General features: G+C 43.4%; 4 protein-coding genes, 1 long non-coding RNA gene and 1 other non-coding gene across 17 annotated transcripts in view; 3 read left to right on the plus strand and 3 right to left on the minus strand.

Moving 5' to 3' along the window:
* Nucleotides 1–1,271: 1,271 nt before the first annotated feature.
* Nucleotides 1,272–6,430, minus strand: LOC147377534 (uncharacterized). The gene is made up of 3 exons (XR_015139077.1): nucleotides 6,054–6,430; nucleotides 5,541–5,594; nucleotides 1,272–1,703 (listed from the first exon to the last, which is right to left on the minus strand). It is a non-coding gene; the product is annotated as an uncharacterized LOC147377534 (long non-coding RNA).
* Nucleotides 6,413–58,621, plus strand: GMEB1 (glucocorticoid modulatory element binding protein 1). 9 transcript variants are annotated; one of them, XM_086331643.1, is made up of 10 exons: nucleotides 6,413–6,547; nucleotides 12,635–12,792; nucleotides 21,030–21,112; nucleotides 21,879–22,003; nucleotides 22,982–23,085; nucleotides 25,664–25,821; nucleotides 27,414–27,545; nucleotides 29,033–29,170; nucleotides 34,130–34,252; nucleotides 58,480–58,621. In XM_086331643.1, exons 2-10 carry the CDS (start codon nucleotides 12,665–12,667, stop codon nucleotides 58,509–58,511), a joined length of 1,023 nt encoding a protein of 340 aa, XP_086187769.1. In that variant the 5' UTR covers nucleotides 6,413–6,547; nucleotides 12,635–12,664; the 3' UTR covers nucleotides 58,512–58,621. The 9 variants fall into 9 exon arrangements, with proteins under 9 accessions (XP_086187769.1, XP_086187725.1, XP_086187785.1 ...); XM_086331599.1 differs by lacking the exon at nucleotides 58,480–58,621 and adding an exon at nucleotides 39,155–42,143; XM_086331631.1 differs by lacking the exon at nucleotides 58,480–58,621 and adding an exon at nucleotides 39,155–42,143 and having other exon boundaries at nucleotides 6,459–6,547; nucleotides 25,664–25,828.
* Nucleotides 37,265–37,931, minus strand: LOC147377536 (eukaryotic translation initiation factor 1). The gene has a single exon (XM_086331975.1). The coding sequence runs from the start codon at nucleotides 37,792–37,794 to the stop codon at nucleotides 37,453–37,455; it is 342 nt and encodes a 113-aa protein (XP_086188101.1). The 5' UTR covers nucleotides 37,795–37,931; the 3' UTR covers nucleotides 37,265–37,452.
* On the minus strand, nucleotides 49,093–49,199 carry LOC147377537 (U6 spliceosomal RNA). Its single transcript, XR_015154049.1, has one exon. It is a non-coding gene; the product is annotated as a U6 spliceosomal RNA (small nuclear RNA).
* Nucleotides 58,622–59,385: 764 nt separating the features above from the next.
* YTHDF2 (YTH N6-methyladenosine RNA binding protein F2) lies at nucleotides 59,386–89,502 on the plus strand. Of its 2 annotated transcripts, XM_086331586.1 has the most exons (6): nucleotides 59,386–59,590; nucleotides 60,089–60,113; nucleotides 60,685–60,764; nucleotides 63,732–65,307; nucleotides 71,921–71,930; nucleotides 88,653–89,502. In XM_086331586.1, the coding sequence occupies exons 1-6, from the start codon at nucleotides 59,564–59,566 to the stop codon at nucleotides 88,723–88,725; spliced, it is 1,791 nt and encodes a 596-aa protein (XP_086187712.1). In that variant the 5' UTR covers nucleotides 59,386–59,563; the 3' UTR covers nucleotides 88,726–89,502. The 2 variants fall into 2 exon arrangements, with proteins under 2 accessions (XP_086187712.1, XP_086187702.1); XM_086331576.1 differs by lacking the exon at nucleotides 71,921–71,930 and having other exon boundaries at nucleotides 63,732–65,318.
* A 26,956-nt stretch (nucleotides 89,503–116,458) lies between these two features.
* The window catches only part of OPRD1 (opioid receptor delta 1), a 52,236-nt gene continuing 25,733 nt past the window's right edge, over nucleotides 116,459–142,961 (plus strand). Inside the window, exon 1 of one of the 3 annotated variants that reach the window (XM_086332053.1) lies at nucleotides 116,459–116,582. Coding sequence is in view for 1 of the 3 variants with exons in the window: in XM_086332015.1 (XP_086188141.1) it covers nucleotides 128,218–128,444 (227 nt within the window). In the remaining 2 variants the exon portion in view is untranslated. Of the gene's footprint in view, nucleotides 116,583–127,869; nucleotides 128,445–141,252; nucleotides 141,431–142,961 lie in introns of those variants that run through there. The other 2 variants (XM_086332015.1, XM_086332042.1) reach the window with 2 other exon arrangements.

A 142,961-nucleotide genomic window follows, 5' to 3' on the forward strand; every position in this document is an offset into this window, starting at 1 on the left:
AAAACTTCTAGTACACTGCAGACACAGAGGAAGGGCTCAAGAAATGTTAGTTTCTTTTCCCTTCAATCCTGTCAGCAGCTAGTCTCAGGAAATCATCTTGGTTAGGCCATAGCACAGACTGAAGTCAAGAGCCCAGATTCTGGTTCTACTGCGTACCAACTATGTGACCTTGGTTTTCCTATTATAAAATGGGGACCCTACTAGTACCTTCCAAGTACATTAATACCAAGTGTTTAAAATGGGCTGGCACTTAGTAAACTTTAGCTGTTGTTATTCATGCTGCTGCTGTTGTTACTGGGCTTGGAACAGACATAGTCAAGAGCCAGCAGAGCTGTGGTTTTTCCACCTGGCTGTTCCCTAGAGTCATTGAAGGCCATTTTAGAAAATATTCATGGCCAGACTCCACCCTCACAGATTCCAGTCGAATTCGTCTGGGATGGGGCTCTGGTATGGGTATTTTATAAGACCACCCTGAGTGATTTTATGTGCGACCAGGGATAGAAGTTCCACAAAAGTGGGAAACTAGGAGCATGGGCTCTGGAATCAACTACCTAAGTTCAAATACAAGCTAGCCAATAAACAGATGTATGAATGTAAGAAAGTGGTGTTTTGTTTTGTTTTTTTTTCTTTTTTTAGGTGTGTAGCTTGCATAAAATCTTAGTTTGAACTAGGGATTGAACCTCGGCCCTTGGCAGTGAAAACTAAGTCCTAATGATTGAACCACCAGGGAATTCCCTGAGTGTGGGAAAGTTCTTAACCTCTCACGTTACATTAGGTTAATAACAGGACCTTGGAGGCTATATAGATCTAACATGGTTAGAGCAAGCTCTCAGCAGGCCTGATACCACTACCCCTGAGATTCCCTTCTGTTTTCAAACCATGCAGCCATGGTGGGCCTATGTCCAGCTCACACCTACAATCTAACCAGGGGGGCCTAAGTGCCTTGAACATCCCAGATAGGGTCCTCTCCTCACCTTGCCAGCTTCCCCCAGTTATGTTTGGCCCTTCTACTGTTTGGCTTTTTTACTCAATCAAAATGAACAAAATTATCTCCCAAACAAAATTGTCTGCCTAGAAATCAGAGAGACCTGAGAATGCTATAGGGAAGGATAGAGCCAGACTGGTCATTCAAGTATGTCTCATATTTAAAAGAAGAAGGGAAGGAAAGGAGATGTGGTGGGGTGGGGAGGGGTGGGGGAGAAGGAGAAGAAAAATTATCCTCTTCAATGCTTAGGAAACAGTGTTTAAGGGAAAAAGAAGTATAACATGGATTGCATGTTCAAGACATTTCTTCATGATAAGGAAAAAATGCATAGAAAACAGATTGGAAGGAAATATATTCCAGGTTAAATAAGTGGGTTTTTCCCCCTGCTTCTCCATCCTTTTATTTATTTATTTTGACCATACTAGGTCTTTTTTGCTGAGCTCAGCCTTTCTCTAGTTGCAGCAAGTGGGGGCTACTCTCTAGTTTCGGTGCTTGGGCCTCTCATTGCAGTGGCTTCTCTTGTTGCAGAGCACTGGCTCCAGAGCCCACGGCTTCAGCAGTTCAGGTGTGTGGGCTCAGTAGTTGTGGTGCATGGGCTTAGCTGCCCCAAGGCATATGGGGATCTTTCCAGACCAGGGATCGAAACTGGCAGGCAAATTCTTAACCACTGAACCACCAGGGAGGTCCCTCTCCATCCTATTAAGTAGTTTATAATTTCCTGCAGTGAAAAGGGATTACAGGAAAAATAAGTGAAAAAATAAAAAAGGAAGACCTTCACATGACTTTTTCTCCTGTTAATTTATCATTATTATTTATATCTTGGCCCCACAGAGACTTGCAGGATCTTAGTTCCTTGACCAGAGGTGGAACCTGGGGCCCCTGTAGTGGAAGTTCAGAGTCCTAACCACTGGACCACCAGGGAAGTCCCTCTCCTCCTAAAATAATCACCTTGGTCCTTTATATCTTAGTTTCTCCTTTTTGTTAAAAATTTTTGTTGCTGTTGTACAGCAGAAACGAACACTACATTGTAAACCAATCATACTCCAATAAAAAATAATAAATAAAAAAGTATATATATACAACAGATGAAGAAAAGATGAATAAAGGCTAGAGATATGCCGTACAACATTGTGCCTACAGATAACAATACTGTATTGCACACCTAAAAACCTGTTAGGAGAGAAGATCTCATGTTAAGTGTTCTTACTACAATAAAAAAAAACATGAGTCAAAAAATATTGTCTCTACTCATTGTTTCTGCTAATTCTCCTCCCACTTACCATTTGAGCCACTAGAATCTGGCCTCCTTCCTAACCTCAGAGGTGACCCCATCCTTGAAGGATCAGCAACGACCTCTTAGTTGCCACATCCAGTGACCTTTTTTTCCTTGCCTGAGCTCTCTGCAATATCTGGCATGGCTAGTGCAATCCCCTTCTTCTGGAAGCTCCCTGCCTGCTCTCTGGGCTTTGCTTTCCTCTGTCCAGGGAGCTAATCACTCTGACCACTTTCAGTTGGTTCCTTTAGTTTCCTCAGGGCTTAATGTTGCCCAGGTTTGGGCCTCTAGGTTCCTTCCTCCTTCCCTGCACACTCTCCTCAGGTGACCTATTTACTTTTGGCCTCTACAGTCCATCTAATTGACAAGTCCTCAAATCTAGCCCTGGATTCTTGCCTGAGGACAAGTCAATCCAACTTCCTCCTGGAGGCTTTCATTTAGATGCCCCTCAAATATCACAGACTGAAGAAGCTCAAGTGGACTCACCATTTCCACTTTCTCTCAATCCCAACTCTTCCTACTTCATTCTTTTACTTGGGGAATAGCCTCGTCCCTTTCTCTCATTCATCACATTCGCTTGGTCACTAAGACTTGCTGTTCCGATTGGAACTGTGTCCAGAGCCATGAACTCTGCCCTGCATGAGGCCTATCTCTCTCTCTGTGGGGAGGATCCTAGTAAGATGATCCTAGTCTCCCTCACATAAGTTTCCTTGTCCTGGTCTTTCTCCTCTCCAGTCTATATCTTATCATTTTTTCTGATTATTCAGTCATTTAATCAAAAAACATTTGCCATGTACCATACTCAATGAATTGATACAAAATAGGTCAAGAAATAATCCAGAGGGTTTCATGTTGTGGAGACTGCTATGCAAATCAGCTGGAGGTTGGGAGACAATAACTAGGACATGGATATAGGCGCTCTCTCAGATGTGGTGCCCTGAAGAGTCTTCCAGATGAACCTGACCAGTGCCCTGATGGAAAGGGAGTAGCCTGTGGCTGGGGATCCGGCTTTAAGGTTGGGAGCCAGGGAAGGCCTGTGAGGAATGAAAGATGAGTGAACCCTGAAAACCTGAGAGAAGAGCTTCCCAGGGAGAGAGAAGAGCCGGTGACAAGGGCCTGTGCGGGGGTTCCAGGCACACACAGGGTGTCTGGAGCACAGGAGCGAAGGCAGAGGAGGGCAGGAAGAAGGTCACACATGGTGGTCCTAGTGAGGGGTCTGGGTTTTTATTCTAAGTGCAATGGGAAGCTACTAAAGGGTTTTAAACACAGAAATCACCTACTTTGTTTCTTTAAAAGATTACTCTCTCTAGGTACCCAGGATAGATAACATTTAGAAGGTGGGTGGACAGGGTTGCTGAGTACTAGGAATTACTTCAGTGATCTAGGTAAGTCCTGCGGGCTGGGGCTGGGTGTTAGCAGTACAGCCAGAGAGGACTTAAACCTCCAGTGGGTCCCCACTCCTTGTAGAATACCTCTTTACTCTTTATGAGGACCATTTGGTTCTGAGCCTCCCTCTTCACACTCACTTGTTCTTTTTGGAATGTTCTGCCTCACTTTTTCCCTTTGATGAACTCCTGCTGCTGCTAAGTCACTTCAGTCGTGTCTGACTCTGTGTGACCCCATAGATGGCAGCCCACCAGGCTCCCCCGTCCCTGGGATTCTCCAGGCAAGAACACCGGAGTGGGTTGCCATTTCCTTCTCCAATGCATGAAAGTGAAAAGTGAAAGGGAAGTCGCTCAGTCATGACCGACTCTTAGCGACCCCATGGACTGCAGCCCACCAGGCTCCTCCATCCATGGGATTCTCCAGGCAAAGTACTGGAGTGGGGTGCCATTGCCTTCTCCTTGATGAACTCCTAGTCATCCTTTAAGACCAGGTGCAAATGCCCCCTCATCTGTGAAGCCTTTCAGGAATCCTCCAGGGAGAGTCCTTTGCATTTTTTCAGCGCTTTGTATCTCTACCATAACACCTATCACACTGTACTGCTTCGTATGTTTACAATTCTGTCTCTGAAGAAGGTAGACTGAGAGCTTCTGGAAGACAGGGACAGGGTTTTGGTAAACGTTCCATGAGTGCACGATGCATAATCAAAAGATATAGATGAAAAAAAATATATAGATGGTATCACTATGAAATAGTTCACAAAGGTCAAGAGTCCAGTCATGAGCAGTTCCTATTATATTCAGAATCATCTGCTAATGTGTAAATTCTTGATCATAAGAATAGATATGAAAAAAAAAAAAAAGGATATGAATGTGGATACTAAACCTCCTCATTTGATCCTGCAAACAGCCCTGAGAGATGGGCACAGTGAGAAAACTATCTCAGTTTTACAGGTGAGGAAATCAAGGCACAAAGGAGATGTGACTTGGCCAAGATCCCTGAGCTTTGATCAGTTCAGTTCAGTTGCTCAGTTGTGTCTGACTATTTGTGACCCCATGGACTGCAGCACACCAGGCCTTCCTGTACATCACCAACTCCTGGAGTTTACTTAAACTCATGTCCATCGAGTTGGTGATGCCATCCCGCCATCTCATCCTCTGTCATCCCCTTCTCCTCCTGCCTTCAATGTTTCCCAGCATTAGGGTCTTTTCAAATGAGTCAGTTCTTCGCATCAGGTGGCCAAAGTATTGGAGTTTCAGCTTCCGCATCACTCCTTCCAATGAATATTTAGGACTGATTTCCTTTAAGATGGACTGGTTGGATCTCCTTGCAGTCCAAGGGACTGACTCTCAAGAGTCTTCTCCAGCACCACAGTTCAAAAGCATCAATTCTTCAGCACTTGGCTTTCTTTATAGTCCAACTCTCACATCTATACATGACAACTGGAAAAACCATAGCCTTGACTAGATGGACCATTTTTGGCAAGGAAATGTCTCTGCTTTTAAATATGCTGTCTAGGTTGGTCACAACTTTTCTTCCAAGGAGTAAGCTTCTTTTAATTTCATGGCTGCAGTTACCATCTGCAGTGATGAGCTTTGATAACCAAGCCTAGAATCCAGGTTCTCTGGCCCCCAAATCCTTTTCTATTGTTTGACTCCTGGGCTGCCTCGCCTGTTCTTGAATCAAGAGCCTGTAAAACTTCTTGTTACTTCCTCATGACAGAGAACAGAGATGTGAGTCATAAGAGCAGGCAAGATGGGGAAGCAACTCTCTCCCCCCCACTCAAAAAAGTGCCTGTATACCACCACCTCATTCATTCTTAATAAAGGTAGTGACCATCTGAGTGCTTCACTCCGCAGAAAGAAGGACCTGAGTTTGCATCCTGGCTATACTACTTACAAGTTTGGTGACCTTGAGGGGTTCATTAATTTCTCTTGGCCTCCTGGGTTTTATCTGTAAAACGGGAGTGAAAAGAAGCTACTTAGTAGAGTTGCCAAGAGGATTCTATGAGATAAAGGAATCTTCTTCAAGGCCCGGCCAAACAAAGGTCTTCATTTTTTTTTTAGCTATTTTTATTTATCAGAACAGATCTTAGTTCCCTGACCAGGATCAAACCTGTTCCCCCGCCTTGGAAGCAAGGAGTTTTAACTAGTGGACCTCTAGGGAAATTCCCACAAAGGTCTTAATATTTGCTAATTATTACGACTGGCCCCAGGAACTTTTCTAAGCATTTTCAAGTATCACGTCTTTAAACGCTAGTAACAACCTGTGTCCTAGACGAAATACGGGCTTAAAGCTGTCAAGTAACCCCCAAAGAATTTATGGGTTCTGACTGGAATCCAGAACCAACTCGCAGCCAGAAAAGGCTTGGCAAACATGCATGTGTCAGAGAGGGCAAAGGAGTTTGCTTACAGACTCTATACTCAACCAGATCTTTTGATTCCGAATTGGTAGTTGGATCATCACTTTTGAAAGTCTGGTAAATGTAAGCTTCATAAACCGGATCTGAGGAGTGACGAGGGGCACGCAGAGTTCTCCAAGGGGAGTCCTGCCTTTGTTCCCGATTGCGGATGAGGTGTCTTTAATTTAGACCACGTTTTCCTCATCCATGAAGTGGGGTTAGAAGAGTTATTAGGGTCCCTGGCGTCCCTCCCAACACTTAATTTTCCAAAGCGGGAGCTACTTGTTCTGATAAAGGCCCCAAACTCTCCGGCTGAAGTTCATCCTCCTCGGGCTGGCAATAGGGACGCGTCCCCTTTAAGGCTCCAGCTCGCCGGCGGCGGCGGCCGGAAGTGTTGAAGCCCGGCCTGGCGGCGGCGGTGGCGGTAGCGGCCGTGGCGGCCTCTGCGCATGCTCCGTCGCCCGCCCGCCCTGGCCGCTCGCCGCCCGCCCGCCCGACGGAGACGGTGAGGAGGGGGAGGGGTGGGCGCTCGGGCGCGGGCGCGGGGTGGGTGGGGGCGGGGGGGCGGGCGCGGGGGCCGCGCGGCGGCCGGCAAGGGCGGGCGGGCGCGCAGGGGGCGGGGGGCTGCTGCCTCCGCGGGCGCCTCCCCACGCCCTGTGCGTGCCGCCGCCGCCGCCGGGGAGCGAGCGGACGTCGCGGCGCCGCGGGGGGGTGGGGGGACGCTGCCGCTGGGTCCGCCTGAGCAGCCGGGCCGCCCCCAGCGCGGCCGGCCGCGCCGCTCGGGTTCGGCCCCCGGCCGAGAGCGGCGGGGGGCCGGCGAGCCTGGCACTGGGGGGCCCCGGCGCCCCCGGACTGAAGGGCCCGGAAGTCCTCTGCCGAGGGACCAGGAAGGGCCGGAGCGACTCCGGATTGAGAGGCCCTGACATCTAGGACCCCGGGGAGGGGTCTGGGGATCCAGGGGGTATCCCTAAAGGCGGGATCCAGGGAGCACCAGGCCCTTCGATGTGGAGCTGGGGATGAGGCCTGGGTCGCGCTCGGGCTACCGGGTAGTGGTGACAGGAGGGGGCGGCGAAGAGTGAAGGAAGCCCGCTGTCTGCCCGGGAGGACCTCTCGGAGCCTTGGGGTGGGGAGCCAGGGCAGAGAGTGGGTTCTGCTGAGGAAAAGAGTGTCCAAGCTTCACCCGGGGGCGCCTAGAGGCCTCGGCCATTCAGTTCAGGGGAAAAGAGGCAGGTGCTTCCCTGAAGGCACAGTGACAGGTCCGGTAAGCAGGGGACAAGGAAGAAGAGCTCCAAGGGAAAGTGAGCAGGCCTCTACCTTCCCCTAGATGAGGGGGCGGTAGGAATACACCTCAGAGCCTCCAGAGGAAGGAATGAGAAGGGTCCAGATCTGTGAGGGAATAAAAGAGAGCTTGGAGTACCTCATATAGGTAGAGAGCAGGGTGATGTGGCCTGTCGCGGATGGGGAAACCTGAGTTTTTGAGGACCGGAGAGAAGATGATTGTTGGAAAGAAGGCTAGCATATCCCTGCTTTCTAAAACGACGGGGGAATTGGCCTGGTGTTTCCTAATTGAGGGGCAGGAGAGGTGAGAGCAGACTCTTGAGGGTCCTGGAGTGTGATCCATCCAGACTGACACTTCAAGTCTTGATCATGGGAAGTCTTGGCTGTCTAAGGAGGAGGAGGAGGAGGCATTCTCTCAAGATGAGAGAAATTCAAAAACACTTCCTAACAGACACAAACAGGGGCCTTAACTCGTGTTTATTTAGGAGAACCAAGAAGTGGCATTTTCCTCCTTAACCTGGAGGATTAAGGAAAGAGAGGATCAGCTAATTTTAGTCTCACAGGATTCTTTTCTCTCTCTTTGCTTATGGAACGTTTGGGGGACTTTTTCATTAAATTGTTGGACTGACCTAACTTGTCAGCCTTTTATCAATTATGTGTATTTAATCTCTACTGACTTGACTTTTTTCATTAGTTACCTGTTAGTTGCTTACTCGTGTTTACAGCAAACATATTGAATAGCCAACTTGTACTCAGCTTCATGGGGTTAGTTTGGACTGTGTTTTGTTCTTGTCCTAAGAAGAAATCTCCTCAACTGTAGTATGTTGACCCTTCAAAAAACCCTTTTTGCAATTGCTTCTCCAAACACCTACAGAGTGGTCACTATTAAGTGATTCATCCGAAACTTCATTTGCTCTGGCTTTTTACCTCAGTGATCTTGTGTAGTGATCTGTTGGCTTCATTACATCTGGTAGCACCCTGGATCACCTAGTAAATACATGAAACAGAATAAAGAAGGAAAAAAATCAAGGAGTTTTGACCTCATGTAATAATAAAGTTTTTAAGTTGGAAATTTCTTAGAATAGGCTACATAGTCTACCAAAATTTAAGTATGAAACAAATACATTTTGGAGTTAGAAAATTTCAGGATATATGGTATTTCTATGACTCCCTCTCAGCTACCAACTGTCATGTTCCTATGATCATGTGACACTTGTGCTTACATCTTGCCATGTGTTTTAAACTTTTCAGAACACAAAAATGAATTTAATCCAGAGTAGGTCAGGTATCATTGATTTAATTTTTTGATAGTTTACGTGAGTAGTCATGTAGTTACTTTCAAGGTGTCTTGTCTTTGAAAATAACTACAAATAATTCTTCCTTTTCCAGAAGTTTGACATATTTCCCTTATGTGTGTTCTCTAGAATTACAGAATGTTGTGTGATTCCACAATGAATACTCCAAGGTCCCATCCATAAAATACCCAAAGGAGCAACTTACTCATCTTCCCTTAGTTTTTGTTGCTATAAACAAGAGCCACTTTTCAATTTACACTCAGTTCAAAGAAATGACCTTCCAATTAGCCAGTGTAGTCTGTAGAGCTGGTTAGGGTTTCTTGCTCAGAATATGGTATTTAGGATAGTAAGAGTTATTCAACCCAAACTTGCTTCTCTGAGGAATGTAAGAATTGCCATGTGGGATCAGACCTGTGTCTCTGACTGACAATGAGAGACTTATTGTGGATGATTATAATTATCTTTTCTGGTAAACTCTCAGAAGGTTAGAGAAACAGCCATAATATTGCTTTTGAGTTCCAAGGTGTGGGAGGGGTAAGAAGTAAAATATGAGTTCTTATTGAGGAAAGTATTAATCAAGAAGTTAGTCAACCACTTATTCAGAGTATTGTAGACAGAGAGGACTCAACCTTAGGGTAGAAAGTTGAACTAGAAGCATCCTTCTAATTTTGCTTTTCTAACCCATTAATTTACCTATGCTGTTAATTTAACATTTAAACCACTTTTTTGAAGTAATAAATTATCTACGATTGTTATATGCTAAAGTATTACATCTTTTAAATTCATTGCATATGTAACAGGATAGTGCTTGACAATAAGTAAGGGTCTGACAAATGTTAGCTGTGATTATTTCAATTCATCCTACATTTTTATGGTTCAAACTTTAAAGATATTGGTCGGTTCACTTATTCTAGGATTTGATGGCATTTTATACTTCATCATATCCCTTTTGGCATTTTCTAGACTCAAAGGTCCTAATCATTTAGGTTCTGTTTCTGGCAGCCAGCCAAACTGGTCCATTGATTCCGCATACCCCCACTCCAGTTTTAAACTTTTAATTTACAGAAGTTCAGATTGTATATTCTAGTATCTTGTAATTACTTTTTTCCTCTACTGTATGACAGTGTCACATATCTCTTTCCCTTCTGTAGTTCCTTAAGAACAGATACCATCCCTTTTCATATCTAAGGAGCCTAACTGTGTCCGATGTGATTTCTCCCCATCATTACGGCCAGTTCAAGCTTTCTAAGCAAATTTATATCTCCTAAATTAAAGAAGTAGAAAGTTCTAGAAGTCTTTTAGGGTAAAGTGAGTCACTGATTGCATGAAAATTTATTACATACCTGCTGTGTACCAGATTTCCTTAGAAAGTTTTAGGTAGGCAGTTTTGTAAATAGAAGTCTGATATTTGAAAACTATTGCACTTGTGGCCCTGGGCACTGAGCTAGCATAGGGAAGCCTGTTAAAAAAAGTAAAGCTAGCTTTTCTCTCCCAGGATGCAGTCTGGTGAGGAGAGACTGACAGAGTGGGCTGATGGTTGTGACAGGGATGCTCCAGGCGCTGAGGAGGCAAAAAGACCCCCTCAAATCTAGTCAAGGAAGTCACAGATGGCCTCTCTGAAGAAGTGATGTTTTAAATGTCACAAAAGTATAGCAGTGACTTGCCAAAAAGGACAGAAAAAAAGAATTCCAGGTAGAATAAATAAGTGTGAAGGCTCAGGTGAGGAAATATGGCATGTTTGAGAATTTGGAAAAATGCAATGGCAGGAGCCCACAGTGTGAGAGGAAGCACTGTGGGAAGTGAGGCCAGCAGGGTGGGCAGGGGACAGATTTGGTGGGTTTTGTAAGCCAGGGTGTTTGCACCGTAATAGCAGCAGAGGGAACGCCCTGAAGAGTTTTTTAAGTGGGGGAAATGGCCTTTAGTTAGATCATTTTGTCTGTTATCTAATGAGTTGGAGATCCGACCAGAGGTTAGGATACTGATGAGAAGCAGCTGGAAAAATCCAGGTAACAGTGTGGTGGTTCAGCGTATGATGATGGCAGCACAGATGGAGAGAGGAGGATGGTTAAAAGAGATATATAGGTGATAAAATGGCTAGGATTTATTTGGTGGTTGGTTGAATTTAGAAAGAGAAGAAAGAGGAGTCAAAAATAGCTCCTTAGTTTTTGGCTTGAGAAAATGGATGGAGGGTAGTGCCATTTACTGAGGCAGGGAACCTAGGGGCAGGTTTGAGAGGGAACATGCTTTCAGTTTAAGATGCCTAAGATATTTTAAGAGGTTTTTAGATATAGGAAGTATTGAATCCAGGAAAAAGTTTGAATGTGAGAATCATAAAGGGCAGGTCTAAGTCATATGTGAGGAATTTTAACTTGGTCAAACACAAACAAAAATTGATTGAACTGCTGTATGTCAGTGGCTACAGTGAACAAGGCTGTAGGAGACAAGATTTTTAGAGAAGCAGCACCTGTCTTCACAGTGTGGTCATGGAGGCAGATGTATGTTCAGTTACCCGCTGTACAAGGTACAGTGCTATTAAACTAGAGGAGGGCGGCAAGCAAGTATTGGGGGCCTACAGGAAAGAAAATGGGGAGCTAGAGGCTTTGTGGAGGAGTGAACTTTGAACTGGGCCTTGAAGGGAGAAGGCGATGAGGGAGAAAGGAGTTTGGGGCTTACAGAATAACAAACGTACAGAAACCTATACATGTTACATGTCCAGAATTTAGTGAGAGATTGATGTGGCTGGATTTTAAGATTCTTGGGGTATTATAGTTGCAGATAAAACTGGAAAATTTGGGGAGCCAAATGAGGGAGACTTTGAGTGCTATGTTAAATATGTGTATTATAGGCAAACAATTGCTGTGGCAGAGCTGAAATGTGGATTTGGTCATCTTGAGTACCAAATACATATCCATTGTGTGTCTAGGCACAGTTCATTGCAGTCCTAATCATCTTCAAGTACTCACATATCTCAGTCAACACAGTACTCTTATCTATATTCTCTTACATGACCCTCTCCTTTCTTTTCAGCTGTGAAGACTAACAGCTGCAGAATAACTTAGGACCCTCTGAGTTTTCATAAAGATGGAAATAATGCTTTGAGTTACTTTAGAGTCAAAGATCTTTTGGTACTGGACAGTAGTTCCCCCAACAGCTCTGCAAGTGAAGTGTCAGGCAAGATCCTATCTCCATTCAGTTTGAGGCAAAGAGGTATTAAGATGTTCCTGGAGGTCATACAGTTGGACACAGCATTTATTAAACAGCCATACAATGCAAATCATCTTTCTTTTTCCATGCAACTTAGTTTCAGAACACTTGATGAAGTGTAATGGCTGGTTGCAAAGAAAATAGATGATTCTTACTTTCTAAGCACTTAGGATGGAACTAGTAATGTGCCATATACCAGCTCTCTAGAATAAAAAATACCCTGATTTGTAATGCTTGCCAATTTCTTTGGTGTATATACTCCCAGCATCACTGATTTCAAGTTACCAACTTGATGTTGCTAAACTGGGAGTTGCAAAGAGATGTACACAGTTGGCTTCCCCTGTGACTCAGTGGTAAAGAATCTACCTGCAGTGCAGAAGATGGAAGAAATGCGGGTTCAATCTCTGGGTTAGGAAGATCCTCTGGAGTAGGAAATGGCAACCCTCTCCAGTATTCTTGCCTGGAAAATTCCATGGACAGAGGAGCCTGGTGGGCTACAGTCCATGGGGTTGCAAAGAGTCGGACCCAACTGAGCACACAGGCACGTGCACAGTTGGTTCACAGGAGCTGGTGGAGCTGCCTGCAGCATACCACTGGGTGAATCACACATACTAAGAAAATCTCCAGTCGCTAGTGAAGTCCAAAGGCATTTCTGTGAAAAGATGTCTGCCCCTTCTTACAATTCCCATCTTTTTCAGGAGACCATGATCTCCAGGATGCCCTTGGAATTAATAGTTATTATATTGCTGTTCCTTTCCTATGGTTGTCATCTTTTCAAATCAGACAAAATTACTGGTGCTTCTTATTTCTGACAGCATTCCCAGCTATCTGACTTCATGTGAAAGATGGCTAATGCAGAAGTGAGTGTCCCAGTGGGAGATGTGGTTGTGGTACCCACTGAAGGAAATGAAGGGGAGAACCCTGAAGACACTAAAACCCAAGTGATCTTGCAGTTACAGCCTGTGCAACAAGGGTAAGTGACTAAAGATTGGAATATTCTGAAAACTTTGGGGAGTTTAGAGTGGAGATATTGTAACTTTAAGGTGACTTAGCACAATGGAACGTTCAACATCAACTCTCAGAGCTAAGTTTTCATCTCTATAATGTATTGTGTGCTATATTTGTCATTCAGTACTTATTACAACAACTGACTGTTTCCTCGTCTCTCGCCCTCTACTCTCAGTTCCTTGAGGATAAGCTACATGGTTCCCTTATCATATTTATCCACACTTTAGCGCAGTGCCTTGGTACATGTGGTACTTTTGCCAAAAGAGATAGTTACAGTCAGAGGAGAATAGGCAAGGCAGCTATAAAAGTATTCCTACCAGAAGTTCTCTGGGCCCTCATGGATGGGCAAATTATCAAGCTTAGTCTATTAAAAATATGTGTATCAATCGCCTACCATTATACAACATATCACAAAGGTGTTGAAAGCAATATAGCACATGGTTCTCACCATCACGAAGCTTGCAGTCTAGTTGTGCAAAGCAAAACTACATGTTTATAAATAGAGTGATCACTTACATGGCAAAATCTAAGAAGTGCCAAGTGGCATGCTTAGGATGTGCTTTTGAATTCAGAGAAGTGATTCAGAAAATCACGATGGATTTGACAGAAGAGATAAGATTCTTAAATGGGCTTGAAAGGTAAACAGGAATTAGATCTCCAGAGAGAAAAGGGGGCTAGTTATTTTATCTTGGGGAATATATAAAAGATTTAAGGATCAGAAGTATTCTACGGGCTTCCCTAGTGGCTCAGATCGTAAAGAATTCACCTGCAATGTGGGAGACCTGGGTTCTATCCCTGTGTTGGAAAGATCCCCGAGAGAAAGGAACAGCTACCCACTCCAGTATTTTTGCCTGGAGAATTCCATGGACGAGGAGCCTGGTAGGCTACAGTCCATGGGTTGGCAAAGAGTCGGATACGACTGAGCAACTTTCACTAGGCAAACACACAATTGGCCCTCTGTATCTGTAGGTTCCACATCCTCAGATTCAACCAACCTTGGATGGAAAAAAAATTCCAGAAAGTCCCAAAAAGCAAAATTGAATTTGCCACACACAGGCAACTATTTATAAGCATTTACATTATATTAGATATTACAAATAATCTTCAGTTCAGTTCAGTCACTCAGTCGTGTCTGAATCTTTGCAACCCGATGGACTACAGCACGCCAGGCCTCCCTGTCCATCACCAACTTCCAGAGCTTGCTCAAACTCATGTCTCTTGAGTTGGTGATGCCATCCAACCATCTAATACTCTGTCATCCCCTTCTCCTCCTGCCTTTAATCTTTCCCAGCATCAGGGTCTTTTCCAGCGAGTCAGTTCTTCACATCAGGTGGCCAAAGTTTCAGGTATTGAAGTTTCAGCTTCAACATCAGTTCTTCTAGTGAATATTCAGAACTGACTTCCTTTAGGATGGACTGGTTGGATCTCCTTGTACTCCAAGGGATTCCCAAGAGTCTTCTCCAACACCACAGTTCAAAAGCATTAATTCTTTGGCACTCAGCTTTCTTTATAGTCCAACTCTCACATCCATACATAAGTACTGTAAAAACCATAGCTTTGACTAGATGGGTCTTTGTTGGCAAAGTAATGTCTCTGCTTTTTATTTTTTATTTATTTATTTTTTAATTAGCACTATACTTTACTATAAATTAAAAAAAAGCAGTTTCAATGTCTCTGCTTTTTAATATGCTGTCTAGGTTGGTCATAGCTTTTCTTCCAAGGAGTAAGTGTCTTTTAATTTCATGGCTGCAGTCACCATCTGCAGTGATTTTGGAGCTCAAGAAAATAGTCTGTCACTGTTTCCATAGTTTTCTCATCTATTTGAAATGAAGTGGTAGGACCGGATGACATGATTTTAATTTTCTGAATGTTGAATTTTAAGCCAACTTTTTCACTCTCCTCTTTCACTTTCATCAAGAGGCTCTTTAATTCTTCTTTGCTTTCTGCCATAAGGGTGGTGTCATCTGCGTATCTGAGGTTATTGATATTTCTCTCTGCAATCTTGGAGAAGGCAATGCAACCCACTCCAGTACTCTTGCCTGACAAATCCCATGGACGGAGGAGCCTGGTGGGCTGCAGTCCATGGGGTCGCTAAGAGTCGGATACAACTGAGCGACTTCACTCTCACTTTTCACTTTCCTGCATTGGAAAAGGAAATGGCAGCCCACTCCAGTGTTCTTGCCTGAACAATCCCAGGGATGGGGGAGCCTCCTGGGCTGCCGTCTATGGGGTCGCACAGAGTCAGACACGACTGAAGCCACTTAGCCGCAGCAGCCTGCAATCTTGATTCCAGCTTGTGCTTTATCCAGCCCAGCATTTCACATGATGTACTCTGCATGCATATAAGTTAAATAAGCCTTGACGTACTCCTTTCACAGTTTGGAAGACACCACAGTGAGAAGCCCATGCACCACAACTGGAGAGTAGCCTCTGATCACCACAACTAGAGGAAGTCCAGGCACAGAAAAAAAGACCCAGTTCAATCAATAAGTAAAAATTATTAAGAAAGAAAGGTCAGAAAACTATGGTTATATTTTTAAAACTAATAATAAAGAGTCCTTATCTTTTACAGATATATACAAATGTCTGGGATTTGCTTCAAAAAAACTTCAGGAGTGGGCAGATGTAGAGATGAAATCAGACTGTCCATGTGTTGACAACTGTTGAAGCTGGGTGATGGATGCTTACATGAGGGTTCATTATCATATTTTCTCTATTTGGAAGTATTTTTGAAATTTCCTATAATAAACAGCTTTATAAATTACCAAGATAGGCTAATAGGCTGACAGTTTTTTAATCATTAATTAATTTTTAATCATCTGATTTATGCAATAGCTGATCTAAAGTATATGGGAGGATGTATGTATATTATATGCAAATACTATGCCATTTTATAAAAGACTTGCACGTCTGTGGATTTTGGTATTTGCAGGGGTTTTCTGGAACCAATCTCCCCACAATACTGAGGAAGGACAGTAATCCAATCCCGGTCTACTAAGTCATGTACCTTGCCTTAAAAAGTTCTAGGGAAAAACTGTTAAACTATTAACCTGTCTTGATAATTTAGAAAGCTTTTTATTATAGGAAATTTCAAATATACCTCCAAATAAAGAAAATATGATAATGAACCCCCGTGTAAGCATCCATCACCCAGCTTCAACAGTTGTCAACACATGGCCGGTCTGATTTCATCTCTATATCCGCCAACTCCTGAATTTTTTTTGAAGCAAATCCCAGACATTTGTATGTATCTGTAAAAGATAAGGACACTTTCTTATTAGTTTTAAAAACGTAACCATAGTTTTCTGACATTTCTTTCTTCTTTAATAATTTGTATTTATTGACTGTGCTGGATCTTTTTTTCTGTGCGTGGACTTTCTCTAGTTGTGGTGATCAGAGGCTACTCTCCAGTTGTGGTGCATGGGCTTCTCACTGCAGTGTCTTCTCTTGCTGGGCTTCAGTAGTTGCGGCACACGGGCTCAGTTGCCCCATGGCATGTGGAATCCTCCTGGACTATGGATCAAACCCACATTCCCTGCATTGGCAGGTAGATTCTTAACCACTAGGCCACGAGGGAAGTCTGACATTTCTAAATATTGTTAAGCATAAAGGAGATATTCTAAGGTCTATAAAGGAAAGTTGATATAAATAATGTCTAGCATATAGAGTGTCTTAAATTTTTATTGGCACCACAGATTATGCATGCTTATTCAAACTCATTTGGGAATTTTATTTTGATACACACACACATACTTGTCGTCGTTACCTTTTGAGGTACAGTAACATCAAGAAGAATTAAAGGTCAGGTTCTTCTGTCTTTCCTAAAGTATTCCAGTTGTCACTAGTCCTATCCACAGTGGAGACAGAAAAAACTTCTCTGCTGCTTCGAGACAATTCTTTTGAAGATTTGGTTCCACTTAATTTTCTGTTGGTCTTTTTTATTTTCCAAATGATACTGTCTTATCTGGAAACCTGACATTGCTTGATTAGGTAGAGGCATCTTTGTCCAACATACATTGACTTCCCAATCCACTGTCTACAGTGAATTTTAATGCATAAGCTAGTGAATAAACATTTTGAGGTATTGCCTTTTTTTGGGAGGGGGGTGGCTATTGCATTTTGAGATGTTTGTCAGTTGTATTATTTAATTATTTTAATATTTTATTGGATTTTAGCCTCATTTTGTAAAAATGAGCAGGGTACAAAAACAGTGATTTTAGTGATGAGATATATAGGTCTCATTTTAATTTTAATACACTTGAGACAAAGGTGAAAATTATCAGGTGTCAGTATTCAGCCTCATCATACTTCACCTGATGGGCTGTAATTCAAGTGTGAAGGAAATAAACAATCAAAAGGTATGCATACATTGCTAGGAATAAATTGGTAAAGATTATATTTAAAAGATGTGAGAGTTGGACTATAAAGAAAGCTGAGTGCCAAAGAGTTGATGCTTTTGAAGTGTGGTATTGGAGAAGACTCTTGAGAGTCCCTTGGACTGCAAGGAGATCCAACCAGTCCATCCTAAAGGAAATGAATCATGAATATTCATTGGAAGGACTGATGCTGAAGCTAAAACTCCAATTTGGCCATCTGATGCAAAGAACTGACTCATTTGAAAAGACTCTGATGCTGGGAAAGATTGAAGGCAGGAGGAGAAGGGGGTGACAGAGGATGAGATGGTTGGATGGCATCACCAACTCGATGGATGTGAGTTTGAATAAGCTCTGGGAGTTGGTGATGGACAGGGAAGCCTGGCATGCTGCAGTCCATGGGGTCACAAAGAGTCGAATGTGACTGAGTGAGTGAACTGACTGGCTGGCTGATATTCAAAAGGCAAGAAATAGAGATTTTATATAAGTATTGTTAAATTTCAATATGTAATTCCTTTTGCCCATCATTTTAATTTTTTTACATATATGACACTTTATACTTTCCCAAATATTCACCATATACACATTTTCAGGGATACGTATGAAGCAAAAGTAGAGTATAACCTGACGCATTATATAAGATGATACTTTCATAATGATACTAAGTTAAAATATATCCACATTCATGTTTTTAAGAAAATAGAGATACTAAGGTGAGTGAAGCAAAGTCGCTCAGTTGTGTCCGACTCTTTGTGATCCCATGGACTGTAGTCTACTTGGCTTCTCTGTCCATGGGATTTTTCAGGCAAGAGTACTGGAGTGGGTTGCCATTTCCTTCTCCAGGGGATTTTCCTGACCCAGGGATCGAACCCAGGTCTCCTGCATTGCAGGCAGACGCTTTACCCTCTGAGCCACTAGGGAAGCAGGTACTCAGGTACTGAGATACTAAGATTTTTTATTCTGGGAGTTTTTCCAACAAAGAAGACTTGTTCAGTGTATGCTTTCTTTTTAAAAACAAAAAAGATGATTATTAACCTTTTCAAATAAAACCTTTAAATATACTTTGGAAATTCTCAGAAGGAATGAAAGTACTAAGATTCCATTACATTCTTGACTTTCCAATTCATTTTGGATTCATAAGAGTTTTTAACAATGAAAGGACTAGTGATTTTAATACTACATAAATTTACTCAGTGTGCTGAGTGGAATAGTTCAGTTTGAGGAATAGTGACCTTACTTTCCTTATGCTCATATCCCTCCCTAGTGGGAGGTTTAAAGTGTTAGGAATATATATAAACTCAGATCAGTAGGGTACCCCTTAGCTTATGTAAGAATCCCACACTCAATTAATCAGAATAGCTTTCCTTAACATTCAAGATAAAAAAAAAAAGTATATTTTCAATTTTCAGTGAATTGGAATACAATAATGTGGCCTTAACTTTAAAACTCTTAAACATGTATACCATATGTACTATATATTATACTATTTATATGTATTTATATGCACACATTATACTATTAGTGAAGTTAACATCACAGTCATTGTAAATGCTAATAGTAACTGACTTGTACTTCACCGATCCATAATTACCACTTATTATTTGTAGCATAATAATTTGTGTGCATGTTTTATACTTCAATTTAGAGTGTAAGCTTCTGTGTTCTTGGGAAAAAAGGATTTAGTATATCATGTGTTCTCAAAGAATGTGAATTAATAAAGGAATAACAACAATCATAATAAAATTTTGGGGTGATTATTAAAAAAAGCTCTAGTAAACCTAATTTTGCCTTACTTTGATGATTCAGAAGGCTATTGATATCTTATAAATCCTTAACATTTTAAACATATTTTATGATTTTTGACTATAGTTTTAGTAAGTATAGAGAATTAAGCTAAATCCATCACTATTATGAGTTGCTTTAGAAAGATTTTCCCTGATAAAATCTTTTGCCTGTAAAAATACAGACTATGCCCCAACTTCCCAAGTGCAATTTACTGGTTGTTGAAATTATGTATAGACAAGAATCTATTATTTTAAAGGATTTTGTACTTATTGGTCAATGAGCTTACCAAATTTACTTGAAGTAGAGGTATGGTTTTATTTTTTTCTTGTCTGTGCTGCATGGTGGGATCTTAGCTCTCCAGCTAGGGATTGAACTTGGGCCACAGCGGTGAAACTCAGAACCCTAACCACTAGGCCTCTCAGGGACCTCTTAGATTATGCCCAAGGAGAGAAAGAAAGGTAAATAAGTAAATAGTATTAAATATTATAGTTGTTGTGGCAAAAGCCTAAAGTACAGTTGGGTCACAGAGGAGGAATTGGATGATTATACCAGAGGACTGAGATGGAAGAAAAAGCACCATACAGGCTGCTGATTAAAAAACAAACGATGGGGAAAGATGTTCTGGGAAGAGGAAGAAGAGCAAGAACAGAAGGGATAAAAGAAGATGGCAGTTTGGTACCATAGGGGCTTGGGTTGTCTGGTGGGGGTTTGGTGAGAATTGAAACCAGGGACCAGATCATGGAGGGACTTAAATATCATATTATGTATTTGGGGCTTTATTTCAGCAGCAAGGAGGAGATTCTTACAGGGTTTTGCAGAGGGTGTTACCTGATCATTCTGGAAGGAATATAGAAGATCAGGTTGATGTGAGGAAACTGGTTCAGACTAGAGATGACGCAGCCTGAGTTAAGGCAGTAGCAGTGGAAATAGACAGGGAGGGTGTTAAGGACGTGTATCTGGCAGGACTTAGTGACTGGCTGTGTGGGAGTTGAGGAGGATGAAAAGGGAGAAATTTAGTGTAATTTCCAGGCTTCTGTTTTAGGCTACTGTGTGCTGAGTAGTGCCATTTACAAGGATGGGAAATATAGGAAGAAGAGTAGTTTGGGAGGTGGGAGAGGAAAGAGAACTTGGTTATTTTAGACATAATTCATTCAATCAAGTCCTATGGGATATTCCAGTGCATTTATTATTTATTTATTTATTATTAGCAGTTAATTGTGTCCTGCTGTGGAATTCAGAAGGGAGGTCTGTGCTAAAGGTGTTGCCATCAGGGAGGGAAATCACTGATGCAAAGGGGATTGTTCAGGCAGTACTTCAGGATAGCAAGTGCAGTAAATAGCATGTTAGGCTTATTGTGGAAATTAAACAAAGGATGTCAGTGTTCATGTCAGGTTATCTGAGCCCATTTCTTAGAAGGCAGAAACACTTTGGAGAAAGAGTTTTCCTTAAGTGGTACCTTTCATTACTGCTAGTTACTTTGGGCATAATCGCTCTCTCTCTTTTTTTAAAAAACTAGGCTCTGCTCCTATCTGTAGTTTGATTATGATGCCTTAAAAAATGCTGAAGTGTAAAAATGGCTAAAGTGCCTAGATTCCAACAAGGGACATCAGCTTCTGTAGTCAGTAAGTTCTTCCTGGTTTGAATTGTCTAAAGGTATTACTTTTTAGTCATGTTTGGATAATTCTATAATATGTTACAAGTGAAGCAACAATCTATGTCATGAACTTTTAAAGTTAGGAAGGGATAAGTCTGGTGTAAAATACAGGTATTTTACAAGTAGCAGTGTAAATAGAGTAGCAAGAGAAACTTTTCCTCTGGGATGAGGAAGGTTGTTGATTCATTTCCACGATAGTAGCTGCTAAGCAGTCTTGGGCAGCCTGGAATTTAGATACATTGGGGCTTGAGTCAGAACACTAACATCAAGTTGTAAAGTATATTATTTTATTCCTTTTGAGATAGATTAAAACAAATTTCTTAACCCCGTGCTGTGGATATTAATATTGTCGTGATTTATGTAGTTTATTGATGGACACTTTTACGACAGGATTTATGAAGCTGGATCTGAGAACAATACGGCAGTTGTGGCAGTAGAAACTCACACAATACACAAAATTGAAGAAGGGATTGGTAAGTCCTTTTGTTGTTCTAGTACTTTTTTTTTTTTTTAACCACACTTTGAGGCATGTGAAGCCCTCTGCAGTGGAAGCGCAGAGTCGTAACCACTGGACCCCCAGGGAAGCCTTGTTCTGGAACTTTTAACCTTAGCCTCCTTGGTTGAGATTTCTTGCTTTTTGTGCCTGATTTCCCCTTCCCGTCCCCCCACACCTCACTACCCAATGTGCTCTACTGGTGCTGTAGCCATCAATTCGATGATGGTACATCAAGAGACACTGCGATCTGCTAGGGCTATCAGTTGATGTTTAACGTTAGTTTGCTAGGGTTACTGAAAAGACTTCTCATCAGTAGAAATCTGTCAAAGAAATTGGAGTCTCAAGGTTGGTGTCTGTCATTAGGGAAGTTGCTGATGAGGTGCTGATTGGAAGGCAGAGTGGAAAGAAACTGAAGAGGAACTCTGAAATTAGTCAGACTTGGCGTTTGAATCCCATATTCTCACTTAGCTGTATAACCTTGGAAAATCCCTTCACGTTTCTGAGTCCCATACAGGTACATAGGAAACCATGACCGCCTCACAGGATTGTTTTAAGAATTAAAAAAGATTGAACCTGTAAAAACACATGGCACAGTGTCTGGCACATTTCTTCCAGAAGATTCCTAAACAATACGAATCACTGTGAACTGTTAGCCCCTCAGAGGAACCAGGAGACTAGAGCTGTTGAATTAAACTTTAAAGAAGAGTGTTTGATAAATAACTGATATTTTTTCCATTTGCAAGATGCAAGCACTATAGAAGCAAATGAGGATATGGAAATTGCTTACCCCATAACTTGTGGGGAGAGCAAAGCCATTCTCCTTTGGAAGAAGTTTGTATGTCCAGGAATAAATGTAAAGTGTGTCAAGGTAATTGTCTTTTCTCCTTGCTGGGGTCTATTTTGGGGCTCCTTGTTTTCAAAGGGTATGGTTTTAGAACCTCTTCTTCCCCACCATTTCAGTGTTCTTAATTTTGTAGCGTCCCTTTGTGTCACAGTTTAAAAGAAAAAAAAGAACTCTGGAGTGATACTGACCTGGGTTCAAGTCCCACCAGAATACAAGTCTTTTGAGAGCTGAGAATTTGTCTGTCTTCTTCACCATTGTATCCCTAGCACTTGGACTAGTGCTCTGAATATTTATCAGTAAATATTTTGTTGAATGAATGGAGTCTCAACTCTATCACTAGTTAGGTGACCTTGGTCAGGTAATATTTCAGAGCTTCATATGTTAAAATACAAATAATTATACATACATACGCACACAGTAAGGTTGTTGGAAGGTGAAATGGTATATGTAAAATGCCTTATACTAGTGTGTAGTTTGGCAGAATTTCTTCAAAATTATTACTGATGAAAATAATCTTCATGAGAGCACAATGTGGAAATAATTGCTTATTCTGTCTCCGCTGGTAGCCACAGCTCTACCCATAGGTAGTAGGCACCGTCAGTAGCATCATCTTGGAATCATTAAGGATTACAGAGTTTTGAGGCTCTGCAGTGCTGTTGGTTTCTACCATCCTTTTTCTTTCTACCAGATCCTGAATCTTGTCATCAGGGCTGGATAGATAACTTCAGTTTATTTTAATAGCCTTTGCAATATCAAAACCATCTGCTTGATTCAGGACACAAATGGATTTTATATCCTAATCAATATATTAACACCAGGACAGGGCCAGAGAAGGATCACCTCCTCTAGCACAATAGGATGGGAAGATAGAGAATACAGGCTATGATGAGAGATGTCATCTGGGTATTGTTTTGTTTGTAACAAATAGAGTTATGTCTTTCTTTCCCTCATGGCCTGCCTAAATTAACATTGGATTATTTTGGACTTTTCCTTTTACATTAGTTCAATGATCAGTTGATCAGCCCCAAGCATTTTGTTCATCTGGCTGGCAAATCCACCTTGAAGGACTGGAAGAGAGCTATTCGTCTGGGTGGAATCATGCTCAGGTGAGCTCTAATAGCAAATCCACACCTTTGAAGTGACTGTGGGGTACTTAATCATGGTAGAATCCAGAGAATCCAGTCTTTCCTCTCCAACTTGAATTTTTATTCTGTCTGAAGGATTGGCTTGAACGATCCATGTATTATTTGACCTTCATCAACTTGTTCTTAAAATCCCTGTGAGAGAAGGAAAATTGAATTAAATCGACTCCTTCCAGCATCTAGGGCAAATTCTTGTGATGTCACAATGCTGGGTAGGATCGTCTCTGTGCAGAGAAGCTCAGGAGTAGATGACAGTCTCGCTTGAGATCACTCAGCATAGGTGGAGCTAAGCCTGGTGCTAAGAAAGAGTGGCTACCATGGAGATGTAGGCTGACAGACAAATTCTGGGATAATCTGGTAAAGCAGAAGGTTGCTGTTCATAAGAAACAGTTATGCACAATGAATGCAATCCTTGCCGTCATTGTGCCATAGAAATAAACGTTATTTTTTTTAATGCAAATAGTTTTTTAAAAAATTATTTATTTCTTTGTGGCTGTGTGCTGGGTTTTTGTTGCTGCCATGTGCTTTTGCTAGTTGCAGTGAGTGGGGCCTACTCTCTAGTTTCGGTGCACAGGCTTCTCATTGCAGAGCATGGGCTCTATGGTGTGCAGGTTTTGGTAGTCGTGACATGTGGGCTCACTAGCTGTGGCTCGTGGGCTCTAGAGTACAGGCTCAATAGTTGTGCTGCATGTGCTTATTTGCCCTGAAGCATGTGGGATCTTCCAGGACCAGGGATTGAACCCGTGTCCCCTGCATTGCAAGGTGAATTCTTAACCACTGGACCTCCAGGGAAGCCCAGAAATTAGAATGTATAATATTCTCACCAATTCTGTTTTTGCAGCAAGTTTATCATAATTTCATCCCCTACCCATAAAATTAACATTATTTTCTATCAGTAGCAGTCACCTATTGATAGAAAATTTTAAAATGTGGTCAAGAATTAAAAGTTCTCCGCAGAACATGTATCAAGAGCCTTAAAAGCCTCTTACTCTTTGTCTTCAATTTTTTAAGGAATCTGTCTAAAGAAAAACTACAGTACTTATAGAGATTAAAGTATAATGGGGTTTATTGCAACATAATTCAGGATAGTGAAAATTACAGTCTGCTTTAATACACAGTCAAGGTAATGGCACCCCACTCCAGTACTCTTGCCTGGAAAATCCCATGGACAGAGGAGACTGGAAGGCTGCAGTCCATGGCGTCGCTGAAGGTCGGACACGACTAAGCGACTTCACTTTCACTTTTCACTTTCATGCATTGGAGAAGGAAATGGCAACCCACTCCAGTTTTCTTGCCTGGAGAATCCCAGGGACGGGGGAGCCTGGTGGGCTGCCATCTATGGGGTCGCACAGAGTCAGCCATGACTGAAGTGACTTAGCAGCAAGGTGTATCTGAAGTAAATTATGGCTCATCTAAATATATGGGTTTATACATTAAAATATTCCTAAAGATTTTTTACGTGGAAAATTGCTTATAATGTAAAAAAGAAAACAAAATGGACTATCAGTTAATTTAGTTGTTTTAAAAAATATATAGGTAAGTAAATTTAGTGGAAGAACATATGCTAAAATGTTGACATTATCTTTGTTTTTTTTGACATTATCTTTGTGTTGGGGGATTTTTTTTTTTAAGGAGCAATTGTTTTCTTAATAATTTTTATATTTTCCAGAGGAAATGTTAATTTTTTTCTTCATGTGTTATCTGTATAGTCAGAGGCATAATTTTGAAAAACTCACTCCAGATCATTTGTATGTGTTAATTATTAGTTGAATGAAATTGGAGGTGAATACCTTTAACTTTTCTTGTTGTTCTTGGGTTGTTTTATTTGGCGAGATAAATAAGCATATGCCAACTCTCCCCAAATATAAAAGACCCAGAGTGCCTAAAAAATCTTCAGCGAAAGCCAAGTAACATTATAACATAGAGTTTACTCTAATTAAAATATCCTATGGTTTTGCTCCTAGCCTATAATAACAATGTCTTGTGAATCTAGTTATAAGGACATTTTATAGTGGGGGTTTAGTGTAATCAGCTTTGCTCTGTATTTATAGGAGAGTTATTTCTTGTTTTTTTTTCAAAGGAAAGACATGTGCTGAAGTTTTATGTCTCCAGAAGTGGCAACAGATCTTGCTGGTCTACAAGTACTAACATTTCAGAATCTAACCACAAAATTTGAATCCGCCTGTGCCTTTTCTCAATTGTGCTGGGATATGAGTTAGTCTTTTCCCCTTTAGGGTTTGGTTTCAATGAGATTCTATGGGGAAATTTAGCTAGTGTCACAATTATATGTCTAAAACTTAGTGATAACGGGAAATAAAAGAGAGTACTCATAATGAGTAGACTAGGGAGGGAAGAGGAGTGCTTGTACATGTGGGCAGGACCATGAACATTTTATTGCCCCAGTTAGAATTTTTGCGACCTAAGGACTTGAATACTATTAGGTTTCACTAATACATAGAACGGACTCCGCAACTTTGTCTCTGTCTCCTCCCTGTACGTGAAGTACAGGCTGAACTGGTACTTCTTGTCTCTCTTTGCACAGGAAAATGATGGACTCCGGACAGATTGATTTTTACCAACATGACAAGGTTTGCTCCAATACCTGCAGAAGCACCAAATTTGATCTTCTTATCAGCAGTGCAAGAGCTCCAGTGCCAGGACAGCAGACAAGTGTGGTGCAGACGCCCACATCGGCCGATGGTAGGGGGTAGGAAACCACCTGAAAACCCATTGTGTTGCTCAGTAGTACTTTTCCCCTCGTTCTCTTTTGTGTTTTTAATTCTCATGAGTGTTGATGGAAGATATGGTAATCTTGGGTAGGAGTCCACGCTTTAGAAAGAACTCTGTTTTCTCCCAAATTATTCCTACTGGCCAGTCCTCCTTCCTTGTTTCTGTATTACAATGCATGGTAAACGTTAGAAAGGGGATTCATATGAGTTTATTTAACAGTTTACTTTGGTGCCAGTGCTGCTTGGTATATCTTTGAAATTAGATTGTTTTGAAAATCCCTGGCAATTCTGATGGTCAAGGCAGGCGACTGGATTTAGAATGGTGAATGGTTTTCAGCTGTTGAACTGAGAAGTCTCAAAAACAGTGTGTCATTGACTGGGCTGGACTCTGGAGACTCTGCTGTGAGAGTCAAAGAGCTCTGTCTGGGAGGAATCCAGATAAACAAGCTGAGACATCTTCACAAATAAGATAGGGTGTGCACACACTTCAGTATTGTTGAGTTTGGAATGAGGGCTCTCTAGGAAAGATATAACCATTTGAGGTTATTATTAAGGATTTAGTTGAGCTGGAAACTTAGCGCAGCTAAAGTTCTTAGAATGTGTCTAAACTACTTCTAGGAGACTTAAAAATATGCCTGACAGAGACACAGAATGCAGTGTAAGGAAGGCACTGTGCTTTAAAAATGACTTCGCAAGGTTTCTTTTGGTCAACCCTAAGGTTCTGTTCCCAACCTAACTGCTGGATGAGTAGAAGCCAAATCTCACTGAGTTTCTTTTGGGAAAGTATAAAATATCTAGCAGTGTGAATATTTGGTGGTATGACACTTTGACTTGAGAAGTGAAAAATGCTGTGAAATTATCTACTTTCTTTTTATTTTGCTGAACCTTCTTGATCATCTATATTGATATTTTGCTTGTTTGCTGATATCCTTCACAGTGGAGAATCCACATTTTATATTTCTGTCTGGATCAGTTTGATTTTTCTCAATTCTCTTTGTTTAAAACCTTAATATTAAATCGATAGCAATAGGTTTTTCCTCTGTGAATCTGCTATTCATGGATCTCTTACCTGATTTTTTTTTTTTTTTGTCTCATTTATCTTGCTTTCTCTTACATCAGCTGATAAGTAAGTTATAGCAACTTCACATATTCTAGATGGTTAGTATCAAATACACTTGGAGTAGGGCTCTTGACTAAGCACCATAATTTTCTTTTTCAATTATTTCAAGTCCTCCTCATCCTCACTAAGTCTGGGTACAGCCTGGCAATCATGCCTACCTTCTGTCTCTTTCAAAAATATAATTGCTCAGATTGCTCTTTTGTGATTTTGTAAGTTATCTTTCACTTTCTATTCAGAGTAAGAAGAAAGCATTTTCTGCAAGGCAGGTTTTCTTTAGGAAAGCCAGTGTTCATCCTGGCTTACCTAGGATTCTAGTTTTTAACATAGGGACCTGCAGACAAAAGGCCATAAGTTAAATAGCAGGATCTCTGGCTGTCTGAGAAAGGATAGCTGTGACTTTTTCATAAAATTCACTGGCCTTCCCTTTAATGCACTGCTTTTAGGTAGCATCACACAGATTGCCATCTCAGAAGAGAGCATGGAAGAGGCAGGGCTGGAATGGAACTCGGCTCTCACTGCTGCTGTCACCATGGCCACAGAGGAGGGTGTGAAGAAAGACTCAGAGGAAATTTCAGGTACTATCTATGGCGCGCAGATTTCTTGCAAGGTTTTGTAATTCTTATCACCATTATGATTATGGACACAGAAAGGCTCTTCATTACTTGTGCTGGTCTTTCTTATGCATATTAATACTAATTATAGCTGCAAACATCTTATTTGAATCCATGTAACAGCCTTGCAAAGTTAGATTTTATGAAGAAATTGAGATTCAGAAATGTTTAGTACGTTGCCTAAGACCAATCACACAACTGGTATCAGAGCTGAATTCAGCTGTTTCGCTCTGGAGTCCATCTTCTTATGCTGCCACACTGATTCCAACTTTGGCACATTCGTTAGATAAACCAAACTGCAAGATTTTAGAAGAAAAAATTAGCAAGCAGGTGGTGTAGATGATGATTAATGGTGATTCACTTAAAGGGGACAGGAGAAGCTTTATATCGTCTTTCATTAATTCATTTAACAAATGTTTATCGCTGCCTGTTTTTAGCTGGCACTGTTGCTTGATCTAGATAGAAAGATAAAAAGACATAACCTCTGCCCTCAGGGAGCTTATACCCCCACCTATTCAACTATTTCATTTTGGTGTTTTTAAGTATAGGATTAGAGGGAGTATGTCTTTAATTTATTTATTATTTAACTTTTGAAATACTATATATTAAAAGTGAAAAGTGCAAGTGTTAGTCACTCAGTTGCATCTGACTCTCTGCAACCCCATGGACTGTAGCCCACCAGGCTCCTCTCTCATAGAATTCTCCAGGCAAGAATACTGGAGTAGGTTGCTGTTTCCTACTCCAGGGGATCTTCCCAACCCAGGAGATGAGAATGGCTACCCACTCCAGTATTATTATCTTTAAATTATTTAAATAAATGTTTTAGTATTTAATATTTAATTTAATACTTTTATTGAAGGAAGATACCCATTCCCTGTAGCCAGAGGTATGACCCAGTGAGGTAATTATCACAGTTACCTGGAGTCCAAATAGTTATGTACCAACTCAAGGTGGCAGCTGGTGTTCCAAAAGCTTCTTTTCTTCTTCCAGAAATGCCTGAATAAGAAATCATTGGAATTCTCTGGTGGCCTAGTGGTTAGTATTCTGGGCTTTCACTGCTAGGGCCTGGGTTCAATTCCTGGTCAGGGAACTGATCCCATGAAGCCACACAGCATGGAAAAAAATTTTTTTTTGAACTTAACATTGTAGAGCTATACCTAAGCATATGTAGCATCCCTTATTTGTGTGCTCAGTTGTATCCAACTCTTTGTGACCCCATGAACTATAACCCACAAGACTCTTCTGTCCATGGAGTTTTCCAGGCAAGAATACTGGAGTGGGTTGGGACTTCCTCCTCCAGGGGATCTTCCAGACCCAGGGAATCTTCCAGACCCAGGGATCAAACCCATGTCTCCTGTATTACAGGCAGATTCTTTACCACTGAGCCACCTGGGAAGCCTAAGTATATGTAGCATCCCTTATTTGCCTTCTGTCTTATCCTTTTTTGCCAGAGGACACTTTGATGTTCTGGAAAGGAATAGCTGATGTTGGACTGATGGAAGAGGTTGTCTGCAATATACAGAAGGAAATAGAGGAGCTACTTAGGGGAGTTCAGCAGCGGCTCGTCCAGGCTCCCTTCCAGGTCACAGGTAAACATACTAATCCTAACGATAGTGGTCTTTATTAAACAGTAACAATTGTAGGCAGACGTTATTAGCCTCATGAAACACTGAGGTACAGGTATTATTATCCTCATTTTACAGATTAGGAAATTAAGGATCATAAAACAGTAAGTTACTATACAAAGTTCATAACTGTAAATTTTAACTGTAAAATATTTTTTTTAATTGAGGTGTAGTTGATTTATAATATTGTGTTAGTTTTAGGTGTACAGCAAAATGATTCAGTTTTGTGTGTGTGTATATATTTATATATATTTAGATTATTTTCCATTATAAGTTATTAGAAGATACTGAATATAGTTCCCTGTGCTATACAGTAGATCACTGTTGCTTATGTATTTTATATGTAGTAGTGTATATCTGTTAATCCCATACTCCTACTTTATCCCTCCCCCACTTCCCATGGGGGAAATAGTAACCATAAACATGTTTTCTATGTCTGTGAGTTTGTTTCTATTTTGTAAATAAATTCATTTGTATTATTTTGTTAGGTTATATATATTTTTATATATATATAATATATATAAATATATATTTTGTTATATATTTTTATATATATAATATAAATACAAATATTTATATTTGTATAAATAATATTATATAATATTTGTCTTTGGCTTCACTTAGTATGATATTCTCTAGGTCCATCTGTGTTCCTGCAGATGGCAATATTTTCTTTTGTTATGACTAAGTTATATTTCATTGGATATATATACCACATCTTCTCTATCCATTTACCTGCCAACGGACACTTAGGTTGCTTCCATGTCTTGATTGCTGCAAATTGTAAATTGCTACTGTAAACATTGGAGTCCATATATCTTTTCAAACTGGAATTTTCATCATTTCCGAATATATGCCCAGGAGTGGGATTGCTGGATCATATGTGGTAGCTCTGTTTTTAGCATACCTTGGTTTTAAACTCAGGTTTGGCATTGCTTTTTCCACAGGTAATTTTTGCCTTTGTAAATGGTGCCAGAAAGCAGTCTCTCTGTCTCTCTCTCAATATAGATATAAATAGATATATAGAGTTTGGAAATTGAAGAAATCCGCCTGTCTTAGACAATTCTCGTATTCTGTTAGTTTAAGGCTCCCAGAACTATTGTGTGCATTTATAAGTGTTTCTGCATACTTACAGGGTACTTGCTGTCATGCACAATGTAAAATGTTTTAATCATCTGATACAAAAGGGCTCATTATGAGGTCTCATAAGCTTGTATGTTTAGTTAAGTCTGTCCTTAGATTTGTTAGATGTGTATTGTTACCTCTTTATGACTCATATACTATGTGTAAGGAAGTCAGGAAGTGTTAGTTGCTCAGTTGTGTCCCACTCTTTATGACCCCATGGACTGCAGCCCTCCAGGCTCCTCTATCCAAGGAATTCTCCAGGCAAGAATACTAGAATGGGTTGCCATTTCCTTCTCCAGGGGAATCTTCCTGACCCAGGGATCAAACTGGGGTTTCCTGCATTGCAGTTAGATTCTTTACCATTTAAGCTTCCAGGGAAGCCCCTGGTATTTACATTATGTAAATACGCTTAAACGTTACAGCAGAATTTTTTTTTATGATTGGAGGTTGTTTTTTTTTAAGGCAACTAATATAAAAAACTGGTGATTCTTTTAGACAGGGTGGTCAAAGAAGCCCCCTCTAAGCAGGCGCCATTTGAGTAGAAATCTGAATTGAAGGAGATAGCCATGTGACAGACTGGGAGAAGGAACACTCCAGGCAGAGGGGACAAAGATCTTGATATGACAGTAAACTGAGTGGGTTCAAAGAATTAGAGGAGTGCTGACATATGGCTCCAGTGGACTGTTAATGGAAACAGTGATGGGTGATGAAGTTGGACAGAAGCAGGGGGGACATTTTGGATAAGCTTTGGTCAGATAAAATCCAAAGCTAAAACTTTGGGTTTTATTTTAAGGTGACATTAAGCCATCATAGTGATTTTGAGCAGGAGAGTAAAATGATCAGGTTTATTTTTATTTTTAAAAGATCACTGTGGTTGCTGTGGGGAGAATAGATTATATGGGGCAAGAATAGAAACAAGAAGACCACTTAGAGTACTTCCCTGGTGGTCCAGTGACTAAGACTGTGATCTCCTAATGCAGGGGGCCCAGGTTCGATCCTTGGTCAGGAAACTAGATCCCACATGCTGCAGCTAAGAGTTCGAATGCTGCAACTAAAGATCCTGCATACTGCAACTAAGACCCAGCACAGCCAAATAAATAAATAAATAGTTCAAAAAAGAAGACCAGTTGGAAGACTCTTGAAGGAGTTAGTTCAGGCAAGAGACGATGATAGTGTGAATTAAGTGGGTAGTGGTAGACCTGGGAAGAAATGATCATACTGGGGATATGTTTTGAATGTGGAACTGATAGGTCTTGCTGATGGATTAGATGTCAGGTAAAAAAGAAAGAAATCCAGGATAACTAATGTATTTTTTGTCTGAACTATGAGTGGTGACTTGAGATGAAGACTGCTGGGATAGGAAATCAAAATTGACTTTTGACTTTTAAATTGAGATGCTTATGAGGACTTCAGATGGAGATGTCACTTGACTAAACAGAAGTATGAATCTGTAATGTAGGAAAGAGATCTGGGCTGGATAGCTACATGTGGGAGTTCTTAGCATGTCTATGATACTTAAAACTATGAAACAGGACTCAATATGCCAGCAAATTTGGAAAACTCAGCAGTGGCCACAGGACTCCAAAAGGTCAGTTTTCATTCCAATCCCAAGGAAAGGCAATGTCAAAGAATGTTCAAACTACTGCACAATTGCACTCATATCACACGCTAGCAAAGTAATACTCGTAATTCCCCAAGCTAGACTTCAACAGTATGTGAACTGAGAACTTCCAGATATTCAAGCTGGATTTAGAAAAGGCAGAGGAACCAGAGATCAAACTGCCAACATCCATTGGATCATTGAAAAAGCAAGAGAATTCCAGAAAAACATCTACTTCTGATTCATTGATTATCCTAAAGCCTTTGATTGCGTGGATCACAACCAACTGGAAAATTCTTCAAGATATGGGAATACCAGACCACCTTACCTGCCTCCTGAAAACCTGTATGCAGGTCAAAAAACAACAGGTAGACTTAGACATGGAACAACAGACAGGTTCCAAATTGGGAAAGGAGTACATCAAGGCTGTATATTGTCACCCTGCTTATTTAACTTACGTATGTGCAGAGTACATCATGCAAAATGCCGGCCTGATGAAGCATAAGCTGGAATCAAGATTGCTGGGAGAAATATCAACAACCACAGATATTCAGATGATACCACCCTTATGGCAGAAAGTGAGGAGGAACTAAAGAGCCTCTTAATGAAAATGAAATAGGTGAGTGAAAAAGCTGGCTTAAAACTCAGTATTCAAAATTCTAAGATCATGGCATCCCTTTCCATCACATCATGGCAAATAGATGGGGAAATAATGGAAGCAATGACAGACTTTCTTTTCTTGAGCTCCAAAATCACTGTAGATGGTGACTGCAGCCATGTAATTAAAAGACACTTGCTCCTTGGAAGAAAAGCTATGACCAACCTAAACAGCATATTAAAAAGCAGAGACATTACTTTGCCAACAGAGGTCTATCTAGGCAAAGCTATGGTTTTTCCAGTGGTCATGTATGGACATAAGAGTTGGACCATAAAGAAAGCTGAGTGCCAAAAAATTGATGCTTTTGCTCTGTGATGTTGGAGAAGACTCTTAAGAGTCCCTTGAACTGTAAAGAGATCAAACCAGTCCATCCTAAAGGAAGTCAGTCCTGAGTATTCATTAGAAGGACTGATGCTGAACCTCCAATACTTTGGCCACCTGATGTGAAGAACTGACTCACTGGAAAAGACCCTGATGTTGGAAAAGATTGAAGGCAGGAGAAGGGGATGACAGAGGATGAGATGGTTGGATGGCATCACCGACTCAATGGACATGAGTCTGAGCAAGCTCCAGGAGTTGGTGAAGGACAGGGAAGCCTGGTGTGCTGCAGTCTGTGGGGTTGCAAAGAGTCAAACATGACTGAGCAACTGAATTGAACTAAACTGATGAAACTGGATGAGATGACTGTGGAAGAGAGCTAGCTATAGGTAGAGAAGTGGTCTGAGTTAATAACAGCTCAGTTAGTAACAGCTCTTTCAAGAAGCTTTGTTTAAAGGGGCATAAGGATAATACTATTAATAATAATAAATGCCCATGTTTGGCAATTAACATATGATATTTCAAACCTTCATATCTATTTTGCAGAGTAAGTATTATTAGTCCCATTTGTTTCAAATGAAAAAACTGAGGAGTGAAATGACTTACCCAAGGTCACACAGACTGGAAACATCAAAACCAAGATTCAGACTTAGCTCTGCTTAGTAGATGACCATGTTTTCTTTTTCTTTCTTTTTTGTGCCATACCACACAACATGTGGGATCTTAGTTCCCCGGCCAGGGATCAAACCTGTGCCTTCTGCATTGGAAAGCAGAGTCTTAACCACTGGACTGCCAGGCGAGTCCAGAATGACCATGTTTTTCTAAACCAAGTCAGAACCTATAACCAGATGTAAGATTTTTTCCCTTATTTTTGTATTTATTTATATGGAGAGATGTATAAAGATATAACAATTAAATAAAAATTAGTTACACATGTGATAAATCTTTTTTACTTAATATTCATTTCTTTGTATTTATTCTTTGGTTGCACCAGGTCTTAGTTGAGGCATGTGGGGCAGGGATCAAACCCAGGCCCCCCTGCAATGGGAGTGCAGAGTCCCAGCCACAGGACCATCAGGGATGCCCTGTGATAAATCTTTGTTTTTTTGAAAATGCAATTAGCATTCTAATTTCTGAATTGTTTTATATTTATAAGTAGCATAGTAGGGAGTTTGTGGAGCATTTCTGTTTTAACTGGACAGACCTATTTTGTTTTAAATAGATGCTGCTGTTCTTAACAATGTAGCACATACATTTGGCCTAATGGACACAGTTAAGAAGGTTTTGGACAACAGGAAGAACCAAGTAGAACAGGGAGAAGAGCAGTTTCTCTATACTCTCACAGGTATGTATAGCTTCTCTCTTTTCTTTGGTGATATACTAACATCATCGAGTCTTGGCATTTCTTTGTTGTCTTCTGTTGGGACTGGACTGGCTTTTTCCTTCCTTCCTTCTTTTCCTCCCTCTCTCCCTCGCTCCTGCCTTTTCTGTTTTCTTCCTTCTCTGTCTTTCTTTCTTTCAAATCACATAGTATTAGATTTGGCTTTTTCTTTGTACACAGTCCTGGGTGAGGTGGAATCAGGTCAAGCAGAGAAGTACAAAAGGAAAGAAAAGAAAACTAGCAACATGATCCTCCTTTTATATCTTTGAAGGATGAAGATGTCTGCTAGATTGCTCCATTAGCCCAGTAATATAAGTGGCAGAAGAATAAAGCTGACCCTTGTCTTTTTTACATTATTAATACTGAGTTGGTTGATAGATACACATTTTGCACTTCCCTTATTTCTGGTAATCAGAAATTATGAGCATATATATAATTTAACCCTTTAAATAAGTATTGGGTTGGCCGAAAAGTTCATTTGGGTTTTTCTGCATGATCTTATGGAAAAACCTGAACAAATTTTTTGGCCAACCCAGTGCTTTGTGCTGGTCTCCAAGCTAGATTTTAGAAATATAATGTTGAGTGAGGTAATCTCAGTCTCTTGAGGGCTTTCAAGGAACTCAAGGGAAAGCAGACTTAGAAATATGTGCAAAAAGTAGTTCTGTAGCAGAGGCATATGGAAGGTATGGTGGTAGAACAAAGGGAATTATCATTTATTGTCAGGGAATATTTAACAGGAGGATTCCTACGTGGTGTTTCTTGGTTTCTTCTCTAATTACAGTACAGGAAGTAGCAGTTTCTAATCTAGCTACAAATTAGTATAACTTTCATTAGGTTCCAACAAAGGAGAGACTTTTGGAGTTGCACCTGTTGGCAGGGGAGGAGCATTTGGAGCAGCTAGGGCAGGGTTAGTAAGAAAATTTTGAAATATTTTATGTTGTTCTAATTGGGCCTTTTGTAAAGTTTTATCATCTAATTCATATTCATGCAATAAGTGTTCTGTCTGTTGTTGAATATTAGGAGGGTTAGAATTTACCTTGAAATGGCCAGAAATCAATTGGAATATTTTTTCCTTGCTTGGTGGCTCGTCTAACATTTTCTTTGATCTAGTGCCAAATTTCTAAATCAAAACTGCCTTTATCAGGGAACCAAGGATTACATTTAACCAGTGTTTGAAAGTAAGCCTCTATTCATTGGCCCGAAACCAAAAGTCCCTGAGCTTTAAACAAATGGTGAAGTAAAGTAGAGAAATGATGGGGCTTTCCAGCCGTATAACCCGTGTTTTAGTACTTATTGACCTCAATAGGTCCCAACCTCAATAGGTCCTGAGTCCCTCCGACCGAAATGCCACGTACACCAGTGTCCCTGTTCGGGCGCCACTTGTTGGGGTCCTTTAATGGACCGGGACCTGGTGGTCTGGAGGCAACAATAAGAAAGTGAAAGAGAGAAAGAGGCTAATACTCCCTGGTTTACGCAGAAAACCAATAAAGTCCTTGACACAGGACTTGGTCTCTCACGAAGGCACCGGGCACCCTGTCGATGGGGGGTGAAGGCACAGCGCACCTTCTCTAGCGAGTCTTAGAAGCCTGGGCAGGAGAGTGAGCAAGACGGGTCTCTGTGGTCCGAGGAATCAGCTGAAGAGAGAGAGAGAAAGAAAGAAAGACACGGGGACCCAAGCTCTGATGGAGCAAAGGTGCTATAATGATTTTTCTGTGAGTATATATAGGCCGTAGTACAAGAAGTTTCTTTCGTCAGTGATGAAGATCAGAAAACCAAATGTACAGTAACCATTACCAAGGGAACAAGGGATGATGATGGTCACAAGGTCAGGAGACAATCCATATCTCAAGAAAGGGAATTGAGACTAAGCAGTTTTGTTGTAAAGAGAATGTTTACTAAAGGCGATTCAAGCCTGTCTCACACAATGACCTCAGTTCCTGGGAGCAGCGTGCTGTTCCACTTAAAAAGAAACAAAGGACTTGTGAGAAACAGCACGTAGGAATCCTCCTGTTAAACATTCCCTGACAATTTATATCCAGAGAAAAGTCATGAGAAGCTTTCGAAATAAGGTACAAAGCAAGTTAGAGGTATAGATTATCAATCTTATATGATGTAGAATATAGTCAGTTGGGAAAACAAAAGGCAAGAAAGATCATTTGGTAAGAGAAGAACAATTTAGGTTGTTTTAAACTTATTTTTATGTCCAGTTTATATTTTAAATTCAGTTTACCAAGTATTCTCAGAGATCCCCCTTTTCATTTCATCTTCCTAGGGATATTATAGGCTGTTATCCTGATTTTACAGATAACCCAGTAAAGGGAGAGAGAGAGTAAATGATTTGCTGGGATCACATCACTCCTTGACAGTGAAGCCCAGGGTAGCACTGTCTTCTTTCAGACTGGTAGAACAGTCTGAAAGATGGTTTTTGTTAGAAATGTAGGCTTCTGGTTCCTTGTCCATATATTTTAGTTATAACCACAATATACATAAAGTTGTGTTTTCTGCTTTTTTCACTATGATATACTAATATTTTTTCAAGTTCCTACACAGTATTTTACCTCGACATTTTTCTAGGGATGAATTTAAATTTTCAAAATTTTCTTCAAAGGCTTATTTATTGTAGTGAACTTATATGAATATAACATTTCTTCTTATGTCCTTTTAAACTACTTCATGGAAGTTCCCTGGTGGTCTAGTGGTTAGGATTCTAGGCTTTCAATGCCGTGACCCAGGTTCAATCCCTGGTTGGGGAACTGAGATCCTGTAAGCCGTGAGGCCCCCCAAAAATAAAGAAATAAGCTACTTCACAGGACTAAGCTTGAGGCTAAATGGTATTGATATTTGTTTATGGAGTTCTGTGACCTATTATCAAATTTCCGAGTAGATTATACCAATTTAGTTCACAAGTTTGAGCTCCCAACATTGGGTGTTGTTTTTTATAATACACTCTGATTTAACTTTTTTTAAAACTATACATTTTTTTTTTTTTTTTGGCTCTTTTCAGTTTATTGCATGAAGGAGTTACACTAGTCCAAGTTAAAAGCAGACCCCAAATGGTTACATTATACAAGCTGTGAGGTTTTTAAACTTGTGACAAGGGACAGAAGGGAAATTCTACTCATTGCAAGGAAATCCTCACTTAAGCTTCAGTGAGCCAAAAGCACTTAAAACCCATGAACCTTCAGCTGGTCGTCCTTAGCCAGTCCAATCTCTACCAGGAACTGGCATATGTTCTTGCGCTGGTCACCCTGTAGCTGAATTACTTCTCCATATTCTGGATGCTCAATTACAGTACCATTGCAGGCAAATTTCTTCTTAAACGCCTTCACTAGTTTCTTTTTATCGTAATCATCAGCGATCCCTTGGACAGTAGTAAGGGTCTTCCTGCCGTTTCTCTGTTGAATTCTTATATGGATATAATCCTCAGTGCCAGCAGGAAGCAGATCATCACCCTTACTTGCATCAGCAAAGGGGTCGAAAGAGTGGAGGTTCTGGATAGCGGACATACGATACGATTCCTTTTCCTCGGTGGAAACGGCCTGCGGAAGGCGGCGGCGGGAGAAGGCGGGCAGGGGGGACGGAGCGTCGGGAAGCGAGGGGGCTCAAGGGGGAGGCTGCTGAGTCCTCGGCGGCGGCTCAGTGACTGGGGCCAAAACTATACATTTAATTGATATCTTGTTTAGGTTCACGTTTCTTTGATTACCACCAAAGATGGGAGAAAAATGTAGTATCTTATAACCTTTAAAAGACAGCGTTGTAAAATTTTTGACTATGTTCTTTATCCCTACGAATTAGCGGCTTAGTATACATGCATGCACATACACACTCTTTTATTCCAAGCAGGGAATTGACTTGCTCTTGGTGTCGCACAGGAAGAATAGTGCTCTTCGGGTGTAACTGGTTATTTATTGGATGTATATCAGGTGCTAAGCAGCAGAGAAGTTCTGCTGTAGAATCAGACTCACCAGTAGTCATCAAGGTTGGATTAGACCCTTGGGAGAGGGATAGTGATAGGTGTATTGGGGTGGGAAGGCCACCAAATTGACTATCAGAAGACTTTTGTTTTGGCCCAAGCTCTGTGACCTTAAATAAATAGCTTTACTTCTCTGGATCTCTGTCAAAATGAATATGTTAGAACTCTAAGACCTCCTTCAGTATTGTAATTCTTAGGGACTTCCTTTGTAACTTTGTGTAGACTTCTCTGGGGCTGATGGTAGATTAAAGCCATCTGGGTCACCAGCAAGTGATCCTGTCTTGAAGGACAGTTTGGAAATCACTGTTTTTCAGAGTGGCCATTGTAGCTCCTTTGTAGGTCCATGGCAACTGCAAAGGGATTGTACAGATATTATTTTCATCTGTAGGCAGGGCATATATAAACTACTAGACCAAATGGAGACTTCTTCGGTTTGCATTTTGGTGACAGGTGGCAAAATGCCACAGGAGCTTCTAGAGTTGAGCTGTAGTAGGATCACAGTATGGCAAGATTCTGAATTATCACCTTGCCTATAATCACACAATGAAATATAATAACTGGTGGAGTTGTAAAGATCCAGTCTGGTTCCTTCTTCAAAATGATAACATGACTTGCCTAAGGCTGCTGCTGCTGCTGCTAAGTCGCTTCAGTCGTGTCCGACTCTGTGCAGCCCCATAGACGGCAGCCCACCAGGCTTCCCGGTCCCTGGGATTCTCCTGGCAAGAACACTGGAGTGGGTTGCCATTTCCTTCTCCAATTCATGAAAGTGAAAAGTGAAAGTGAAGTCACTAAATAGTAGCAAAACCAGGACAAGACCCCAGGTCTCCTCACTCCTAGTTTACTGTTCCCAAGATTACGCTTCTCTCTACACAAAGTCTGTCTTTTTTCCATAGACTTGGAACGCCAGTTGGAAGAACAGAAGAAGCAAGCCCAGGATCACAGGCTGAAATCCCAGACAGTTCAAAATGTGGTACTGATGCCTGTGAGCACTCCTAAGCCTCCCAAAAGGCCCCGGCTCCAGCGGCCAGCCTCCACCACCGTCCTGAGCCCTTCTCCTCCTGTCCACCAGCCTCAGTTCACGGTCATCTCACCCATCACCATCACACCAGTGGGTCAGTCATTTTCCATGGGCAATATTCCAGTGGCCACCCTCAGCCAGGGCTCCAGTCCTGTGACTGTCCACACACTGCCTTCTGGCCCTCAGCTCTTCCGTTATGCCACAGTGGTCTCCTCAGCCAAGAGCAGCTCACCAGACACAGTGACCATCCACCCTTCGTCTAGCTTGGCACTGCTGAGCTCCACCGCCATGCAGGATGGGAGTACCCTGGGCAACATGACCACCATGGTGAGCCCTGTGGAGCTGGTGGCCATGGAGTCTGGCCTAACCTCGGCCATCCAGGCAGTTGAAAGCACCTCAGAGGATGGGCAGACCATCATTGAGATTGACCCAGCCCCAGACCCAGAGGCCGAGGATACTGAGGGCAAAGCAGTCATTTTGGAGACCGAACTGAGGACTGAGGAGAAAGTCGTGGCTGAGATGGAAGAACACCAGCATCAAGTCCACAATGTGGAGATTGTGGTCTTAGAAGATTAACTGGGGGTCTTGGGGCCAGGAGATATGTTTTGGTTTGGAATTTTAATTATTTGTTTATTTTTATCATTGTCCCACTCATTTCCACATAGGATCCTTTTTTTTTTTTAAAAAAACAAGATCTCATTGTTGTAACTGAACATGTCGGGTCCCTTCCAGCCCCTCTCTGAAAAATGGACAAAACAAGCTGCCCTTCTGGAAGTTGAGAGTAGGTCATTCAATGTCCTAACCGTCTTACATCAAGAGAGTTATTTCTTTGAGGGGAGGCATCAAGATAACCCGAAACCCTCTCCAGAAGTCACTTTCCAGGCTGGTCTCTCTGTGTATACACGTGGTTTTAGTCTCATAAGGTGCATTGACCAAACCAGGGAACACAGATCTGACCCTGAAGGCAACCCACTCACACATGGATGCAAAAGTATACTTGATGTTGTATCCTGAAACAAGCCCTCAGAGGCCAGTGCAAAACCCCCAAACAAAAGTGAGTTGACTCTGCTTAGAGGGGAAGATAACAAACTAGCAGAAGCTTAAAAAGGGAAGTGCTTTGGCCAGGATGGGGCAAGGAAATTATCTTACTTCCAGAAGTGCTACTGATGCCTCTTGCTGTCTCTGAGGGTTACCACCATGGGTGCCGTTTTGAGGCAAGGCCAGTGTTAAGCGGAAGGGTACATTTTCACCAAGCAGGTGGCGTCAGGGACCTGCAGCTTGGCAGAGATAAGAATCCAGAGATGTCACAGCTGTGCTTTGGGGCTAAGGCTTACCTTGCAGCCGCTCTGTCAAAGCACTTACCCTCCTAGTCCATTCATTTGCAAACTGTGGTGTGGTATAAAATTGCTCTGGTCCTTAGACTGTGGCTGTTCTGGGTGGCTGGGGCTCCAAGGCCATCATTTTTATTGCATGACTCCAGGAGCAGGAGATTTCCTCTTCCAGACCAACTGCCCTTTTTTGCAGGGCCCTTTCTTGACTTTGGAACCAAAAGCAGCCACTCCTTTGGTGCTTCCTCTTGTTTTCCCCTGTATCCCTGAATGGTTAATGGCATCTGTCTCCTGGATCCCACGCTCTTCAGCTTTTTGGCTGATTCAGAGAACAGTGACAGGTGGCTGCCTGCCTTCATCCCCTTTTAGATTCATTTCTACCATTTATACCACAGATGTTTCTGTGAGATATTGAGCTCATAAAAGACCCTTAGGTTTGGCAGGGAGGACTCAATATCCCAGCCTATCAAGTAGATGTCTCCTGAGCAAGCTGGACTTCCTGGGAAAGAAGCATTGTCTGCAGCATTATATTATAGGAAATGTACCAGGAATGTAATCATAATGTCTTTGGGTGGGGAGGGGGTATTTTGTTTTGTTCTTTTTTTAATGTTTTTGTATATTTGGAGCTGGGCCCATTTTCTGTGCTGTGATTCTTTCTCTTTGACCATCTTCAGTGTTTGGGGCAAGAGTGGACCCTGGTTTTTATTTCTAAAGAATGCATTGTTTACTGCACTAGGAAAAATGTAGGGAAACTGCAGACCATTTAAAGGAAAAGTAGGTCAAAAAAGAAAGCACACATCTTAGGAGTGGGAGGTCTTTTTTTTTTTTTAATTAAAAACAAAACTTTGACCTGTAGTTTCCTTCTTTTTTTTTGAAGGCACCCACCTGAAGCTATGTTTCTTCCAACGGATGTTGGAAACCCTGTTGTTAAGCAAGTGAAAACTGCGTTCTGCCATCCCTCCGATAGCTGTGTATAGCTAGAGAAGCCCTCTCATTTGGAAGGGTCAATCTTAAAAGGCTTAAGGGTGAAATTTCTGAATCCCATGCAGTTGTGATTTTCAGCTTTAAGATTGTCCGGGGTTTTGTTTTTCTTTTCAGAATAGTCAATAGACAGAGCAATCAATTTAGAACAAAGCTTTGGCCCTTAATATATCTTTAGTGAGGAAAATGACTTTTATTTCTTGCTTCTTTAGATTTTCTTTTGGTACATAAACAAAATTTCTGCCTAAGTCTAAAACTACTACTTGAACCTAGAAAGGCACATGTCATCCCTCATGTGGTTTTTAAGGACACTTTTCTCTTTGCTAGAGACAACAGGCTTAACTCTGGACAGAGGAGGAGCCCTAGAGAACACCTACATGCTAGCTTAGGTTCCTTTCTTATTTCAGAGATGTTGGTACTGTTTTAAAGTAGTGTGAGCATCATGCTTCCTAAGTCAAGAGATCGCCTCCTAAAGACAGAGCCTGTTTCTTTTCACTCTCTGAATATTCCACCTGGTGGAAATACATGAGCTATGTTGTTTTCCTGGTCTTCCAATAGCCTGTCGTTATTGCTCAATGCTATGTACCTGTTGTTGAATGTGGGTTTCCTCGTAGCCCTGGTCTAAATGAGCTCAGATGGGGTGAGACACACGCAAGGCACTGCTGTGTGCACAAGCAGTTGCAGTGAATCATTCCTCAGGCTGAGCTTCCAGTAGCCATCTATCTTTCTGTTCCCTCACTAAGTGAATGTTTGTAAGTGTCACCTATGTGCCAGGCTTTGTGCTCGGCACTCGCAGTACAGAGATGAAGCCTCGCTCAGTCCATGCACTCAAGGGACTCATTCTCCAGAGACTGTCTGGAGTTAAGAACTGTATTTCAATATAATTGGTTTCCTTTGTAACCTTATGTATTTTATTTCACGCATTGATAAATATTGTTCCGAGAGCTGGTCCATGGATTTCAGAAGGCTACCAAAGGTACAAAATGGTTAAGCCTTTCTCTAGGGAGATACTGAAACTAATCATCCAATGGGATAAGTGCAGTGGCAGAGCTATTGGCTGGGAGAAGAGAGAACAAAGGGTCAAGCGTCTAACCCAGCTTGGAGGCAGAGATCAGTAAATAATGGGAGTACTTCCTGGAGAAGATGTATACCTAACCTGATTTAGGACAGACCATTTTTGGCTACTTTTTTGGATTCCATTTTCAAGTTGTTGGACTTAGGTATACAAGAAGGGGGAAAAAATCCGCTGTCTTGTTGCTTCTGCCTCCAGAGCTAGGCAGAGTCAGCAGCTTAGATAGGCTCTCCTGAGACCACTCCACTGGAGAAAGCCCAGTCATTCATCAGCTTCTCAGAGTTTCCAGCAGATGAATCCAGTACAGGACTGGACTTTAGCTGGTAGAAGGTAAATGCCCCAAACATTCCTGCAGTGTGGTTTTCACAAAGGGCTCAGAAGCAACTGTTCAGCTGTCTTACCTTGGCCATGCCCCTGTCTGGTGCGTGCCTGTTCTCTTCCCCTTTTCAGTTTCCAGGCTCCATCCCTGTCCCCTCCCCCAATTAAAACAAAACTCCCTGCCATTCCAAAGTTAAAAAAAGAAACAATAGACTTAAATATTTAGGATTTCAAGCTGTTTCATGTGAAGTTTCTTTTATGCTTCTGTCCATATTTGGGGAGGAAGACCAGAATTAATCCAGATACCCTCAAATTTAACATTCAACCCAGGTGGATTGACTGTTTAGTGGTGGCATTTTAACCTATTTCATGAAAAGCATTAAAGGTAAGTCTGCATGGTGGGAAGTACTGGTAACATTTGATGATAAAGATAGTGAAATCAAGTACGAAATATGGAACTCCTAGTTCATTGAGTTTGGAGAATGGCTCCCCACTCCAGTACTCTTGCCTGGAAAATCCCATGGATGGAGGAGTCTGGTAGGCTGCAGTCCATGGGGTCGCAAAGAGACACGACTGAGCGACTTCACTTTTGCTTTTCACTTTCATGCATTGGAGAAGGAAATGGCAACCCACTCCAGTGTTCTTGCCTGGAGAATCCCGGGATGGGAGCCTGGTGGGCTGCCGTCTATGGGGTCGCACAGAGTTGGACACGACTGAAGCGACTTAGTAGCAGCAGTTCATTGAGTTATAACTGGCCCACAACTCTCAAGGAGGCAGAAAGGACAAAGAAAAGGTTGAATTCTCAAAATAGGCATGAGTTGTGATTCACTTGGGTAATGCTCCTGAGGAAATAGTCCTTTCTGAGACAAATCAGATTCTAGGTTAGCTAGCCCCTGCCTTTTCAGTCAACAACCTAGTACAATTGATCACAGACCCCTCACACCTTGGATACCTCTTCCCTGGGAAATTCTTGTGTAGTCTGTAACGTACTACAATAATAAGCAAGGCTGATGCGCTAAACAAAGGATCAGTTCCGCTAGACTAGCACTCTCTGCCCCTGGTATTCTCTTCTTAGATAGCCTTAGTTGAGTCATTTCTAGTTTTCCTTGCCAACCTGGAACACCTTTCTTAGTCCCAAGCTAGGCAATCGCGCGCCCTCTAGAAGGTTCTACTTTCCTTGAACATCCTCACCATGCTGCACCATCCTCCTTGCTTTGGAGAAACCAGTGTCACTTAGTTCCCAAATCCTGCCATGTAGTAACTCTGCCTTTCTTAGCAATAACTTTCTTATCAACAACTCAAGACAATCATTTCCTTCCAAGGAGACCCCAAGACCCAAACCTCACCGTACATCCAGAGATTTCAGTCTTTACTCTAGAACAGCCTTCTTAACTCTAGTCATCACCTGAATTGAGGCATCTTTGGGATATGCTTGTGCTCGAAGTTCCTCAGAACACAGATTCTAAAATCTATCTTTCACACCTGATCGATTCTCTACCTATGGTCCATAGCCCAGGCTGAGACATGCCTGTTTGCTGGATAAATTATTGCAGCCCAGTATGATTCTTAACTACATCTTCATAACTACCTGAAGTTTCTGTTGTGTCTATGAGGCTCCCAACCTGAAGACTCCTGAAGCCCTCTCATCCTAAAGTAGGCCACACTCTACTTTGAAATTAACCCTGGGTTCTCTTGCTTCTATGTGCCTTTGCTAGTAACTATGGTTTATGACGTGGGTCGATTTTTCTAGTTTGAAGACACGTGGACATTAGCATTGGGTCACATACAAAGATAAATCTGAGGCTGGGTAGTGATCCAGAAAGAAAGATGGGTTCCTCATTGGACTTTAATGTAGGAGCTTTGTCCATGGGATCCTCCAGGCAAGAATACTGGAGTGGGTTGCCACTTCCTCCTCCAGGGGATCTTCCCGACCCAGGGATTGAACCCGGTCTCCTGCATCGCAGGCGGATTCTTTACCATCTGAGCCGCCAGGGAAGCCCCGTTTATGCCTACACAGAGTTTCAAACATAGGAACAGTTCACATGAAAAATTTAGGATAAAACTTTTCTTCAAAAAACAGCAACAACAAAAACCAAAGCCCAGAAGATCTGACAACACTGGGTCCACATTTCCTCACAGCAGCACCAGACTGGAACTGAGGCCTGTGTTAGGTGAAACATGGCTTCTTAACAGACACTGTCACTCCCTATTACAAACCCAAATCTATTAATACTTATTTTTTGCAGCTTATTTTTTGATTCAATGGTTTCAAGCACACTCTTCCCCCCAGGTAGCTGTGGAGCTTATTATTAATACCTCATTTCCTTCAAGTCTCCGTTCACATGTTCCCTTATCAGAGAGGACTTCCTTGATTACCCACCCTATGAAGAGTGGCAGTTTCCTTCTGCACTGTGCTTCCCACTTTCCTTTACCCTGCTTTATTTTTCTTTCTTTTACTATCACCTGATATACATGTATTTTTTTCTCCCCCAACTAGAATGGAAGCTCCATGAGAGCAGGGGCCTTTCTCACCTCTTGGTCACTGCTGTTCTGCAGTCCCTGGAACAGTGCCTGGCATGTAGTAGAGGCTGGATAGATATTTGATGCATGAATAATATTATTAATAATAATAATAGCCAATACTTATGGAAGGATAACTATGTACCAAGCATTGTTCTAAGCACTTTACATTGTTAATCCATTTGATCCTCACTACAGTCCTGCGTGGTCAATAGCATTGTTTACATCATTTTACAATGAGGAAACTAACATTTATATTCTACTCTAAACAACAGATACATTTGAAGCATTGTATATGGATCAAATTTATTAAACAGAGTCTTCAAATGTGCTAGAGAACCTTAATACCTAAAAGGAAAACTTTCAACTAACTATTTTATCGTGATGATGTTCTACGGATAATGTATTTTGTTTAGCTGCTCCTTAAGGTTGTTTTGCTTACAGTCCTGTTCACCATCTCTCAAAAGTACTGGAGAGGGAGTTGTGAGGGGAGGGAACTTACCTGAGAAATTATTTTAGAACCCAAATCATCTATCCTGTCCATCAGACACAGGAAGTACTGATTTATCACTTTGTTAATGGTCCTGTTTGAGGTGATGCTGATGTCATGGTCCCTGATTAGAACTCCTTCATTTGTTCCCTACTGTATAGAGCCCAACCCTTTACGATTATACAGTGGAAGTGAGAAATAGATTCAAGGGATTAGGTCTGATAGACAGAGTGCCTGAAGAACTATGGATGGAGGTTCGTGACATTGTACAGGAGGCAGTGATCAAAACCATCTCCAAGGAAAAGAAATGCAAAAAGGCAAAATGGTCTGAGGAGGTCTTTACAATTATCTGAGAAAAGAAGAGAAGCAAAAGGCAAAGGAGAAAAGAAAAGATATATCCATCTGAGTGCAGAGTTCCAAAGATTAGCAAGCCTAATAGATAAGAAAGCCTTCCTAACAGATCAATGCAAAAAAAAATAGAGGAAAACAATAGACAGGGAAAGACACAGAAAATCAGAGATACCAAGGGAACATTTCATGCAAAGATGGGCACAATAAAGAATAGAAACTGTATGGACCTAACAGAAGCAGAAGATATTAAGAAGAGATGGCAAGAATACACAGAAGAACTGTACAAAAAAGAGCTTCATGACCCAGATAACCACAATGGTGTGATTACTTACATAGAGCCAGACATCCTGGGATGGGAAGTCAAGTGGACCTTAGGAAGCATCACTACAAACAAAGCTAGTGGAGGTGATGGAATTCCAGTTGGGCTCTTTCAAATCCTAAAAGATGATGCTGTTAAAGTACTACACTCAATATGCCAGCCAATTTGGAAAACTCAGCAGTGGCCACAGGACTGGAAAAGGTCAGTTTTCATTCCAATCCCAAAGAAAGGCAATGCCAAAGAATGCTCAAACTACTGCACAATTGCACTCATTGCACATGCTATCAAAGTAATGCTCAAAGTTCTCCAACCCAGGCTTCAATAATACATGAACTGTGAACGTCCAGATGTTCAAGCTGGATTTAGAAAAGGCAGAGGAACCAGAGATCAAATTGCCAACATCTGCTGGATCATCAAAAAAGCAAGAGAGTTCCAGAAAAACATCTGCTTCATTGATTACACCAAAGCCTTTGACTGTGTAGATCACAACAAACTGAGGAAAATTCTGAAAGAGATGGAAATACCAGACCACCTTACCTGCCTCCTGAAATGTGTATGCAGGTCAAGAAGCAACAGTTAGAACTGGACATGGAACAACAGACTCGTTCCAAATCAAGAAGGGAGTACGTCAAGGCTGTACATTATCACCCTGCTTATTTAAATTATATGCAGAGTGCATGCTGTTTCTCAGTCGTGTCTGACTCTTTGAAACCCCATGGATTGTAGCCCACCAGGCTTCTCTGTCCATGGGATATTCTGGCAAGAATACTGGAGTAGTGTGCCATTTCCTACTTCAGGGAATCTTCTCGACCAAGGGATCGAACCCTGGGTCTATATGCAGAGTGCATCATGCAGAATGCCAGGCTGGATGAGGCACAAGCTGGAATCAAGATGGTCGGGAGAAATATCAATAACCCCAGATACACAGATGACACCATCCTTATGGCAGATAGTGAAGAGGAACTAAAGAGCTTTCACTAAAGTGAAAGAAGAAAGTGAAAAAAGGCTGGCTTAAAAGTCAACACATCACTTCATGGCAAATAGACAGGGAAACAGTGGAAACAGTGACAGGCTTTCTTTTCTTGGGCTTCAAAATCACTGTAGATGGTGACTGCAACCACACAATTAAAAGACACTTGCTCCTTGGAAGCAAAGCTATGACCAACCTAGACAGCATATTAAAAAGCAGAGACATTACTTTGCTGACAAAGGTCCTTTTGGTCAAAGCTATGGTTTTTCCATTAGTCATATACGGATGTGAGAATTGGACCGTAAAGAAAGCTGAATGTGAAAAAAGTGATGCTTTTGAACTGTGGTGTTGGAGAAGACTCTTGAGAGTCCCTTGCACTGCAAGGAGATCAAACCAGTCCATCCTAAAGGAAATCAGTCCTGAATATTCATTGGAAGGACTGATGCTGAAGCTGAAACTCTAATACTTTAGCCACCTGATGCAAAGAACTGACTCTGTGGAAAAGACCCTGATGCTGGGAAAAATTGAAGGCAGGAAAAGAAGGGGACGACAGAGGATGAGATGGTTGGATGGCATCACTGACTCGATGGACATGAGTTTGATCAAGTTCCAGGAGTTGGTGTTGGACACGGAAACCTGGTGTGATGCAGTCCATGGGGTTGCAAAGAGTTGGACAAGACTCAACTGAACTGAACTGAGAGCCCAACCCCATATCCCTTGTTGGTGAGGAACCAATTTCATAGAACATTATAATATTGTAAAGTCTTTACCAACTCAGTGAAAATGTATTTCCCTGCTCCAGGAACAAAAATGCAACCACTATGCTTCAGAAATGTTGAGTTAACATTTCCATTGACCAAGACATTCTGATAAGACTTTTTGAGCAAAGTGGACATATTTTTGCCTCTCACACTCTGTAGCTGCCACCCAAGGATCAAAAGGGAAGCATTTAACTATAAAACACTGTGAAATTGTTTAGAGGCACATTCATTAGTTTCACTATTTTTTCTTGGCACAGACTTAAAATTGAACCAGTCCTTCCTAGGTCTCCCTAACTTCATTTTTCTCTTGGAACTATCTCTAGAAATCTTGTTTATACTTCATTTTTCCCTCTGGGCTATTGTCTTAAGATTAAGACTATAAGCTGTTTCCTAGCACAGTGCTGTTCAAACTCTGAGATCCCGTGGATCAATAAAAGAGGTTTGAAAAAAAAAAAGTCTTAGGAAACAGTATGAAGAAAAAAAAAGAAAAGGAACCAGTACGGAGTTCTATACACTATATTTTACCAAATAAGGATATTAATTTATTGACTTATTTTCTTTTGCTCACTGTTATATCTTCAACATCTAGTGTATATTTTTTATTTTTCCAAACCTTAAACTTTTTATTTTGCATTGGGGTATAACTGCTTAACGATATTGTGCCAGTTTCAGGTAAACAGTGAAGGGACTCAGCCATACATATAAAAATATGGAACACTTCATGAATTTGCATGTCATCCTTGCATAGGGGCCGTGCTAATCTTCTCTGTAGTGTTCCAATTTTAGTATATGTGCTGCCAAAGTGAGCAAAGGCTATTTTTTAAATGGCTAATTTTTACTGGCATCATTTGAGAAGAAAGGTCATTTTCACATCACGAAAGTAGGAGGAAAACAATCTAAGAATAAATAAGTCTTCTACACTGAATAAGTTTAGCTTTATGAAAAGCTCATTACATTATCATTAGCTTTCTCATTTCTTGGGGGATTGGTGAAACTTTCAGCTTTCACCTCTAGACCCTGAGTTGAAAACTTCAAGGATCTTTTCCTGCTGGCTCTCTCTGGGTTCTGGTTCTTTTCTGCCCTTGATGACATCCCCGACAGGGGCCCTTGTGGATTCCTAGTGTCCTTAGGCCACTTGGCCCAGATGTAGGTCTTTTCTTCCTTTAGCTTTGTTCTCATGTTGCTCTTCTCAGAACTTCATTCAGCAAGTCATAAAACACACCTGCATGTCAAAAGACAACCATCCATTTATCTTGGATTTCCACAGTGCCTTTCCTTAACATTCAATTATGCAAGTTAAATCTTCACATTTAACTTTTGAATGCAAAGGTTGGCCCCACAAGGTTTTCATTAATAAAATGGAGATTGACATTACTAGGGGGAATTTTGAAAATGAATGAGAGAAATTAATTCAACAAACATTTATTTAGCAAGCACTGGATTATAAAGATTAATAATAAAATGTTCTTTGTCCTATAAGCAGTAATAGATTTATTGGAGAGGCAGTATATAAGCTGAGAGTTGGTTGTCTTAACCTGCAGTCGATGAAATGGATGTACTTGGGGAAAGTGTGAAAGCAAAAGCATTAGTCGATCAGTAGTGAATTCCAGTAGTCCCTGGAATTCTCCAGGGAAGAATACTGAAATGGGTAGCCATTCTCTTCTCCAACGGATCTTCCTGACAAGGGATGAAACCTGGGTCTCCTGCATTGCAGGCAGATTCTTTACCATCTGAGCCACCAGGGAACCCCCATCCTTGGGAAACAGAGTACATAATGAGATTGGAGGTAAAAATTTGGTTGTATATGCATTTTTCTGAGAAGTTTCATTACTCTCATTAGATTTTCAACTGAGTCCAAGATTTCCAAAAGAAAAATGCTGATATTAACAGATAACTTTAATACACTAAAATAGGTTACCATAAGGAACTGTGACCAATATTATGGGTGGGCAAAGAGAGCACCTTTGTTCTGCTCAAGGGAAAAAATATGGCTTAATTGATCAGGGTTTTGAAGGACAAATGTGAGTTGGGGAGGGGAGATGTCAAGGACAATGGAGCAGAAAGAACAGCATGTGCAAAGTTGTAGGTTCCAGGAAAAAAATGTATGTTTCAGAAAAACACAATGTGGCTGGAGCTCAGAGTGTATGGTGAGAAATATACATGGCTAGGGAGTCACATGGAGAAGGCAATGGCACCCTACTCCAGTACTCTTGCCTGGAAAATCCCATGGACGGAGGAGCCTGGTAGGCTGCAGTCCATGGGGTCGCTAGGAGTTGGACACGACTGAGTGACTTCACTTTCACTTTTCACTTTCATGCATTGGAGAAGGAAATGGCAACCCACTCCAGTGTTCTTGCCTTGAGAATCCCAGGGACAGGGGAGCCTCATGGGCTGCTATCTATGGGGTCGCACAGAGTCGGACACGACTGAAGAAATTTAGCAGCAGCAGCAGCAGCAGGGAGTCACAAGCTTGGTAAACTGTGTGGATTACAGAGAACCAGTAGAAATCTTTAAAAATAGGGTTTTACACTGTCAGTTGTATGAAGTATATAAACATTTATCAAAGGATAAATGTTCCATTCCTGCCTTAGTAAGAGGGTGACGTGGGCAATGAAGTCTGCTGTTCCTGAAGTCTGGAAGCATTTGAGAAAAAGAGCAAGCGTGCTAGGGCCCAGCCCAGCCCATAGTAAAATTCTGGAGATTACACGTAAAATCTGTCCTAACCAGGGATCGAACCTGTTCTAACCAGGGATTAAACCTGTCCTAAGCAGGGGTTTTAAATGAAATTAAAAGACGCTTACTCCTTGGAAGGAAAGTTATGACCAACCTAGATAGCATATTCAAAAGCAGAGACATTACTTTGCCAACAAAGGTCCGTCTAGTCAAGGCTATGGTTTTTCCAGCAGTCGTGTATGGATGTGAGAGATGGACTGCGAAGAAAGCTGAGCACCGAAGAATTGATGCTTTTGAACTGTGGTGTTGGAGAAGACTCGAGAGTCCCTTGGACTGCAAGGAGATCCAACTAGTCCATCCTAAAGGAGATCAGTCTTGGGTGTTCTTTGGAAGGAATGATGCTAAAGCTGAAACTCTAATACTTTGGCCACCTCATGCGAAGAGTTGACTCATTGGAAAAGACCCTGATGCTGAGAGGGATTGGGGGCAGGAGGAGAAGGAGATGACAGAGGATGAGATGGCTGGATGGCATCACCGACTCGATGGATGTGAGTTTGAGTGAACTCTGAGAGTTGGTGGTGGACAGAGAGGCCTGGCATGCTGCAGTTCATGGGGTCGCAAAGGGTCGGACACGACTGAGCGACTGAACTGAACTGAACCAGGGATTAAACTGTATCCCCTGAGGTGGAAGGCTGAGCCTTAGTCACTGGACCGCCAGGGAAGTCCCCTCCTTGCCTGCTTCTTTTCTTTCTCTTATCCCCACTGCCCCCTTCATACATCCGGAAGAATTTCTTCGGTTTTACCTTCCAGAGGTCTAAAATGGTTGAACTAGAAGGAATCTCAGAAGTTATTCTGAGATTAATAGCCCCACGTCCCTATTTTACAGTCTTGGAAATAGACTCTGAGTAAGGAGATGATTTCCTCTGTCTCTCCCCTTCCATCTCTAGTTTGGTACTGGGCCTGTTGCTCTCCTCTTGCTCTTCTGAGGAAATTTCAGGGGCTCTTTTGGGTTTAACTAACATCCCCATACCAGAGATTCCAAGATTTGTATTCCTAGTTTGATTTTACTCTCTAAGCCCCAAACCTCTTAATTGTCTATGGAATATTCCTATCTGATATTTTAGATTCTCCTGAAACACAGCATGTCCAAAGGTGAATTAATGATCTTTCCCTGTCTCTAGTATTACCTGCTTTAGAAAATGGCACCTGCTTTCAATGCAGGGGGCCCAGGTTGGGGGAACTAGATCCCACACGCTGCAACTAAGAGTTGGAATGCTGCAATGAAGATTGAAGATCCTGTGTCCTGCAACTGTGACTCAGTGCAGCCACATAAATAAATATAGATATTAAAAATAAATAAACATAGTTAAAGAAAATGGCACCAGATCCATGGAATCACTCAAATTAAACTAGATATTATGTTTGTATCTCCTCCTTTAATGCCCTCCCCAAATCCAATCAATCACTGAGACCTCTCATTTTACCACCTAAAATGTCCATTTGTCCTTTTCTGTTTATATATATATACATATATATATATATATGTATATATATATATATATATATATATATATTTCCCCCGTCCCCAAGCCGCACAGCTTGTGGGATCTTAGTTCCCCCACCAGAGATTGAACCCGAACCCTTGACAGTGAGAGCGAGGAGTCCTAAGCATTGGACCGTCAAGGTATTCCCCATTATCACCGTATTAGACCACTACGTTTTGCTTGCATTTGCTACGATATTCTTCTAACTCCTAATGTACTCATCTCTCCCTGAATCTCCTTTCCACACTGCAATCACAGTGAACTTCTTAAAACATAAACCTGAGAATACTATGCTTCTATTAACCCTTTACCAGATGATCACTCCTTGTAGTTAACAACTATAGTCTCTATTTTCCTTCTTTCTGCCCAATTCTTGAGTCTCATTTGGTTTCATCCTGTCTCTCATTATGCACCAGTCACACTGGCCTTTTTTTCAGTTCCTCACCAGTGCCAAAGCTCCTTCCCTGCCTGAGGCCTTTGCACACATTATCTCTCACATTCCTTCCCTCCTAGACTGGTCAATTTCCGGTCACCTTTCAGGTTCTAGCTGAAGCTCATGGACTTCAGAGAAAACTTCCTGGTCTTCTGACTAAGTGAGGTCCATCTACGCTTTCTCATGCACTCTACACAACTGTGATTGAATGATTATTTTAATAGCTATTTGCTGTCAGTTTCCCTGACTATAGACTTCAAGAGGAACTGAACTCTTAAGACTTTCTCCCCAGCACATTGCCTTAGTTCAGTTCAGTTCAATCACTCAGTCATATCTGACTCTTTGCGACCCCATGGACCACAGCACGCCAGGCCTCCCTATCCATCACCAACTCCCGGAGTTTACCCAAACTCATGTCCATTAAGTCGGTGATGCCATCCAACCATCTCATCCTTCGTCGTCCCCTTCTCCTCCTGCCTTCAATCTTCCCCAGCATCAAGGTCTTTTCAAATGAGTCAGTTCTTCGCATCAGGTGGCCAAAATATTGGAGTTTCAGCTTCAACATCAGTCCTTCCAGTGAACACCCAGGACTGATCTCCTTTAGGACAGACTGGTTGGATCTCCTTGCAGTTCAAGGGACTCTCAAGAGTCTTCTCCAACACCACAGTTCAAAAGCATCAGTTCTTCAGCGCTTAGCTTTCTTTATGGTCCAACTCTCACATCCATACATGACCACTGGAAAAACCATAGCCTTGACTAGACTGACTTTTGTTGGCAAGGTCCATCTGCTTTTTAATATGCTGTCTAGGTTGGTCATAACTTTCCTTCCAAGGAGCAAACGTCTTTTAATTTTATGGCTGCAATCACCATCTGCAGTGATTTTGGAGCCCCCAAAAATAAAGTCAGCCACTGTTTCCACTGTTTCCCCACCTATTTGCCATGAAGTGATGGGACAGGATGCCATGATCTTAGTTTTCTGAATGTTGAGCTTTAAGTCAACTTTTTCACTCTCATCTTTCACTTTCATCAAGAGTCTCTTTAGTTCTTCTTCACTTTCTGCCATAGGGGTGGTGTCATCTGCATATCTGAGGTTATTGATATTTCTCCCAGAAATCTTGATTCCAGCTTGTGCTTCATCCAGTCCAGCGTTTCTCATGATGTACTCTGCATATAAGCTAAATAAGCAGGGTGACAACATACAGCCTTGACGTACTCCTCGCCCTCAATAAATGCTTGTTGTGTTAGTAGAGGGACTGAAGGATCTATGCACCTAGTGGTAGAGGTGAAACTAGAATCCAAACTAACTTCTCATACAGTATTCTTTTCTCTGCCACCCTAAGATGATACCCCACACTCCAGACTTCCTCTCCCTCTTCCCAATGATTAATTATATGTCTCTCTCTCTCTTTTTTTTGGCTACACTGGGGTTTTTCTTGCTGCAAGCAGGCTTCCTCTACTTGTGGTGGGTGGATGCACAGGCTTTTCATTGTGGTGGCTTCTCTTATTGCAGAGCACGGGCTCTAGGGCACTCGGGCTTCAGTACTTGCAGTCTGTGGGTTCTAGTGCACAGGTTCAGTAGTTGTGGTGAACAAGTTGAGTTGTCCCATGATATGTGGCATCTTCTTGCATCAGGATCAAACCTGTGTCGCCTGCATTGGCAGGTGGATTCTTAGCCCTGCACCATCAGGGAAATCCCATATGTCTTAAATTTTTTTTTTTTGGCTGTGCTGGGTCTTAGTTGTAGCATGTGGGATCTAGATCCCTGACTGGGGAATTGAACTGAGCCCCCTGCTGTGGTATCCAGGAGTCTTGGCCACTGAACCACCAGGAAAGTCCCTAAATGTATATCAATATTGTTTGTGTTCTGTTCAGGGGCCTGTTAAAGCCAATCTTGTAAACTAATTCAGGTTTAGAGAATATCCTTCCCCCCAGGATATCTGCCTTTTAACTGGGAACTCCTGTAGGACAAAAAGTAATCCCAAAGGGATTAATCAAAATTTCAGGCACTAAGAAAATATTATTGAAAGGAGGGAATTAACAAACACCCTCTTCCAACAACACAAGAGAAGACTCTATACATGGAAATCACCAGATGGTCAACACCGAAATCAGATTGATTATATTCTTTGCAGCCAAAGATGGAGAAGCTCTATACAGTCACCAAAAACAAGACCAGGAGCTGACTGTGGCTCAGACCATGAACTCCTTATTGCCAAATTCAGACTGAAATTGAAGAAAGTAGGGAAAACCACTAGACCATTCAGGTATGACCTAAATCAAATCCCTTATGATTATACAGTGGAAGTGAGAAATAGATTTAAGGGCCTAGATCTGATAGATAAGAGTGCCTGATGAACTATGGACTGAGGTTCGTGACACTGTACAGGAGACAGGGATCAAGACCATCCCCAAGAAAAAGAAATGCAAAAAAGCAAAATGGCTGTCTGGGGAGGCCTTACAAAGAGCTGTGAAAAGAAGAGAAGCGAAAAGCAAAGGAGAAAAGGAAACATATAAACATCTGAATGCAGAGTTCCAAAGAATAGCAAGAAGAGATAAGAAAGCCTTCTTTAGCGATCAATGCAAAGAAATAGAGGAAAACAACAGAATGGGAAAGACTAGGGATCTCTTCAAGAAAATCAGAGATACCAAAGGAACATTTCATGCCAAGATGGGCTCGATAAAGGACAGAAATGGTATGGACCTAACAGAAGCAGAAGATATTAAGAAGAGATGGCAAGAATACACAGAAGAAATGTACAAAAAAGATCTTCAGGATCCAGATAATCACAATGGTGTGATCACGGACCTAGAGCCAGACATCCTGGAATGGGAAGTCAAGTGGGCCTTAGAAAGCATCACTACGAACAAAGCTAGTGGAGGTGATGGAATTCCAGTTGAGCTATTCCAAATTCTGAAAGATGATGCTGTGAAACTGCTGCACTCAATATGCCAGAAAATTTGGAAAACTCAGCAGTGGCCACAGGACTGGAAAAGGTCAGTTTTCATTCCAATCCCAAAGAAAGGCAATGCCAAAGAATGCTCAAACTACCACACAATTGCACTCATCTCACACACTAGTAAAGTAATGCTCAAAATTCTCCAAGCCAGGCTTCAGCAATATGTGAACCGTGAACTTCCTGATGTTCAAGCTGGTTTTAGAAAAGGAAGAGGAACCAGAGATCAAATTGACAACATCCACTGGATCATGGAAAAAGCAAGAGAGTTCCAGAAAAACATCTATTTCTGCTTTATTGACTATGCCAAAGCCTTTGACTGTGTGGATCACAATAAACTGTGGAAAATTCTGAAAGAGATGGGAATACCAGACCACCTGACCTGCCTCTTGAGAAACCTGTATGCAGGTCAGGAAGCAACAGTTAGAACTGGACATGGAACAAAAGACTGGTTCCAAATAGGAAAAGGAGTATGTCAAGGCTGTATATTGTCATCCTGCTTATTTAACTTATATGCAGAGTACATCATGAGAAACGCTGGGCTGGAAGAAACACAAGCTGGAATCAAGATTGCCGGGAGAAATATCAATAACCTCAGATACACAGATGACACCACCCTTATGGCAGAAAGTGAAGAGGAACTCAAAAGCCTCTTGATGAAAGTGAAAGTGGAGAGTGAAAAAGTTGGCTTAAAGCTCCACATTCAGAAAACGAAGATCCTGGCATCCGGTCCCACCACTTCACAGGAAATAGATGGGGAAACAGTGGAAACAGTGTCAGACTTTATTTTTCTGGGCTCCAAAATCACTACAGATGGTGACTGCAGCCATGAAATTAAAAGACACTCCTTGGAAGGAAAGTTATGACCAACCTAGATAGCATACTCAAAAGCAGAGACATTACTTTGCCAACAAAGATTCGTCTAGTCAAGGCTATGGTTTTTCCTGTGGTCACGTATGGATGTGAGAGTTGGACTGTGAAGAAGGCTGAGCACCAAAGAATTGATGCTTTTGAACTGTGGTGTTGGAGAAGACTCTTGAAAGTCCCTTGGACTGCAAGGAGATCCAACTAGTCCATTCTGAAAGAGATCAGCCCTGGGATTTCTTTGGAAGGAATGATGCTAAAGCTGAAACTCCAGTACTTTGGCCACCTCATGGGAAGAGTTGACTCATTGGAAAAGACCCTGATGCTGAGAGGGATTGGGGGCAGGAGGAGAAGGGGACGACAGAGGATGAGATGGCTGGATGGCATCACTGACTCAATGGACGTGAGTCTGAGTGAACTCCGGGAGTTGTTGATGGACAGGGAGGCCTGGCTTGCTGCGATTCATGAGGTTGCAAAGAGTCGGACAGGACTGAGCGACTGATCTGATCTGATCTGATCTGGGAATTTTCACTATCATGCCTTAATGGGATTATAGGAAAGAAACTTAAAATGTACGAGATTTGCTTTAATGTTTTTGTTTTTTGATTCATGCAACTTAATCTTTGCAACAAACATGTTAGGTAGATATTTTTATCCCTTTCACCAAATGAGGGAATCACTGAAAGTTTTAGTAATTTACCTAGAGTCATAAATCTGTTGAGAAGGCCTGTATTTAGTCACTCCCTCTCCCAGGTTATGACTCCTGGTCTAATCCTATATTTACCATACAAGGGTAGGTTAGGCAACTTCTTACAGTTTGCACATAAATCTGGGTCATGGAGTTAACTGACTAAGTTATCTTTCCTTTTTTTTAAAAAAAGAAAGGCTTACCAGGTTAGTTTTCTTTCTTTGGTGGGATCTATCCTCTGAATCTGGATTCTGCCAGAATCTATCATATTTGGTACCTCACCTTATCCTTTCCAACCATAAATGTGATTATGGGTAGGAAAAAAGTACTTTGAGCACTTTTAGTAAAATTATGATGCAACATACAACATGTTATCACTTATTTTACTACTGAGTCCACCAAAGCTTCCTGTATCCAGGGAGTGGATGGTATCAGGTTGACCCTTAAGAGTGCATTATTCATCTGTTTAGTACTATTTGCAAAAACAAAAGCTATTAGGTGATGGGCTGTCCCATATCAAATATCCTTGCAGGAGTCAGGTTTGCCTCTGATGAAAAATGCTTTTGCCCACCCTTTGTGTGTATGTGTGTGTGCTCAGTCGCTAAGTCCTGTCTGAGTCCTTAGGACCCCATGGACTGTAAACCCACCAGGCTCCTCTGTCCATGGGATTCTCTAGGAAAGAATACTGGCGTGGGTTGCCATTCCCTCCTCTAGGGAATCTTCCCAACCCAAGGATAGAACCTGCATCTCCTGTGTCTCCAGCTTTGGTAGGCAGGTTCTTTACCACCAGTGCCCCCCATCCTTTAGACCTCCTCAATACATATGATTTCTCTTGGGGTCGGAGGGACACTATTATGTTCCTCTCAATGTCAGACAAACTTCTTTGATAGCTTTGTGACCTTGGGCACATGCCTTAACCTCTCTGTTTCCTCAGTTGTAAAATGGATTGACTGCCAGCTGTTTTGATGCTGAAAGCCTTTAATATGTTTGAAAACACCTAACAACAGAGCGAAGTCGACAGCAGGTATTTAAAGAGCGTTAATTTCCTTCCTTCTCCAGGTAAGGGCTCACTGAAAGATCAGTAAAATTTTGTGTAGTTGTGCGAGGTGTGTTTTCCTTAGAAAGAAAATCCACAGTTTAACAGATTATCATGGGGGCCAGCGATGTTCCTGAAAAAGAATTGTAGATTCTCCTGCCTGCAACCGCCAAATGGTAAATCTCTTTCTCAGGGGACCAGATTTTTTGTGAATATTTTTGTTCTCTGGGTACTCTTTCTTGTAGCCTGATAACAGAAGAGAATAACCAGGTGAGGGGCTTTCTTTCTCAAGACAGGGTCCCTTTGAACTTTCCCTGAGGGCCCTGTGATTCCCGTTTGTGTTCCCTCCCATATGAGGGGGAGTGTGCCATCCAGAACTGGGAAGCAGGTTTAAGGTCGCTCAGCCTTTGAGGGTCGCTTCCTCCCCGAAAAACCAACTTTTGTGGGCTTCCTCAAGCTAAAGGGACTCTCTTCAGCTCCAGCTGTTAGTCAAAACCTCGTGGTGCAACCCTGGCCGCCAATCCCACCCTCCTAGGCCCCAAACCCGAAGCGGTGGGGGCGGGGAGGCCGGGCGCGCCGCTTCCGCTCCTCCACACCACCAGAGGGCGCTGCGGTCCCGCCTCTGCCTTCCCGGGGTGCTTCGCGCCGGGCCCCTTCCGCGTGGGTGAGTGAATGTGAGAGTCAGCGTCGCGCCGCGCGCGCCGACCGCCTCCGCCGCCCGGCGCTCTTATTTCGGCTGCGAGGAGCGAGCGCGCGCGTAAAGGCATAGAGACGGGCGTTGAGCTCTCGGGCTAGAGCGTCGCCGAGTCGGAGCCGGAGCCCGAGCCGCGCGCTGTGTCTCCGCTGCGTCCGCCGAGGCCCCGGAGTGTCAGGGACAAAAGCCGCCACCGCGCCGTCTGTTCTCGTCGCCGGGGCTCATCCGCTGTCGCCGCCGCCCTGAGGAGAGTCTGCCGCCGTCTTCACCCGCGAGGATCCGAGAGCCATGTCGGCCAGCAGCCTCTTGGAGCAGGTACAGGCCCGGCCCGCATGCCTCGGCCATTGTGTGAGGCGAGAGGGAGCCTGACTAGGCCCGGACCCGCCGCCCCCAGTCGGGCCAAGGCGAGGCGGCGCCACTCGCGGGCCAGGTTTCGAGCCTCTCAGGCCGGCCGCGCCCAGCGCCTCGCCCTCGGCCCGTTCTCCCCGCTCTTCCCCGGGCCTCGGAGCCCGCCGGCCGCGCCGCGTCCCTTCCTCTCAGAGGGCCTCGTTTTTCTCTTGTTTCCTTCCCCTTCCTTGAAGCCCTGGCCCCCTCGCGTTGTTTGTGGCGCGGCCCCGGCTCCTCTCCGCGGCCCCCTCCGGCTTCGCACTTCCCCCGCCTCCCATCTTCAGCCTTCCCCTCCACCCCCGTTCCTGACGCCGCTCCTCAGGCCTGCGCCTTTATTCCCTTCTCGGGCCCGGCTTTAATTTGTCTTTCCTTTTCCGTTTCTTCCTCGGACGACTTGCCGCTCGGCGACGTTTCCTTCGCCTGCAGAGACCAAAAGGTCAAGGAAACAAAGGTGAGCCCGGCTCCGCCGGTGGCCCGGGGCGGGCGGGGGGACCCGGAGTGGGGGGGCGGGGTCTCCGGGAAGCGCCCCGGGGAGAGGACCTTTCGGAAGCCGCTTAGTTTGCAGGTGCCTCACACACTTGAGTGTTTGACCCTTTCGGTGTGTTCCTGCAGCTGACGAACAGCTTTTTAGTGAACAAGGAGTAATTCATTAGAAGTGGGGGGTGGAATCGGTCTTGAAATGTTCCAGGTCCTTAGTTTCCTGTAGGTCTTAGAAGGCCTTTGTTTTTCATCCTCGTGGATCCCACTCTGGAAGTACTCACATGTGGTGGGGGAGGGGAAGCGGGAGGGAATTGAAATCTAGAGGAGCCAATTAAATGACCTTTTTAGATCAACTTTCTCTGGATGGAGGGAGACATTTTCACTGACGAATTGTTGCTCAGCATTCACTCTCATCTTTACCGTTCTGAAATACAAACTTGCTCTGTTTAGTAAGGTTTTTCTCTTGTTAGGAGGTAATTTGATTAATTTGGGAGGTAGATTGTACGATTGAGACACTCCTAATTGGAATTTTTTTCCTCTAGTACAAAATGGATCTGTACATCAAAAGGATGGATTAAACGATGATGATTTTGAACCTTACTTGAGTCCACAGGCAAGGCCCGTGAGTAGTTAACCATTTACATGCTTGATCGTAGGATGTAGTATACGTTTATTCTTTGCTCTGCTCTATCAATAAATCTAATTTTCACTGGACGACTTTTAAAAAAGTTGCTACAGATGTTGTAGGCTGTTAAGATTCTCATCTTTATTGTCAGCAAACAATTCTCTGAGGCTAGTACTGATAACATTTTATAGTGTACTAACAGCAACACTTGTTTGAGTAGTTCTTCCTCCTTACCAAGAATCTAACAGTGTGAAACTTAAGAGTACTTTTCTGTGTTAAATATTTTCACTCCTAAAACGTTTTTCACGTTGGCTTCTTTGGGGAGCTATAGAATTTACAAAATGGATTTAAAGTGATATAACATAGTGTTCAGCACAAAGATAGATCAAGAATAATGGAATTCAGTTTTTGCAATGTAATTATCTTCTAATGTGAAGATGAGTTGCATGTAGGTTCACGTATGAACATGACCTGTGCACACAAAATGTTTTGACTTGGCAGGTCTTTGTATTAGTATTTTGAATCCCGAAGACACAGCCACAATGTTGTAGCTAATAAATATAACTCCCCAGACTAATTAGCCAAAAGGAAAATTGACAGTAACTCATTCGGAATATCCTAGAAGATAGAGAAGCTTATGGAACATTTATATAAATTCTGAACAGATGCTCTGTGATGTATATAATAGTTTGGAATAACTTGACATGTTAGTGAGAGTGCATGTTTGGGCCTAATTCTTAGGTAAAACTCTCTGATTCCTTATGTAAAAGTTTCTGCATTGAAAGTGTAGAAACCACTTAAGTAAGTGATTGGGGAAAAGTTTTTACAGAAGACAACCAGTTAATCAGGAAAAGTAGGGAAGGAAGTAGAGGAATGAACTATCACTGGGTTCCTGCTATTGAAGTAGTTTGCTTACATAATCATAACAGGGAGAGTGAGAGCATTTGGAAACATAATTCTAGGTAGTTCTTGTGAAACATTGTGTAATTCAGTTTTGAGCTCAGGGGCATGTGGGAACCTGCCAGATCAGGTGTAGGTATTCAGCTGTTATAATATAACCTGTGATAATGAGTGCATTTGTTTTATTACAAAGAAAGCTAAAACTTAAATGTCTTGAAAAACTTAGGGGGTGGTATATAAATTTTGGTTGAGAAGACATAATTTAAGAATCTTTGTAGTTTGTCAAGAGTGTTTCATCTATTTTTTTAACCAATTTTTATCACATTTGAAATAATTCTTCAGGCTTAATGTATTAAGTGTAGACTGAATTTCTTATTTATAATGAATTTGGGGCTGTTAAAATTATAACACTATCTTTGAGACTTAGATTTTTTGTAAACTTGAGGGTATATGTCACTTAGTTTTTTAAAAGAAAATTTTAAATGGGTTGAGAAAAGCACCACTATTTGAGTAAACTGCATTAGTTAAAAAATTTAATCTTCAAGAGATGTGTTTTTAGTGGCCAGGGAGAAGTACTCTTGGCTTTGATAATACAAACTAATACAGACCTAGCATATTAATAGTTATCAAGAACAACTTTCCCTATTGACTAGTTAGTGGAGTCTTAGATACCAGAGCTCTTTTGAAGTTAGGATAAAGCACTCTATTTTTGAGTTGAGCTGACTCTGGGTGTATAAAAACCAATTGTATGTATCTGTTACTTTGATTTAAGGGACTACTTTGTGAGTTGTAGGGTTTATTTAAAAAAAAGTTAAAATACTGTCAGCACAGATGAAAGAATGTTTTTACAATGTAATGTTTTCTAATATGAAGACTAGTTGGGTAAAACTTTTTATGGTTGTTATTATCAAGGATGATTCCTTTTTTAAAGATACGGACTGTACCATGCCTTTAGAAATTAATTCCTGTTTTTAATGGAAAAGTTAAGTGTACATTTTAGCTACAGCCTTTACTTTTATAGATGAAACAGAACAAATAGCAATACTTGTTTAGTTTTGAATCCTCTGGAAGCCACTGTGCACTTTCTTTCCAGGTTATAATTTTTTTTTTCATTTTTTAAAATTCAAGGTTATAATTAAATAGTGGCATCTACTGATGTTCTCAAATGGTCTGCCAGAAAGCTATATTATAAACTAGATGTATTGAACTTTTCTTTTTGGTTTATGGTTGGGTAATGGCTGCACAGATTTGGGGGATAGAAATTGAAATTTCTAGTTCTTTTTGTTGTTTTATTTGTTATACAATGCAGTTTTAATAGGAAACTCTTTTGAATATTCTTCTGTTCTGTCAGTATTCCCATTCCTTCAGTCCAGAGATAGTGGTTTTAATAAAGGTATCCTCAGAGAGTGGGCTTCCCAGGTAGCTCAGATGGTAAAGAACTCACCTGCAATGCAGGAGGACCCTGGTTCCATTCCTGGGTCAGGAAGATCCCTGGAGAAGGGATAGGCTACCCACTCCAGTATTCTTGGGCTTCCCTGGTGGCTCAACTGGTAAAGAATCCACCTGCAGTGTGGGAGACATGGGTTCTCCCTGGGTTGGGAAGATATGCTGGAGGAGGGTATGGCAACCTACTCCAGTATTCATGCTAGGAGAATCACCGTGGACAGACAAGCCTGGTGGGCTACAGTCCATGGGGTCTCAAAGAGTCAGAGACGACTGAGCAGCTAAGCACACATTCTTTCTCACAGAACAGGACTTGCACTTGGTGAGATGCTGGGTTTTCCCTTTTCTGAATTGAAGCACTAAAAGCTAAGGCCTGTGTTCACTGTATGTCAGTTTAGTTTTAAATGTTTAAACACTTCAATGATTAAACCAAAATATCTTAGTCTGTAAAAATGCCAGCAAGTTTATGGGAAGAGACCATCTGAAAAAAAAAAAAACCACTCATTTTTATGGTAACGGCTGAAATGTTTGTACTGTATGAATAATTCGGAGAGGAAATGTCCTGGTTGTTTTATTTATTTTTGTGTTTAGTTCTAATTTGCCTTTTTTTTCCTTCCACAGAATAATGCATATACTGCCATGTCAGATTCCTACTTACCCAGTTACTACAGTCCCTCCATTGGCTTCTCCTATTCTTTGGGTGAAGCTGCTTGGTCTACTGGGGGTGACACAGCCATGCCCTATCTAACTTCTTATGGACAGCTCAGCAACGGAGAGCCTCACTTTCTACCAGATGCAATGTTTGGACAACCAGGAGCCCTGGGTAGCACTCCATTTCTTGGTCAGCATGGTTTTAATTTCTTTCCCAGTGGGATTGACTTCTCAGCCTGGGGAAATAACAGTTCTCAGGGACAGTCTACTCAGAGTTCTGGATATAGTAGCAATTATGCTTATGCACCTAGCTCCTTGGGTGGAGCCATGATTGATGGACAGTCAGCTTTTGCCAGTGAGACCCTCAATAAGGCTCCTGGCATGAATACTATAGACCAAGGGATGGCAGCACTGAAGTTGGGTAGCACAGAAGTTGCAAGCAATGTTCCAAAAGTTGTAGGCTCTGCTGTTGGTAGTGGGTCCATTACTAGTAACATCGTGGCTTCCAATAGTTTGCCTCCAGCTACCATTGCTCCTCCAAAACCAGCATCTTGGGCTGATATTGCTAGCAAGCCTGCGAAACAGCAACCCAAGTTGAAGACCAAGAATGGCATTGCAGGGTCAAGTCTTCCACCACCCCCAATAAAGCATAACATGGATATTGGAACTTGGGATAACAAGGGTCCTGTGGCAAAAGCCCCCTCACAGGCTTTGGTTCAGAATATAGGTCAGCAGCCAACCCAAGGGTCTCCGCAGCCTGTAGGTCAGCAGGCTAACAATAGCCCACCAGTGGCTCAGGCATCAGTAGGGCAACAGACGCAGCCATTGCCTCCACCTCCACCACAGCCTGCTCAGCTGTCAGTGCAGCAGCAGGCAGCTCAGCCAACCCGCTGGGTAGCACCTCGGAACCGTGGCAGTGGGTTCGGTCATAATGGGGTGGATGGTAATGGAGTAGGACAGACTCAGGCTGGATCTGGATCTACTCCTTCAGAACCTCATCCCGTCTTGGAGAAGCTTCGGTCCATTAATAACTATAACCCCAAGGATTTTGACTGGAATCTGAAACACGGCCGGGTTTTCATCATTAAGAGCTACTCCGAGGACGATATCCACCGTTCCATTAAGTATAATATCTGGTGCAGCACAGAGCATGGTAACAAGAGACTGGATGCTGCTTATCGCTCCATGAACGGGAAAGGCCCCGTTTACTTACTTTTCAGTGTCAACGGCAGTGGACACTTCTGTGGTGTCGCAGAAATGAAATCTGCTGTGGACTACAACACATGTGCAGGTGTGTGGTCCCAGGACAAATGGAAGGGCCGTTTTGATGTCAGGTGGATTTTTGTGAAGGACGTTCCCAATAGCCAACTGCGACACATTCGCCTAGAGAACAACGAGAATAAACCAGTGACCAACTCCAGGGACACTCAGGAAGTGCCTCTGGAAAAAGCTAAGCAGGTGTTGAAAATCATAGCCAGCTACAAGCACACCACTTCCATTTTTGATGACTTCTCACACTATGAGAAACGCCAAGAGGAAGAAGAAAGTGTTAAAAAGGTAACAAGCTTACCCTTCTTAAAACTTTAAGGGAAGGAGAAGGAACTAGAGAGAACAGGAGAAGTATAATACTGAATCGTTAATAAAAGCTTTGTAAATAACACAAGTATCATTTAACAGTTCAAGTCTTTATGGGAGGATAATTGGTCTTATTATTTGAACCTTAGTGTGAAAGAGTGTGGGAACATTAATAGGGGACAGAAATGTGGGCTTAAGTTAAAGGAAAGCAGAAACCATAGAGAAACTGACTATGCAGGAACAGGTGAAGAGTGAATCTGAAAAGTACACAAAGGGAGTAATTGAAGTGAAAGAAACAGAACTGAAAGTAGGAAAAGATTGAGGCTGTAATGTGGCAGAGAAAAAGATAAAAATTCTGTTGCAGGTTTTGGCCTAGCTGGGTACTTAGTTATTTTCAAGAGTCACCAAGCCCTGACATTTCTGCCTGCCTGCTGACAACTGACAGTGTTAAGGAGGATGTTTTTCAGAACTTTCTTCCTTATTCCTATCTTTTGTAGTGTTCTGCTTAATCATTTTTTTTTCCAAGATATTTTTCCCATTAGAAAAGTTTGTTTATTTTATAAAACTTGAAAAACAGATGGTTGGAAAAAGCTGGCCTCTTGCTCTTAACATTTTGCTGTATTCCTAAAGATCCACTTTCTTGTTTCTCTGTAACAGGTGGTTATCTTGGACAGAGTGATGGGGAATAGATCTATACTAAAAGGTTGAATACATTTGAAAGAGTTGGTCCTGTGCATTGAGTGTGTAAGGACCGTAAACGAATGATAAAATACTGGTCAGGGCAGATCATGTATTATCCAGAACTTAAACATATTTAAATGTAGAAAGTAGGTGAAAAGATAATGGCAAGGAGATAATACTTTAAAATTTTTTGCATTAATGATAGAATCCTGAGTGGTTAGTTTCAAATGTAAAATAAACAAAACTTGACAGTTACATGGAGAAGGCAGTGGCACCCCACTCCAGTACTCTTGCCTGGAAAATCCCATGGATGGAGGAGCCTGGTGGGCTGCCGTCAATGGGGTCACACACAGTTGGACACAACTGAAGCGACTTAGCAGCAGCAACGGTTATGTAAATATATTCTCCTTGAATTGGTCATTAATTCATAGGGATCTTCTGTACTTGATCTAGGACCTGAGGCACTTCTTTTGCCTCTGTAAAGGAGGACTGCTCAAAGGAATAACTTTGCTCAGGTAGATTCTCCACCTCCATAGTACAGAATCAGAGGTCTGTAGTTGCCTAAAACAGGATGGTTGACTTTTTTCTTCCTATATATACAGACAAATAAGAAATAAAGATATACTTGTCAGTGATGCTGAAGTATTGTGGAGATAGAGCCAGATTACTGAAAAGTTGGCTGTCAGAAAAAACTTGCTCCTTTCCTAGAGTTTTAATAATTTAACTTAAAATTCTCTGTAATCTTGTAGAAAAAAGATAGTTGATTATTTTTGCCAAACTTGTGAAAGGCTCTAAGTATGTCTGCACAGGCTTCTCTTTCTGGAGGAACAAGAGAGGAGACTGTGGCTTTTGGGGCATCATGTAATGGCAGAGCAGATTATTAATGTGTGTGAGGGGCATCCAGGTGCTTGGTTTAATCTCTTGGAACATGCATAGTGTCTTATATATTAAGAACCTACTTGCTTTCATCTGCAAAGTTCTGTTCTACATTTTGTGGTTTTAAAAGTAAGAAGGCAAAGACAGGACTATTTTTTGGAATGTACAGCGTAACTGTTAAGATCATTCTGTGTATATTAGAACTAGTGGGGAAGCTGTTTAAAATTGAAGTAGCAAGTTTGAGGATTGTTAACTTATGTTCAGTCTTTATCAAGTATTAAATTCACTTGAGTGGTTCAGTGAATGATAAAACTTCATAAGAAGGTGTAAGATACATTGACCAGCCTTGTATTTTCAAAGAGTGAGTGTAGTAATGAAGCTAAGGTCTTTGTTAAGGTAACTGATAGATCTTCCATAAAGACTTTTGATGAATGAGTATCCTAATTGTTCTCAGGTGAACTAATCACCAAAAATAAAAATAAAAGCTATTATACTTGTGTCAGATTACTTTTTAGTTTACTTTCTGTAAGAAAAACTTGCTGAGGTTTCAGGAAGGTCCCTACAATTGCTTCCGAATCCAGTTACGCTTTCAGTCAGTATTGCCTTACTCCAGTGTTGCCCACTGTTACTCTTTAACATGCTTACATAACTGACTGTAAACTGTACTTTTTAGTCTGTTAGGCTTCCAAGATAAAACAAGTTTCATGAGAATGGGACTGATAGCTCATTGAAGCAGTACACTCCCTTAAGTGGGGTGTTTGTGTGTCTGCCTTGGTATTATTTACAAGATTGCAAAAGATCTTTTGACCAAATGGTAACTCAGTCAGTAGGGAAGTACTTAATACTTCATCCTAAAAATGATGTCACAGCTGTTCTAAAGTTCTGTGATTGGGCATGTTTCTTGGCAGAACACAGTGAAGCAGAACTACACCCATTTTTGCCTTGTTCTGTCACATGATCTAATTCAATATCATAAAATCTTTTCAAGATCTATCTGGCTCGAATCTCTTAGCTGTCTGGCTTGATGCTTCCAGCAAATTTTAGTGACTTCTGGTATGTGGTTTACTTTCCTCGGATACTGTTTTGTAAACTCTTTCTGCATTTGTTTAGAACTTGCCCCTCTGCATTTGTTTAGAACTTGCCCCTAATTGTTAAATATTTCTTCTGTGACATCACTTTTGAAGGCTTCATAGTATTCTATCAAAGGTTTATTGTAATTCGCCAGTCCCTGTTGAGTATGTCAGCTTCTTTATACTTTTTTCCCGGCTAAAATAACACTGTTGTAAACATGCTAAGGGGCTTCCCTGATAGCTCACTTGGTAAAGAATCCGCCTGCAGTGCCGGAAACCCCGGTTCAATTCCTGGGTCTGGAAGATCCTCTGGAGAAGGGGTAGGCTACTCATTCCAGTATTCTTGGGCTTCCCTTGTGGCTCAGCTGGTAAAGAATCCGCCTGCAATATGGGAAACCTGGGTTCGAGCCCTGGGTTGGGAAGATCCCCTGGAGAAGGGAAAGGCTACCTACCACTTCAGTATTCTGAGCTGGAGAATTCCATGGACTGTATAGTCCATGGTGTTGCAAAGACTCGGACATGACTGAGTGGCTTTCACTCACTCACTGTAACGTTCTAAGATATAAATATTGATTCACACCTATCCTTAAGTGCTGGGTCAAAGTACATGCTTTTTGAAGATCTTGGCTGTGCTATACATTGCCATGAGCCTTTTTCTTAAAATTTTTTTTGTTGAGAGAGCTCTGTCAGATATTCAAAAGGCAGCGACAGTCAATTTTTCCCTCTATCTCAACTTCGGAGTAGTCTGGGATAGAGGGACAGTTGCTCCTTGCATTAGTGATGACTTTGTTTATAAACCTCATAAAATAGTTGGCTTGGTTTTATCTTTCTAGCCTTTTAACTTTAGGCAAAAATAAGATAGGCTTTTTTGGTGGCTCAGTGGTAAAGAATCCGCCTGTCAATGCAGGAGATGTGGGGTTGAACCCTGGGTCGAGAAGATTCCCTTGTAGAAGGGAATGGCAGCTCACTCCAGCGTTCTTGCGTAGGAAATCCCATGGACAGAAGAGCCTGGTGGGCTACAGTCCGTGGGGTCACAAAGAGTTGGACATGACTTAGCGACTAAACAATAACAACAAATATGATAGTCTAGTAGAGGGGACTAAGGGCTGTGTAATTCTCTTAAAGCCTAGCCCAACATTAGACTCAGCCAGATTACCTGGGTAAGGGTTTATCCAGTTGTTTAACTGGAAAGCTCAGGGGAATTTAGGAGAGACAGATCTAGAGAAAATGTGATTATAATGACAACGGCTTAAGGTTTAAAAAAATTTTTTTTTAATATTAAAAAATTCCATTACTAGTAAGTGAGAATAGTAGGATTTCTTTACCTCTAGGATTCAAATTTTCTTTTTCTTTTTTTTTAAATTTTATTTATTTATTATTATTTTTTAAATTTTATTTTATTTTTAAACTTTACAATATTGTACTGGTTCTGCCATATATTGAAATGAATCCGCCACAGGCATACATGTGTTCCCCATCCTGAACCCTCCTCCCTAGGATTCAAATTTTTAAGCAGAGGACTTAAAAATGGAGACTTAATTGTGTTTGGATGTAATGAAAATTTATTATGGTGTGTAAGAATTGAGATGAAGTTATTTATCTTTTCTTTGAACAATTTTACAATGTGTTAGACTTTACAGAAAAATCGGAGGAGTCTTGTCAGGGAGCCTTACATTAGTGACACGTAACAGTACAAAATGGAAAGTGTTTTCTCAAGGTATGCACAGAGTGCCAGTTTGCAAGCTTGAAGATTGCCTAACCCAGTTTGGGGTGTGGGTTGGTTGATCATAGAAGAATCCTTGAAGAAGTGATCTCTGAGCTGTGCCTTAAAAGATACGTAGAGGATAGCCAGAGATGTTTTGAAAAGAGTGAACATAGTTTCAGAACAGCTCAAGTCTGTATAGATAATTTGGAATAGGAATTCTTGTATAGTTCAAGAAGAAGTCTAATTGGAGATTGTCAGATGTGTTTCTCGTAAGGAAGTTTGGAGATCAGTTGAGGAAAAGGGAGTTGATTTGCATTTAGTTGGATGTAGAAGGAATCTACTGAGACAGATACAAAGTTGGCTTAAAAAAACAGGTATGAAGGGTAGGGTCTAATTTGAATCAGGTTGGAGGAGGTCCCTGATGTAACCTTCACATGAAAGGCAGTGGGAAACTTGTAGAAGTAAAGGTGGACCTGTACTATTACTGTATGTATACAGCTCACTTCTCAGCTCACTTTTTCTCACAGTGTGTTTTAGACATGTTATCTTATGTCTTATTTCTCATCATAGTGTTTAGCTTAGTAGAGGTGATTTAGAAGGGGAATATAACTTTTTAAAAACTCTGGTAGGTTTATTCTTCATGTCAGTGACAGCACTAGAATCAATGGATAGAGGTTATAGGGAGGAAAATTTTTGTAAATAAAAGAGAGAACTTTTCTAAAAATGAAGTCTTAGTCACAGGAAGGTTTGAAGAAAAGACCCAAAGGACTTTTATTAGATAAATTGTAAAGAAGATTCACATATGGGGTAGTTTAGATCAGAGAAATTGAGGGTTAAGAGAGGGTTCTCTCTCTCTCCCCAGTGGCTTACTCCTGTCCAACTCTTGCAATCCCATGGACTGTAGCCTGCCAGGCGGCTCCTCTCCAGGCAAGAATACTGGAGTGGGTTGCCATTTCCTTCTCCAGGAAGAGAGAGTTAGGTGGCTTGATAACATTTGAGGTTCATGGAGAGGAATTGATGATACAAAAGAGGTCTTTTTTGGAAGACCTTATTTTTGTTTGTGTTCTATAATTTCTGACTTAAATACTTAACTACATATAAAATATAAAAAAGGGCTTGAGGCTAGAAGAAGATAGATGACAGAAAGGATTTGTGAATTCTCAGTGGATCTTAGTATAGATTAGGTGTCTGGGTAGTTATTAATATATTTATTGTGTGTTAATGAAAAGCTTATCTAAAATGTAATAAAGACTTAGCAAAGAAACAGAGGTGATTACCACATAATTGTTTCCTTTTTAAAGAAAAAAAAATCTAGGTTTACTGTAGTGTTGGCACAAGTAATATTTCTCTTTATAAGGAAGTTGTTTTTGTTTTTTTTTTTCTTTCAGCTCTCATTTTCCCCCCTCACCCTTTAACTTGGACATTCAGTTCCTTGTTTACAAATATTGACTTCATTTTCAACTTCAGAAAAAAATTTAAAATATCAAAGTTTTGGTGATGCAAAAATCAGAAAGGAAAAAGCCATCACTTTAGCTACATGTATTGTTTTATTAAATCTTTAAGAAATAAATAACCAGGGAGTATTGTTCTTTCCATTTAACAATATCCCACTCCTGTTTTTTTAAATTACTTCTTCAGAACTAGTGAGTGGGCATCCTGTTTTAATCAGGATGGCAAACTTGAATGTTTTGTAAAATTCTAAGGCAGTCTATGTTTTCTGTCTTGCAGATAAATTTACTTGTCTTTTTGCTAATAGGATTGAGGGAATTCTATTTGTATTACTCACCTTCCTTGCTTTGTGGATAGATTAAATGCCTCTCTGTAGCCTTCTTAAAGGAGGACCAAAAGAGGATAGGTGACGCTGAATTTGGAACTTTTTGAAGCATGCCCTTTGTTTGTATCTATCTTTCAACAAATGTGTTTGTGTTAATTGCTGGGATAGAACAGATAAACAAGGCACCATCTTTGTCTTAGGACCAAATAGTGTTGTTAAGTGTACAACAAAATGGATAAAATATGAGATAAGAGCTGTAACAGAGGGATGAAGAAATAGTTTGGCTTTCTGGAGAAGTGGTAAGTTTGGGGAAATTAAGAAAGGCTTCATGGAGGAAACAGCATTTGGTCTGTATCAAATAGAATGAGTAAGGGGGTAATAAGCACTTAATGATAGCACAGTGCTTGGAACTTGTTGCACATAAAAGTTTAGCTTTCCCATCTAGTATATCATTCTCATATTTTAGATGAGGAAGCAGGCTCAAAGAGGTTCTGTATAGAGATCTCATAGGTACAAGTGGTGGAGTTGGTATTTCAGTGTCCAAGTCCAATAATGTGCTTGAGCTTGCTCATTGTGAGGCAGCTGTTTAGGTTTCAAGAATTTTAGCAAGCCAGTTAAATACAATCATTAAACAAATTATATGAATTTAAAAATTAAATACATTGTATTAATAGGTGTTTTAGATTTCTATTTATGTTTAATTACATTATAAACTACAATTTGAAATGTAAATTAAACTACATAAATTTAGAATACTGTTATTACCATTAAACCATAATATTTAAATTAATCAATCTTGAAGTTATGTCTGTATCAATATAATACACTGCAATTGCATGTCTCTTAGCCCTACAGATAGCCCATTTTTAGTTTGAGGTCAGCTATGTTATTGACACTACAGAAATTGGCAAATGCTGTATACAAATCAGAACTTGATTTTTGTTGATTGTCTAGACTTAAAAGTGATAGAGAAAATAATGCAGATTTGCCGTGAGGCATTCAGGATCAAATTCATGTTCCCTGCAGTGAAAGTGCGGAGTCCTAACCACTGGACTACCAGGAAGCTCCCTTAATGCAGATTAAGCACACTTATGTCTCTATCCTAACATATTTTGAATAACACAAAATTTGAGGAATTAGTCTTCCACAATTTGAGAATCATTATCCAGTTTAGCAAGGAAGTTGTTCAGATTGATGAGCCAGTGAAGTCTTGACATACGTCTTCATTTCAGTTGTCTTAAGTCAGTAATGGGCACTAACTTTGTTAGGCACTTTCATAGTTTACTTTAATCCCCGCACCAACTCTCAGACACAAAATTTATAGGTAGGAAATTGGAAACTCAGGTTAGCAATGCAACTAAAATCATCTGTTAAATGAATAGAGAGAGGTAGAGGTGACTCAGAGGCCAAGTGAGAGTTTTTTACAATAGTTGGGAGAAAGACACTGAGAGCCTGAATCAAGATAGTGGGAATGGGGAAATGTGATAGAAACATTTGCTGATAGTTATTAAAAAAAAAAACTTAGAAAGTACTATGAGCAGCAGGTTAGGGTTTGAAGATATGTTGGCTTTTGGAAATAGTATTAGGGGTACCTGTGGTACAATCAGTTGATGGTAGGATCTTGGGCTCACGAGAGAGGTCTGTTGATAGAAATTTGGAAGTTTTCAGCCCTCAGTGTAGGTAAAGGCATGGATGAGTTTAAGATTTTTTAAGAATATTGGTAATAAAAATAATGGCCGAAATTATATGTTCTATAGTGTCTATAGTATGCAGCTGTCCTGAATACATATTTTTATGTATGTTTTCATTTAATTCTATCATTGTGGTATAGATACAACTTACCTCAGTTTTACAGATGAAGACTAGAGAACTCTAAAGAGTAAATACCTCTGCACAGTTACCCAAACTAAGAAAGCAGAGCTGATGTTCTACTTATTGTGGTTCCAGAGCCAACGTCCAGTGAGAGAAGAGGGCCAAAGAAAGAACCCCCAGCAGTAACACAATTTAAAGGATGAATTAAAGAGGGAGCAAGTGAGAGAGATTGAGAGGGAGTAGTTTGAGTTTTAAAGAGAACCAGGAAAGGGCTATATCTTGAGTAGAATTTCAAACAGTGGGGTATAATCAACTTATTCAGAGACTGCAGAGAGGTAGCAGATGACTGCAACTATCTGAATAAAAGTAACATGAGAGTGCTTGGTTAAGGGTTTGAAGGTTTTGTCTTCCACACATTATTCAACAGACTCTGCTGTTGTTTCTATAGTTTTCTAACCCTTCCCAACCTGCTAAGTTTTCCAAGCTGTCTATTCCAACCAAGTCTTAAAGAGATGTAATGAAGTAAGACCAGCTTCTGTTTAGTTAGTATTGGCTGTTTTGGTGAATTAGACCATGTAACAGTTTCTGAAATACAGTTGAGTATTGAAAATGTCAGTATTCTGGTTCTTTTTTCTTTTTTATATTTATTTATGTGCTGGGTCTTGCTTGGTTGTGTGGTGGGCTTTTTCTAGTTGCAGTGGGCGGGGCTGCTCTCTAGTTGTGTTGCGATAGCTTCTCATCGCGGTGGCTTCTCTTGCTGCAGAGCACAGGGTCTAGGTGCTCGGGCTTCAGTAGTTGCTTCCCTAGGCCCTATAGTTGGGGCGCACAAGGTTTAGTTGCTCTGAGGCATGTGGAATCTTCCCGGACCAGGGATGGAACCTGTGTCCCCTGCATTGGCAGGTGGGTTCTTCTCCACTGTACCACTAGGGAAGTCCGGTATTCTGTTTTGGATAGGGGTAAAGATTGATCTAGAGGGGGCCATTTTTCCAAACCTGAATAGTTTGGGACAAGGAGTGGTTAACAATTTTAGAATCATTTACTATTTGTATTTACTCTGAGTAGTATAAACCAAGAATTACTGAGATGTGAACCATTTTGCTTATCTACCAGAAGTAAAGGTTAGTCCTATAAGTTTTAAGACTTTTTAACTTCGCAATTTTTTTTTTCTGCTCCAAACACTTGCTCAGAACCCCATGAATGGCTAATTTCACATGTGTGCTGTGCTAAGTTGCTTCAGTTGTGTCTATCTCTTTGCAATCCTATGGGCTCCTCTGTCCCTGGGCATTGTCCAGACAAGAATCCTGGAGTGGGTTGTCATGCCCTCCTCCAGGAGTCTTTCCAACCCAGGGATTGAACCCAGGTCGCCTGCTTTACAGGAGGATTCTTAACATGCTCAGTGTTTTTTCCCCCTCTGCGTGATCTTCAAAGTACCTCCTCTGTGAAGCAGAATTGGGAACCCACTATGGGACAGGAATTTTTTTTTTAATGAATGAATGGTTGCAAGGAGGTGGAATTGGGAGTTGGGGTGATCTGTTTTGAAACAAGAACCGAAAGGAATCTGCTGCTTCAGCATCTCATCTAGGTCTATTGGTTATTTAGCCTTGGAGAAAGGGAGGGATTAAGAAAACATCTCACAGAAGCTGGGGATGCTACAGTATTGGCTTTGACTGTCTTAAAAAACTGTATGATAAGGACTGACACCTGCACTAGTTAGGAGTTTCTTGTAGAAGAGAAAAAGCTCTGTTACCTGAATTAGGGAAAGCAAATGTGATCTCCTCACCATTGAGTTCTGCAAGCCTGCAGGAGCTGACAGCTAGCTCAGTAAATATTGCCCTAATACTTCTCATCCCTTGCTGAATAAACAATCCCTAATTGAACTAATTTAACTCCAGTTAACCCTAGGGAGGAGATAACAGATAAAATAGTATAAGATGGTGTGTATTGGAGGAGGTGTCTTAGATGAAACAGTATAGGATCAGATCAGATCAGTCGCTCAGTCGTGTCCGACTCTTTGCGACCCCATGAATCACAGCACGCCAGGCCTCCCTGTCCATCACCAACTCCCAGAGTTCACCCAGACTCATGTCCATCGAGTCAGTGATGCCATCCAGCCATCTCATCCTCTGTCGTCCCTTTCTCCTCCTGCCCCCAATCCCTCCCAGCATCAGAGTCTTTTCCAATGAGTCAACTCTTCCCATGAGGTGGCCAAAGTACTGGAGTTTCAGCTTTAGCATCATTCCTTCCAAAGAAATCCCAGGGCTGATCTCCTTCAGAATGGACTGGTTGGATCTCCTTGCAGTCCAAGGGACTCTCAAGAGTCTTCTCCAACACCACAGTTCAAAAGCATCAATTCTTCGGCGCTCAGCCTTCTTCACAGTCCAACTCTCACATCCATACATGACCACAGGAAAAACCATAGCCTTGACTAGACAAACCTTTGTTGGCAAAGTAATGTCTGCTTTTGAATATGCTATCTAGGTTGGTCATAACTTTCCTTCCAAGGAGTAAGCGTCTTTTAATTTCATGGCTGCAGTCACCATCTGCAGTGATTCTGGAGCCCTGAAAAATGAAGTCTGACACTGTTTCCACTGTTTGCCCATCTATTTCCCATGAAGTGATGGGACCAGATGCCATGATCTTCGTTTTCTGAATGTTGAGCTTTAAGCCAACTTTTTCACTCTGCTCTTTCACCTTCGTCAAGAGGCTTTTTAGTTCCTCTTCACTTTTCTGCCATAAGGGTGGTGTCATCTGTGTATCTGAGGTTATTGATATTTCTCCCGGCAATCTTGATTCCAGTTTGTGTTTCTTCCAGTCCAGCGTTTCTCATGATGTACTCTGCATAGAAGTTAAATAAGCAGGGTGACAATATACAGCCTTGACGTACTCCTTTTCCTATTTGGAACCAGTCTGTTGTTCCATGTCCAGTTCTAACTGTTGCTTCCTGACCTGCATATAGGTTTCTCAAGAGGCAGATCAGGTGGTCTGGTATTCCCATCTCTTTCAGAATTTTCCACTGTTTATTGTGATCCACACAGTCAAAGGCTTTGGCATAGTCAATAAAGCAGAAATAGATGTTTTTCTGGAACTCTCTTGCTTTTTCCATGATCCAGTGGATGTTGGCAATTTGATCTCTGGTTCCTCTTTCTTTTCTAAAACCAGCTTGAACATCAGGAAGTTCACGGTTCACATATTGCTGAAGCCTGGCTTGGAGAATTTTGAGCATTACTTTACTAGCGTGTGAGATGAGTGCAATTGTGTGGTAGTTTGAGCATTCTTTGGCATTGCCTTTCTTTGGGATTGGAATGAAAACTGACTTTTTCCAGTCCTGTGGCCACTGCTGAGTTTTCCAAATTTTCTGGCATATTGAGTGCAGCAGTTTCACAGCATCATCTTTCAGAATTTGGAATAGCTCAACTGGAATTCCATCACCTCCACTAGCTTTGTTCTTAGTGATGCTTCCTAAGGCCCACTTGACTTCCCATTCCAGGATGTCTGGCTCTAGGTCAGTGATCACACCATTGTGATTATCTGGGTCCTGAAGATCTTTTTTGTACAGTTCTTCTGTGTATTCTTGCCATCTTAATATCTTCAGCTTCTGTTAGGTCCATACCATTTCTGTCCTTTATCGAGCCCATCTTTGCATGAAATGTTCCTTTGGTATCTCTGATTTTCTTGAAGAGATCTCTAGTCTTTTCCATTCTGTTGTTTTCCTCTATTTCTTTGCATTGATCGCTGGATACTGTGTATTAAAGTGCTAAGTTTACAGTATGAAACTAAGTACAGAAGAAAAGAATAGCAAGACCAGGGTCGTCATTTTTATGGAAGACGAGTTGAGTTGGGTCTGGAAGGACATGTATATAGAAAAAGAATGTGGAAAGAAAGATGAAGGAAGAAAATGGCTAAGTCTTCAAGTTTCAGCTGTTGAATGTGGGGGGCAGGGAAGGGAAGAAGCAGGCAGTTGCTCTTTCCAACTCTTGCATTTACTGCTGTTGTAATACCTGTTGGTTCTTATGAAACAAGATATTTAATACTCTGCTACATGTGTCAAAGCTGAAAATTTTGGACAGATAACTTGTGTAAAACATGAAGTCATTTATAAAGGGTAGACATATAGAAGCTTTTGTCTTCATGTGGACCTTTTTGGCAGTTGGTGTGGATAGCATACTGAATTTTTAATTTGTGTTAAATTTGGGTGCCAGTTTTATATTAACATTTGCATATTTCCCATTGCATTTGTTTTTCACTGAAAATATAAATGAAAGCTGACCCATAGTTTCTCTGCTCTGACAAAACCACGCATCATTTTGGCTGATTTTCCTGCACAGTTCAGTGGTTTATGTAGTTATCATATTCTATATAGTATCTAATCCTGCTTTTTCCCCCTTAACACCTCAGATATTCACCCATATTTAGCCATTATTTTGCACGTTTATATAAGGCACTTTCCATATGTTATTGCACATGCCTTGTAACAATCCTGTAGAATAGTTAAGATTTTGTTTTGTTTTGTTTTGTTTTGTTTTTTAGCCCCACTATGAAGCTCAGGGAGGGGAGGGGATCCTGACTGGGGATCCACCCACCAGGGGTGGAACCTGGGCGCCATGCAATGGAAACAGAGTCCTCTTAACCATTGGATGCTGGGGAATCCCCAAGATTATTTTCATTTTACAGTTAGGGAATTGAGATTCAAAAAGGAATAACTTTCTTAAGACACTGGCTAGGTCGTAAAAGAGCTGGAATTTGTTGTGCCCCAAAGCTTTTTGTTCTTTGGTCTTGCTGAATCTTCGCATTTATCATTTAAAGTAAAGTAGCTAACAGCAATGATCTATTATCTCTTGATGCCTATAGCCAGTCACCTCTTTGTTGCCTATATGAGGAGAGCATAATTAATTGAAACTTAAACCTTTATTTAAGCACTTAGGTTTAAAACTTCCCTCATCACAAGCATAAAAATGGAGCAAATTGTATCTACCTAACCTTTTGAGAGTTGCTGCTAATGACAGACAGCAGGAGTAAGGGAGAACATAAATGGTTCTTTGGGTTGTTTTTTTTTTAGTTTTTAGAAATTTTATTTACTGTTTATCTTTGGCTGTTGCTGTGTGTAGCCTTTCTCTAGTTGTACGCAGGTTTCCTGCAGACATAGGCTCTAGGGCGCCAGTTCAGTAGTTGTGGCACGCAGGCTTAGTTGCTCTGGGATCAAACCCACCTCCCCTGCATTGGCAGGCAGATTCTTAACCACTGGACCACCAAGCAAGAAGTCCTACAAGTTACCATTTGAGAGTACCTATATGACAGATTCTTGTCCTTCCTCTCCTACTAAGTGAGCACCTTTGAAGCTGAGGCTTTGGAATTTGCATTTTCTCAGCTCCATAGTTGATTCCCTTGTATTTAAATTATGAATGTCATTAGGTAGTTTTTTGTGTTTCCCCCGCCTCAAATTCCTCATGCTTATTTTTCCTGGAAGTTTCTTCCTTTGGCCTAAAGTTTTCCCGGTCTCTGCCTGCTAGTCTCAAGACTTCATGTTTGGAAACAATGTTAGAAGTTATATGTGTCTGGTAAGCCTGGCTGTATACCTTTTTATACTGTGGCCTACCTTAAGGCTGAAAGGGTCTTTTGAGTAGTATTTTTCATCAGCTATCAATATTATGAGCCTCCAGTGAATTGCCTGTAATTGTTCATTAAAAGGTGGCAGTGTAACTGAATATCCTGCGTGTAACTTCATGCTGTAATCTACTCCTCAGAGGCTTCTACTTCTGAGAGGCTTTAATGTTTTTAAGTTTTACCTTATTTTATTGTATTTTCCTTTTTATGAGCACCTTAATTGTTTAGAGTTGTTAGATAATTTAAAGGAATAAGATTTAGTGGCCACTATCCATCCTGAAGTTGTCCAAAGATGTTAACTGATTTTTAAAGGTAATTAGTTTTGGGGGGTTGTGGGAAGGGATTCTGTGAAGTATATTATGTATAATGGGCCTTTTAAAAAACTTAGATATTTATATATTGTTCATTAGGTTGGTATTATTGATTGAGCATGAGTCATAGAGTCTGGTTTTGTTAACATAGTAGTGAAAAGCCTAGGAGCCTTCTCTGCCTCTTAGTGATTTGAGCAAGTAAACCTTTTGAGCCTTAGTATTTTATGAAAATAGGGGGAGAATCTTACTGAGTTGTTAGGATTAAATATATATATATGACTGAAGTATTTGCATACAGGTCTTTTATTAATATTAGCCATAATCTCAGGCATATAAATATATATATACACACATAAATATACATACATTTGTGTTTATTTTGGGTCAAACATCAAATTCTTCGGTAACTTTTGATACAGTACTTAATAATGCTGCTGGGTCCCCATTCTTGGAACAGACTGAGGAGGGCACAATACTGAAAGAGATCAGTTAAAAGGAGTCTGTAGCAAAGTTCTATTGAGAGATCACAGTGGCTTGGACTAGAGAGGTATTCATGGAGGTGTCGAGGATGGTTCCACTGGAAATTTTTGAAGGTCGAACTGGAGGCTATGTCATTTATCAAATAGCTGGGAAACATGTTCAGTGATTGCTTCATTTTCTGTACTTACTGTCAAATGCTGGGAGCTGGGGGGTTTGATTGACAAGTTATTAAAAAACCTTATTTGTTAAATTGTATTCTGAAGTGTTTTCAGAAATTGATTTTATTGTAAAATTAGTTTTTGTGCAAATGTATTCCTTATTGGAGAGCCAGTTATTTTTGAAGAATAACTGAAAAAATGTAATCTGTCTTACCCTTTGTTCTGTTACTAGTTAGACTTACTATTCAGGGCTTGAAAATAGTAGATTATCCAGGCTTTTACTTCTAACCCTTTTGGTGAAATGTATATAGGAGTTCAGCTACTAACTCTGTAAGTGTGATGGTAGGAAAAGTTAATAGTTAAATGCATTTACTTCATCCTGGTGCTCCTATGTCATTTCCTAGAAGTTTATTTCAACTAAATGTCCATTTCTGCACCTAGAAAATCTCAAAAGGGAGAAGATAGAAGATACTTTAAATAAAATACTATAGCTCTGCTTTAAATTAGAGAATTGATGGAAGATATTTTTGTTCCTTCATTATGGGGAAGGCAGAATATTAATTATATATAGCTTGTGATCTTTCTGCCCTTAGATTCACGTAATGCATATATTAACAACATCAGGGATTATTAAGATTGTTTTCAGGGAATTCCCTGGCAGTCTGGTGATTAGGACTCTACACTTTCATTGCTGAGGGCAGGAGTTCAATCCATGGTCATCAGGGAAATAAGATCCCACAAATCTCAAAGCGGGACCAAAAAAAAAAAAAGATTTATTCCATAAACCATATAAAACAGTGAAAGTTATTTTAGTATAATCTTATTTTCTCATGTTAAACTGTCTACCATTTTCTTATTTTCAGCCAGAGGTTGTGAAGTGTGTGTTCTTATCTACCAAGGACCATGGGGACATAAGATTTAGTTGAGGGCTGTTAAGTAAATTTTATTTCAGAGGATAGACATCAGATTTTAAAGTTAATAAAATTATATCTGATGAATAGATGTGTGTGTGCCTGCTGTGTTTGTGGCCCACTTAAAAGTGGGGAGAGGAGTGGTAGTAGAGATGAGAGAGGATATTAAGCTAAATAGAGGAAAAATTAAGCAGATTTAAAGAATTTCAGAAAGAGATTTAAAATGTGCAGACTTTAAGTAACATTGCCACTTTGTGGCTTTTAGGATATTTCCTAAAAGAAATACAAAAAAATAAAAATTTTTTCCTAAAAAAATAAATTTTTGTATTTTATAGTCATAGATGTAAGGTGAGAAGAGACTAAAATATGATGGATAGATGGTGTATTAACCTCTAGTTATTTAAGTGACAGACCAGATATTGAGGCCTAGAAACTTCTTGCCCTGGCTTATATATTCTTAGTTAATATCTTTAAATTTATCTTATTTAATTTCATAAGATTTTTTCCTTTATTGAACAATGAACAATGGGATTGTGAACTGATTTAAAGATTAGGTGAATGTTCTAGTGGGAATTTTGTGATGCAGTGTGAATTCAGTAAAATCTTGCTTTGCTATTTTCCTTTGTTCTTTATTACATCACAGTATTGTAAAGCTCTGGGAATGCATCTTCCTTCCTTTTAGCATTTGGTCTGTTTTCTGTTTAACTAGGACTTCATGATTAATTTTGTGTTTGTGCTTGAGGATCTTATATAGGGGCTTAACCTAGACTGGCCACTCCAGCCTGTTCCTACCAGTGATCACACTATAGCTGCCTTGCATATGACACCAGGTTTAAAAAATGTGGTAAATATAGGCTGCAAGATGATACCACTGTGGGGAAAGCCAATATGCCTTACCACTTCCCCTGCTTTGGTGGATCAGTAGCATCTCCATGTATAAAAGCTGGAGTGTCCAGCAAGACAAGTACATTTTGTGCTTATGGCAATTCCATCTGAGACCTGGACCCCTTGGATGTCTCAGCTTGCTTTTATGTGTTCTGCTCTTTCCTTTTATTGTATATCTATCATCATTCTTCTGTCTCACCCCCAGGTTTTTCTTTATTAAATATTACCATGGTAGCACTGGTTGATTAGAAATGTTATAAATACATCTGATAAATGAAGTCTTGACCATAGATTGTCAAAGCAATAAATTTATTGGAATTCCTGCAGTAATAAGAAATAGTCAAACAAGTAAAAGAAAAGACCTTTTGTAAGAGAAGTATTTTATAGAAACCTAAAAGGTTTTAATGTCTCAAATGGTTAAAATAATGGTCCTTGTGTTAGAATCTTTTCTGTCATTTTTTCTCATTTTAAAAGACTTGTAAAAAGCTGATAGGCAGATTTGTTTCTTTTTCGTTTGCTAAAATACTCTCATGTTTGATGATTTTAGTATAGATAAGAGGAAATAAACACATTTCAAAGTTTCATGAGTTGGTAAACATAAACTTCTTGGCTACACCTGCATGTGGGGTCTTAGTTCCCTGCCCAGAGATGGAACTAACACTCCCTGCATTGGACGTGCAGAGCCTTAACCACTGGACCGCCAGGGAAGTCCCCAAACATAGCTTTTTAATGCAGTCAATTTTTGCAGAATTAAATGAACTGTCCCACATTTTATTAGCTTTTTATCTTGAAATAATTTCAAATTTGGAGAAATTTAAAGGACAGTGCAAAGAACTCCCAAATAGTCTTTACCCAGATTTACCAGTGTAATATTCTGCTAGATTTGTTTCATCATTCTCTTTGGAGATGTGTGTGAAATTTTTTTGTGGATCATTTGAAAGTAAATTCCAAGGCATTCCAAGGAGAAAATTCCCTTTTCTCCTCAATACTTTGCTGTATAGTTCCTAAAAAGAAGAGCATACATTGATGACCACAGTGCAGTTTTTCAGAATCAAGAAATTTAACATGGATGCAGTACTGTTGTCTAATCTACACATGGTATTCATATTTTTACCAGTTGTCTTAATGTCCTTGGTAGCAATTTTTTTGTGGTCCAGGGCCCAGTACAGGACCTTTCAGTTTTATGTCTTTTTAGTCTCTTAATCTGCAGTTATACACACGTAATCACACACCAGCATCCCACCCATTCGCCCTTTTTGTTTTTTACATGATATTTCTGAAGAGTATGTGAATTCTGTTTTTGTAGATGTCGTCCTTGGTTTGTCTGAAGTTTCCTTTCGTCACAGTGTATAATCAGATTATGCTTTTCTGACAGGAATACTACATAAGTGACTGTCCTCAGCGCATCACATTAGGAGGCGTAAGATGTCTGTTTATGCCATAATTGGTAGTGTTTACTTTGATCACTTAAGGTATTCACTTGGTTCTTCATTGTAAAGGTACTGTTTTCCTTTCAATAAGTGGGAAAATAGTTTGAGACTATAAATATCTTGCTCCTCATCAAATATTCACCCTTTAGATTTAGCATCCATTGCTAAATTCTTGCCCAGTTAAGATATTACTAAGATAGTTGTTCACGTATCATTCAGTTCAGTTCAGTCGCTCAGTCGTGTCCGACTCTTTGCGACCCCCTGAATCGCAGCACGCCAGGCCTCCCTGTCCATCACCAACTCCTGGAGCTTACTCAAACTCACGTCCATCGAGTCAGTGATGCCATCCAGCCATCTCATCCTCTGTCGTCCCTTTCTCCTCCTGCCCCCAATCCCTCCCAGCATCAGAGTCTTTTCCAATGAGTCAACTCTTCCCATGAGGTGGCCAAAGTACTGGAGTTTCAGCTTTAGCATCATTCCTTCCAAAGAAATCCCAGGGCTGATCTCCTTCAGAATGGACTGGTTGGATCTCCTTGCAGTCCAAGGGACTCTCAAGAGTCTTCTCCAACACCTCAGTTCAAAAGCATCAATTCTTCGGCGCTCAGCCTTCTTCACAGTCCAACTCTCACATCCATACATGACCACAGGAAAAACCATAGCCTTGACTAGACGGACCTTTGTTGGCAAAGTAATGTCTCTGCTTTTGAATATGCTGTCTAGGTTGGTCATAACTTTCCTTCCAAGGAGTAAGCGTCTTTTAATTTCATGGCTGCAGTCACCATCTGCAGTGATTTTGGAGCCCAAAAAGATAAAGTCTGACACTGTTTACACTGTTTGCCCATCTATTTCCCATGAAGTGATGGGACCAGATCACTTATCATTAAGGCTGTGTAATGGCTCACATCATCATAGATTTGGGCAGTCATGGGCCCTTCAAGCAGGGTCATCTGATTCATTTCTGTTTCTAGCCAAATTGTGGGATTTTGTTGTTGTGTTTTGCTTTGATTTTCTTTTTTGGCTGTGCTCTGTGGTTTGCGGGATCTTAGTTCCCTGACCAGGGATCAAACTTGATCAGGGATCAAACTCATGTCCCCTGCAGTGGAAGTGTGAAGTCCTAACTACTGAACTGCTGGGGAATTCCCCCTAGTTTTTTTTTTTTTTTTTTAATGTTTAAAATATCTAGCAATATTAAAAACCTGTCAATCATTTACAGTTTTATTATGTTTATCATTTACAGTTTTATTATTATTTACATTTACAGTTTTATTATTGGTGCCAAATTCATTTTACTTTTCAAGATGTGAATGCTTAATTATCTTTACAATTTCTGAGAAGATGGATATTTATTTGTAAATATGTAAGCTTATTTGTGTACACATCAAAATTGTATTTGGAAGTAGAAGAGCAGTTTAATCAGCTTGCTGAATTAGATCAATGTGATATTTTCTTGATGTTGATTAGGAGATTAAGGCAGCTAATGCCATTTGTTGTTTGCATCAAATTTCCATAATTTAAAGCAGTGATCCCCAACCTTTTTGGCACCAGAGATCAGTTTTGTGGAAAACAATTTTTCCATAGTGTGGGTGTGGGGGGTGGTTTCGGTTTTGCCCGTACCCTGGCCCCTGCCCTACCACAGCTGCTCACCTCCTGCTGTATAGTATGGTTCCTGACAGACTGTGGGGTGGGGTGGGGTGGTGTTTTAGGACCCCTGATTTAAAGTAAACCTTCTGCCACACAGGTTTACATTAGGACACAGGTGGTATTTGCCCTCTTGGTATAATTGTGTGGTTAAATTCAGGAATAGTTTTGTTGGAGGCAAAGTTGAACACAGGTGTTTGTGGATTTAGTATCACATTATATAAAGAGAAACAAACTTTGTTTATAATAAGTGCAGTTTCACAGTGCTGTTTTGAATTTCTTTTCACTAAATATTTTAAATGTTGTAATTTGCCAAGCCACTGGGCACATGGAGATTTTAGTTCCTCAACCAGGGATTGAACCCGTGCCCCTTGCAGTGGAAGCATGGAGCCCTAACCTTTGCATCACCAGGGAATTTCCTATAAATGTATTTCTTAGGGGAAAACAGATTTGGCAGAGTCTAGGTTTTCTAATTTAGCTTTGGAGCATATAAGTTTATTTGTATTCTTGGGGCCACATTATATTAAAATAAGAAATAGTAGGCAGAATTATTCCCCGTTTTTTTTTTTTTGTCTACCAGTCCATTTTCTTTTTTGATGCATTACAAAGAAATTGTCATTATCAGTACAGTTCACCCCTAAACATTTCAGCATACATGTCATTATTAGAGCACAGTATTTGTTTTATGTACTTTCTGAGTTTAACTTACATGAAATGCACAAGTGTATATTTGTGGAATGCTGACAAACGTACCTATTTAACTCAAATTCCTATGAAGATATAGAATGAGGACTTCCTGGTCACCAGGAAGGTGACCCAATGTAAGAGGTGCAGGTTCGATCCCTGGTGGGGAGCCAAGATCCCACCTACCTCTCACTAAAAATCCAAAACGTAACACAGAAGCAGCAAGTTCAATAAGGACTTTAAAAATTATCTACATCAAAAATAATAATTAAAAAAAGATCCAAAAAAATCATCCTAGAAGTTTCCCTCATGCCCCTTCTTAGTCAGTCCCACCCCTGCTTCACCAAAGACAACTACTTTTCTAATTTTGTCCCCACAGATTTGTTTTCCGTTATAAAACTTCACATAATTAGAGTCATACATTATGTGTTCATTCTTTTTGTTTAAGGCTTCTTTCATTCAGCATGTCTTTGAGAACTACTTTTCTTTTAGATCTTCAGTACTTATATTCAGAGCTAGGAGGGTACTCCCAGATCCATAAAAAAGCAGATCTATATGTGCTGAAATTGAACAGTCTGCAGGACGTATTAAGTGAGGGGGGAGAAAGCAAAGTGAAGGGAGTGTTATATGCTACTTGTGAAAAGCAAAAAACAAACAATATCAGCTTTTATCTGCTTAACATAACTCAGAAAGGACAGGAGGAACTGGTAATAGAAATTGCCTCTAGGGATTTTTCCCAGTTTTTTGAGATATAATTGACATACAGCATTGTTAAATGTGGACTACAGCATAGTTATTTGATAAATGTGTATATTGAGAAATGCTTACCACAATAAGTTTAATTAACATCCATTACCATTTTTTTTCCTTGTGATAACCAGAATTTTATTTAAAAGTCAGTTGTAGCCTCTTATCCACTGCCAAACTTGTAAGTAGGTTTGTGAGTGAGCTTAACTGAAGACCTTTGCTTTGCTTTCTAGGAGCTTTTGGTTGAGTTGGGACTAATTTTCTATGAAACAAAACAATTTAATTTTCAATTGTGGTTGCAGATTTAGAAGGACCTTGAAAACTGCAGTGGTTAAGGAAGTCTCGAGGAAGGAGTTTTGAACTGTACCCTAAAGGTCAGAAGGCTAGGTATTCCAAGCATTCTTGGCTTAAAATTATAAGAATGAGATTTAATTAAGAAACATGAAAAAAGTCCATATTTCCTGAAAGGAAAGATAGATTTTCATTAGCAATAGTAGAGAGGTTAGATAAATAGTATTCATCCAAATTAAGAAAGACTGAACTAGGTAGATAAGTTTAAGATTGATAGGAGAAAAATTCTGTAAAGCATTTATACTTCAATTAAAAAAAAGAAAAAAAATGATTGATAGAACCTACTGTTACAGCATAGGATACATTCAGTATTTTGTAATAACCCATGATGAAAAAGAATATATGTAACTGAATCACTTTACTATATGCTTGAAACTAGCACAACATTGTAAATCAGCTGTGTTTCAATTAAAAAAAAAGACTGATACGAGAATCAATGTGCTGTTGAAAGTTTCATTTTGGTCAGTGCCAGAGGTTTTTTTAGTTGGAATTTTCCTATTATAAATAATATATCCATCATCAAAACTTTGGGACAGTTATATAGAAAGTGTGTGGGGGGTCAATATTGCAGCTCAGAAACATCAGAATTTTTGAGGTCCCTTATTTATGTTGGATTTAATTTCTTATTCTTTTTTTCTTTTTCCTTTTTCAAATTGTTGAATTGAGTTTGAATTCCAGAAATAGCATGTGGGTGAATTTTTTTGTTAATTTTATTGTTTGAAATTTCCAAATGACTTATTTTGAAAATAATATCCCACATCTTTGTATGTTGGTGAGTTTATCTCTGAATTCCAGATACGTCCAATAGGACATCACAAAAAGATAACTGCTCCTTCTGGATAGTTTACTGTTTTTTATATCCATGAAGTAATTTAGTGGTAGGGTAATCAGTTCACCACAAAGCCTCACTTCACTTTGTTGACTTTTGCATAAATATTCCTACATGTTGTAGACAAAGAACCACATAGCCATGGGTTTGAAATCTTGGTTCTTGGGAAACCTTGGTCAAGTAACTATTTTGAGTTTTAGTTTTTTATCACTAAAGTGGGAATAGTTCAGTTGTTGCAGGTTGGTTATGAAGATCATTATGTACGGTTCCTAGAATGTGGTAGCCCATAAGTGGTAGTTGGCTTTTTTTAATTGTTTTTTAAATAGGAATATTTAACTTCAGAACTATAGATACCATAAGGTGAATAGGAGCAAATGACTACTTACGTAGCTTGATGAATCGAGTCTTAAGTTCAGGTATGTGCACTTGCTCCTAACCACTTAATGCTTTTGCTTTTGTTTTTTGCTTTTAAAAGGCATGTGGATTTAGTTGTATGTTTTAAAATTCCTTTGTGAGGTAGTGTGTGAAATGGAATGATGTTTAGGGTAAATTTATGAAAAGCTGATAAAAGAATGATTCTTAGTAAGAAAGGAGCATTTAGATTTATTTCAGGGAGAACATAAGTATTGCATTCAGTTTTCAAAATCCATTTCTGAGTGGATTTTAAACTCTCCCTTGGGGAAAAGGATGATTTTCTTGCCTGCTATGGAGCAAGAGCTTTCTGTATGTCAGCTCATTAATTCTCCCATGGCCTAGATACATATCCTCACTATACCAAAAACAAGAAGGAAATTGACGCCTGTGAATATGTTTAATGCTTTGGGACTAATAGAAGATGACTCCGGTATTGTTCAGGGCTTACGCAAGACAAATAATTTCATATTAATTAGGGTTCATGAGTGTTAGTACTTCCGTTTAAAATATTAGAAGTAGAGTTTCCCTGGTGGCTCAGTGGTAAAGAACTCACCTGTCAATGCAGGAGACACAGGTTTGATCCCTGATCTGGAAAGATCCCATATGCTGTGGAGCAGCTAAGCCCGTTGGCCACAACTATTGAGCCTGTGCTCTAGAGCCCAGGAGCTGCACCTACTGAAGCCCACACCCCAAGCCCATGCTCTGCAAACAAGAGAAACTGCTGAAGTGAGAAGCCCTCGCACCGCAACTGGACAGTAGCCATGGCAGCAGCAAAGACCCAGCACAGCCAAAAATAAATTTTTAAAATTAAAATATTAGAAGTAAAAATTCTTTACCTGTGGGGAATCTTCTGTTTAGCTCAAATAATTAATTTTTTGTAGTGTTATTCTATGAAGTTTTAATTCTTGTTCAGATAAGTTTTAACTAACCATTTCAATTTTTTTTTTTAACTTCTATAGGAACGTCAAGGTCGTGGGAAATAAGAGGCAGTTCTGCACAGACTGCAGCAACGGTTGCATCTGCATATCCTAAGAGGAAAAAAAATGACCTTCAAGAGAATTAGGACTTTTTTCTTAATTTCATTGACTTCAGAGACGATTGCAGACTTGCAGTTTAAGTATTGGAATTTCACAAATGACATAGGACTTAACTGGAAAATGAAAAAAAAAAGAAAAAGGAAAAACTAAACAAAAAATCCCTCTAGGTAGTTTAGGTGAAAAATGTCCCTTTTATTTTGGCTTTGGTTGTGATTTCAGAGCATAATGCTTTGTTTTTTTGTCTTTTTACTATGTTTTTCGGATTTTAAAGTCCGTAAGTACATACAGTTTTCTCTAATTTTTAAACCCTTTCCTCCCCCCGTTTTGACATTTGCACTTGGAGAACACTTGAGTTTTGAAGGTTTTGGGCATCCACCCCAGAAAGTGGGAATTTGGTTTTTTCCTTCCGAACTGGAAGAACATTTTTATGAAGAATTTCTGTCTTGGAGAATTTAACAGTGTTACCCAAGGTTGTGTCTTTAAGGGTGGTTCATTTTCTCTGACCCTTTGTTTCTCAAAGTAAAGTACTAGGAGTCCTAAGAAATGTTCTGTTCTTGTACATTATACTGATTAAGTCAGGATTAATTTGATTTCAAAGCTAAGAACAGTGGTAAAAACTTGTTTACAGAAATGCATTTTGGAAGAGAAAAATATTGTAAAAACGTGTAGTGAATGTTTCTTCAGTTTCTTGTTCAGCCAATGAGGAAAGGGCATTGCCTTTCTTTTTACCATTAATCACTTCTCAATAAACGTGAGATCCTGTTGAGCATCACTTCTAGTACCATTTATTAGTATTATTTGATTTGCTATGTTTTGTGAAAGCTTTGGAGTACAAGGAGTTTCACGAGGTGAGACAGCAACCATTTTTAGAAAGTTCACTGAGATGGAATAGTTCAGGAATTGCTTTGTACCCAGGGTTGGATAACCATGACCACTGCAAAGCAAGGTGGGCCAATATTCATAATGCTTTATTTCTGGATACTTCCTGAGAAGGTAGTGCCACTGCTATGCTAAATTGTTCAACAAATATTTGATTGTGAGTCTTTATTAGTTGCCTGGCAGGCACTGTGCTAATAACCCTGTAGTAACCTGGCCACATATCTTCTGTGCAAAATAGGTAGAGCCCAGTATCAAGGATATACATGTTTAATCTGAAATATGACTGACTTAGGCAGGATTCCATGTGTCCCAAGAATAAGAAATTCCAATGGGAATTTCACAATTCTTTGTGAACCATGTAACCATAAGGGTAATTGATTCATCATTATTTATTTTCTAAGGTTTGGAGATTCTCTTTTTTCTTACAGGTTTTTAGCCCTTAAGGTATCTCAGTTAAATGTAAAAACTTCTGTAATAAGAAAGGATTCAGAAAATAGATAATACTGTTGGATCGTGTTTTGCCCTCAAATGATTTATTCATCCCATTCTACACAACCCAGGCTACTAACTCAAGAGTGTGATAAAATTAATAAATTGCTGATTAATAACTAGCATTATTGTTAACGCTTAGAGTTGAGAACTTTGCTTTGCCTGAGACACGGTCCAGTATATCTAGATATTCCTATTTGCTAAGCTTTTTGAAATACAGTCCCCCCAAATCAGGGAGTCCTTTGTGCTTTTATCAGTTTGAGGATGCCCAGTTTCGAATTGGAAATGTAACATTTATTGCATTCAACTTAAGGTGAGACTTCTGTGACTTCTAGAGGACTCCCATGGGCTTAATGGACGTTTAGTATTTCACTTTTGAAAGGGAAAAAATATCCTGAGAAAAGCAAATTCAAAATCAGTTTCAGCTAGATTTTCCTACATTGTATTCAAGTTGGATATGAGATCATTTAAGATGCTTTTCTGCAATTTGAAATGTTACTGCCTCAGTATTTAAGCTAGTCTTTACTTTTATATCACATAGAAAATACTGGTATTGCTTTGAGGACAAGCTGAAAGGAATTTGGAGCCTTTAACAAGGCTGCTCACTTGAGTGAGTATTGAGGGAGTCAGGATGTTAGATTTGTGTGTTTTTTTTTTAAAAAAAAGCATTGGACTTTTAATATATAAGTAGTATAAAAATTAGATTATATTCGCTCTTAAAGAGTTTGTCCAAAAGTTGGTTTGGTGAAGATCCCAAAATGCAGCTAAACTAGTTCTCTCGTTTGCTAATGACAACTTTGCCAGGGGAAGTTGCTGACTTTTGACTCTTTGCCCGTAATGCTTTGTCTGTCGTTTGTGGATGTAAGACTCCCCACAGCCATGCTTGTTCCCCTCTCTCCTTTGTTGAATATGAAGGGAAACTGAACAGTCTCACAGCGCGCCATCAGTGCTAACTCAGAGCAGTTTAAATCTTTAATGTGAACAAACTGTGTAAGTCTCCCATTCACTTGATTTAATACTTAATAGGCTACCGTTCTCCAACCATGTTCCATTTTTTAAAAACTTTGCAAAAATGGTGTGAAGAGTTCTCATATACCCTTCACTCAGCTTCCCCTAAATGCTAACGTTGTATATAAGCCACTGAACCATTTTCAAAAGCAGTAAATACCAATCCAGTACTGTTAACTGAACTGTAGACCTTATTTGCCTTGTGCCATTTGTTCAAGGAGTGTCTTTTTATTTCCAGCTCAGCATTCAGTCCAGGATCCCATGGTATGTTTAGTTGTCTTTAGTTTGTGGACTGCAAGTTCTTCAGCCTTTATCTTTTATGATTTTGACACTTGGGAAGAGTACTGGCCAGTTGTTTATATAGTGCCCCTCGAATTGACTTTAATACTGTCTCACCACTGGATTGAAGTTATATTTTGGTAAGAATACTGCAAAAATCATATGCCCTTCCTGGTGCGTTGTATCTGGATACATGATGTCCATATGTATTATTATTGGTGGTGTTAATTAATTTTGATCACATTAAGGTAGTATTTGCTGTGTTTCTCCACTGTAAAGTTATTGTTTCCCTTTGTAGTGAATAAGTAACTTGTGGAGGGATATAATTTTAAACAGTCTTTGTTCACTAATTTTGACACCTTGGATTGTTACTCACTGGCTATCAAGTATGTGACATTTACCAAGTGTTAATTCATTATGTCTATTATTTCTTCTACATTTGTACTATTAGAATTCTATAAGGAGACACTGTCCCTTGTCCCCATTTTATTTAGTGACATCATTGTGGACTCATAAGTATTTTATTCTATGTGTCACTGCTATCATTTGTTGCTCAAATTGTCCCAGCTTTGGTCACGGGAGCTCCTTCAAGTTGGCTCCTGTGTCCTTTTGACATGCCCCCAGTGTTCTTTGGAGCCTTTACTTAACATTCTGGTATGTACTATAAGATGTTCTTGGCTAGTCTTGTATTTTTAGTCTCTCAGCCCCATTTTTCCAAGGAACAAAGGTTCTTTTTATTGGAGAATATTTAGAAACCAACCCTTGATTTTTTTTTTATAAAGCAACACTTTGAATTGCAATGGATTATTAAAGTGGGGGCTTTATTTCTTGTATAAGTGAAGAATTATTTAGCCTAATGAAAACACCTAACCACTCATCTCTCCCACTTTTGTAGAGCTGTGTACCAGTCTTCTGGAGTTGTGGAGAGGGCTTTTCACTTGGCTTATTAATACTTCATCTAGAGTAGGGGACAATGAGTGCGGGTTGGTTTGCACCCTTCATTAATTTCTATCTTTTTAGTGTTGTAAATTAGAGACCCAAAATGTTGAAAGTCCTGGCTTCCACCCCACCTAAACTATTTTAGGGGTTCAGAGCTTTTTCTGCCTGTGGAAAAGTAAGTGGTCATATGCTGACGTTTTTCATTAGGGAGCAGATAGCACTTGAATATTCCCACTCTTATTTGAAAAATGATTTTTTTTCTCCTGGAAATGTAGTCTTGTGTCATGAATGTAGGAGCCTTCCCTCTGAAAATGAAAATGAGTTTAAGTGTCCTAAGGATTCAGGTTTCATAAAGCCAGTTTACAATCTTCCTGTTTTTTGCCTGTGATAGTATCGCCACTTTCTCACGACTGTAACTCTCACTGCTAGCCCTGTTTCTGGCAGCGGATGAAACTCCTTACCCCTGAGACAAGCCTTTCTTTGCAACTAATACTTGTTACAACTGCTGGGTTTGCACGTGGAAAGCTGACATGGCTGCAGGGTAATCAGCCGCAGGGAGATTAAGTGGGTTGGAGGATGCCCCACAAACCTGCAGGGCTCTGCTTGCAGGCTCCCTGGACTGGCTCTAGCCTCGCCTGCAGGGGAGCGAGCATAGGGCACCCTCCCGCCCTTGTTCCCGTCGCTGGGCTCCGTGACTGGACAGCGCGCGCAGGTTGGTGCTGCACTTGGTGGCCATGGCATCGTGATCCGCAGGGAGGTGGAAACTTGTGCCCTGCTAACCTGATTCTCCGTACTCCTGCAACCCCGCTAACTAGCCCGCTGCAGCCTGGGGGTGGGGGGGCGGGGGGGGGGCGCTGTGCATACCCTGTCATTTGGTCTGATTTTCCCCTGACTTTGACCGCGAGAAATACGGGTTCAAGATGGTGTAGATACTGCTTTTGCGCTCTTGCAAAAGCCTCTCTTAGTGCCAAGCCTGTTACCTTCACAGGTGAGCTGGGTCTCTGCTGCCTAAAGGACAGGGAACTGGGGTTTCACACTGTCCTGCTAGCAGGGCAGAGATGACATTAGTGCCATGCATGACTTGCTGCTTTCTTCTCCCTTTTAAAATAATGCTCAACCGCGTGGCTGGCTGAAGGTTGTGAAACGGTTACTGTGGCCCCACCTGCTGGCGATGGGCAGTGTTCACGTGCTCTAAAAATAAAGTTACCCTGGAGTTTCCCTTTAAGGGGAAGCTCCCTAAAGAAACTCCCAATTTTGCTGCTTTGTCCAGTTTTTCGTGAGAGTGTGTTCATCTGCTTTCCCCATCTATTCAGTCATTGAGTCTCTATTTTGTGGGCCCCTGTTAGTGCTGTTGGGCACTGGGGGAGAGGGAATGATTAAGATTCTTGTCCTCAGTTTAGTTCAAGGATTGCAATGTAGTGCGGGTTTACAGTTGTGGGAGGTACACAGAGTAGGAAGAACAGAGGGGCTGTACCCAGCAGGTTTCCCTTTCAGTACTGGATCTTCCTAGATTTTTCTTAGTGGGAACCACATGAGCTCCTTGCCTCTTCATCTTCCTGTTGGCAGTTTGAGCTCACTCCTAGGTACTCTGCTCCATCAATGAGACGTCTGATTGGGAAAGTCAGGGAATTACTCTTTGCGTGTATTTCCTCACTGGAAAGAGGAATTGACCTCTGAAGCCACTTGATGTATGGTTTTTGTGGGAATTTAGATTCATTTTAACTACTAGAGCTTTTCTAATCAAAACAACCTGTCCAGACAGTTACATATATAGACTAAAAAAAGTACATCTTGGTATAACACTTTGCTATCTATCCTTCTAAACCATTAAACAGATTGCTTTATATGTAAATTCAGTATATAGTATATAGCATGTGTGTATTCCTGAATATAATGCATATAATTTTAAGTTATTTTACAAAGATGGAATAATACTAAACCATCTATAGTGTGTGCCTCCCTGCCCCTTCCCCATCAAAATTTCAGGAATTTTTCTATTTTGGTCTGCCTGAGAAGGACCCAGGTCTTACAGAACAATATGGTTGACCTTCTAGGATCCTGGAGTGAGTAGTGCCCCAAGGACCTAGGTTTCTGTCATCAAAAGCTACCTGGCAGAACCTTGAACTTGTCATCTTGTTGTTCTTAAGCACTGGGACCCAAATTTTCCAGACCAGCATTTCCCCAAAGTCTTTCAACTTGAAGAGTTAGGCACTGTGTTTTCAGATGAATGTCATTCCAAGTCAAGGTACTTTGATGCAGAAGTCTAGGACATGCCCTGGATGTGGTTGAAGAATAAGCTGGCCAGGATTGGGATAAGGAGGATAATGTTGGGGAGCACTGCTAAATGCCAGGCAGAATTCTAGGCGCTGGGGCCACAGCGGAAAACTGAAAGCCCTTCCTTCAGTGGGACTTCAATTCTGGGATGAGTGCTATAGAGAAAAGAACACAAATGTTTGAGGCTGGAAGAGTCATGCTAACAAATTGAGAGAGGTGAGTGATGAAGACAAGCTGGGTAAGGCTTTGAGAAAGCACTTTTGAGAAAAATATCATTTTACCTCACAGTACCTCCTCCCTCTCGTTTCCTAAACTTGATGGTCCTCATAATCTCCCTCCCACCTTGTGTTCACTGTCAGCTCTCATGCCGCTTTCTCTTCATCTGTTTTAATTGACAAACCACAGTCTTGGTTACATAAAACTCTACCCCTACCCGCACCTGTGCAGTTCACAGTGGTTGGATAAAAACATTCAGCCAGTGTCTTGTCTTAGATTCATGATTATCAACCTCAGGAGGGGGGTCATTTCAACATTTCCCCCATCTATTCACTTTTCCGACTCACAAGATAACCATTTCCTACCATTTCCTCCCAACACCTCATATCCCATCTTCACTCTCAATGACTTTACATGACTGAGAAAAATGAAGCAATCAGAATGAAAATCACCGACTCCTGCCACTACATCTACTTACCTCATAACTGTGGATTGATGTTTATTAAAGCCTGGTCTCCAGGCCAGCAGTATCAGCACCACTGGGGAACTTGTCAGAAATGCAAATTACTGGATTCCACTTCAGACCTATTGAATCAAATTCTGAGGATGGGGCCCAGCAATCTGTGCTTGAGTAAGTGCTCCAAGTGATTCTGATGAAGTTTAAAAGTTTGTGAACCAATGCATTTGGGACTATGTATGTTTCTATAAAGAGTCCCTTTCCGTACCAGACCTTAGTCTTTCAGCATCTCAGGAACATCACTCCATCAAATCTTCCACATCCCAATTTTACCTTTGTTGGATCATTCCCATCAGCATAAAAATGTGCTGCCTTTTTCCCCATTTCTTCTGTCAGTTACAACTCATTTCTCTTTCTCTTTGCAGCAAGACCCCAAAGAGGAAGCTGTTACTCCCTGGCTCCATTTCCCCCTCATTTTCTCTAACCCACTCCAATCAGGCTTTCATCCTCTTCATTTCAGTGGCACTGATCCTCTTAAGGTCACCAGTGACCTTACATTGTTAATTCTCAGCCCCTTTTTGACCTATAAGTGGCATGTGATCTCCTTGATACACTTTCTTCACTTGGATTCCAGCATGGCACACACACTTCGTGGTTTTCCTCTTATTTTACTGGTTCCTACTTAAGTCTCCTTGGTTGGTTCCTCCTCTGCTTTTTGCCCTCTTGATGCCAGAGTGATCTAGGGGCTTAGTCCTTGACCTACACTCACTAGATTTCATCCAGTCCAAGGGCTTTAAACACCATCCATGTGCCAACTACTCCCAAATGTAGAGTCAGTTCAGGTCTGTCCCTGGCACTCTGGTATATTCAGTTGCCAGTGCAGTCTCTCCACTTAAGTCTCACCAACATCTCAAACCTAACACTTATATAAACCTACAGCCCTCCCCATCTCATCTGCCCCATCTCATGTAATAACTTCATCTCTCTCATTTCTCAGGCCAAATCCTGAGAGTAATGTTTGACTCTTTTCCTTATATCCTGCGTCATAATTGTCCATAAGTCTTACTGGTTGTCCACTTAGCATGTCTATGGTCAAGTTATTATCCTGTCTCACCTAGATGACTGCACCAGTCTTTTAGCTGGTTTCCCTGATAGCTCAGTTGGTAAAGAATCCGCCTGCAATGCAGGAGACCGCAGTTTGATTCCTGGGTCAGGAAGATCCACTGGAGAAGGGATAGGTTACTCCAGTATTCTTGGGCTTCCCTGGTGGTTCAGCTGGTAAAGAGCCTGCCTGCAATGCAGGAGACCTGGGTTCGATCCCTGGGTTGGGAAGATCCCCTGAAGAATGGAAAGGCTACCCACTCCAGTATTCTGGCCTGGAGAATTCCATGGGGTCCATGGGGTCGCAAAGAGTCAGACATGACTGAGCGACTTAGACTTTCTGTCCTCCACACAGCAATACAGGGATCCTGTGGAAAAGTACATCAGATCATGCCACTTCGGAGCTCAGACTTTGTCTTGGCTCCCACCTCACTCTAGAGTAGAGGCCAAAGCCTTCAACAGCTCACAAATTCTTAAGCCATCTTGAGTGTTGCAATTCCATTTTCCTCTCACTGTGCTTGTCTTTTTCACTCACCTTGTTCTCCCCGCTTCTCTTCAGACACGCCAGGTTCCTATCACAGAGCCTGCACCCTGGTTGGGTCTTCCACCTGGAATACCTTCCCTCGTTTATCTGCAAGTCCCACTCACCCCTTTTTCAGCAGGGATTCCCGCACCAGTGAGATCTCTCCAGACTATCCTGTTTACTTTCGCTCTTCCATCTCCCATACTGCCTGCTTCCCTTGCTCTGGGCTTAGAGTGGGCAGCAGTAAACCTGAGATCGCACTCACCACAGATCTGTCTCTCTAAGGTGGAGAGTCAGGAAAGCTAATAAAAAGCTGACACAATTTAAAATAATTGAATATCAATTACTGGTTAACAGAATTTTTAAAATACAGTTTCTATTCTCCAATTCCAGATTTCTTGGGGAGATAGAATACTGACCTGGAAGCCAGAAGCCTTGAATTCTAGCCCTGGATCTATCATAAAGGCACTCTGTAACCTGTGGCAAGCAAGTCATTTAGGCTTGGTCAGCCCAGGAAGTGAGCGAACTAGGCTAAATGATCTATGAGGTTGACCTTCCAATCATGTCAACCCTGCTACCAAAATAAATTCCCACACCGTCGGTGTTTCTCATCTGCATTGCACCACCTCTCCATGCTGTTTTTATTTCCTGCCTGGGGTACTGCATCTGCCTCCTTTCTCATCTGTCACTCTTGTCCTTTAATCCTCCTTCCACACGGCTGCCTGAGTGAATGTACACGTATAAATCAGAGCATGCCCATTTCTCTCTTGAGCCCTCTAACAGCTGCCTGCTGCAGTTAGAATCACCCTGCACTCCTTCTCCTGGCCTGCAGGGCCCATCACCGTCTGGCCCTGGTTTCAGCCACGGTGGTCTCCAGCCCCTCCAGCATGCCAAGCTCATCTCCGCCTTGGCAGTCCTTTGTCTCGCTTGCACGTTGTTCCTCCTGTGGTCTCCTGGTGATTTCCTCTCTCTCTCTCTCTCTCTCTTTTTTTTCTCGAACTCAGCTTCAACATCATTTCCTGAGCGTGAGCATTCTTTCCTGATCACTGAAGGTAAAGCCAGTACTCCTTTGTTTTTTAAAATTCACCTCCCTATTTCTGTTTACATCCTAACATTTATTATTTTAAATAACTCAACATTCACACAATGGAATACCATACAATTTTACAAAAGATAGCTATGTATTGATATAGAATGATTTCTTAAGATATATTGTTAAGTGAAAAAAATCCCAAGGTGCAGTGTAGAGTGTGTAGAATACCACTGTTTGTATAAGAGGTGGGGGGTGGGGAGAATATATTTGCTTGTATATTCATATGTTTTCTCTGGACGGGTACAGAAGAAACTGATAACATTGCTAGCCTCTATGGAGGGGGTTAGGTGGCTAGGGGCAGGAATGGGAGGCTTCACTGTGTACCTTTTTGTATTTTGAATCATACAGTGTACCACTTATTACAAATAAAAACATAAATATTAAAAGTTGTGTACTTGCTTTGTTTCCTGTCTCCCCAAAGAGAACACAAACATGTCCTTATTCCCTACTATGTCCTCAGCACTTAACACAATGCCTGGCACCTAACAGTGCTCAATAAGTAACTACAGGATGAATGAATGAAAGGATGAAGGTCTCTTCCTGCTCTAAAACTGATTTCAAGACTAGAAGACATGGACTCAAGGACCAGCCATTTAGAGGCACCGAACGAGAACTATTTTGTAGTGTGTACTGTTTTTCTTGTTATCAATAAACTTTGAAAAACAAAAGTGTTGGGGGGTGTATGGTGGGTGAAACATGGAGAACCTCCTTCCCAATCGAGAGCCCAAGTGCCACAAAAGGACAGTGTCCTGCTTAGACCATGTCCCAGTCATGGCCTCGGCACACGGCAGCCTGAGGGACAGGCAAAGCAGCCCCCTTTCCTGAGGTCTTAAAACGTTCAGGATCATACCACACTCCAGTTCTGAGACTGTCTTCTTTCCTAGATGCTAAACTTTTTTGAGGTCAGGAACTGCACTTGTCTTGTTCACCAGTATACTTAGAGCCTGGCATAGACGTGATGAAAGAATGAATGAGAGAACAATTTGCGTGGAAAGCCCACGATCAGGAGCTGTCATTTCCCATCTAGCCAGGAGGTGGCGTCAGAGGAGCATTTTCTGGGTTGTCGGTTCCCTCCAGTCTTGGGTGTAGAGCTGTATTCTGACCAGGGACCTGGCGGAGGCGGCAGGTACCTGATTTTTTGACAAACTTACTAAGCGGCTCTACTAGGCATTGAGGGTTGTAAGAAGAGATATAGATGGGAGACAGAAGCCTCACACAGAAATCAACACTATGTAGGAAGAGAAGAGCTATTTCTGGCCCTTAGGAACTCTGAGAAGGGAGGATTAAGTTTGAGGCATTTGGGGAAAGTTCACAGAGGAAGTGACATCTGAACTGGGCCTTGAAAAGGAGGGTTTAGGCAGTTGGAGGACATTATGGGTAGAAGGAATGGTTTCATGAGAAATTGTGAGACTGGTGAATTGCCAAGAATAGCTGAGTTATCCCAATTTGGTGGGAGACATTCTGCTCTGAGAATTTACCCTTTCGTTGAAAGGACAAAAGACTCGTGGAATTAATGCGATTCATGCACTAGTAGCTCAAGAAATAGTCAATGGACTGAGATCTTTGGGTCAGGTAAGTAGTAGAGACTCAATACATGTGTTGTTGAATGAATGAATCATGGGGCTCTGGTTTTTTTCCGTGCTATGTCACATGTCCTTGCTGATGCGTTATGAGTGTGTTTTCCAAGGCTCTTTCCTCCTGTGTCTGAAGCTCCTCACGGACAGCTTTTCTTTCTCTCAAAGACAGAAAGCCTGACCCCAAAGGGGAAAGGATTACAATTAACCTGTGAGGTTCCCAGTGTCCAGAGCCTCCCTTATTAGAGGGTTCCCAAGTCCTGTCTCTGGAACATAGTCTCCTTCTTTGTGTGTGCGTGTGTGTGTTAGTCGCTCAGTCCTATCCAACTCTTTGGACTGTAGCCATGTAGACCCCATGGACTGTAGCCCACCAGGCTTCTCTGTCCATGGAATTGTCCAGGCTAGAATACTGGAATGGGTTGCCATTTCCTTCTCCAGGTCTCTTTCCTTAGGGCTGAGATAAAAGTAATCATCACTTATATTTTTATAGAAACTGATGTCTTCCATAGCTTTCCTATTGATAAACCCACTGGAAACATTTCAATCCTCATTCTTAATTCAGAAGACTGCTTCTTTCTTAAAACATTCTCCTTCCAACTTGTGTGACCCCGTGCTCTCTAGTTTACTACCTGCCTCTCTCCCCTTTTCGTTTCATCGACTGACTTCTCTTCCCCTCTGTAGCCACTTCAGGCTGAGTTCTAGGTCCTAGCCTCCTCTTGCTTTGTTCTCTGCATGGGTGATATTCTTGCCTGTGGTTTCAGCTATCTAGATGTCGGCCATCCTCTGGGCACCAGCCCACACATCCCACAGCCTACTTGACTTTTTTGTTTGGATGTTTCTTGGGCATCTTAATTTCAATATGTATAAAAACTCCTCATTTTCTCTACCTGTTCCCCTACCAGGGTGAGTGGCCGCATCACCCAGCCTGCTGAGCCAGCCAGAAGCACGCGCGTGTGTGTGTGTGAGTCATCGTTGTCTCAAGTCCTGATCACTCCACCCCCTCACTCTCCTGAATCTTTCCACTTTCTTCCCTTCCCGTCATCACTACTGTCACCTCCAGCTACCTGCTCTGCCAGGCCATTCTCTCCTCAGTAGCCAATGTGACTTTTTAAAAATGCCATTAAGATCATGCCACAACTCAGCATCATTCGTATCCCTTCCCATCTCTTTGAGGTCATTATTGTTGTTCTTCTATTTCCCTTCTATAAAGTCCTAGTTAACCATGACCTTCAAGACCCTGCATGATCTGGCTGATGCCCACCTCTCAGACTCCTTCTCAGGCTGATGCCCATGTCTCAGACTCCTCCTTCTCAGACTCCTCCTCCACTCTACTTCAGCAAGAAGGAATTTCATATAAGCATTCATTCATCATTCCTTCAGGCAGCCAGGTATTTATAGAGCACCTTATTGGTGCCAGGTGTGGTGCTATGTGTTTGGATGTGAACAAGGTGAATATCTCTGCCCTCGTTACCCCTCCCGAGGTTCCTCTTCCTGCTTCAGGCTGTTTTCATACACTGCTCCCTCCGCCTCAACTGCCTCCTCCAACATACACACTCTACTTCCCTCAACTACTAACCCCAGCTCCTTACTCAGGTCAAAACTGAACATCACTTCCTCTCTGAAGCTCTCCTGGGGCTGCCAGGCTCCGTTAGGACTCCTGTTACAGATCCCAGGGGTCCTGACCTTGCCTTCATTGCACATTCTGTTTCCCCTGCTGGACCAGAGGCTCCATGAGAATGAAAACCAGACCTCCGGTGTTCACCAGTGCCTGGCACGATGCCTGGCTCACGTCATGATTTCAATACAGAAGAATGAAAGGGCACAGGCATTTCCTTTGGGTCTGCTCTTTTAGAATATTTGAGGATGACACCTTAAAGGCTCATAGACAGGGCCACCCTAGTCGCAGCCTCGCACAGTCCAGTCTACCAGGTGCCAATGCTGTGCTTTAAAGGAGGCCTTTGACTGCGATATCACCTTGGTTCAAGGAAGCAAACACCCAGGCTGCACAGAGATTAGCTGCTAAAGCCTTTCATGCAGTCAGCCTGTCCTGCAGAAAGGCAGTCAGCGGTGTCAGACAAAGGACCAGGGCTTTCCAGGGGGAGGCATTGTAGCTTCCAGTCTTGGCCACTTGTTAGTTTCTGCCCCACAGCCTTCCCACCTGTGGGAAAGACAGGCATAATCATGTGTGTTGCTGGGCTGATGGGAGAAGTTCGTGAGCTGTCACAGAGGACTTGGGAGCCATTCATGTCAGTCTCCTTCGTAACTTCAGGGCAGTGCAGATTATTTGTTAGCATCTTGGTTCTGGGTCAGACAGACCAGAGTCTGAGACCTGGCTCTGTCACTTCTTAGTGATCTGACCTTGGGGAAGTCATGTCACATCTCTTAATCTTAGTCTGCACACGTGGAAAATGCAGACAAAGTTGTACCTACATCCAGTGAGTGCTTATGCGAAGAGCATGTATATAAAGAGCTCAGCCCAGAGCCTGGTAGTGCTCCATAGACGCATACAGCATCAAGACGGTGACGGTCAAGGAGACAGAAAGTGCGCCTGAAGTTCTGATCCTCACTGGTGAGTTCATTTCGGAACTGTTTACCAAGCATCTAACTTGTGGAGCATTTTATGGAAGGGTATCATTCAATATGGACCCCCTGTCTCCCAAGTCTAGGATGGGAGAGAGGACATAAATAAGAAAGCGTGCGCCAAGTGGTAAATGTTATTTTATCAAAGGTTATTAAGGGAGTTCCCTGGTGGTCCAGTGGTTAGGACTCCTGGTCCTATTGGATTGGATTACTGGTCAGGGAACTGAGTGAGATGCCACAAGCTGTACGGTGTGGCCAAAAAAAAAAAAAATACTAAACTAAACCAAACCAAACCAAGAGACTCAAAAACTTGTTGAATGAAAGAAGCTAGAAGCAAAGGAGTCCGTACCACATGATTCCACTTTTATGAAGTTCTAGATCTGGTGATGGAGAGAAGTGTGATTCCCACTGGGGCACTGGCTGGGAGAAGCATGAGGGAACTTTCTGGAAATGTTCTGTCTTGATCTGGGTAGTGGACCCCTGGTCATATGCAAAATATGCAAAAATTCCACAATTTGGACTTGTGGAAATCTTATATACAGTAAACTGTATGTAAATTATATTTAAAAAAATTGCACCAGAGTAGTTTAGAGAAGGGAGCGACTTCTTCCAGCCATATGGGCAAGGAAGGCTGCATGGACTGTAGAGGGAATAGCAGAGAGGAGATGACCCCTTTGTCTCTCTTGGTGGCTCAATAACAAAGCATCTAAACAAAGCACTTAAATGGAGTCAGAAATCATCAGTAAGTGGTTTTGGAGATTATTTGCTCTCTGTTTAGATTGAAAAAAAAAAGTTTGAGATTATGTAATTGCCAAAGTTAAAGTCAGGGAGGTAATTATCAAGTGTAACATGAGTGCTCTATTTTTGGCCTCACGGCTAGCTCTTCTGGCCCTTCATTCCCTTCAGCTAATGTGATTGCAAGTTGTTTTGCTGGTTCTCTTCTGTCGGAGGCGGCTGGATGATGGGAGGCAGTGGATGGGGAAACACAGAGTGGAATGATAAATCATATCTCTGCCGGGCTTCGCTGTTCACAAAGCACCTGTGTGCACAGCGTCTCACTTGATGATAGCAATCTAGGAGTGGGGCGGGGGTATCAGTCAGGGTTATTGATTGCAAGCAACAGAAACCAATTCTGGGTAGCTTAAGCAGAGAACGAGTGTTATGGGAGGTCATTAAACAGCTCACAGAGTCACAGGAAAACTGGAAAACTAGGGTCAGAAAATAGGCAGGAATCAAAGGAAGCTTACTTAAGTCTGGGTATTTGAGGCTGTCTTTGCTTCAGCAGCTTAACTATCATGGTTACATTTGGAAATCATCGAGACAGATCTTCACATAAGTGGTAGTGTGGACATCGCTGATGGAAAGTAATTTGACCAGCAAAGAAGGGAGTTTCCAGGACGGACTCATTGGATGAGCAGAGGCAGGGAGGTAGGAAGAATGTTGAAGGTGTGCTTGGGGAACTGAGTTTGTTGCAAGGTAGCAGAGAGCTAAAGCTGGGAAGGGAAGTGGAGGCTGTACCATGAAGAGCCTTGTGTGTCTGGGTGATGAGTTGGTACTTGAGCCAGTGGGCAGTAAGGATCCTTGGAGGTTTTTATTTACTTATTTATTGGGCTGCATCAGGATTTATTTGGGGCTTCCCCAGTAGCTTGACTTCCCTGGTGGCTCAGACGGTAAAGCATCTGCCTACAATGCAGGAGACCTGGGTTCAATCCCTGGGTCAGGAAGATCCCCTGGAGAAGGCAATGGAACCCCACTCCAGTACTCTTGCCTGGAAGATCCCATGGACAGAAGAGCCTGGTAGGCTACAGTCCATGGGGTTGCAAAGAGTCGGACACCACTGAGTGACTTCCCTTTCCCTTTCCCCAGTGGCTCAGCTGGTAAAGAACCCACCTGCCAATGTAGGAAATGTGGGTTTGATCTCTGGGAAGATCCCCTGGAGGAGGAAATGGCACCCCACTCCAGCATCCTTGCCTGGAAAATTCCACGGACAGAGGAGTCTGGCGGGCTACAGTCCCTGGAGTCATGAAGAGTCAGACACGACTGAGCATGCACGCACGCACACAGGGGTCTCATCTGCGGTGTGTGGGCTTGGTTGCCCCGTGGCATGTGGGATCTGAGTTCCTCAACCAGGGATCAAACCCACATACCCTGCATTAGAAGGTGGGTTCTTAACCACTGGACCACACGGGAAGTTCCCCCTTGGAGGTTTTTGAACAAAGGAATAAGAGTTTCTATTCCACTGTAGGAGGAATAACCTGGTACCCACAAGAGGACTGTGTGAAGCAGGAAGAGTCTGGACCTGGGCCCACTGACATAGGAAGTGACACCTTCCCTCCTCCTGAGATGCTGAGGCTGAGGACCCTAGAGGGCTTCTGTGCCTGGGTCACTGGAACCACGAGAAAGCAGTTTCAGGAGTGCGCTGAGGCCAGTGTGCAATGTTAGAGGCTGAGTTGGGGTAAGGATGCGGGGTTTCAGGCAGATGAGAACACAGGTCCTAAGTCCAAGCTTTCCACCAACTACCCCCCCAGCCCACCACTGTCCTCAGCTCCATCTGGGCTCCCTGTATCTACCCCCACCCAACACTCTTCCCCTGCCTCAGGGTTGAGTCCCTCTGAATTTTGCTCTTTCATCCTGTTTCCCCAGCTTGATGGAGAATCTTAGCATCTGGGCCACCTAAAGACCTTAGATGGACCAGTGGAGGCTTGGGGAAGGGACGGGACTAGCCAAGGACAGAGCCAGGGAGAGGCAGAGCCAAGAGTGAAGCTTCGTCTCTTCTGCCCTGTTCAGGGCCCCGACTAGACACGTCTCTTCTGAGGCACTGTCCCCGACTGAGCCCTGTCACTGGGTTATATCATAGCGTCATGGTGGCATGCATTCAGTTTGATTGCATATTCCGTGAGTAACTTAAAATTCCTGATTTGAAGTGTCTTCCAATGAGACACGGCAGAGGCCTATTTCTTCGTCCTTGGTGTTCCCTCCAGAACTAGAGTCCAGGGCTCTTCACGGGAAGCTCTTAGGCCCGGGGTTGAGGCTGGCTCTCCATCTCAACCTGGGGAGATTTCTGAGCACAGACCCTGCAGCCTTCAGACTGATTCCCCAAGGCAATGCCCCGTGAGAGAACACGAAGCTAGGAGGTGCCCTGGTAGAAGGCTTAAGCCAGCCTTCTGCTCCTTGGAAGTCCCTCTAGAGACCGCTTCACCTTCCAGGGAATAGTCTAGCACCATCCCCAGGCTGTACAGGCCTGGTATGCTATGTCTTTCTAGAGTATCCTTAGGGGCCCAGGACACATTTTATGTTCATCCTTCAGCTTGTGCTTCCAAGGTCATGTGAGGAGTGTCAAGTCAAGCTACAAACCTGACCCTGAGGACTTTCCTGGTGGTCCAGTGGTTAGGACTTATCATTTTCACTGCCAAGGGCCTGGGTTCAATCCCTACTCGGGAACGAAGATCCCACAAGCCACAGGTGTGTCCAAAAAACAAACATACAAACAAAAGACCAAAAAACAAGCCTGAGCTTGGATTAGAAATTCCCAGGGCAATACCCACCCTCCACTCTAACGCAGGCCAAGACATACACATTTCCTTGTTTTTCCCTGTGCCAGACGAGAAATTTTTTTCCTAATCTCCTCTTCTGCCAAGGATGTAGTCCTGGGAGGGTCCTATCTCATTTCTAACTCCTCATCCTGTATCATTAGAACCTGGACTCAGCTACCCCTTGTCATCTCTCCACTCAATTCCCTACCCTGAGAATCTTCCCCTGCTGTTCCTCAACTTCACCCTGGAGGAATCTCAGCATGGCTCTGATCATGCTCAAGAACCTTCAGCGGCTCCCCATGGATTAGAAACATAGCACATCATTAACTAAGTAGCGTTTCAGACCTCTCATCACCAGTGACTCCCAGCAGAGAGGCCACCGGGCAGGCAGAGCAGTAACCCAGGGGTATCAGGGAGAAGTGCCTGCCACCTGCTGGCCCTTGCTTGGCAAAACGATGCCCCCTTCTCTGTCCCTCACATTCTCCTCAGATTTCTTGTGCCTATTTTATTCATAACATAGAAGGGATGAGAAAAAAATCCTATTTTAAAAAAGCTGCCCCAAATGGTAAACTTTATGTTATGTATATTCAACAAGGGAAATAGTGGGGGAAATAGAAAGGGGAAAAGTGGAAGCAGTGACAGATTTTCTTTTCTTGGGCTCCAAAATCACTGCGATGGCAACTGCAGCCGTGAAATTAGAAGACGCTTGCTTCTTTGAAGAAAAGCTTATGACAAACCTAGACAACATATTAAAAAGCAAAGACAGCACTTTGCCAACAAAGATCTGTCTAGTCAAAGCTATGGTCTTTCCAGTAGTCATGTATGGATATGAGAGTTGGACCATAAAGAAGGCTGGGTACCGAAGAATTGATGCTTTTGAACTGTGGAGTTGGAGAGGCTCTTGAGAGTCCCTTGGACAGCAAGGAGATCAAACCAGTCAATCCTAAAGGAAATCAAACCCTAAATATTCATTGGAAGGTCTAGTGCTGAAGCTGAAACTCCAATACTTTGGCCACATGATGCAAAGAGCCAACTCATTGGAAAAGACCTTGATGCTGGGAAAGATTATGGGCAGGAGGAGAAGGGGTCAACAGAGGAGAAGGGGTTGGATGGTATCACCAACTCAATGGACATGAACTTTGGCAAACTCTGGGAGATAGTGAGGCACAGGGAGGCCTGGCCTTCTGCAGTTCATGGGGTTGCAAAGAGTTGGACACAACTTAGCAACTGAACAACTATAACAGTATTCAACAAGAAAAAAAATCTGCCAGGTTTCATTTTATCTTGGTGTAAGACTACTTAAAAAAATTTTTTTTAATGTTCTATTCACATTTGCTTTTTCGCTTTTAGTGTGCTCACAGAAAATTGGGACACCTTAAGCAGTTCAACAGGAATTTTTGTAAGCAAAGTTACATTCCATCTTTATGTCAAATTAGTCAAAGCTTCTCCAGGATTTACAAAACATGATAGACAAGATGCTACACAAAACCACTGCATCTGAAGATTTTTTCCTTTGTTCTGAAAGATCACTGGAAAAGAAAGCATTGTCTGCAGAAGACTGCCTTTTGGGGGGACAATATTCCTACTCTGCCTCCCGTGATGCCAAGCAAGTCTCAGGATGAAAGTGCAGAAAGAAGCTGAGACCAAAAGACCAAAACGCGTCCCACCAGGAGATAAACGGTCAGCCTCTGGCTGATCGTTTCGTGGTTACTGTTGTTTGTTTTTGTTTGATTATAGATGCTGTTCTGGTTCTTTCTCTGGAGGACCCAAGAAATGGGTGTGTGGCACAGTTTGGACACAGTAAAGTAGGGGCAGGGACCGAAGAAGGTCTTGATTCGAGCAGGGAAGTCCCCTCTCCTGTGGCAGAGGCTGGAGTGGGTGGGCTGAAGGACCGGAGGGGCGTGGCTGAGGGGCCTGGTGACAGCCATACTGAGTTATCTAGCAGGGCATCAGTTTCCAGCTTTCATTAACTGAATTGCAATTTCCTCACGACGTACCCAAGCTGTCAGCAAGGCTTGTGAGCGCCACAATTAGCCTGGGGCTGGCGCTGTCTTGGGGAATGAAGGGAAGAACCGAGGCTCTCTCTGGGTGGAGGTGATTGGGAGGGCGGCAGCAGCCTGGAAAAGTGATTACAAGGCAGCCTGGAGTCATCCGGAAGCAGCGAGAGCAGCTGTTCAGGTTACATGGCAACAAGACGTAACTGTAATCTATGAGTGTTTTTTTTGCCATACTGCATGTCTTGTGGGATCTTAGTTCCCCAGTGAGGGATCGAACCTGGGGTCTCCTTTTCACAGTGAGAGCACCGAGTCCTAATCACTGGGCTGCCAGGGAATTCCCAATCTATGACTTTTGGATTCAGGCAGCTGGTTTTGATTCATGATTGTACCTTACAAGCTGTGTGACCTTGAGCAAGTTAACTAACCTCCCCGAGCCTCCATTGTACCCTCTGTTAAATGAGAGTAACAATCCCGACCCCACAGGGCTGTCATGAGGCTGAAATGAGATACAGCACTCCCCACCTCATCTCTGGTTCTGCTTTCTGAAGTTTCAGTTACCCATGGTCAGTCACAGTCCGAAAATATTAAATGGAAAGTTCCAGAAATAAACAATACAGACGTTGTAAATTGTGCCATGTTTTGAGTTTGAGATGAGATCTCATGTGGTCCTGGAGAAGGAAATGGCAACCCACTCCAGTATTCTTGCCGCCACCCCACCCCCGCAAAAAAAAAAAAAAAAAAAAAAAGCGGCTCCGAGATCTCAAGTGGTCTAGCTCAGCCTCTCCAGTCGTGAATCATCCCTTTGTCCAGCGTATCCTGCCTGTTACTCGCTCAGTAACTGCCTCCGTTATCAGACTGACTGTCGAGGCATCTCAGTGCTTGTGTTAAGTAACCTTTATTTTACTTAATAATGGCCCCAAAGCTCAAGAGTAGCGATGCTGGCAATTCAGATATGCCAAAGAGAAGCCATGACTTGCTTCTTTTAAGTGAAAGTTCTAAACTTAATAAGGAAAGAAATCATATGCTGAGATGGCTGTGACCTACGGGAGGAACAAACCTTCTGTCTATGAAGTTGTGAAGAAGGAAGAGGAAATCTGTGCTACATTTGGTGTCCACCTCAAATAGCAAAGGTTGTGCCCACAGTGTGTGATAAGTACTTAGGTAAGATGAAAAAAGTATTAAATTTGTATGGTAAGATATTCTGAGAGAGTGTTATGTGCATTCACATAACTTTTATTATAGTATATCATTATAATTGTTCTATTTATTATTTTTGTTAATTTCTTACTATGCCTATTTATTTATATTTACTATGTATAATTTATAAATTAAAATTGATCATAGGTAAGTATATATAAGGGAAAAAAATATCATGGTGTATATCTGGTTTGTACTATCCTCTTTCAGACATCCACTGAGTGTCTTGGAACATATTCCTCCAAGGACAAGGTGGGGACTGCTATGCTGTATGTATAATTCATGTCACGTAGACCTCAGTTCAACCATATGATACCCTTTTTTGTGTTCAAATGGGGTTAAGAGGCAAATTGATATTGTTAGGCCTAACAAGGACCTGAGGGGCATCCCAGGTGAGTCAGGGGTACAGAATCTGCCTGCAATGCAGCGGACAAAGTTCCGATCCCTGGTTCGGGAAGATCCCCTGGAGAAGGAAATGGCAACTGACTCCAGTATTCTTGCCTGGAGAATCCCATGGACAGAGGAACCTGGTGGGTCCATTGGGTCCATGGGGTCACAAAGAGTCAGACATGACAGAGCAACTACACAATAAGGACCCAACAAGCACAGGACATTATTTTTATTGTTGTTGATATTATTAAGTATCTCCTCTCTGGGAACCCTCAGAAATATTGGCAAGAAGACTGGACTCCCTGCAATTGTTCAGAGGGGAACTGGAGCGGTTTGGTTCTGATAGTAAAGGGAAGGGGAAGCCGGGGAGCTCAGGAAACAGGGGACTCTCAGGTGACAATTGTTACCCTCTTGAAAATAACTTCTCTTACTTGGACCACATACTAAATGTACCTTGACCTTTAATTCTAGGTATTTCCCTTTCATGGCCCCTCTAACTCCGTCACCCAGTCCCACCCTCATGCAGATTTTACCTGGCCCATAGTTATTTTTTAAAGTAATTTATTATTTCTTTTATTTTTGGGTGGGCTAGGTCTTTGTTGCTGCACTTGGGCTTTCTCTAGTCGTGATCAGCGGGGGCTACTCTTCGTTGAGGTGCACGGGCTTCTCATTGCTGTGGCTTCTCTTGTTGCGGCTTGTGGGCTCTAGATCTTGGGGTCAGTAGTCGTGGCGCCGGGCTTCGTTGCTTTGAGACATGTGGGATCTTCCCGGACCAGGGATTGAACCCATGTCCCCTGCACTGGCAGGTGTATATCTATCCACTGTACCATCAGGGAGGTCCCTGGACCATAACTGGAGGGGGAGGCTGGTCCTATGGAAGCAGGTGAGGCAGAGCCTGGGCTGCAGAGAGGAAGTGGGGGTGGGGGGGTGGGAGGGCAGGGTTGGCGAGGGGAGTCTCCAGGAGGAGGGAGGGGGGAAGGCCTGGCTCCCTCTGGGCTGCATGTTCGGACAGCAGGGTCTGCGGGCAGGAAGGGCTGGGGCCTTCAGGAGGGCGCTGGAAGCTGCAGAGAAAGGGGACCTTCTCCAGAACACAGACCTGGGCATGAAGCTGGGAGGGGAAAAGATGGAAATGAACACCCCCGCCCCCAGCCCGCGTTAACTTTCCTGGCCTTGAGGGCAGGTGGGAGGTGTCTCTGGGGCTGGTGGGCAAAGGGCCAGGAGCTGGCTCTCTGGAGACAGCGGGACACTTGGGTTCCCCTCACTCTCCCTGTGGAAAGAGACAAGGGAGAGATGGGCAGCTTGCAAGTCCTTGGGATCTCTGTGCTCATTTCACAGACGCTTGAAGAGCAGTCTGAGTCACGTTGCCAATTGCAGTGAAGGCAGGACACCCAGCCTCTGTCTCCAGGCCCCTACCCGCACCCTCCCCCGCCCCCCACGCCGGCTGTCTCTGCCACTTCAGCCAGACTGGCAGCAGGAGGAGATTCACTGATTTAGAGGAAAATAGCTTTGTTGGATTTTTTTTTCTGTTTATTATAAAAGATTTAGACAGTGACATAAAGATATCTGTCTTTCTTTCCTGCCTTCCCTCCTTCCTTCCTTTCTTTCTACCTACCTATTTATCCATCTGTCTATAAGTAAACAAAATCATGTGTTCCCTCCAGCCTCCAGATGTAGCTCCCATTAGCATTTTGGTGGCAAGCTTTCCACACTTTGTTTTCTTATGTATTCATATGCAGGTCACCCAGAAGTCTGTTGGGGTCTTAAGACGAAGAAAAGGTGGGCTTGAACCCTTCATCCCATGCCCATTGGAAATCTAATTCCCTCCTCGAAACGGAGTTTCCCCAGGGAGAAACATGAGCTGAGTCACCTCTGTCTCTATCTTCCCAGCTCCACCAAATGGCTTCCGTGGTGGTTTAGGAGTAAAGAATCTGCCTATAATGCAGAAGACACAGGAGACCCAGGTTTGATCCCTGGGTCAGGAAGATCCCCTGGAGGAGGGCATGGCAACCCACTCCAGTATTCTTGCCTGTAGAATCCCATGGACAGGGGAGCCTGGTGGGCTACAGTCCATGAGATCGCAAAGAATCAGACAACCTGAAGCGACTGAGCACACACAGCACATGAGTAACATATCCAGGTGGTAGCTGAGACTTGCAATTTAGCTCCTTTACTCCATTTCCAGAAAAGTTCCCTTCACAAGAAGCCATGTGTATACATGTTGCAAACTTTTCTAAGGTAGGAGGGATAATGGTGGGGAGTAGAAGCCACTGAAGATTGAAGGTTGACATACTGTTAAGTCCTTGGTGCCCATTCCGCCCTCCTTCCTTTTCTTGTTCCTTCCGCCCCAGTTCATGTTCTTCTTAATGCATCTCTCTCATAGGCTGGTCTGAGAGTGAATGCCCTTGGGTACACGCTTCCTCCTCAAGTGGTTTATCAAAGTGTTATCTTAAAGAGCGACAATTCTCTCTCCAAGGAGCCCACTGCCATCTGTTAAGATGACAATTCTTTCCATTCTGCTAGACACATCTTCTTTTTTTCAAATGAGCTCATTCTATGCATCCTCTATGACAACGAAACTGATATTTCCCCCCCTCCATTTTACAAAAGAGGAAACTGAAATGAATCTTGGCTCTTGCGTAAAGGCTGCTCTGCCCAGCTCTTCACGTGGCCAGGACTCTGGGTCAGGCAGCTCTATCCCTGGGGTTGCACACACTTCTGAAAATATCTCTCATTAGTGTGTTTAATATTGTGTTTCTTTTTCCTCCTTCCTCCAGAAGGTAAACTCACCGAGGCCACAGACTGTCCATTTTGTTCACTGCTCTGTCTTCAGAATTAATCACGTAGTAGATTGTTTCTTCAGAGAAACGGAGTCAATAGGATGTATATATGCAGAGAGACTCAGTTATTTTAAGGAATTAGCTCAGGTAATTATGAAAGCTGGCAAGTTGAAACCTGTAGGGTGGGCTGGCAGACTGGAGGCCCAGGGAAGAGCAGTTCAAGTCTGAAGGTTGTCAAGCTGGAGAATTTTTTCTTGCTTGAGGGAGTTTAGACTTCGTTCAATTCAGTCCTTCAGCTGATTGGATGAGACAGCCCCCACCCCCCGCCCCAGCATTATAGTGATTCCAGATGGTAGAGTGGTAAAAAATCTCCCTGCCAATGCAGGAGATGCAAGAGACACAGTTTCGATCCCTGGGTCAGGAAGATCCCTTGGAGTAAGTTAATGGCAACCTACTCCAGTATTCTTGCTTGGAAAATCCCATGGACAGAGGAGCCTGGCAGGCCACAGTCCATGGGGTGGCAAAGAGTCGGACACTACTGAGCGACTAAGCATGTACGCACACTCACATTATGGAGGGCAATCGACTTTACATGAAGTCTACCAACTTACATGTTAATCTCATCCAAAAACACCCTCAGAGAAACATTCAGAATAATGTTTGACCAAATATCTTTGCACAGTGCCCAGCCAAGCTGACCCATTTTATGTGTCACAATAGGCACGTGGTAACTATTTGTTGAATGAGTGACAGACTGAATGAATGAATGAATGAACTTAAGGAGAGTGAGAGTCTTCCCAGGTTCACACAGCTGGTAAAAAAGAAGGCCCAAGTCTTCAGAACTCAGTGCAGGCAGCTGTTCTTTCCATCCTACCGAAGGGCATCTAGGGATGCTGACCAGAGCCAGCCTTGTGTGGTTCCCAGGACTGCTTGTCAGGGCATACAAGACATTCTCCTTTCACGTCCCACAAAGGTCTTCGCTCCTGTCTGCTGTTATTACAAAATGACTCTTTTGATGGAAATTTTCACTACCTGTGTGACCTGAAGGGCTTCCCAGGTGGCGCTAGTGGTAAAGAACCCACCTAGCAATCCAGGAGATACCTTAGAAAAGGGTTCGATCCCTGGGTCGGGAAGATCCCCTGGAGGAGAGCATGGCAACCCACTCCACTATTCTTGCCTGGAGAATTCCATGGACAAAGGAGCCTGGTGGGCTATAGTCCATAGAGTCATAAAGAGTCCGACACGACTGAAGCAACTTAGCACGCATGCATGCGTGTGACCTGAAGCAATCAAGAACTTATTCTTTTACAAATAGGAGAGCCTCACCTAAAACCTTCTCCTGCAGGTATGAGTAAGCTAAGAGCTGGACGCTCTGGTGTGGAGATCTCACTCTAACCCACTAACCTACTCGCTGGATCCTTGCCTACTTCCCTTCCTGCTCACTCCTCTCCAGTCAAAATAAGCTACTTCCTGTGTGAGGTACAGGCCCTGCAGTTAATTCTCTCTGCTCGTGTGTTTCACCTGGTGCTGTTATTGCACCTGGAATGTATCTTCTCCTCCTCTATATTTTATCCATTTATTTATTCATTCAACAAAAATTTCCTTAGCATCTACAACAGGGCGGGTAGTAGGACTTAGCACTGGGGACACAGAGATGAATAGAGAGATAAAGTGCCTGCCTTTCTGGAGCACTTACATGCTAGTACTGGGAAAACAGACACAACTCAATCGAGGAAGCGAGCAAGATAATTTCATGTGGTCATCAGTGCTGGGAAGAAAACCGGGAAGTAATAACAGGTGACAAACAGGCTGATGTGAAAGATGGTGCTAGGAATGTAATTTAGATGGAGCTTAGGGCTGGTGTTTGAGGTGAGACCTCAGCCACGTGTGGAGTGGGGGAAGAACACTCTAGGTAGAAGGAACAGTAAGTGCCAAGGTATAAGGTAGAACAAATTTGATGTGTTAGAAGAGAAGAGAGAAAAAACTCATACCTATTACACAGTTTCTGTTAGACATGTGCTAGGCTCTGGAATACAAAGAAATAGGGCATGGTCACCAGGGGGGACTTCCTGGTGGTCTAGTGGTTAAGACTCTGAGCTCTCAATGAAAGAAACACAGGTTCAATCCCTGGTTAGGGAACTAAGATCCCCTATGGCAGGACCAAAGAAAACAAAAACAAAAAAGTAGGGCATGGTCCTTTCCCCTAAATAGTTCATTATTGGGGGAAAGACAAACATGACAGCTGCCACCCTTTGAGAGATCTACCCACTCCATGAACCAATGACTGCATCCCTGGCAGCCATATTTGTACTCTGTGACCACGGCTGATTGGTTGGAAAGGGTGGTCACCTGACTTAAGCAGGACCAATCAGATTTCTTTCCCTCAGGATCACTGAATAGGGGGTCAGACACTACCCTTGCTTGCAGGGTAGTGCTAGCTGGTATTAGTTATGTCTTGAGCAGGTATTGTCGGGGTGACTCAGCCTCCTGACTTTCCCAGGACTGAGAGGTTGCTGTGGAAAAACTTAAGAGCGTCCCAAGATGGTCCATCATCCTATCTTCAGTGTGCCGGATTGACTGTTAAACCTGAGAATTTAGGAGCTGGTGAGGAGGGGGTGTCAGACCTGTCACTGTGGCTGGAGCAGCAGAGGATGCTTGTCTGTAGAGAGAGGAGAAAGGAGGAGCGATGAGAAGCAGAGATCGAGTTCCTGGGATTCTATTCTTGGTACCAGGGTCTTTCCAGGGGCCATCTACATCCCTGACTATGGATTCTCAGACACCCTTGTTCCCCTACAGAAAATCTCCTATGTCTACTTGAGTCAGTTGCAGTGGGTTTCTGTTCCTTGCAACCGCAGACTTCTAACCGATAGAGACAATGACTATAAACAACTATAACCCAGGAGGTGTATGCTTGATAGAGAGGTGTCCGGAGCCTGGGGTGCAGTGAGGCTGTGGCCTGCCTACTTGGCTACATCCCCAGGAAAGCCTTCCCCAACTCAATCTATGGTCTCTGGCTCTCACCTCCCAACAGCCTCATCTGACCCTCACTCATAACACTCACTCCTCCCTTATATCTTCTGTCACCTTCTAGCCTGTAAAGACTTGTGTGAAAAATCTTTGTAGTTTCTTCCAAACACAGTGTCTTATGTGGCTAATATCTTGTACTTTTGCAATGCTGCATATATAAAGCATTTTTTTTTTTGGCCAAGCAGTGCGGGTTGTGGGATCTTTGTTCCTCCACCAGGGACTGAATCTGGGCTCTCAGCAGTGAGGGCACAGAGTCTTAGCTGCTGGATTGCAAGGGGATTCCCTACAAAGCATTTTCAAGTTCATTATCTGATGCGCATCCAACTCTTCAAAAATTTGAATATTAGCATTAATAATAGCAGCTGCTGTTTATTTTGTGCATACTCTACGTGCTAGGTGGGGGAAAAAAACTTGAGACTTAGAGAGGATATGTGATTTGCCCAACCAAGATCTCTAAATTTATGTGTCACAGATCTGGCCATAGAACGTTATTTTCAGGCTATAAACCCATGATCTCTCTACCCTGCCAGCATCTTGGGGGCAGAGTGCAGGCTGCTGATCCCTTCCCTGGACCCTCTGACTCAAATCCTTTGGGCTGGCCCCAACTCTGCCTTGATGTTTTCCAGTAGGGCAGGTCTCAGGTCACTCAGTTTGCCAGTCTGGCCAAGTCAGGCGAATTCGGCCCCCTGGAGCTGCTGTGGTTGCCATGGCACCTTCCCTGGGCTCCTCTCAGTGTAAACCTGGGGGCGAGCTGTTTTGCAGCAAATAGGGGTGAACACAGAAATTCTCCCATGAATGTGGGCAACTAGCAAACAGCTTGCCTTTCCTTGGAATTCCTTTTGATGCCTTGCAGGTGGGTTTTTAGGGCCATGAAATCTAATTCCTCCATTTCACAGGTGAGGAAACTGAGGCCCAGGGGCTTAGTGTTTCACAAAGAGATTTTGTGCTGTGGCTAGGAGGTCTCTGGAGTCAGAGAGACCTGGGTTCCAATCTAGCCTCTGCCTGACATTGGGCAAGCTCCTGAACGGCTCTGAGCCCTGCACTCCTCATCTGTAAACTGGGGCTCATGACCCTCCTTCTCTGAATGAGTTAGGGGAAGGGTTAAATCATATTTTTTCATATGTATACATAAAAGTGCTTCCCAAGTGCCCAGTATGTGAATAGATGCAATTGCCTAAGGTCACCCTGCCGGGAGTGGGGGAAAGTATGTTGTTACATGATTCAGGAGATATAGATTCTGGTCTTGACTTTGCTGCTAACTTGCTGTGTGTAAGTATCTTCACCACCTTGAACCTCAGCAACTTTTTCTGTAAGCGAAAGGTGGGTTGGATGAGATGATGCCTCAGTTTTCCTCTCCCCAGCCCTACAGTTCTGTGTGTCTGCTGACAGAATGCTGGTTCCCAGGGCTCCTAAAGCTGTGCTTGTTCAGCACACCATCCTGCCTCACCACCAGAGTGGCCCTGGGATCCAGTCAAGAGCCCCAGAGTCTTTGGCAGGAGAGGAAGGGATGCTCCTGAAGGTAGGAACTCTCCATGACTGCTGGGCTGCACTCATTCTGACTCCCCAGCGTCCTCCTCCAGTTCAGAGTCCTGCCCAGGCGTTATGGGGAGGACAGGGCTGAGTGGCAGGGAGAAGAGGGAGGCTGGGGACTTGCTGGTGAGGGAAACCCATCTGGTGAGGTCAGCTGAAAGCAATTTTAAATGCTGTCAGCGTTAGTGGGTGGAGATGAGAGGTGGGCAGTGTCGCAGCTCCGCTCAGATAGCAGCAACGACTGAGGAAAGAGGAGGAGAAACGGGGGGGGGGGGTGGCATTAGGGATCCAGTGGAGGAAACAGGAATCCACGTTCGGGGGAGGAGGAGGTGAGCAGTGGGATGGGGAGCTGGAGGGAATGGATGGAGGAGAAGTAGAGACAGGAAAGGGAAGAACTGCTTTTTGTCGAAGGAAAATGATGGCTTGATAGAAAAAACTGGAGACAGAGCACGCTCACTCCCACTCACTGTCACCAGGAGCCAGGCTGGGAGGCATTGAGCACTGTCCTCGGAGGGGAAGTCCAGTGGCCCTTCTCCCCCACTGGGCTGCCCTGGATGGGCTGGCCTGCTGGGGCCCCGGGCCCCTGAGGGGCCTCACCTTCTGCATGTAGCACCAGGCTTCTAATCACGGATGAGCTGGGGGACTCTGAGCCTGTCTTGCACTCTCTTCCCAGCCACTATCCCTCCCCTGCTGCCGCCCAGGGGAAGTCCCTGAGCAGGACTCAGAAGTCCCTTCTAATCCCTTCCTCTCCTCCACTCTAAACAAACACATCCTACAGTTTGACACTTGGGAATGAACTCAGCACTGGCTCCTTGGGGGGGTGGGCCCATCTAGATCTGGGATCACTTTGCCTCACAAGATTGAGAAAGGAAGCTTGATATAAGCATAGTCTTCTTGTTATTAGTATTGGGCATGATTATTGTAACAGTAGTACTAGTTAAGATAAGAACTTTTTGAATGTTTTCTGTGTCAGGCACACAAGTTCTGTATTTGCATTACCTCATTTATCTCCTTCATAATCCTAAGAAATATGTATTATTACCATTTCCTCTTCATAGATGAGGACCCTGAGACTTGAAGTTGAGAAACTTATCCAAAATCATATAATTAGCATGTGACCAACCCAGTGTTCAAACCCAGAGTCCATACTCTTTAAGAATGCTACCTCCCCCAGTCTCCAGACAAAGTTGTAGTCATGCAGTAAGCCACGCCTACTCATTCTTGTGTCATTCTTGGATGTTACCCTTGGATGTTATCCTAAAGGATGTTACATCCTTTAGGAATGCTTTAAGCTACAAGTAAACAAAAAGCCATCATTAAGAATGTCTTAAACAAAAGATCTTGAAGTCCAGAGCCAGTATACTTAGAGTTCAACAACCTCATCAACTATCCAGGCTTATCCTTTCTTTCTATTGACAACCTCATCGTTTTGGCTTTTCATCCTCATGCTTATTGCTTTGTAATTGCAAGATGGCTGCTATAGCTCCAGGCATCACACCAGCATCCCAAGGGGTCTGGGCAAACAGATTTCTTCTGATGCAGCTTAGCTTTTTATCCTGAAAAAAAGGATGTCAGCAGATTTCTCTACACATCTCATTGGTTTCACATCCATCCTTAGACCAATCACTGATGTAGGAAGGTATGTATGTACCTATATATCATGATGGCTCCTGCTTAACAGATCATCCCAAAACTTAGGGGCTTGAAGAAGCATTCACTAGGGCTATGAATCTTTGGATGGCTGAATGGTTCTGCTGATTTGAGCCAGGCCAGACTCATCTTGGTTGGGTTTCCTTCTGTGCCTGTGAAAGTTGATGGGTCAGCTGGGAATTGCCTGGTCTAGGACAGCCTTACTTACTCACATGTCTGGTGCTGGCTGTTTGCCAGCTGGGGTGATGGAGTGACTAGGTCTTTCATCCAGCAGGTTGGCCCAAGCTTGTTTCCATGGCAGCGGTAGGGTTCCAAGAGATTGGGTAGAGGAAGGCAAGGCCTCCTGTGGCCTGGACTCTGGACTGGCACACTCATTTCCGTCGCATTCTTTTGGGCAAAGCAAGTCACAAGCCAGGTCAGGTGTGGGGGTGGGGAAATGCATTCCACTATTTGATGGGCGAGCTGCAAGGTCACGTGGTAAAGGGCTCAAATGCAGAGAGTGATGAAGAATTGTGACTGTTCTGCAGTCTACCACAGATTTGTTGTTTCGTTTAGTCGCTCAGTCGAGTTCAACTCTTTTGCGACCCCATGGACTGTAGCCCGCCAGGCTCCTCTGTCCATGGGATTTCCCAGGCAAGAATACTGGAGTGGGCTGCCATTTCTTTCTCCAGAGGATCTTCCCAATCCAGGGATCGAACTGGTGTCTCCTGCATTGACAGGCAGATTCTTTACTGTTGAGCCATCAGGTTCATTTAGGCCAGTTCATCCCCTAAGGGTGGGAAGCGCTCCTTTCCCCCAAATCAAGGGAATACCCCTATGTCCTGATTAGGGTACAGGTGCAGGGAATAAAGGGAGGACATGGCTTGTGGGTAGACTGCGTCTAGACAGGGGCCAATCCCAGGCACAAGATGGGGAAGGGAGATTTTGCAGCTTCAGTTTCTCCAGGTCACCTTCCTTCTTCTGAAGAGGGTAATTTTCATCTGTCTTTTGTTGATGCTTGGTCTGGGCCTCATGATGCTTCCACTAACAGGCATATGCATTTCCTCAACACTCAGATGCAAAAAACAATTTACAAAAATAAAATGAACTCTGCCACCATCCACTAGTTGTGGGAAAATCCAGTGTCAGTCACTGAGGACAGGCCAGGGGGTTGTCTAGTCCTTCTCCCTGAGGTTTGCATGATTTAGGAAACATGAGGCAAAGCCTTTGGTATTTGGTCCATTAAAGTTTCTTGGGAGGTGCTTTTGTCCAAACCCCACCCAGGTGTCCATTCAAAAGCAAGAGACTCTATCTCTGCTCCCTTGATCCCCTCTTGTTGCAGAAAATTTCCAGGTTCATGAAAGTTCCCTGGCGGTCCAGTGGTTATGATCCCACACTTCCATTGCCAGAGGCCTAGGTTTGACCCTTTGTTGGGGAACAAAGATTCTCCCAAACCCCACAGTGTGACCGAAAAAAAAAAAGACCTCTAGGCTCTTACTATCCATCAAAATCTTCACAAAAGGAACCTACAAACCTCCTCTGCTCTCCTTTTCTCAAAGAATACAGCTCTCTCCTGCCTCCCTATTCAACTCCATTCCCTCTTTTTCCTAACAGACCCAGGCCTCCCCGACAATGTCTGGGTGGGATTGTTTTCCAGGAACCCAAGACCTGACTGTGCTTCCTGGAAGAAAAAGCACCCCAAGAGAGCAGACAGTACGTGACAGAAACGAATCTGAGGGATCAGGGAAGGAAGACACATCTCAGCTGAGATGGGCAAGAGTGTAGGAGTGGGTTAGATGACCAAGGGGCCGGGAAGTCTGCAGTAGAGTGTTCCAGGCAGAGGTGCCATCCTTACCGCAAGAGCCAACATACTGAGCGCTGCCTACATGCCAGGTTCCATGAAGCAGATGCTTCTGTTGTCCCCACTTCATGAAACTGACAGAAGAAGTTAAGGAACTGGCCCAAGAACGTGCAACTAGTAAGGTGCTGAGCTGGGATTTTCAATCCAACCATTTTGATGCTGAAGCCCCACTCTTAATTGTTTGGAGTACCAAAGGGAGTTTATTTTGCCTGGAACATAGCATGTAAAGGGGAAGGTGGTACAAGAGGTTATGGAGGTAGAGAGAGATGCCAGTGTGGCGACTCCTGCTGCCACGTCACTGCTTGGAGGCAGCCAGCCTAGAAGCATTTCAGAGGCTATTTCAATAACCTTAGCAGGAAATGATGGTGGGTCAGTCTAAGCAGATGGTAATAAAAATAGTTAAAAAAAAACAAAGGACTTCCCTGGTGGTCCAGTGGTTCACTGCGTGCTCCCAATGCAGGGGGCATGGCTTTGATCCCTGGTCAGGGAACTAAGATCCCACGTGCTGCCAGGCATGGCCCAAAAGTTAAAAAGAAATGGCAGGATTTGTGGGTTATTAGGAAGAATGGACAGCCCTTGGTGATTACGTAGTGGAAGGGGATTTGGGGTGGGGGAAGAGACAGGAGTTAAGAGTGACCCTCAGATTTCTGGGTTGGGAAACTAAATGGATGTCCTGACCCTATTCACTGGCTTGCTTTGAAAGCATCTCCCCCAGGCTCTCTAGCTGTCTGTCTTCCTCGCTCTAAAATGAAGATAATGAAACCTGACCTCCCCATTATCCAGATGGTGTCAAGATAACATGAAGTCATCAATTTGGAAGTGCTTCAGGAAAGTCAGAAGTACTTTGCAAATGCAAGTGGTTATTATTTTATGGCTATCGCTTAGGTCCTGCCCCTCCTGGGGCTTGCAGATAGAGCCAGACTCAAGGCAACCCAGGGGAACTGCCCGCTCGCTCTCTCACTCACTCTCTCTCTCACTTGGAGGCAGTCTCAGCATTCCTAGCAGGCAGGGCCTCTTTGGCAGGTGGGAGCCACAGTCCTACGTACTAAATTGTTAATAGCTTCTCTGGGGAGTTCCTTTCTGCTCTGACTCCTTCAGTAATTTCTGTTTCTCTACTGCTGACGCCTTCTGATGCCCTGGGTTGGCCCAGGATTCCCCATCCATTTTGGTTTGTGTCTTTGTTCTGACCTGAAGTCAAGGATAGGGTCAAGCAAAATTGAATTGTTTGGCTGTCCAGGCATGGAGGGCTGTGTATTCTGTGCTCCACCAAGAGCAGGGACGGACTTAAGAATCCCTGATGTTCAATGACTCATCGTCCTTCACAGCCGGGGAAAGTCTGCTGAACAGAGACAGCAGCCACTGGTTCTTGTGTTTTGGGGGGACTGACTTTCTAGGTTTTGCTCTGAGCAGCAGGAGTGAGGTGCAGCAGGAGCGAGGTCTGTCAGGAGTGGCTTTTGGGGTCACACAGACATGGCTTGACGTCCCTGCTCCGGGATCAGCATATCACCTAAGCTCTGCCAGATGGAACCACAATAGAAAGCTCTCACATTTCTAGAGCTGCCGAGAATTAAATGAGATAATCCATGGAGCACTTGGCCTCGGCGCCTGGCACACAGCCGACTCTCTCTAAATGGGAGCCAACGGGATCATTTATGAGTTGTGACCACAGAAATGAGACTGTCTTTTAAAGATAAGTAGACCAGAATGCTCACATCTGAGTAAGAATTGATCTCTTCAAAGTGTTCACTTTGGGAGTTCATTGGGGAAACTCCTTTGAGATGCCATTCAAGTTTCCATGTGTCCTTCCAGTGTCCTCGGGACGGGGTCGGGGGGGCTCAGTTCACATGCACTGGCATGAGCCTTAGTCATCTGAGGTTGCTGTAACAAAGTACCATAATGGAGTGGCTTATCAACAACAGACATTCATGTCTCATAGTTCTGGAGGTTGAAAGTCTCGGTGCAACAGGACTGGGTTCTGATGAGAAACCTCTTTCAGCTTGCAGACTGTTGCCGTCTCATCGTATCCTCCCATGAGAAAACAGAGGTGGCAAGCAAACTCTGCAAAGGCACAGCCCATCATAGCATATGTGGTGTCTTAGCAATCGTGTCCCTCATGTACTTGGTCATTTACTTATCTGTCACAGCTTCTTGACTGCGAGCTCCTTTAAGAGGGCAATGGTCTGACTCATGCTCTTGGTTTCATAACTGGTACTCATGCAGCCCTTTCTCAGTTGGCACAGCATCTGTTGTTTCACCAGATCCTCACACCAATCCTGCCTCTCTCTACTTTCTGGATGAGAAAACTAAGGCTCAGAGAACTGAAGGGAAACTTTCTGTCTTCTGCTTCCACCATAGCTGTGACTTTCCACCATAGCATTTCCTTACCCAAGAGGGACTCAAAAAACATGGTGGAATGTAATGTTTAAAAATTCCCTCCAGCCCAGTATGGAGAGGGTGTGGAGTCAGAAAAGGGGAACAGTAAACCCTGGGTAGGACCAGACTGGTCCCTGTGTCATTCACTCATGTCAGATTCTTTTGCAACCCTTTTGGATCGAAGCCTACCAGGCTTCTCTGTCCATGGGATTTTCCAGGCAAGAATACTGGAGTGAGTTGCCATGTCCTCCTCCAAGGGAGCTTCCCGACCCAGGGATCAAACCCATGTCTTCTGTGTCTCCTGCATTGCAGGCGGATTCTTTACCCCCTGAGCCATCTGACTGGGAAGGGCCTCAAATGCAATGCCTAGGGGTGACGGTAGACCTGCTTGGTAACAGTCAAAAGCCAAGGAGGCAATGGAGTTGGGAACTAGTACAGATGTTCTCTGCTTTGCAACGGTTTGATTTAAGATTTTTTGACTTCACAGTAGTGCAAAACTGCTACACATTTAGTAAAAACTGTGGTTTGGATTTTGAATTTTGATCCTGTCCAGGCTTGTGCTATGCAGTGTGGACAGCATCAGTGAACCACAGCTCCCACTCAGCCAGGAGATCACGACAAACAGCTGGTATACTTACAACATCCTGTGCTCACACAGCCATTTGCTTTCAGTAGAGTATCCAATAAATTAGTGAGATAGTCAACACTTTATTATCCAATAGGCTTTATGTTGGCTTTGCCTGACTGTAAGGAGTACATCAAGGCTGTATATTGTCACCCTGCTTATTTTAACTTATATGCAGAGTACATCATGAGAAATGCTGGGCTGGAGGAAGCATAAGCTGGAATCAAGATTGCCAGGAGAAATATCAATAACCTCAGATATGCAGATGACACCACCCTTATGGCAGAAAGTGAAGAACTGAAGAGCTTCTTGATGAAAGTGAAAGAGGAGAGTGAAAAAGTTGGCTTAAAGCTCAACATTCAGAAAACTAAGATCATGGCATCTGGTCCCATCACTTCATGGGAAATAGATGGGGAAACAGTGGAAACAGTGGCTGACTTTATTTTTCTGGGCTCCAAAATCACTGCAGATGGTGATTTCAGCCATGAAATTAAAAGACGCTTACTCCTTGGAAGAAAACTTATGATCAACCTATTCAGCATATTAAAAAGCAGAGACATTACTTTGCCAACAAAGGTCCATCTAGTCAAGGCTATGGTTTTTCCAGTGGTCATGTATGGATGTGAGAGTTGGACTATAAAGAAAGCTAAGAGCCGAAGAATTGATACTTTTGAACTGCGGTGTTGGAGAAGACTCTTGAGAGTCCCTTGGACTGCAAGGAGATCCAACCAGTCCATTCTGAAGGAGATCAGTCCTGGGTGTTCATTGGAAGGACTGATGTTGAAGCTGAAGCTCCAATACTTTGGCCACCTGGTGCAAAGAGCTGACTCATTGGAAAAGACCCTGATGCTGGGAAAGATTGAGGGCAGGAGGAGAAGGGGACGACAGAGGATGAGATGGTTGGATGGCATCATCGACCCAATGGACATGGGTTTGGGTGGATTCCGGGAGTTGGTGATGGACAGGGAGGCCTGGCTTGCTGTGGTTCATGGGGTCACAAAGAGTCAGACATGACTAAGCGACTGAACTGAACTGAAGCTAATATAAGTGTTCTGAGCATGTTTAAGGTAGGTTAGGCTAAGCTATAATGTTCGGTAGGTTGGTTGTATTAAATACATTTTTATTTATTTATTTTTTGGCTGTGCTGGATCTTGGTTGCCATATGGGCTTTTCTCTAGTTGCAGTGAGCAAGGGCTACTCTTGGCTGTGGTGCACAGGCTTCTCATTGCAGTGGCTTCTCTGATTGCAGAGCACAGGCTCCAGGATGCGAGGGCTTCAGTAGTTGTGGTGCGTGGACTCAGTAGTTGCGGCTCACGGGCTCTAGAGCACTGGCTCAGCAGTCACGGTGCATGGGCTTAGTTGCTTGTGGCATGTGGGATCCTCTCGGACCAGGGATCGAACCTGTGTCTCTTGCATTGGTTGGCAGATTCTTTACCACTGAGCCACCAGGGAAGCTCTTAAATACATTTTTTAGTTACCATGATATTTTCAACTGACAGTAGACTTATTGGGACATAATCCCATTGTGAGCCTTAGTTCAGGGCTGAGATTAAAGCCCTGGAGGTGCTGGGATGTGCTGGGAGTTCAGGGCCAATACTATGGGCACCTGATACAAAGAGCTGACTCACTGGAAAAGACCCTGATGCTGGGAAAGATCCGGAGCAGGAGAAGGGGGCGACAGAGGATGAGATGGTCGGATGGCATCATTGACTCCCTGGATATGAGTTTGAGCAAACTCTGGGGAACAGTGAAGGACAGGGAAGCCTGGCCTGCTGTAGTCCATGGAATCACAAAGAGTTGGACGTGACTGAGTGACTGAACAACAACAATCCCATTGTAATTGAGGGAGATCTGTACTTAAGTTCCAAATAAGATGTGACTGCAGAGTTTATGCAAAGGGTTTTGAGTTGCTTAAGAGAATTCATAGGTCCTGTATTAAGCTGTAAATGCTCTGTCTCCCTCATCAAAGGGGGAGCTCACCAAAGGTGGAATTGAGCTTTCTAGTCAATCACACACCAAGCACTAAGGAGGAGGTGCAGAAGTGCACGAGATCTATTGTAGAGGTGATGCACACAAATCCCGTGATTATCCAGATAAATTTCTGTGAGGAAGAGGTGCATGATGCTGTGAGAACAAACGATAAGGACAGCTTGATCTAATTGTATGGGGCAGTGGAGGAGGGCAGTCAGTGAAGGTTTCGTGGAGGAAGTGATATTTAAGCTGAAACTTGAAGGATGAATAGCATTTAGCCTAAGGAGGTGGCGGAGCCCTTCCCAGTGGAAGAAATAGAATATGCAAATGTCCTGAAGTGGGAAAAAATCTGGCTTGTTGGAGGAGTTGGGAGGGGGCTGGAACTCTAGTAAAACAGCCCTCCTGAGTCCTGTCCCAATTTCTTTCCTCTGGCACCAGAAAAGTCTCTGAGTATACCAGGCCTTTTGGGATAAGGGAGAGAGTTTTGGCAGCACACATGACCACAGAGTAAAAAAATCACCTGTCTGATGAGTCCTTAGATGGTTGGGTGGGAAAGCCTTGAGAGGTGGGGAGTCTGCTGTAGCTAGTAGGGGGACTTGGTCAGCAGCTGAGAGGGACAAAGAGAACAGAGAGGAGAGCTTCGCTGGTTCCCCTTCCAGTGGTTAAGAATCTGCCTGCCAATGCAGGGGACACAAGTTTGATCCCTGGTCTGGGAGGATCCCACATGCCATGGAGCAGCTGTGCCTGAAAGCCGCAACTACTGAAGCCCATGCGCCTACAGCCATGCTCTGCAATAAGAGAAGACACCGCAATCAGAAGCTGTGCATTGCAACAAAGAGTAGCCCCCACTCAGCAGAACTAGAGAAAGCCTCCATGCAGCAACAAAGACCCAGCACAGCCATAAACAAACAAACAAATAAAGCTGTTCTTAAAAAAGAAAAGAAAGGAGAGGAGGATGATCTTGGGAATTCTGGCTTTGTTCTTTCTGGGAAAGGGTAAGAGTCTTATGCATAGATGGATGACTCAAGCCAGAGAGTGAGGGGTCCTCACCCAGCCACTCACAGGGCCAAAAGTGTCACAGCAGAGTCCAGAGCTCAGGAACTCCAGTATTGTCCCATTCAAACCCCTCCCCCCCCACTCCAACCCGGGTCCTTTATTCATCCAACAAGTATTTCCTGAGCATCCACTGTGACCCCAGCCCTCCATTGGGTTCAGGGATCAATCAAGCCTGGTCTTCCCAAGGAGGAAACAAACTTGGCTAGAAATAATTACCATATGGGGGTCCAGTGATTTAAGACTTCTTGCTGCCACTGCAGGGGGCATGGGTTTGATGCCTGGTTGGAGGACTAACTGAGGCCAAATAAAAATTATCATATGAGAAGATTAGTCTTCTTGTCTGTAAACTGGGGAATCCATGTCAAAGTGTTGCTTTGGATAAAGGGCTCAGCACAGTGCTGGAACAATAGGGAGAATGTTCTGGGAAGGACAGGGGCCCCCAAAACGAGGATGGCTCTGGGTTGGGGCTGGTCAGGTCAGAGAGAAGGTGTCAGAAATGGCCTCTTTCCACCTGCGCCTATAGCAGCCACAGAGATCCTTAAGGTGCTCTTTGAGATCCTGCCCACCTCCTTATTCCCTTCTCCCCACACTCCTTTTCTGTCCTCTGCTCTTCCTGGCTTTTTATCCCTCTGACCATAGGGTCTTTGCACATGTGATTAAAAAAAAATTTAGAAACACTTTCTTTTAATTTTTGACTGTGCTGGATCTTCGTTGCTGCACGGCTACTCTGTACTTGCAGTGCATGGACTTCTCATTGCCGTGGTTTTTCTTGTTGCTGAGTACTGACTCGAGAGTGCTGGCTCGGTAATTGTGACACTCAGGCTTAGTTGCTCCATGGCAGGTTGGATCTTCCCGGATCAGGGATGGTTTAAACCTGTGTCTCCTGCATTGGTAGCCGAGTTCTTTACCACGGGGCTACCAGAAAGCCCCCATGTGTGACTTCTTTGACTGAAATGCTCCTCCCCAGTCTCTTTCCTGAGTCAGTTCCTCCTCACACTTCACATCTTACCTTAAGCGTCATTTCCTCAGGGAAGCTGTCCTGACCCCTGGCTTTTGTAGGTCCTGCCAAAGGAATGCCCTGCTTTCCTTCACTCTCCTCCGTGCATGACCAGATCTTCCTCAGTGTGATCTTGCGATTGATGTCTCTCTCCTCCACTGGGCTGTAAGGAGGCAGGGCTTTATGCACTAGCGGCCCCTCAGTTGGGCTTCCCTGGTGGTTCAGATGGTAAAGAATCTGCCTGCAGTGCAGGAGACCCAGGTTTGATCCCTGGGTCTGGAAGATCCCTTTGAGGGAATGGCAATTCATTTCAGTATTCTTGCCTGGAGAATTCACCTCAATAGTACCTGGCTCATATTCCGCACCCAAAAAAGATCTGTTGAGCAAATGAATGGGCTGCAAAAAAGAAAAAAAAAAAAGGATAATAATGTTTATTTATGAAGCGTTTACTGTGTACCCGGCACTGAGCTAAATTCTTTAACCGCATCATGTTAATCTCCCCAACAACCCTCTGAAGGAGGTGGTGTGATTATTCTCACTTTACAGAAAAGGAAAATGAAGTCGAGGGATATTAAGTGACTTGCTCAAGGTCACTCTGCTTGTTAGCGCAGGGGTGAGGGGCGGGATTCATATACAGGTCCTTCCCACCCCCAAAGCAGTGAAAGATGCGGAGGTGAGTGCCGGCTGCGGTCCGCGCGGACGCACCAGAGCCGGCGGAGCATCCCTAGGGAGGGAGTGGGCAGTTTCCCCCGGCTCCACTCCGAGCCGGTGGTGCAGCGCCCGCCCCCGGTCGCGGGCGCAGACTGGCGGCCGCCTCCGGGCCACGTGGTGCGCGCGGCGGGCGCGTCCGAGGAGCCCGCAGCGGCTCCGGGCTCAGAGCTCTCCCGGCTTGGAGAGCGGGCGGGAGCCGGGGGCCGGGCCGGTGCGGACGGCGAGGCGGCTGAGGAGGCGCGGAGGTAGCAGGGAGGCCGGAGCTTAGCGTCCGGCGGCGTCGGGGCCGCGGCCTCGTCCCCGTCCCGGCCGCAGCCTCTTCCCTTGGCGCGTTGCTGGCACCGGGTCTCTGCGCCCAGGGCGCACGGCGGGCAGGGACGCAGTCCGGCCTCTTGGCCGCCATGGAGCCGGCCCCCTCCCGCGACCCCGAGCTGCAGCCCCAGCTCCTCGCCAACGCGTCGGAAGCCTTCCCCAGCGCCTTCCCCAGCGCGGGTGCCAACGCGTCGGGGCCGCCAGGAGCACGGAGCGCCTCGTCCCTTGCCCTGGCTATCGCCATCACCGCGCTCTACTCGGCGGTGTGCGCCGTGGGGCTCCTGGGCAACGTGCTCGTCATGTTCGGGATCGTCCGGTGAGTCCGCTGCGGGTTGGACCGCGCGGCAAGGCCCCAAGGGTGAGGGTGGGGACCGCGGGCCTGGGACCCTGACCTCGGACTCCGCACACCCGGGGTCTCTGGGCTTCCTGAAGGGGGCGCCCGGGGGCCCAGCAGAAAGAGCCCTTCCATGGCAAGGGGGACCCTGGCGTGTGTGTGTGTGTGTGTGTGTGTGTGTGTGTGTGCGCGCGCGCGCGCGCGCGCGTTTAACTAACATTGGATAATCTGTGGGCCTCCCCCTATTTCTGTGTCAGACTGTGTGGGACAGTTTGGTGACAGTTGTGTGTCTGTCACAGTTTGCGAGTGCGTGATTCTGTGTTTGTGACAGTACCGATGCGTGTTTGGATCTCCACAATCCTGGTAGTGGTGGGCAGAGATGCCCGAGGTGCGCTGGGCCTCGGGCGAGACAGCAGTGTGTGGGCTGAATATGCAGGTGAGGGCACAGGAGCGCTTGTGTATCTGCATCATGCTGACAGACGCTTACCAAGTCACATTTGGGGACCATCTGTTGGGGTTCCAGTGTTGGTGTATGTGCTTGTCTCACACTGTCAGTTGGTGATTCTCTCTGTAAGAGCGAGTGACAACGTGACTGTTGTTTCTTGTCGGACCCTGAAGCCCCCATGGGAGGAGAGCATCCAGAGTGGCTCTGGACACTTGTGTGTGCATCTGCTGAGGGGTCGCCATGGTTCCCGGGTACAGTGGGCCAGCCAGTCACTCTCTGCTTCCTTCCCCGGGGCCATCTGGTTCTGAGCTCTGGACGTGATTCAGAGAGGCCGCGGATCCTCCTCACAAATGTCCCCTCTCTCACCTCCTCTTCTCCAACAGTCTTTTTTTTTTTTTCCTGGCAAAAGCAAAAGTGATGTGGTTGGGCTGGACTGGAGTTTGTACTTTCATCTCAGGAAGTAAAGTTCTCTTCTGTGTCTCCGTTCAGTGCAGGGACCTTCTCAGAGAGTCTAAAGCATCATGGGCTTGCCCAGAAGCAGTCTTCCTGACCCAGCCCTACCAATGCAGACACGGGCAAAAGGGCTTGAAAGGAAACTCCCATCCTGGTTAACTGGAAATGGGTCATCTGTGCTGGCTGACCAAGGGACAACCCTAAACCTCTCTGGGGCCTGGTGCCACCAGACAGGGCAGAGAGCAGGGGGCAGATTGTGGATTCAGAGGCTGGAGATGTGAACTGTGGTCTTGGCCCAATTGCTGATGCCTGTCACACTGGGGGCCCTTTCTTCTCGCCCACCATCTACCCCACCTGCCTCAGTTTCCTCGTCTAGGGGATAGAGACCCAGTCTCTGTAGCTGGGACCATGAGTTCCAGAATGGGAGGTCTCTGTTGGACAGAGCACAGTACACTGGAGTGTTGTGTGGTGTTGGGGTGTTGTGGGAGCTTTGGCTTGGATGATTTCGGGGGAAGCTTTGCTCCCCCAGGAGGAGTGGAGGGCACAAGAATTTCCTGTTCTTTCAGTGACTCATCACCAGCTCCAGTGGGAAATTTTTCCCAAGCACAGGCAGGAGCAATCTTTGCTTTGTCCGTGGTTCTCCCCACTTTACCTTGGGAAGTAGTCCATGAACTGGCTCTGCCACTGGGGTAAACCGCTTGGCCTCTTTGAGCCTCAGTTTCTTCATCTATAGAATGGGGAAGTAATAGAGTCTTCTTTGACAGTGTTTTTGTGAGGTGGCACTCAGAGAGCATTATAAATGCAGCTGGCATGGTGTCTGGACCCAGTAAGTGTGAGGAGGAGGAGTAAGATTTCTCAGAAGGAGAGTGAGGGGGTGCTTTTCCTAAGGTGGGCCTGGGAGTAGCTCTGATTCCAGGAGTCCCAGGTTCCTGCACTCGTGCTCTGGGGGGCTGGGGCGGAGGTCTCAGTGCTCTGATCTGGGGAAAGCCAAGTGTCAGTGTGCTCACTTCCACCTCCAGTCTCTTTCCTGGGGCCTCTGACTGGTCGGCTGATGAGTGAACCCCCCCGCCCTACTGAGCCAGGGGAGGGCCTCTCACTTCTGAGGGTCCACTGAGGGCAGGCTCTGGGCTGCATGTGCTAGGGTGCTGCCCATCAACCTTCCCCACATCACCCTGTGTCAAGTGCATCTTGCAAGCAGCATAGTGGGCCCCTTAGGTCCCTGTGTCGTGCCGACATTTCCCGGGGCAGCCATCTATGTGATCACTGGGCCCGACTGATTGAATCCTCTCCTGCAGCCTGGTAGGATAGGCATCAGCATCCCCATCATTGTCACTTCCAGTGTACAGTTGAAGAAGCCGCAATTCAGAGGGAGGCAAGGTGGCTTGTTCCCCTAGGTCCAGAACTTTTTCCAGAGCTGCCTGGGGTAGGGGACAAAGAATCGCATAGAAGGAGGGGGCGGAATCCTATCCATCCTCTTGTCCTAGGGTTCTCAGAGAATGATGGAGACAAAAGCACAGTGACTACACATGTTATTCAGCACATGTGCTTTAGGCTGCCATCCTTGGGGAGGGGAATGACAGGCCCTGGCACTTAGTCCTCCCCCACTGAAAGGGAGGCTAGGGACAGGGCAACTGTCTGGGGCTCGACTTCTGCTGGCAAAGTCCCAAGAGCAGTGTGTGTACAGTGGGGAGCCAGGATGAAGAAAACCTCCAGTGTATCCATGGTTCTTTGAGCATGCAGAGCTCAGCCCCACCAGTAAGTGAGTCAGTTGATTGGCTGAATGAATGAGTGATTGAATGGATGAATTCTGCCTGTGAGTCCTGAGCTCAGCCTACTTGGAGAGCAGGGGAGGGTTTGCAAAAATGATCCAGAAGGCCGTTGGGACAAAGAAGGAGGGAGGTGAGCGGCAGAGCTAGGGCTCTGAAGCCAGACACTGCTGCTGCTAAGTCACTTCAGTCGTGTCCGACTCTGTGTGACCCCATAGACGTCAGCCCACCAGGCTCCCCTGTCCCTGGGATTCTCCAGGCAAGAACACTGCAGTGGATTGCCATTTCCTTCTCCAATGCATGAAAGGAAAAGTGAAAGTGAAGTCGCTCAGTCGTGTCCGACTCTTCGCGACCCCATGGACTGCAGCCTACCAGGCTCCTCCGTCCATGGGATTTTCCAGGCAAGAGTACTGGAGTGGGGTGCCATTGCCTTCTCCAGAAGCCAGACACATCAATGTGCAAATCCAGAGTTCAAAGCCACTTACTTGCTGTGTATTTGGACTAGTGACTTCACCTTTCCGAAACTCATTTCTTTGCGTGTAAAGTGAATGTAACAGCAGCACATCTGGGGTGGTGGTGAGGATTAAAGGAGACATGTTGTGTCTGAGCCCTTTAAGCCCTTTGAGAACAGGGAGGGTTTCTATGTGAAGGAATGAAAAGAATTAACTCATTCAATAAAAATCCATGCTAGATGCTGAGATGTGATGGTGGGGAAGAAAATCCACCATCCCTGCCCTCATGGAGCTTAGGTCTGGGAGAAATAGACATTCGTCCACTAGTCATCCAACAGATAGAAGTTTGCAGCTGTGCTGAGGGCCATGGAAGAGTGAGCTGTGAGACCCGGGATCGGGGAGGGTCTCACCTGGTCTGGAAATTCCAGGAAGGCCTCTGAGAAGCTGAAGGGTATGGAGAGGGTAACTAAGTAAAAAGGTGAGGAACAAGGCTGACATGCATGAGGGGCTGGAAAAAAAAAGATCACAGGAAACTCAGAATCCCAGAGCACAAAGCACTCCCTGTTCCCCCATCCCAACTTCCAAGGATATGCTTGGGAAGCCTGTTCACCCTCTGGATACACAAGAGGGGCCTCTGGGAATTGCACTCTTAGCCAACAGCCTGTGGTTTCTGAAATTTCCATGAAATGTGAGCAGGAGTTTGGGGATATGTGGTCCCCAGGCAGATGCTCCCTCCCTCCCCTTGCTGGGTGAGTTCAGCCAGTGTGGGGACTTGGGGAGTCTTTACAGCAGATGCCCGACAACCCCTCCTTCCGGGTAGAGTCATGCCCTGAGCAGGGCTGGCATCTCAGAGTTCCCATTCCAGCTCTCTAGGTGGAGTGGAGTGTGAAGGGCTTAAGGATCCCCACATCTCTGATGACTCCATCTTTAGAAGTCATCAGTGATGATGCCATCTTCCCTGTATGTGGCCCAGAACTTCCTGGTTTGCCTACCCCAAATTCAGGGAGGAGAATGGAGTTGATGCTTCTCCGGTGTGGCTGCTCATCCGCCTGCCCTGTCTGCTGCCTCCTCCTCTCCCTGACCCTGGTTTGGGCGTGTTTATACCTTGCTGTGTCTCTCACCAACCCCCCACCAGGCCTCCCTGTCTCTTCATAACTCTGCCTCTTGAGCTCTTCTAGGCTGGTGTCTCTTCTGACTCTTCTTGTATCAGATGCCAGCTCTGCCACCTGCCCAGATCTTTAGCAGGCTGGATGGCTGCTCTGCCCTGCGGTTTCGTCATTTATAAAATGTGGATTGTAGCACCTGCCTAAGAGGCACCTTTGTCCTAAAGATGACAAGGTGGTGTTGCTAGAGCATTGTGTTTTGCCTCCCATCCCAGGGAGCTGCAGCACAGAGCAAGCGGGGGGGGGGGGGGTTGGGCTTGGCAGCCTGGTGTGGGGCAGGGTCACGACAGATGAGTGAGGCATTCTGGTTGTCCCCTCTGTCTACTGCCCAGGTGCCAGGGGTGGTTGGAACAAGTGCTCGGTGGGGGGAGCCCTGAGTTCCTGTCTTGCTCTTGGAGACCCAGCGTGAACCTCTTGCCCTCTGGTCTCCCTCCCCTCTCTTGCCTGGATTGAGGTCTTGCAGACCCTGGGGCCCTTGGACCAGGAGAGATCCCAGTGAGGTGAGACAGTGCAATGGAGAAGGTCACACCAGGAGGTCAGGTGGTGCTGGTCTGCCATCCCTGCTCCACCATGTCTGGTGGCGTGGCTTTGGGAAACGGCTTAACTCTCCTGAGCCCCCTTTCTGCATTTGCAAAATTGTGGTGATCAGGATAGGCTCTTGGGAGGACTACGTGAGATCATGCATGTAAAGGTCATAGCACAGCACTGGGCACAGAGTAGGCCTTCAGCACATGCCAGATGCTGAGATTAACTGGCACCCCAGTGGCTGTTCCAGGCAGGCAGAGCTGGTGGCCATGAGATTGTCTATACTTTCCACCTTGGGTCCTTTCCTGCTTCCTGCATCATCTGCACATTTACTCATTCAACAAGCATTTGCTGATACTGATCCTGCCGGGCCTGTCCAGCTGCAGCCCCCACGGCCCAGATGCTCAGCTGAAGCCGCATCATGGGCCCTGGCTTCTGACACAGCCATGCGCCCTGGACCCCCTAGTAAGTTACAGTTCCAGGGACAATTGCAAATTTTCAGAGCTGACGGAGTCTGGAGGCACCCAGCCAGGGCAGGTGGTGTCTGTGCTGAGTCGTGATGTGGGTGGGAGCAGTGGGTTGGCTCCACAGAGAGGTGAGGATGGAGCATTCCAGGCAGGGGGAACAGCACGAGCAAAGAAATCTTCAGGAGATGATCAGAAGGCAGCACTGCAGAGGGCGGGGAAGTTCACTGTGGCTGAACGAGGAGTGCTAGAGGGCAGGGCTGGCAGCCAGGCGCCAAAGCAGGAAAGGTCTTGCAAGCGGGTGTCTGCCTCAACAGGGTTGTCAGGCGCACCTGCTGAGAGCTGAGTTGCAGCCAGGCCCTGGGGCTGGTGATGAACCACCGACTACAATCTCTGCCTTCCAAAATTCCTGGGGGAGTGGGATGCACATATTAGAGGAACTCCATGAGCCAGCCCCCGGGAATTGGAGGGAGTCATTCTGGTGGGGGCTTCGCTGGTGGCTCAGATACTGGAGCTGTTAAGTTGCCCATTCATGTCTGACTGTTTGGACTGCAGCATGCCAGCTTCCCTGTCCTTCGCCATCTCCCGGAGTTTGCTCAGACTCATGTCCATTGAGTTGGTGATGCCATCCAACCATCTCATCTTCTGTCACCCCCTTCTCTTCCTGCCTTCAATTTTTCTCAGCATCAGAGTCTTTTCCAATGAGTCAACCCGTTGCATCAGGTGGCCAAGGAATTGGAGCTTCAGCTTTAACATCAGTCCTTCCAATGAATCTTCAGAGTTAATTTCCTTTAGGATTGACTGGTTTGATCTCCTTGCAGTCCAAAGGACTCTCAAGAGTATTCTCCAACACCACAGTTCGAAAGCATCGATTCTTCGGCACTCAGCTTTCTTTATGGTCCAACTCTCACATCCATACATGACTACTGGATTTGACTATACAGACCTTTGTTGTCAAAGTGATGCCTCTGCTTTTTTAATACACTGTCTAGGTTTTGTCTTAGCTTTCCTTCCAAGAAGCAAGCATCTTCTACTTTCAAGGCTGAAGTCACCGTCCACAATGATTTTGGACCCCCATTTTTCCCCCCATCTATTTGCCATGAAGTGATGGGACTGGAACCCATGATCTCAGTTTTTTGAATATTGAGTTTTAAGCCAGCTTTTTCATTCTCCTCTTTCACCTTTCTGGGGTCAATCCCTAGGTCAGAAAGATACCCTGGAGTAGGAAATTGCAGCGCATTCTGGTTTTCTTGCCTGGAGAATTCCATGGACAGAGAAGCCTGGTGGGCTGCAGTCCAGGGCGGGTCACAAAGACTCGTACAGGACTGAGCGACTAACACTGTTACTACTATTCTGGTGCGGAGAGGGGAGGGAGAACTTAAGAGAAGCCTGGATTCAGGCCCAGCATGGCTGTATGAGGGGCTGGAGGCTGTGCTGAGGCTCGAGTTGTGAGACTGGACAGGTTCTTGGGCCCACGGTAAGGCAGCCATGCTGGGAAATGAGGGAACTTGGAGTCACAGGACATGGGGAAGAGGACTTTGGAGCAGTCTGTGCAGAATGGAGTTCAAGAGGATGAATTTGGTGTAGCGGGGCTGGATCAGGGCAGTGGAGAGCTGGATGACCTTGGGCAGGCCCTGGAAATCCTAGCCTTGGTTGTCCCTTTCAAACTGCAGTGTTGTGGGACCCGAAGAAGGCCGGAGGCTGGGCCGGATGAGCCCTGGTGAGGCAGGGAGGGCAGCTGCAGTCCTGGCCAGTGTCCCTGTGCCTCCTGGCCCTGCCCCGGGGCCCGGCTTCCTAGCCTGTTGGGTTTACTTTCTGGGGAGTGTGTATGACTCATAGGCACACCAGGGAGAAGCCGGAGGAGTCAACTTCCGCATTCCTGCCACAGGCCAGAGGCTCCTCTGAGCCACAGTGGGCCTGCAAGGGAGTGAGAGATGGGGACCAGAAGGCTCAGATGGAACAGGTGGCTCTCACAGCCAGAAAGGGGCAAACCCAGATCTTCCTGGCTCCCAAACCCCTCCAGACCCACTCTACCACTGCTGTCCGTGAGACACATGGGCAGTGGAAGCGAAGGCTGGGCCTGCCTAGTTAGAGGAGGGAGGACCAGGGCTGGGGCGGAAGGCAGATTGCTGTCTGCAAACCTCTTAGGCCTCTGCATGAGGTAACAGCACTTGAGAGCCTGGATGTCAGAGCCAGACTGATCTGGGAATCGCATTTACTAAGAGAGGGAGCTTGGGAGATACATGCATGACCTTTCTTGGCCTCAGTTTTCTCATCTGTAAAATGGGAGTAGAAATAGACCCCTGTGAGATCCCAACCCTCACAGGGTGGTTATGAGAAGCTCATGAGGCTGGATGTGAAGGAATTCAGTACAGAGCTGGAACTTGGTAAGTATGCTATACATATTTTCCGTGATTTTATCTATTTAGAAGAAGAGTGAGACTTGCATCTCATTCATTTGATTGACATTTTTCGAGCCCCAGAGGAACTAGAATTTTGGGGTGGATACTACAGGGAAACTATCAGCTCAATACTAAACATTTTCTTTTACAATAAACACAGTAACACATGTTGTTATAAGTAACACTAGTTATTTCAGAAAACACTGAGGCAGTTAAGCAGAGACAAATGTTACCAATGATCCTACCATAAAGAGAAATGCTTTGTCATTTTGATGTATTTGCTTCCCATCTCTTTCTGTGTCTCTCACTGTGTGTGTGTGTTTTAATGACATTGGAGTCATACTGTGTTGAAATAATGGGCACATCATATATAATATTTTGCTAGCAGCCTTCTCACATCGTTCAGTTCAGTCGTTCAGTCATGTCTGACTCTTTGCCACCCCTATGGACTGTAGCATGCCAGGCTTCCCTGTCCATCACCAACTCTTGGAGCTTACTCAAACTCATGTCCATCGTGTCAGTGATGCCATCCAACCATCTTATCTTCTGTTGTCCCCTTCTCCTCCTGCCTTCAATCTTTCCCAGCATCAGGGTCTTTTCCAATGAGTCAGTTCTTTGTATCAGGTGGCCAAGGTATTGGAGTTTCAGCATCAGTCCTTCCAATGAATATTCAGGACTGATTTCCTTTAGGATGGACTGGTTGGATCTCCTTGCAGTCCAAGGGACTCTCAAGAGTCTTCTCCAACACCACAGTTCAAAGCATCAATTCTTCAGTGCTCAGCTTTCTTTATAGTCCAACTCTCACATCCGTACATGACTACTGGAAAAACCATAGCTTTGACTACAGAGACCTTTGTCGGCAAAATAATATGTCTGCTTTTTAATATGCTGTCCAGGTTGGTCATAGCTTTTCTTCCAAGGAGCAAGCATTTTTTAATTTCATGGTTGTAGTCACCATCTGCAGTGATTTTGGAGCCCCCCAAAAAACAAAGTCTCACTGTTTCCATTGTTTCTCTATCTATTTGCCATGAAGTGATGGGACTGGATGCCATGATCTTAGTTTCCTGAATGTTGAGTTTTAAGCCAACTTTTTCACTCTCCTCTTTCACTTTCATCAAGAGGCTCTTTAATTCTTCTTCACTTCCTACCTTAAGGGTAGTATCATCTGCATATCTGAAGTTATTGATATTTCTCCCAGCAATCTTGATTCCAGCTTGTGCTTCATCTAGCCCAGTGTTTCGCTTGATGTTCTCTGCATTTAAGTTAAATAAACAAGGTGACAATATACAGCCTTGACATACTCCTTTCCTGATTTGGAACCAGTCTGTTGTTCCATGTCCAGTTCTAACTGTTGCTTCTTGACCTGCATACAGATTTCTCAGGAGGCAGGTCAGATGGTCTGGTGTTCCCATCTCTTGAAGAATTTTCCACAGTTTGTTGTGATCCACACAGTCAAAGGCTTTGGTTATAGTCAATAAAGTAGAAATAGATGTTTTTCTGGAACTTTCTTGCTTTTTCTGTGATTCAGTGGATGTTGGCAATTTGATCTCTGGTTCCTCTGCCTTTCCTAAATCCAGCTTGAACATCTGCAAGTTCATGGTTCACATAGTGTTGAAGCCTGGCTTGGAGAATTTTGAGCATTACTTTGCTAGCATGTGAGATGAGTGCAATTGTGCGGTAGTTTGAACGTTCTTTGGCATTGCCTTTCTTTGGGATTGGAATGAAAACTGACCTTTTCCAGTCCTGTGGCCACTGCTGAGTTTTCCAAATTTGCTTCTTTGAAGACATGATTTTATTTGGTTGTGCTGGGTCTTAGTTGAAGTACGTGATGTCTTCCATTTTCATTGGGGCATGTGGAATCTTCAGTTGCAGCACTCAAATTCCTAGTTGCAGTGTGTGGGATCTAGTTCCTTGACCAGGGAGGAAACCCGGGCCCCCTGCAGTGGGATGGCGGACCCTCAGCTCCTTGACCGCCAGGGAAGTCCCTGCAGACATGATTTTTGATAGCTGTCTTGTATGAATGTCTTTTATATGGGGGTACTTATGCTGTTTCCCATATTATGCCAATCTAAATAATGTGTCTGTGAATGTTCTTAAATCCATATGTTTGTGCACATCTCATATTATTTCCTTAAGGAATTTTCTGATAGAGCTCTTCAGGGAGGTATGGGCCACTGTGTAATACAGGGAGTTTCCTGTCCATGAAGCTGTGCAAGAGGGTTCTGGCAAACCACTATGTGGAGGCTTGGCACTGGAGATTCAGGTAGAGAAAAGACAGACAGACATAATTTCAGGCTCCTCTTCCCGCAGCCGGGACTGGAGGAAGAATGCTTCTCAGATTTCCCTTCTCCCCTTCCTGGAGGATGATGCTTGAACTTTAGAGGAAGAGGGCTGTGCAAGGGCAAGACATGATTTCATTAACGTCAGAGTCCTGGGACCTCTAAATCTAATTGGCTACCCGGAACATCATAACATGCACAGGAAGAGGGATAATCGAGGGGTAGAGCAGAAGCCAGGCTTAAATTAGCAATTTACCATCATGCAAGCTGCAGCGGCCCCATTACCAGCTGAGGGGCACAGAGTAGGACGGGGTGTCTGGGTTGTGTTCTATTGATTCAGAGCTCCCAGTGCAGCTGCAGAAATCAGCAGCTTTGTCTCTGGCCGGGGTGGGTGTGTACAGCAAGAATTTTTTCTTCTGTAACTTCCCAAGTCTTTCTTGATAAGTGGAAGGAACTCAAACTTCAGAGTCCTTTGAAGTCAAAAAGTCCCATTCAGGGCACTTCCCTGGTGGTCAGTGGCTAAGACTCCATGCTCCCAATGCAGCTGGCCCAGGTAAGCCCCATTCAACAAACATGACACAGGGAGAGGTGGAAATGGCCTCGCTGCCCTCCCCTGCAGAAGTAACCTTTTCACCAGGGCATAGAATTTTGAATCACGGATGATGATTCTCTTTACTGAATATTTATTTTGTGCCAGGCGCTCTGCTTAGATATGTGTATATATTATCCTGTTTAATCCTCACCCTATTAGTGAGTACTGTTTACCCTATTTTCTAGATGGGGAAACTCAAGGCTCAGAGAATGTTTGATATAATAACATCCTCAAAGTCCTGGAGTCAGATTGAAGTCAGGTCATTCTGATTGCAGAGCCCACACTCTTTTTTTAAATTGAAGATTCATTGGTTTACAATGTTGTGTTAATTTCTGCTATTCAGTAAAGAGATTCAGTTATATATATGTAACTGAATATATACATATGTTCTTATTTATATTCTTTTCCATTGTGGTTTATCTTAGGATATTGAATGTAGCGCCCTGTACCATGCAGTACAGTAGGACCTTGTTGTTTATCCATCCTATTTATAATGTTAATAATTTGCATATGCTAATCTTGAGTTCCCACTCCATCCTTCCCCCACGGCAGTCACAAGTCTGTTTTGTCTGTGAGTCTGTTTCTGTTTGGTAGATATGTTCATTTATTTCATATTTTAGATTCCACAGAGAAGTGGTATCCTATGGTATTTGTCTTTCCCTTTCTGATTTGTTGCACTTAGTATCACAGTCTCTAGGTCCATTTGAGTTGCTTCAAGTGGCATTATTTCATTCCTTTTTTATGGCTGAGTAACATTCCATTGTATGTATGTACCACATCTTCTTTATCCATTCATCTGTCGATGGATATTTGGAGTTTCCACGTCTTGGCTGTTGCGAATAGTAGAGCTACGTGCTTAGCCATTGCCCTGTCCTCTGCCATCTTGTATGTCAAGTTCAGCCCCTCTGATTTACCAGTGAGTAAACTGAAGCCTGGAGAGGTTCTCTGTCTTTTGAATCAGTGGCCAGTGCAGGACTGGAACTTTGCTTTCCCTCACTTACATCTCTTTCCGTGCTTGGGATTATCTGAGCCAAAGGGTGTCTGGAAACAGGAGTAGCTGGGAACGTTAAAAGTGAGTTCCTACACAGGGCAGCCCAGCCTGGGGGCCACTGACAACACAAAACGGGCCCAAAGAACCCAGTTCCCCCAGGGGCAAGGCCAGCAGCTGGTGAAGCAGCCTGTCCTTCAGAGACGGGATGCAAATCCAGGTCTGCTTCTTGTTGGCCTTCCACCCTTGGGCTCACCTCACTGAGCCTGTTTTCTCCTCTGAGAAATGGGGATGATAGAAAAACACCTGCGTGGCAGGTAAACATATATTCGGCAGCTCGTTCTAAGTACCAGGTAGGGTTCTAGGTGCTAGGTGTGCAACAATGATAAGACGCAGTCCCTGTCCTCATGGAGCTGACATTCTAGTGGCGAAAAGTTAGACGCTAAAGAAATAGATGTAAGGCCAATGGCATAGGCAATGAAATCAACTCAAGCAGGCTCAAGGAGAGAGAATGGCGGGGCTGCTGGTAAAGATGGGGAGGATGGTGGGGGACAGGGGAGGAGACCATTGAGTAGAGGCCAGTTGCTGGGAGGAGGTGTTTTAGCAGAGACAACAGTGAGAGCAAGCGTTAGGGGAAATGATGCAGGGCCTAGCGCAGGGCCTGGCCTATATTAGGAAGTTATTGGTGAGAACGATGCCTTTTGGCTGGTTGCCTGGGACTTGGAAGCAGGGGTAGGGATTAAGCCAAGGGAAAGAAGCTGCTTCTCCCAGCCAGGCCAGATGCCCCTGCAGGACAGATGGAGGTAATCTGTTTCCCTTGGTTACAAAAACTCATCCTCAAAAAAAAAAAAACAAAACAAAACTCATCCTCCTGAAGTGCCGGGAAATGCCCCACATTTAGTGATTTTCCATTCCTCTCGGTGAGGAGGGCAGGAGCTCACACGTGGTCACAGGGCTGCCCTGTTGGGAGGGGCAGGTGGCCCCAAGACATTTCTTCCGTGGGCTCAGGCCTGGTCATTCTGGATAAGCGAGAGGTCTACAGCAAAGCATGGCATATCGACTTGTTGGACTTAACATCAAAGATACCACTGCTGACCTTTCTCGAGGGCTGACACAGTGGGCAGCTCTGTACCGAGTGCCTCACATACATGGTCTCTTTTAATTCTCCCAGCGCTTTGACATACACGGTCCCTTGTTTCTTTCCATTTGACAGATGAGGCCACTGAGCCTCAGAGGTGGTAATTTGCTTGCTGAGGGCATCAGTGGGTAAATGGCAAAGTCAGCCTTTGAACCAAGGCCTGAGATTCCTGAAGCTCGGTCATGCAGTGCCCATGAAGGAATGTCCGTGAAGGAGGTCGAATTCAGGATACTCTCTGGTCCCAATTGTGGAAAAATGACTCTTTTGTACAGCAAGGGATTACAAGAGGCTGTGGAACGGGGTAAGTTGATTTATAGTTACGAAAATACTGAATTGCTGGGGACTTTTCTGGTGGTCCAGTGGCTAAGACGCTGCTCTCCCAGTGCAGGGGGCCTGGGTGTGATCCCTGGTCAGGGAACTAGATCCCACAGGCCGCAGCTAAGAGTTCTGCAACAAAGATCCCACAACTAAGACCCGGCACAGCCAAATAAAGAAATAAATAAAAGTAAATATTAAGACAATAAGAATAAAATAAAAGACTGAACTGTTAATAAATAAAACAAAAGTGAGACTGCTGTGTGTCGGGCAGAAGGAGGTATATATAATAAGGAATGCTCAGCATGGCCAAGGGCCTGGAGTGGGGAAGCCTGAGCTTTTCAGATCATGTGACTTTAGACCCTGGTTCTGTTCCCTCTGTGCTTCTTGACAAGCACCTCTCTGTGCTACAGGTTCCTTCTGTGAATGAAATGTATTGATACCCACTTCCCAGGGTTGGTGTGAGTCAGAGGAGACTGAGTGTGAAGTGCTCTGCACGAGGCCTGCCTTGCCCATCGCCCTCCAGGAGTGGCCCTGGGCGTGAGGTCGGTGGAGGGACAGATCAGGCAAGCTGTGTAGCGTTCATATAAGATCACTAAGGATGATAAAGTTGTGGGCATTTTTTACACTGAATTATGGGATGGGAACATTCACTTGGCAATGGCAACGACTCAAAATAATTAAGAATCCAACCAGTTAAAACTGTGGCAAAAACGAGCCTGTGCTTTGGCCGTATTACAAGGTGCCATGCTGGAAACCTTCCATGCAAAATCTCACTTAATCTTCATAGCACTTTTATGAGAAAGGAACTACTGAATATGCCTTTACAGATGATGAAGCTGAGGCTCAGAGATGTAAGACTTTTGCACGAGGACGCCAAGGTTAGAAAGTGTTTGCCTGGCCAGGCCTGCCCTCTCTCTACTGACCACTGGCCTTCATCACACTCAACCCCCTGAACAGCCTAGCATCTGGTGGTTGTCATTGTCCTTTTCGGGGTGAGGAGATGGTGGCTTCCTAGCACCAGCCTTAGCCTACATCATGGTTTTCAGGTCTGTGTCAGTCAGAACCCTACCAGAAAAAAAAAAAAGACCAGTGAGATATAGTTCAAGGAATTGGCTTATGCGACTGTGGGGTGTGGCTAGGCAAGTCTGAAATTTGTGGGCAGGTTGGCAGGCTGGCAACTCTCAGGCAAGAGCTGATGCTGTGATCCACAGGCAGAATTTCTTCTTCCTCTGGGAAGCCTTAGTTTTGCTCTTCAGGCAAAACTCATTATCATGGATAACCTCTTAAAGTCAACTGATTGTAGATGTTAATCATATCTACAAAATTCCTTCACAGCAACAACTGGATTAGGGTTTGATTAAATTTGTTGTTTAGTTGCTAAGTAGCGTCTGACTCTTTGCGACCCCATGGACTGCAGCACGCCAGGCTTCCCTGTGCTTCACTATTTCCCAGAATATGCTTAAACTCATGTCCACTGAGTCAGTGATGCCATCCAACCATCTCATCCTCTGTCA

This window comes from Bos grunniens, chromosome 2 (assembly GCF_055505025.1).
Source record: "Bos grunniens cultivar Pamir isolate PY7600 chromosome 2, Bosgru_T2T1.0, whole genome shotgun sequence".
Lineage (NCBI taxonomy): Eukaryota > Metazoa > Chordata > Mammalia > Artiodactyla > Bovidae > Bos > Bos grunniens.

What these genes read in the sequence shown, in the direction of transcription:
- YTHDF2 (XM_086331586.1), top strand. Translation starts at nt 59,564, where the DNA reads ATGTCGGCCAGCAGCCTCTTGGAGCAG. An exon ending in AAAAGGTCAAGGAAACAAAG is followed by an intron (nt 60,114 to 60,684) that starts GTGAGCCCGGCT and finishes TTTTTCCTCTAG; the next exon opens with TACAAAATGGATCTGTACAT. An exon ending in TGAGTCCACAGGCAAGGCCC is followed by an intron (nt 60,765 to 63,731) that starts GTGAGTAGTTAA and finishes TTCCTTCCACAG; the next exon opens with AATAATGCATATACTGCCAT.
- LOC147377536 (XM_086331975.1), bottom strand. Translation starts at nt 37,794, where the DNA reads ATGTCCGCTATCCAGAACCTCCACTCTTTCGACCCCTTTGCTGATGCA.
- GMEB1 (XM_086331599.1), top strand. Translation starts at nt 12,665, where the DNA reads ATGGCTAATGCAGAAGTGAGTGTCCCAGTGGGAGATGTGGTTGTGGTA. An exon ending in AGACTCAGAGGAAATTTCAG is followed by an intron (nt 27,546 to 29,032) that starts GTACTATCTATG and finishes CTTTTTTGCCAG; the next exon opens with AGGACACTTTGATGTTCTGG. An exon ending in GGCTCCCTTCCAGGTCACAG is followed by an intron (nt 29,171 to 34,129) that starts GTAAACATACTA and finishes TGTTTTAAATAG; the next exon opens with ATGCTGCTGTTCTTAACAAT.